The following is a 141,992-nucleotide window of genomic DNA, read 5'->3' as shown; positions in this document are numbered from 1 at the left end:
GATCAGCCCGTGCATTTTTGGATAATCTCTGGACTGCCTTTAGGTTCTGTATAAATAATAATAATTAAAAGTGGATGTAACTAATTGGAATCCATTCCAAAGCAGTAACATGATCCATCTTATTGCCAATCCCCTGAGTCACCCTGTCCTTCAGACGATTATTTTTCTGCTTTTCCCTAATACAAGCTGAACGCTGCCCTTCACAGTGCTGATGGACCAGCATGGGTTGGTGCTGTTGGGGCTTTTCAAGCCTTCTTCCAGCCCAGACACAACCAGGCCACTTAGTCCTGCACCAAGAGTTGCCCTGTATTTCATCAGAGAGCTACACATTCTTAAAATTAAAATTCACTCCACCATCCACAAGCCTGGTGTTAACCCAGTTGTGTTATTGCCTATTACTTGCCCAATTTATTTTGAATTAAAAGCAGCGATGGGCATCCCATTGCTTTTGAAGAACCTTGCTGTGTCTTGGTTTGCATTTTGATCTCTCTTTGGGATGAGGCTCCCCTTCGCTGACCTCCTGGGAAGAGCACGCTGTTCCCGGGTTTGGGGGCCCCGAGGGAAGGCAAAGCCCAGAGCAGGGCTCTGCAGCACTTGCACAGAGCACAGTGAGCTGTGGGGAGCATCTTCTCCCTGCACACGTGACACACCCGGTCTCATTCCCCCCGGGAACAGCAGTCCCGCCACCGCCACCCCGGCTCCGGAGGGAAGCTCTCCTGACTCATTCCCAGGCTCCCAAGGGTCATTATTCCTCTCCAGCTCCCTTCCAGCAACAGAGATGGAGAAAGTGTGGGGAGAAACACTCCACTTTGTCTGGGAGAGCAGCCTTCTAGCTGGACTCAAAACTCCCTGGAATCGGAATGAGGCTTCTGGTGAGCTTCAGAAGGGCTTGGATGGAATCCATGCCTCTTTAGAGCAAGAGCACCACATTTCCCCCAACCCTCCCCCTTTTTAGATGGGATTTTATAAGTTCTGTGCTGTTTCCTTTGGCATGGCACTGAAACCCTCCCTTGGTTCATCTGCCTTCAGGGCATCTCCAGAAGGCGACTGCTGGTCACCAGGATTTCTGCAGGCTCTGGAAATCAGGTGTTTGAGTGTTTTTCTCAATACATAACCAGAAATGTGGAGACTCATAAATAGTCTTGATTTGCAGAACTCATAAACCTTGAAGGCCCTGATCAGCCATGCCTGGGGGTGCCCTGGTCTCCTGGTCAGACTTTGGAACAAAAGTCTGAAGTCTCACCTCAATTCCCATTTCCTGAAAGGACAGTGGACACAGGTTGCATCCTTTCCAGTCCTGACTCTGGCCCCATCTCCTGTTCCCCCTGATGTCCTGGACAAACCTGGATCTGTTTCCATCACTTGCCACAGCTATCGATGGACACTGTGACCGTCACCCTGCTCTGCCCACCCTGCTCAGATGCTGCAAGATGGGCAGTGACGGCACTGCCATCCATCCTCCATAGAGGGATGGGTCTGTTCCCTGATAGGAACAGGAACATTCCATCACAGGGAATGTGGTACGTGTTCATAGAGTCATGGAATGGTTTAGGTTGGAATGGACATTTAAAGGCTGTCTAGTTCCAACCCCCATTCCACCGGCAGGGATGCCACCAGGCTGCTCAGAGACCCGGCCCAGCTGGCCTTGGGATGAGGGACGAGGCAGGGATGGGGCTCCACATCTTCTCCGGACAACCTGTGCCAGTGCTCACCACCCCTTTCGTGAAAAATTTCTTCCCTGTATGTCTGACATTGGACAACACGAAAAACAAAACAAACAAAAGTCTCCCCGGAGATTTCACGGTGCCGAGCACCCACACCCCGCCGTGATTCCTCCGCGCCCGCTACCCCGGCACGGCGGAGCCCCACTCGATCCAAGGCACGGGGGGATGCGGAGCGGCCGCTGTCCCCGGGCCGGGCGATGGGGACCGGGCCGGGCCATGGGGACCGGGGCGGGCGCCGTCCCCGCGCTGTCCCCGCGCTGTCCCCGCGCTGTCCCCGCGCTGTCCCCGCGCTGTCCCCGCGCTGTCCCCGCGCTGTCCCCGCGCTGTCCCCGCGCTGTCCCCGCGCCGCGGGAGGGCGCCCTGGCGCGCGGGCGGGTGACGCCACGGCCGGGCCCCGCCCCGCGCTGTCCCCGCGCGCCGCCCCCACGTGCGCGCCGCCCCCGCGGCAGAGCGCGCGCGGCGGCCCCGCAGCAGGGCAGGGCAGGGCAGGGCAGGTGGGAGCGCGGCTGGGCCCCCGCCCCGCCCGGCCCGGCCCGGCCCCGGCCTCGGCCCCGGCTCGGCCCCGGGCCCGGCCCGGCCCCCGCCATGGGCGCCCGGCCGCCGCCGGCCCCGCGCCCCGCCGCCTGAGGCAGCGCCTCGCCCGCAGCCCCGGCACCATGGGGGCCGCCGCGGCGGGCCGGAGCTCCGCCGGGTTCGCCGGCATCCTCGCGGTGAGTGTACGAAGCGCGGGGATCCGTCCGTGCGTGCGCCGCCCGCGCAGCATCCGCGTGTCCGCGGCGTGGGTGGGGATGTGCTGGGGATGTGCTGCAGTGCGGGGCCGCCCGCCCGCCCGCCCGCGCCTCCTGCCCCGCCCGGGGCAGCTCGGCAGAGGGGGAGGCTGTTCGGGTGTCCTGCTGACCCCGCTTCGCGCGTCGGGGGCCGTGCCGGGCCCCGCTGCGCCCTCCCCGGGGCTGCTGCCCGCCCCAGCCCCGCGTCCCGGCAGGGGACGCCGGCTGGGTGCGATATTCCCTGCGATATCCATCCTGCCCATCCCTACGTTAGCGCAGGCGGCGGCATCCCCCAGCCGGGGCTGTGCCGCTCATCCAGAGCTGAGCGGATCCTTGCTCCGCTCTCTGCACTGCTCCGGGAGCTCGGCACTGGAGAGGGATACATCCATCCATCCGTCCATCCGTCCATCCATCCATCCATCCATCCATCCATCCATCCATCCATCCATCCATCCATCCATCCATCCATCCGTCTATCCATCCATCCGTCCCTCCCCTCCGCAGCCGCTTTTCTTGCCACCCTTTGGACAGGCAGTAAAACTCCCCGCTGCGAATGGCAGGCGGCTGCCCTGGCTTATCGCCGAAATGTTTTCCGGCGGCTTTATCTCCCCTTTTACCTGCCCAGGTAGGGCACTTCCCAGTCAGCGCTTTAGGGCTGCGTCCCGTCTCTTTGGGGAGAGACAGTGATTCGGTGTGTCAGGCAGACGCCGCAGCTGCTGCGGCTGGGTTGTGTAACCGAGGAGAGCACTTGCTCTTGAACTCAAGGTGGATCTGAGCAAGCTGGCGCTGGCTCGACAGGAATCCGAGTAAACAACAAATAATGTGAACCTAGAAGGGCATTAGCCGGGAAGCAGCCTCTGGAGGCGAAGGGGAACTTGGCGCAGTGGCGGAGCAGACGGGGTCCGTGCTCGGTGCTGGCTGGGCGGTCCCCAGGGCTGCATTCCCGCTGGGAGAAGCGAGCCAGGAGAAGCCTGAGCTGCTGCACGTCTGGAAGATGAGATGCTGATGGGGAGTTTCAGATATGCGGCTCCAGCTGGGATCCTGGAGGTCAGTTGGGAATGGAGGGTGTAGAGGGAAGAGGTGGAAAAAAAAGAGTGATGTAAAGGTGTGGGGAAATACAACAGCAATTTTGGGGCATGAAGCAAGACTGAGCAAATTCACATGTATGTTACTTGTGTGTGTGAGTGTGTTCTCACTTCTGTGTGTGGGATTATACAGGCAAGGCAAAATTCCCATTTGCTTGTGAGCTTGGGTTTTCATCTGATACCTTCAACATTTGTTGGGCATCTCCCTTTGGTCACACAAGGAGTTTGTGTCTTTCCAGCCCGAATGAAGTATGTTCAAGGGAAGTATGTTCAAATAGATAGCTTGTGGGTCTTTTACCAGCACAGCAATCCCGAATTTGCCTGGCTGCTGAGTTTTGGAGCAGTAGCAGCTTGGCAGCAGTTGTGTGGGGCTGTGTTGGCTGTGATTTCATTTGCTTGGTGGATTTTTTTGGGACCCCGCTGACTGCAGCAAGGTAGTTTCCACCATCTCCCCTATTACCCTTGCCTGGAACCAGAACAACATCACCTTACTCCAGCTTGGGGCTTTTGGAAAGCTGGGGGATTTCATCTGTTTGGGGTAGAACTGTGGCTGGCAGGGGTGCTTCCGAGCTCTGGTCCGTGCTGGCTGTAGGGCTGGCTGCTGGGTTTTCCTTCATGGGGACCAGATGTTGTGGTGCTGCTGTTCTGGCTCCCTCCACTCCCTGTTTCACTCTTGAGATGGGTAAAAGAACTGCTGAGCAGTGAGTCCCAGACTCTCATTTCACAAACCCCAAACCAGCTGAAATAGCTGGTCATGTTGCAAGAAGCCGAAAATTGCCTTACTCTTCATTACTCTCCTTACAGGCAACTTTTTTGGGACTGAGTAATTTGATCCTTTTTGCAGTGATCAAGGCAGGACGTTTTCTGTCTGCCAAGTTACGGTAAAACTTCCAGACCAGTTTATTTGTCTTTCTGGTGTTTTTATGTGTTTATTTCTTTTACTTTAATGTTGCAAGCACTTTCCCAGTAGTGTTGGCGAAGGGTGCAGCTGACCTCTGGGAAGGGCGGCAGGCAGTGCAGCTCATCCCCAGCCTGTGCCAAGGCAATGCCACAGAGCCAGCTGCCATTCCTACCAAATTCTGCTGCTTTTGCTTGGAAACCATTCCCAGAGTATCAGTTTAGCACTCTTGGTCCCTACTCACTTGCACGTCTCTGCCCCTGCTCTTTTCTACCAGTATCATGTGCCCTGTGTTTAGCTGCAGTTTGTGTTTTGGGTTTTTTTAATTTTAATTTTTTTAATTTTTTACTTTTGTTTTAGGTTTATTTCTGTGTTCCCACAAGTCTGGCAGCAGGGCAGCACTGTGCACAACCTGAGATTATGACAGTCTCAGTGTTGCAGCATTTTAGGACACAAATTCCAGGACAGCAAGTTGATTCACCAACTTGCTGCTGGTGTTTTGACTCACTGTGCAGGTTTGGGTCCCTGAAGGAGATGCTGTATTCATCAAATCATAGAATGGCTTTGGGTTGGAACGGACCTTAAAGATCATCTAGTTCCAGCACCCCTGCCATGGGCAGGTTTGCCAACCACTGGACCAGGTTTCTGAGGTGTTTGCAGCTGCATCCTCTGTGCACACACCAAGGCAGCTTGTGGCCCCTGAGAGCAGTTTCCTGTGCAGATTGCCCATCAGGTCTCCCTGCAGCACAGTTATTGAAAAAGGGTGATGGGAGCACAGCGCAGAGGCACTGTCTGAGGTGGAGTCATCAGGCTGGATGGGGCTGAGGTGGGTCATGCCCACACCAACTGTGGGGTGCTGCTGCCTCCAGGGTTTGTTTGCAGCTGAACGTGGAGGTCTCTTTGTCTGAGTGTTTCCTGGTGTGGGGAGGTCAGAATGATGGTGTCCCTCAGACTGATCTGATTTCCTCACACCTTAAAGCCTTCATGTGCTGAAATTGGTGAAGGCGGCTGGGAGGTGCCTTTGCCTGTGTGGTGCAGGGCGTTGGTGCTGAGTTGGGGATGCTCTTCAGGCTTGTGGCCACCCAGTCCTGCTTGACCCTTTTGGAAAGGGACCCCACTCCATTAAAAACCTTTGTTTGTTCCTGCATTGGGCACAGAGAGCATTGCTGAAACTGCTGAAACCAAGTCTGCTCTTTAGTGTTGTCTTGCACCTGTTCTGGTTTTTTTCTGTGGTTTTTTGTCACCCTGTACACTTCCTTTGGTACCAGAGTAATGAAATGGAGTGCAGGGCTCAGCAGAGCTCACTTCCATTACTTAGTTGCTTTTTTCACTGGAACTGGGAGTGTCAGCCAGAAAGCTCCAGGTCTGTGTGCAGCTGGGCAGCCCTGAGGGGAGAGACCAAACCAGCAGACACTCCTTTTTGCTGAGGAAATCCTCCTGCCCCTGGCCTTCACTTTCAGAGACCTGGGTGCTGCAAAACCTGAGCAGATGGATTATTTTAGGTAGCAGAAATACCAGGCTGAATAAATAGCAGATGCTCAATGCTGCTTAGCCATCCCCCACTGGAACTTGCTGTTCTCCCTTGGAAGTGCAGCTCCCTTGGAAGCTGAAGATCTTGAGATGTTCAAAAATACCAGCACCACTTTTCTTGAGATAGGGTTTAAAAAAAACTCAAAAAAGCCAACTCAAACCTAGTGCTATTAAAGGCTTTGGTTACCCGGGTGAGGGATGGGAAGATGCTGGAATGGAAGGAGGGAACCCATGACACATGCTTGTAGCGGGGTTGTCCATGGGTTTCCCAAAATCTAGCTTGATACAGAGCAAGAAATCAGGATCTGAGACAGCAGCACACTCTCCTGGCAAGGCAGGAGAGCCACTGCCTTTCCTGCCTCTGCTGTCACCCTGTCACCCTGTCCTGTTCAACGCTGGCACCGGAGCAGGGTGAGTAACACAGGTGACCCCTGCTGCCACTTTAAGAGGCCAGTTTGCTAATTCAGGGATGCGTCATGGAGATTACAGGGGAGGGTGGCAGGTTTCCTTAGAGCCAGCTAAGCGCTTTGTTAAATCATGTCTTAGGGGAGGGGAAAAGTAAAATGCATCCTGTAAGCCTTTGCTGCCTGCCAGGGCAGCCCCGGTTTTTAATTTGACGTGCTGTAATTAGTCTAGCCGCTGCAGGATCCTCGTCAGCTCCTGCGGGCTTGCCTGCTTCTGCCTGCTCTGTAATTGCTGCTTCAGGGGTAGAAAACTAAATAAAAAAAAAATTAAAATACGAAGTGTTTTGTACAAATCCCAGGCTGTAAATTATTTAGCAGGTGAAACAGAAATGTGCTGTGTGTTTCCAGGAAGTGAGAGACTGCACCAAAAACGATGCGGCGCAGCTTGCGGCTCTGCCGCTATGTGCCTTCTGCAGAGTCATGTTGTTGGGAACCTTTTTTATTTTTTTTTTCCTTCTGAATATATTCTTGTTGGCTGATAGCCCAGAATAGGTAGCAGAGCAAGAGGCGATGGATTGTATAACACAGCCAAGTGATTTATGTGCTTGGCTCTGCAGCTGAGCAGCATTAGGATCTCTGGTCTCTTTACCTTCAGTGTAGAAAATGTTTGAAAATTCAAGGTAACAGTGACTTGTTCCCTCTGTCCCTCCAAACTTAGCCTGTGGCTGTTTGGAAATGTGTTTCCTATTACTTTGCATGCTGTGTGAGGTTGTTTCTGCCTTTCTTTTGGTATGCCTTTTGTTCTTGCTGACTTATCTCTGCTGCTGTAACTGACATTAAATCCATGGACCAGAGGGCTTTTGGAGGAAGCAGATACTTCTTGGTAGATGGAACTTCTCTTAGGGATGGAGAAGCAAGGAATTAAGAAAACAAAGCTTTAGGATTGGAGGTCTGTAGAGAGAGATGGATTTAGAGCAAAGCCCAGTTGCTTCCAGTTCGGTGTCTAAAAGCTGCTGTCCTTTTACCTGTGTCTGATGCAATGAGAAGCTGAATTACAGCAGAGTTTCTTGAAGAGTGTAAAAATAGCACCAGGTTTTTTCTCCTGTTGCTAATGCAGCTGGTTTAGAGTGGGTTCAGATGTGGTTGGAGGCTCAAAGCAGAACATCCCTTGCGGTCTTGCCAAACCCAGCACTTGCACTGGGTCATAAAAAATCGTGGAAAGGCAGAGGAGCTGAGAAACAGCCCAGAAACAGCCGCTAGCCTGGATTTCATCCTGGTTTGTGTTACTCAGAAAGGTAACTATTTGAACAAGTGCAGATTAACAAATAGGGAAGGAAACTTTTACAGGTCAGAGCTGCCATCTGCATGTGTTTCTTGTCTTGTCAGTGAGCGCCTGCCTCGTGCTGCAGCCTCTCAGCCTTGAAATGCAAAGCTGCTCTGAATTCTCCTGGGGTGGCCAGGTAGCACATACTGCTGAAACACAATTAGCAGTATTTACCACCCTGGCAGGGTTGCAGTGTAAATGATGCTTAGTTTCACCGAGAAGTGTGGTGTCAAGTTTAAGCAATTATAATCGTAGTTGGGGATGTGTAAGGAGAGCGTGCTGCCACCTACTCCGCTTCCATTCCACTCCAGCCTTGCTGAGGTCCCTCCTCTGGCTGTAGTAACTTGTCCATGGTCCCACAGCTCTGGGACAGCCCGTGTGATCCTACAGGGCGTTGCTGACAGAGAGGGCTCTGTTTGCACGCAGTTGTTGGCTGATACCTCCTGTTTGTTTTCCAGCTGCTCATGCTCCTTGGCACCGCTGATGGTCAGTCGAAGCTGACCTCTGAGCAGAATGCCATCAGCCTCTCCCCTGGCAAGTACCGCCACCTTGACCGTGCCACCAACGAAGAGCTGACCTGTGACAAATGTCCTGCAGGAACCTACGTGTCCAAGCACTGCACGAAGAGTACCTTAAGAGAGTGCAGCCCTTGTCCAGACGGGACCTTTACCAAGCATGAGAACGGCATAGAGCGGTGCCACTCCTGTAGGAAACCCTGTGAACTGCCAATGATTGAGAAAACTCATTGTACTGCCTTGACTGACCGCGAGTGCACTTGCCTGTCTGGTACATTTCAGACAAACGATACCTGCGTCCCTTACACGGTGTGCCCGGTCGGCTGGGGCGTCCGCAAGAAAGGAACCGAGACCGAAGACGTCAGGTGCAAGCCGTGCCCTCGTGGTACCTTTTCTGATGTGCCTTCTAGTGTGATGAAGTGCAAACCCTACACTGACTGCTTTGGGAAAAACATGGTGGTCATCAAGCCGGGGACGAAGGAGAGCGACAACGTCTGTGGTTCTCCGGCGTCCCTGCCGAACACGGCTTTGACTTCATCGAGCACCGAAGCGGGTGAGCAGCCCTACGAAGTTCCACCAACCGCTGATCTTCCCAAAGGTAATGTCCACTCCTGGAACACAGGTGTGGTTCTGACTGAGGGATTGTGTTCCTGCCTTGGTCAGGGTTGCTGTTAGGCTGTTAACAAACAACCTGGTTTAAAGCCTGGGTGGCGCTTCTGCTTCATGGCATCGGGTTGCCCTCATTTGTATTAAACCACGTTTAATAACATTTTCACTGAGACTGCAGTCCTGATTGGACTTCTGACTCTCCTGCTGTTTGGGTTGAAAGGACATGGCTTTCCCCAGCCTCTTTTCCTGTCTCTGTGATGTGCTGGCACAAGTCTGTGTAGTTGTGGTGAACCTAGGTTGGGATGCAGCAGGAAAATCCCTGCAGTCTCCCTGCAGCAGGGAGATTTCTCCTCTGATGGATTCACTGGTTTTGTGCCTGTGCTTTCCTTGCTTCATTTCACTCTGTACTGTGTCACAGTATTGGTTGAATGGGAACCATTGCTGAAACAGCCCTGCAGGAGCCTGGGCTGTCCTGTAACTTTTTCCTACAATCTCATAAGATTACTATGTGGAATTCCTCTCGCTTAATTGGGAGTGACTTATCCTCACAGCCCTTATGGTGATGCCTTAGATGTGGCTGATTTCAGAGGTGATGTAGGACTCCACTTAAGGTGGTATTCTGCACTCCTTGGAAAGCAGGTTCCCTGTAATGTCTCAAATGAGGCATTTTAATTAAAAAATGCAACTTTTGATGACCTCAACAGCTGAATTTGTAAATATAACAGCAGGGAAGTGTTGACAGTGGTGGCTTCCCGTGCTTCACCTTTGTTAGGTCTCAGAGCTTGCCCTGACATTGGTGTATCGTTGGGAGTGTACAGGAGGGTGTTTCCTGAACTTTGAAATCAACTGTCGACAATTACGTAAAAGTTGAAGTGTTTTCCCTGTTTGTGTCCTGATTAGGTTGTTTTGAGTAACCAAACTGGGGGCAGAACCAGGTACAGACGAATACACCCAGTGTCTGTCTCAGCTGGGATGAGACACAATCTGCAGAAGATGACTTTCCAAAGTAATCTGTAGGTTTTGCCACAGCAGCCTTTCTTCCTCTTCTCACCAGGCTTTGGCTCACATTTTGCATCTGGCTGGCACCTGAGAGGTGTTGGTTGATAAGGAGACTCCATAAAGATGGAAGGTAGCTCTTAGGGGGAAGTTTGGTTGCTTCAGAGACCTATTTTTTAGTTGATTCTTCGGCAGCTGCTTGCAGGGTTAATAAAAAAGAGATTTTGCTTCCTTAACAAACCCAGTGGAGAGACATTAGGCCTACAAATTGTCGTGTTTTTTAGTGCTTTTAGTCCAAATACGAAATTCCACAAATGAGCTAAAATTAGTGTTCATAAACCTAAAAAGAAAAACCAACTCACTCAAAGTTGTTGGTTTTCTGAGAAATGCTGAATGTGGGACAAACACAGGCTGACAACATGCCTTTAGAAACTCATTTTTTGTAATAAGCTGCCTCTAGCCTTACCCAGCAAGGGTCAGTTTTACCTTGAAGCTCCCTCTGTAACCGTACCCATCTGTTCCCAGAGGCAAACCTCAACTTCACCTCTACTCTTTCTCGCTGCCTGGCGTTGGGTTTCTGTCTGCTGGCCAAGCCGATGCTCAGGCAGGTCTTAGCCCGCGATGTGATGCCATATCGCGTCTCCAGGGCCGTGACACTCAACTCTCCTCTCCTCCCGCAGGTCTGAACTCTTCAGTTCCCGATTTTGTCCCCTCTCCGGCGCCACGCGCGTCCAGCAGCATGGTGGAGCGGGCACGGTACTACAACGAGACCTCAGCCAACGAGACGGACGGCATCGGCGGGACCCTCGTGGGCTCCAGCACCACCAGCCAGGCCCAGAGCTACCGGCACAAGCAGACCAGCCAAGCGCTGGAGAAGCAGCCATCCCTGGAGATGATGGGGGGCGAGAAGCCGAATGTCCCGTACAGGCCCCCCCGGCGAGGCTCGCAGAACGTCCACCAGCACTTCGACATCAACGAGCACTTGCCGTGGATGATCGTGCTGTTCCTGCTGCTGGTCCTGGTGGTGATCGTGGTCTGCAGCGTCAGAAAGAGCTCACGGACTCTGAAGAAGGGACCCCGGCAAGATCCCAGTGCCATTGTGGAAAAGGCTATTATGAAAAAGTCCACCACCCCCACACAGAACAGGGAGAAGTGGATCTATTACTGCAACGGGCACGGTGAGCAGTTGTGACCGAGTGGGGTCCTCCCCACTCCAACACAGGGCTGTGGAGGGGTCAACCCCACAGCCAGTGACCTGTGGCTTTCCTCATTTGGTGGGTCTTGTAGTGAGAACAAAACCCTCACAAAGCGTGGTTCCTCAGATGTTTCTTCATCCTTGGCTTCTCCTCCCTCTAGGTCCCATGGTGTGTCCCTGCTCCTGAAGGAAGGGTTAATGGAGGGAGTGTCACCTGCTTGCTCCAGCTTCTCTTCTTCTTCTTCTCACCCAGCTTATCCAGCTTGTAACCTTCTTCCATTGGTAGAATGATTTTGAATGAAGGCACTTTTTTTCCTCATTTTCTTCTCTTCATGCTTTTCTTCTGTTTCATATGGTCCTTATTTTCTCTGTGACTCAGGCATGGATCTGGTTGTCTTTCATGTCGTCCTTTATCCCCTCATCCCTGTCTGTTTCTGGAAGGCTGAGTCATCCCCCACCTCTTGGCACTGCCTCAGTTTCAGTTCTTGGCCCTAAATCCCAAGTGCTGGCTTGTGTCCCAAGCCCTCTGGCTACACTGGAGCCAGAAAGGTTATCCTTAAAGGCTGAGTCGTGGATGTGTACAGCTCCACAAGTGTCATCAGGTCTGCCTGGACTCTCTTCTTCATACTGTTTTCTGTTCATTTAGTGGATGATTTGCTGTCAGCTCTCTGATGAGACTTTAAAGATGACATGTAATCTTCAAGTTGAAATTTTTAAAAATCAATAATAAACTAATGGTGGCTTGACTATGAGCACCAAGCAGCCAGGATCTCCCTAGTGGGATGTGCAGTTCTTCCTCTGCAAAGCTCCCATGGCAGTTTTGACCTTCCCTTATCTTGTGCAGACTGACGAGTCCTTACTTACTTTGGGTTGACGTTGCTCAACCTTAAACATCCGTTCACAGTTAACCTTTAGAAAAGCACATTTAACAAGGGGGGGCAGCAAACAAAGAATTGATTGAACAATGATTGGAAGGTTTAAGAGAGATCAGTCCTTGATGAAAGTCATCCTTGAGTGCTCAAGTACAAAGCAAAGAAGGTTTTGAATAGGGCGTCTTCTGTCCTGTACTTTCTTCACCTTCCTGCTGATTAACAGACCTACACTTTGTTTGCCTTCATTAATTCATTTATACAACCAGTAAGATCTTGTTAGAATTGGTTTTCTGCCTTCTCTTGTGTTTATGTTGCTTATCAGTTTCCTTTTAACTCTTTTGTGTTCTTGGGCTGCAGTTTCTTAAACTTTTTTCTGTTTCTGATAACTTGTTCCCATAACCCCTGCACTCCATTGTCCCTAAAACCTGTGGCATCCAAAGCATGGTCCGTGAGACTGTGATGAGTGATCTGCAATGGAGTTACAGAACCTTATTAGACAGCCTTGTTTGTGGGCACTACCAGGAATACAGGAGTTTGGCCATGATTCATAGGTCAAAAACGAGTGGGTGTTGCTAACTTGCAGTAACCCCTTTCTCCAAGACTTTAATTACCAGTTGGTTGAATTTCTGATGCTTTCCTGTTTCTTGAAGCACCTCAGAGCAGGGCAGTTTGTTCTGGAAAAGGAATGCTCAAGTGCAGGGACCAGACCATGCTGCTTTGAGTAGGTGCAGCTCTGGATTCTATCCTGGTGTTTCAGACCATGCTGAAGTACCTGTGCTGCAGCTGATCCTTCTGGAAGCCACCTTAGAGCTGCCTTTGTGGGCACTGCTGTGTGTTGGGTCACTAATCATGATTCAAGTTGAAGAAATCATGCAGGTAAGAGAAGGTTCATGTGGAGAGGGATGGTCTGTTTTAACCCTTTTAGATAAAACCTCACCTCCCAGATCTTGTCATCCTTTGGGAGACAGCATGGCGTCATTCACGGGTCATTCTGTGTTTCCCAGGGTGAGTTGTTCCAGCCTTCTCTGTCACAAACAGCTGCATAAATTTCACAAGATCCTTGCTAATTTTCCCTTTGTCTTGGGAAGGAAGCTGGGTGTAACAGTAAAACCACACTTAGGTGATAAACCAGCATGGTGTGATTGAACCTCTCCAGTCTAGAGGTGAATGGCGCCGTTACTCCCAGTGATTCCTGCAACAGTCACGCAGGTTCCCTTTGGCACGGCCAGCTTTGTGACCTCCTCCTGCCACCACATGTCCTCAGATGAACTTTGTGCAATAAAGGCAGGCACACAGGCACAAACCAATTAATGCTTTGTCTTGCTTTTAGTGCAAACCAAATCGTGTTGCACTAGCTGGAAGGGCCTTGCTCATTAGCTCTTACATGGTGGTGCTTCTCTGTCATGTCAGATATGGAAATTCTTCTCCTCTGCGGTGGAGCATAAATCCCTCTCTGCCTTTCCTGTTGAAATGTCTGGCTCTTAAGACTGTTTACTTGAGAGGAGAGGTGTAGTGCTGTAAAGGAATTGACCTTTTATTTAATAACTGGCTGTACAGCTGAGATATTCTGCAGAGCTGCCATGTCATGGCTTAGCTTTCTGCTGCTCCAGCAGTGTTTGTTCCCAAATCATACTTCATCCTGAAGCAGCATTTCAGACAGGGATAAGTTTAGTCAGGAACAAACTTCAGAGAGCAGAGCAGAAATCTTTCCTCTCCTGTGCTGCTGTGTGGATCCCTCCATGGTAGGCTACCAGAGCAAAGCCTCCTGAGATGTGAGGACCACAGCTGCTCCCCAGGTTCAGGTGGCAGCCTGGTTTGTGGTTGCACTGGGTGTGTAGAGGGCAGTCAGAGTGAAAACTATCTTTGTGGCTGGGGGTGAAGCCCCTGGGCCGGGTGCTGGCAGTGCACCCACATCTGTATGACCTCCATCCAGAGGTTGGCTGGCACACCATCAAGGGTCTGGGGTGTGTTTATTGCCTGTTTATGTAGCTCTTGCAAGCAGTCTGCCCCCATTTGTTCCTAGTTTACCATCTCCTCCCTCCTAATCCTTTCAGTAGACAGCCTTAACCTTTGAAAGGAAAGTCCGGGTCTGACGCAAGCACTGGAGCCTCTCCTCAGAGGAGCTGTCCTTGGGCTTCTGCCCTCACTGCCAACTCCATGAGCCTCCCACGGCACCAGGTGGGCATCCAAGGCTTTCACTGTTTGGGGGATTTTATTATTGATTTCTCCAAGGCTGTGGGTGCTGGTGAAGTGTGGACAGGGTGGCACTAGTACTGCTCAGTGCTGGAGCAAAGACATGGCGCTGTGGTTGGGCTCCTTACCAAAAGAGGAGGGGTTTAGGGTGGAAGCAGGGACTAAAACTCTTCCCCAGTTCCTGAAGGGACTGAATTCCTGAATTGTTTAAATAATTGAGATAGATGTGTGATCCTGATCAGCAGCTGTTGTCAGGAGGAGGTTCACTTGTCCTCATGTCCCCATGAGCTGGTATCTGTGCCCTGTCCTCTCTCTGGTTATAATACATGCCTTAAATAACAGCTCAAACATAAAAATAGAAGTAGCTTGGGAGGCTGGTGTTAGAACTACACCCATGTCCTGAGCATGGATATGTTCCAGCCTAAGCAGCAAATGCCAGTGCTTCTCTCTGGATTAAATGATTCAGAGGTCTGGGAAGACCTTGCAATGACTAATGGCCTGAGTTAGCAGCCAGCCTACCTCCATGTGTGTCCTTGCGTCCATCCGCATAATAGGGGCTGTCCAGAGAGAGATTGAGAAGGTAGAACAGTGTAGCTGTGGCTGGGGAAGCTGGACCTCTTGCTGCCTCAGGTGGCTCTTACTTTGCAGCCCTACAGATAGGAATCCAACAGTTGACAGTTTGTCAAAGCTTTCCTGAGAAATTATCCATGTGGTGCCTGAGTGACGTGGGTACAGGGCTGATAGGGCTCTGTGGTTTAACCTTGTATGTATGACTTCTTTCTTTTAGAAGATCAAGAACAGCCTACACACTAGACTCATGCCTTTATTTTACTAAATACCCATTCCTTTCTTCTACCACATACCCATTTCTTTTCTTCAGACGTCTCCAGAGGTGAGAAAATGGGTTTGCAAGAGCCTTTCAATAAAAGCTGAGAATTGGAGCTTGTCTCTCAAATACCATTTTGCCATCATGCCAAACATGAGGGCTTGAATTCTTTTTGCAGAAATTGCTGATACTGTTGCCTTTGGCTTTCATCCATTTAGTAGCGGAGGGTCAAAGACAAAGACTGCAAAATGTTAGGGTAAAACCTGTGTATAGAAGCAGCTGTCTGAAACAATATGCCAGGAGGCAAGAAAAGAGTTTGGTGATTTTTTGTTTTTTGGAGTTGAAAGACTGAAGACTAGATCTTGGCAGTGCTGGCCTGGCATGAGATGCCACTTCCCTTTTATTTTTCTTCAAGTCTTGTAATTGCCCATTATTGCAGTGGGTGGTGAGAGCAAAGCCAGGAAGCCTCTGGTTAAATAATCAGAGAAATTAACTGTTCTGCAAAAGCTTTTTGCAGCTGGGGTGGAGCTGAGGCTTGACTGCATGTAGAAGAGCATGTGCTTAAAATGGCTTAAAATCAAAGTGGGAACTTGAGGTGTGATGCTGGAGAGATGGTGAGTGCTGGGATTTGGGAGTCTTGGTTTGTCAGTTGTCAGCACATTAAAGGCCAGGATCTTCTTGGTTGGTAATGTTTAGGAAGTAGTCCTTGGCTTGTGTACTGATTGCTGAGGGACCAGGGCTGGGCTTGAGCTTGGTCTGCTCCCAAGGAAGTCCCTGAGGGTGTTGAAGGGGGACCACATCTTGTACCTTGGAGAGTCTGATGCTGTACTGCAGCTCAAAAGCATTCCCACATGAATGTAACCAGTGGGTCGTGGGGACAGCAGGGTCATTGCAGGCAGGTTCTCAAATGGAATCAGGTGCTCGTTTATGGTTAGTTGCAAGATGCTTATCGAAGTAAAATTACATGATTCTTTGCAAGAGACAGCACATTAAGGTTATGTGTGGGCTTTTTAAGTCAATCTTTTCTAGAGATCCATCACCTAATGAAGGGAAGCAAGTGCATGGAAACAGTCCAGCTGAGGATGTTATTCCTCAGGCCTATTTAACTGCTACTCTGAGTAAGGAGACTGCTGCAGACTTGGCACTTGCAGGTCTATGGGGTGACACTGAATGCTACTTTAGGACCCCTCCTTAGTGCTTGTGTGGATAAATGAGATGAAAGCTGCTTAGTGTAGAGGTTTTGTTTGGTAGAGGTAGTTTTCCCTGGATCAGCTCCTGAACAGGTCCCAGCAGGTGGCAAGAGGATCACACTGGGCTGGGTAAGGATGGAGGAGCTGCTGTGGAAGCTGCTGGGCAAACAAACAATCTTTTCAAGCACTAAAGCTTCACCAGCCTCAAACTGTGGTGGCCTTGAGGTTTTGTGCCCAGGCCACAGGTAGGGCAGAGATGCCCAGAGCATCTCAGGAGGGCAGGTGTGCCCATTGTTGCTGACATAATTCGGTAACTGCGGCTACGCCTGGAGAGGAGCAGCCCTGGGCTTGTGTGCAAAGCCTAATACAGCTCTGGCAGGCAGAGCATGAGATGAGGGATTGATGTCTGTCCACCTGCCAAAACAGAGGCAGAAGGTGTTGTGTTGTTTTTGTTTTCCAAAGCAGTCTCTCCTGTGGCATCTGCAGCTTGATGATGTACAGATGATTGCTGCTCCTCTGATGACAGCCTGCCCACCTCCGCAGGGAGAGACCCAGGCAGAAGGGGAGCTGCTTAAATTGGAAGAGGCAGGAATGTGCTGGGCACCACAAGGAGTATGGATGCTCCCTCACTGCAGCTTGTTCTGCTGCATTTCATGCTGTGTTTGCTCCTGCACGGGCACAGTGCTCTGCTTTGGGTGGGATGGAGCATCTTTTCATCTGCAGCACAAATCTCTGCCATGGGAGTGTTGGAGTGGCATCTGACAAGTTCAGAACACCGTCTTCCTCAAACCACTCAGTGTAAAATGTTGCTCAGGTTTGCCCAAAAATCATTTTGTCCTTTTGGGAAGCTATGTGATTTGCAAAGGGCGTATGCAAGAGCTGACCAGGGCTTCATGATGAAAGAGAGCCTTGGAAAGTGCAAACGTGGGAGGCTGCTGTTCTGCTTAGAGAGGAAGAAACCTAATAATGTGCAGGTTTTATCATCTCCTGTTCTCAGCCTTATTGCATTAGCACCAAAGACTGGTGCTTGATCACTTTTAATGTGTGTTCTATATGAGCTCTCTATCTGCAGCATGTACAGGGCTGTGAGTAGCTCCTCTTGGAAGCTGGAACATTTGTTCCCAAATCTGCTTCAGAAAAGAAAACCCAAATTATCCAATGGTCAAAATTCCTGGGTGGCCCTTGTATTAGTTTAATGAGGGATTGGGATTTGTGCCTGCCCATTAAGGTGTAGAGCTGAGTGTGGGAGGCAGGGCAGCTCTGCAGGAGAGGATTGTCCTTGTAGAAAACCACTCTGAGCCTGGGGTGTTTTTGCCAAAAACCTGACACTGGTTTCAGTGCTGGGAGGGCTGTGATTTCTCACATCAGTGAGGCTCTCACACATCACTCCTCAAATAACAAGATTGGGGTTTTTTTGTTTTTTCCTTGCTCTTCAAGACTGGGAGATAAAAAAATGCAGGAGGTGAATTTAATCCTCAGGTTGGCATCTGTGGGTGTCTGGATATTTATATGGCTCTGGCTGTGGCAGTGTATGTGCTCAGGGTTACCAGCTGTCCCAGAGGGTTATAATGAAGATTAACTCTGCAAAAGCCATTTAAAATTTAATAATTACATGAAATACTTATGCTGGCCATTCTCATGCAAACTAAAGCAAGAGCAAGTTTATTCAGCGTGTCCCTGGTGTAGCATCCTGTGGTGGTGGGCAGGAGTTCAGATGGGTCCCAGGAGGGTTGGACCAAGGGGGTGTTAGAGATGTGACTTTCACATAATGTATTGGAAAAAGAGGTCTTATCTCATGATGATTCTCAAGTTCCCAGTTCATAAACATGTTCATAACTGCATGTGGCTGATCACAGACCTCTCTCCACTGTCTGGTTTGGTTATTTTCCAGAAAACTTGTGGGAAGTGATTGTTAGAAGTCCCTTTCTGCCTTGCAAGATTTTCAGTTTTGTCTTTAAAAAAAACCCCAACAAACTCCAAACGCACCATTTTGTGATTTGTTGCCCAAACAGCTCTTGCTAAGGATATGAATCACTGGGTCCTGGGAGGGTCTGATACCAACACTGTCCTTCGTAGTTGGGAAAACTGTTCTGTCACTAACAAATCTTCATGAGTGTGTCCTTTCCAACGGTCTGACAAAAAAACTAGAGATCATGTAGTTTCTAACCCCCTACTGTTGGTAGGGATGCCACCCCCTAGAGCACATTGCTCAGAGCCTGTCCAACCTTGAACGCTTCCAGGGGTGGGGCAGCCACAGCCTCTCTGAGCTGCCTGTTCTGGGGGCTCACCACCCTCACAGGGAAGAGTTTCTTCCTTATGTCCAGTCTAACCCTGCCTTCTTTCAGTTTTAGGCCATTCCTTCTTTTCCCCTTGTCCTGTCACTACATGCCCATGTTCAAGGTCCCTCTCCAGATCTCTTGTGGCCCCTGTATGTACTGGCAGGCTGCAGTAAGGTCACCCTGAAGCCTTTTCTTCTCTAGACTGAACAAACTGTCTTCTTACGAGAGTTGCTTCTGCCACTTGACTATTTTTGTGGCCTTCTCTAGACCTGATTTAACAGGTCCACATCCTTTTTATGTCAGGGTCCCCAGAGCTGGACACAGCACACCAGCGCCTCCAAGTCCTTGGCAGAGGTGCTCTCAGCCCCTTCATCCTCCCGCCTGTGCCAATACTGGTGATTGTCCTGACCCAGGTGGAGAACCTGGCACATCTTCAGACTTCCTCATCTAGGACCTGAAGTATATTTTGAGTGGCAGGGAGAAGAATTGAGTTTCCAATAACTTACCCTTTATGGCAGTGATTAGTGGAATTTTTGCATTTTGGAAAGGTATTTGTGTTGTGCACTTGGGATTTCCAAGTCCTGGTTTGGTTGCGCTGTGGTATCTTGTCAGCTGCAGTGTGGATGTGCTGCATCCTGGCTCTCTTGTACAGGCTCTCAATGTGTGCTCAGACATAAAAATAGGCTGCTGTAGCTGTGTTTCACATGAGTCAGGAGGATATTTGGAGGAGGGAGGTGGGCTGAGCTCAGGAGAAGAGCTGGCTTTGCAGTGATTCGGAGCCTTTATCTGGGTGTAGGGAAGGGTTGGGCTGCATCACTGTGGTTTTTCTGTCTGACTTGTGTGTGCCCTTGGGCTGTGCTCTCTCTCTGTGATGCTTCATCCAGCCTGCCTGTCACAGCCAGGATTTGTCACAGCATGTGGTGCACAGATTAATATTGCCCATCTCTGGAATACCTCTGTATGTAGGTGGTAGAAGCTCCAGGTGCTCCAGCTCAGATTGGCACTGAAAGGGTGGAGGTCAGTTCCTCCAAGTGTCGTGGGTGAACTGGTGGGACCTTGTCCCTGATGATGAAGGGCTGGAGAATGGAGTTTCCTGAAATCCAGCCTTTCATGAAGCTGTCTCTGGAACCTTGGACTGCTGAGCTGCTCACTCCATGGGACTGTGTATGCCAGAGGTCCTGGGAGATCTCCTAAATTTTCCTTCCCAGCTGTATAAGGCACTTACAAAACTTGAACTGATGTTGTGTTAGTCCTTTTCTATGCACTTTGTCCCTTCATTACTAGTGGGTTGAAGGACACTTGGCTTGGAGGGGCTCTGACCATGAGGTTTCCCCTTAAAGGTGGCATTTTCTTGAGGAGCACTCTTATGAAAAGTGTTGTTTGACTTGAGCTCTGAGAAAGAAAACAACGACATTGTGAGAGGGTGGGGAGAGGAAGGAGCCTCTGTGGCTGTGGTTTGACTTCTCTGCATCTGCTGTTGTGTGTGGGGCAGCTCTTCCTCTGCTCTTAAGTTTGCTTGAAGTTGTGAAAAAATAATAGCAGAGCAGAGAAATGGTGCCTTGCAGGTGCTGTGGGTGACCCTGCCAGCACTGCTGGTTACAGCCCTGCACCAGACTGGCTCCTTGCCCTGCTTGAGGCCAGATGATGCTGAGGAACTGGGTCCGTGTCCAACCTGCAAACAGCACGGCTTGGGAGGCCAGTGAGGCTTGTCCAGAACAAGGCATTAAGGCTCAGCCAAGTCCCAAGTGCGTGTTTGATGACCACCTTGGTGACGTGGAAGGACTGATTGCTCTGTCTACATCAAACTGTTCTGCAGCGAGGCGGGGCACTTCTAAAGGAGCAGGAAGTGGATGGGGAAAATCTTGAACCAGATTCAAAACAAGCAAGTGGAAGTCACTGAATAAACTGAAATGGTGTTTATGGGGAAGATGAGACAGAGGTGAGCAGTGTCCAGAGGAGGGAAGTGGAGCAGGTGTGAAGGGGATGGAGCACAAGTCTGAGGAGGAGCAGCTGAGGGAGATGGGACATTTAGCCTGGAGAAAAGGAGGCTCAGGGGGGACCTTATCCCTCTCTACAACTACCTGACAGGAGGTTATAGAGAGGTGAAGGCCCTGCTTCTCCAGGAAGGTGCTCCCTTCAGCTCAGCATCTTCGTAGATGAACTGAAGGGAAAACCTTTCTGGAGAGGCAGGACTTGTGTTTGCTTGTGCCAATCTGGAGGCATTTGTCCATTTCCAGACTTGTCTCCATTTGTTCCAGTTTGCCCTGGCTGTAGATGTGCCTCCTGGTTGTGCCTGTGTTCCCATGTGTGTACATACTCCCTTGGGCTTCCCACTGGCCTGTGCGCAGCATCTCGGCCTTGTCCTGGCTTGAAGGTGTGGTTAACACCACCTTAAAATATTAGGGGGATACATGGTGTAACCCAGCACAGCATTTAGAGACTATCAGTGTTAAGATATTGACAATTGAAATGCCACCTGCTCAGGTACCTAAGACATGTGTGAATGTCCTGGCTCCTTCAGATCTGTCCTTTTCTTTTCTGGGCTGGAAAATGGCAGCTCAAAAACACAGCTCAGCCGGATGCAGCTGTGGGTGTTCCTCTTTAATTCCATTGTCTGAGGCGTGAGCAAAGCTGGTGATCAGTGGTGATGGTTCCTGACATGGTGATGGAGAAGGGTGGAGCTGTCTCCCACTTTAGCAGCAGGATGGTGACAGCTCTCCTAGGCTGTTCCTGTAGCCTGTGGTGAAAAAGGAGGACAACTCAGGCTGCGGAAAGCTTGGATCAACTTTAGCATAGCACCAACATGGCTGTGAGCAGCCTCACATGGCAAGCATAAAACATGTGGGTTAAAGCACCATCTCTGCTGAGCTTGGCCATTTTACTTGGGGTTGCTGTGGTCTGCAGGTCTTTGAGCACCATTTCCAGCCCAACTGTGCAGATGGGCATGGTGGAAGAAGGTCCACATAGTTCAAGGAGAAGGAGAAGATCCAGCACCTGTGGTGGAGCTGGGATTTTTGTTCCAGTTTGTAGGACTTCTGGAAATATGGAAGTAGTAGGATGATAAACTTATTATGAGTATTTTATTTTAGTGTGAGCAATAATACTTGGCAGTGTGCATCCGCAGCTCGTCATGTAATGGTTTTAATCTTATTTTTTGAGAGCAGAGGGAGCAATGTTTTTCTTACTGACTGGAGCCAAATCTGCACTCTTGTCCACATCTCTTCATATCTCTCTGGGTTTTGTTTGCACAATATTGTAGTGGATGTAGCGAAGATATAGGCCTTAAATTCATTTAATAGTTGCAAGAAAATGAGTTTAAGGTTCTTATAGTGTTAAGGTAGGCATTTCCAAATTCATTTTTAATGGAACATTTGTTCTCCAAAGATTATTACGCACCATTAAGTCCTCAGCTGCCTGGTGTGTTCTTGTGCCCAGGGATGTTATAGCCCAGGGACATAAACATGTTTATGGGCCCAATTTATTGAACAGTGAGATTAAATATACTAAACTTGAAAATGTCAGTAGAAGCATGAGCGCTTTGTCATAAACCCTGAGTGAGAACATTTGGACATAAATGTCGTGCTGCCACGTAAAACCGGTGCAAATCAAGTTGTGAGCAGCTGAAAACTTCTCTCACCAGTACAGCAGTTGTAAGCACTGGGATTTGTCGGCATGAAATATGTCCAAGGGAGCAGGTAGTATATGGGTTTTTCCTTTTCTGGGCTGACTAGATGTTCCACATGGGGATCATAAACCAGCAAATTATGTTTTAATGCTTCTGTGTGTTTGACGTGCATGGGAGTGGGTGTGGGCAAAGTTCCCATGCCCAGCCATAGCTCATTATCTCACTGCAGGGCAACACTGGCAGGGAGACCTGATGCTGCTCACTTGATATGTGTGAGTGCATTAAAAAATGGGCAGCATTATCTCTCTCATTCTCTCTCTCTCTCTCCTTCTCTCTGTATGTGTGTGTGTGTGTATTTTTATATATATATATCAAAGCAAAAATAATTGCTGAATATGTGAGCAAAGAAGCTCTGCAAGATTTGTACAGTGAGATAATGACTTAAATGCTCTCTCTATATATACCTCTCTATATATATATCTATATCTCGGTGCATAAGTTATCTATATATATCTATATATGGATATATAATAGTACCACATGTGATTATCCCTTTTTATCTTGGTGCACAAGCCTTAGAGAGCTTTTTCTACCCTTGTGTTCATGGATTTTTACTTTTTTTATCCCCTGGATTGAGATAAAATCAAGCAGCGCTGCATGAATCAGGCATTTTGCTGCTTTTGTGCAAAAAGCAGTTGGGTTTTCTGCTTTGAAGGACCTGACTGCAAACCTGAGTTGTCATTTGGGCTTCTTACCAACCCAGGTGTGTGATATCAGAAGGCACAAGGGCTTGGCTGCCAGTGTGGTCTGGGCTGCCTGCACAGCCAGCCTGGATGCATAGTCATGGAGGAAGAGGAATTTGGGATTTGCCTGGAAGCACACAGCTCAGTCCCTTGAACTGAGGGCCACTGGATCTGCATCTGAGTGATGGGAAGCAGTAACGAAACCAGGCTTAATTCCTGCTGCTTTGCTGTGATGCAATGTGCACCAGTATCTAATGAGCTGAGTCACATCAGTCACTCCACAATAAATCCCAGTAGCAGGTTCACAGCCTTTTCTCCATAGTTAGAACCAAGCCCTGAGGTTGGCTTAGGTTTTTTGGGTGGGCTGCATGCCCCATGCTGGGCTGGTGGGCCAAGATTTTCTGGTAGGAGAAGCCCCAGCTCTCACAAACTCCATGTGAGATGGCACAAGCACGTGTCTGGTGACGGCTGGGAGGGAGCTGTGGTGGTTGTGGTGGGAGGAGGGCGGGGAAGTACCAAATGTAGTTTGCACTTTGGTGTTCCTGATTTAGAGTATGTTTAGCACTGTCTGTGGATGCTCCAAGAGCTGTGGGCTCTTGGCTGTGTTATCTAGTTTGGAAGTGAAAACTAAGGTCTATATATAGCAGGTTTGATAAGCTTTCCTTAAGTGAGAAGAGGTTTGGTCAAAAATATCTTTGTGAACTTTATAGTTTTTTACATACTTCTTTTTATATAAGCATAATGTACATATAAATGTAAAATACCTATGTTATATAGAGAGATATACAGAAGTATGTATAATATATACACAGATACAAATACATAAAATAATACATCAAGCTGAATAGATACTTTAGAGATGTGTGTGTACATTGTATTGGGTTTTTGTGGTCAGGTTTTGGTAGTGGGGTCTGCAGGGTAGCCTGTGAGGAGCTACCAGTAAAGTTAAACTAATTTCCCCAAGCTGAGTCTGGTTTGCCAGTGACAGTCACTGGTGAGGAATTTCTCCCTGCCTGTATCTTGACCCATGAGCCTTTTGTTATATCTTGTTATATTTTCTCAGGTGAAGAAGGCACGTGTAGAACAGCTTTGTTGGGCATCTGGTGTCCAGGCCATATGCATATATGTGCGCACATCTTTATAAAATATCTGTGAAATACATAGGTACAAAAATCTCTACCGTATATACATATGTGTATATACACATGCATGTGTATAAAAAAGGATGCCTATATCAGTCTGTATAGTTTCTTTTTTTAGGATATATATATTTGGCTATATCAGAACTGTGAACTGAAGGTGCAGTGGGAGGTTTTGGTGCAGGTTAAACTGTCTTAGAAAGTGTTAAATTTTAGGCCTGCTGGAAAAACTCCAGCTATGATATTCTTCTGTAAGCAGCTATTTTTGCTGTTGTGCCTGCAGAGCGAAGGAGAAGTGCTCCCTGTAGCCATGGGGGCACACTGGCTCGGGAGGAAACCCGAGGCGTGGTTATCTCTCTGGAAAAAGTGAGTTTCTTTTTGTAGCTCACAGATGATGACCCTTCACGTTGCTGTTTGAAGCAAGGTGTTGCTCAGCTTGATAAAACAGGGTTAATTAGTTGTTTTGGAGGAGATATGGCTTTATTTGAATCTTTGACTCCTGACCTGTAGTAGACTCAAGGATAAGTGTGCTGTTTGCATTGCTCTCTGACCTACACGGAGAAAACCCTCACGGTCTTGAGCCAGGATATCTCAAGTGCTTTTCTGGGGGAAATTCTGCCTTTGTGCTCTCTGGTTTCCTACCAGATCTTCATTCACCCAATGCTCACCTGGCACAGAGTCTCCCACCTCATGACTGAGTCATCCTGCCTGTCTGCACTGGAAATGGCTCTGAATGCAATCCTAGCTACTGTATGCACTTGTTATGGAAATACTCATCTTTATAGAGGCGCTTTGGTGACTCACCTCTTAATCCAGCTCTTTCTCAAGGCAGTGGCTGCAGTGCAGGTGTGTGGGTGAGTTTGTGCTCTTCTGCTCTGTTCCTGCAGCTGTGTGGTGGCTGGGTACCCAGGGTTTTCCTGTGCTGAAGAGTGCAGGAGATTTTACAAGTAAATTCTGATTTATTAGTAAATCAGAAGAGTAGAGTGTGTTGGATTCAGTTTGTTGGATCAGAGTGTAGAGTGTGTTGGATTAACTGATGGGTTTATCACCCTTTACATGCATAGTAGCTGTTGAACATGTTATTGGTGCTGCTTCTCTGCAGCCTGAACCCATAAAAGGTGTTAAAACAACAATAATAATGATAATAATTGCAACAAAATCTCAAAAGACCTACCTAAGCAAAGCGGATAGGGATGGGGATGAGAGAAGCTCTGCTAGACCTGATATCTGCAGACCCCCTGCTCACCTGTGGCTTCTCTGCCCCGCAGGCATCGACATCCTCAAGCTGGTGGCGGCCCAGGTGGGGAGCCAGTGGAAGGACATCTACCAGTTCCTGTGCAACGCCAGCGAGCGGGAGGTGGCGGCGTTCTCCAACGGCTACGCGGCCGACCATGAGCGCGCCTACGCCGCGCTGCAGCACTGGACCATCCGCGGGCCCGAGGCCAGCCTGGCCCAGCTCATCAGCGCGCTGCGCCAGCACCGCCGCAACGACGTTGTGGAGAAGATCCGCGGCCTCATGGAGGACACCACGCCGGTAACGCCGGTAAGGCTGGGCTGGGCCGGGCTGTGGTGCAAATCTCGCCTTGTGAGGTGTGGTGGCGTGGGGCACAGCTGTGCCCTTGAGCTTGGCTTGTGGCCAGGTAGTTCCCTCTCTTCATGATGGACTTGAGTTGAAGCAGCACATTGCTTTTGAGCGAGGCTTTGGCAATGTTTGCTCAGATCCCAGTCAAAGTTTTGATTGGTTCTGGATTTCCGTGTGCTTTGTGTATATCTTTGGAGGTCATCAGGAGGGTCTGGTACCTGAGCCCTTGTGCCAGGAACATGGAGGAAAAAGCATCCCTGTTAGCATGATATTTTCTGAAAAATCCCTTCGCCGGGATTTCTTCTCCTGGGAAGCTGAGAAGCCTCAGAAAAGAATGAAAACAGTAATTATCTGATTGCTTGGGAATGTGGTCTAGAGATGGTTTACCAACAGGTGCATCTTTGATTGGTTCCGTGTGAATTGTTGTAACTTAATGACCAATCACAGCCAGCTGTGTCGGACTCTCTGAGTCAGTCACAAACTTTCATTATCATTCTTGTTAAGCTTTCTGATATATTCTTTCTCTTTCTTTAATATAGTTTTAGTATAACATTCTTTAATATAATGTATAATATCATAAAATTATAAATCAGCCTTCTGAGAACATGAAATCAAATTCTCATCTCTCACCTTGTCCTAAAAACCTCACAAACGCCACACATTCCCCGATAAACTTGCTCAAATACTGTGGATTTGTGAGAAGGGCCAAGTACCCTTGAGCACAAAGTGTTGATTCCTCCAGGATGGTGACTGGTGGCATGAGGGAGGCCATGCATGCTGTCCTCCAGGGTTGTTGCTCTTCCTTGCCAGCACTGGCCTTAAACTGTCCCATATTTTGGGAGAATAAATAAATTGCTGCAGAAGGTCCTGCAGTAGGTTCTCAGCTGGGCATAAGTCATCAAGAGGTGCTTCTGTGACCTTTGCAGATTTGTTTTGGCCACTGCTGCCTTACTTGTTTCAGTTTTTTGGCTCTGATAACTCGGTGGTTTGCCAGAAGTGTTTGTAAAGGTGATGAGTGGGGCTTTTTCTGAGCATAGAAGCCAGTGGGACAACATGTTGAGATGGCAGTGGTTGAGGCATGGCTCTTCCCCCTAAACTGGCTGGTGAAACATTTCCCTTTGCCTTAGCACTGACCCAGACCCAAAGGGGAGCAGGTGGGTGCTTGCAGACCTCTCTAGGCTCTTGGTGGGGCTTTGGCAGGGTGGAACTTTGCTCACAATAGAGCTTATGAAACAGAGCATTTGTCAGGGCAAGGAATTCCCAAATTCTGGTTTGACTGACAAAACTTCCCCTTATCTGAGGGACTGTGATCCCTTCACTGTGTTGCCTATCTTAAATTATTTTGTTTGTTTGTTATCCCTTCACTGTGTCATATAAATTATTTTGTTTAGTGTATGAAACACCTTGTTCTCTTGTGACCATTGTATGAAATCAGAAGTTGGGATGTGTTGGCAGGAGCCCTGGGCTTGTGTTTCTGAGAGACCCTGAGTCAGGTGTTTGCTGAACATCCTGCCCAGATCTTGGATAGGTGGGCTTTGCCAGCTGCCTGATCTCTCCTGCTCAGTTGCTAGTTTTTTTCTTTCAACTCTTGGTAACTAATAGTATGTGGCCTTCTAATTGGTGGAAAAAAATAAAATTTAAAAACCCAAGATAAAGCTGTGTTTAGGAAGAGAAGTGAGGCAGAGAAAATTGCCATTTTGCTCATATGAATTAAAGTTTCCAGCATGTGCACTGTCCCAGAAGGACATGTTGTCCTCTTGCTCTCCTGGAGCAGGTAGTAACCTGTGTCCTTGTATTTACTGCTTTGACTTTGAATACTGGGAAAAAGCTCTGGGCAAGGACGTTGGGTAAAACATGGGACTTGTTCCTCAGCACGACACATAATTCACAGACTTGGGCTCTGCAGTGCTGAATGCCCCTGGCTCTTTTGGCCAAGACCATCAGGTTGTGCTTATCAAGCAGTACAGAATGCAGGTGGTGGCTCCAGGAGCAGAGTTTATGGAGTGACCTGTCAGGGTGGAGGACTCCCAATGATGGAGTAACCACAAGCTGTGCCCATAACTGTGAAAATACAGCAAGCAGATGTTCCAGAGAATGAGCAAACCCAAATCTCAAGGATAATTATATGCAAGTCTCCTGGACCTCCCAAGCAGCTTTCCTGTTTCTCTTTATTTTTTAAAAGAGTGTGTTGTCTTTTCCAGTGTCCAACACAGCTGGACCCTGGGGTGGTTCCCCATCAGTTTCACTTGTTTTTCTAGAAATGAGTAAAATTGCGTTGTTGATCTTTCAAGCAGGTGGCTTGAGTCCACGTGAGAAATTTGGCTAATTTCAGCATAGGAGTTGTTTTTTAACAAATTCACCCAAGCTGTCACATCCTCTTTCCCTATTCATCTGATTGAGCTTTTTCAGATGAGCATCCCTCATGATCAACCTTAGGAGGTGGCCATTGCCCTGCCCTGGAGATCCTGGAGCCGTGTGTGGGATGTCATGGCCTGGCAGCACCCCAGGGTACAAATCCAGCAGGGCTGCACATTGTGTTTCTTGAGGTGCTGCCTGCTGGAACCTGTCTGCCTCCTCTCCCTGAGCTGGCTCCTGTGCTGTCAGTGTGGGTGGTGATACAACAGCCCTGCAGGGAATGGGGGAAGCAGCTTGTGCATTGGAGACCAAATGCCTGGAGAATTGTGCTGGTGGCTCATCATCCTCACAGCAGTCCAGGAAGCCAAGAGCTCGGTGCCAGGAGCAGGCATGGAGGTTGATCTTTGGGTTTTTTTTAATCTACTGGATGGAAAGCCTTTAATTAGAGCTAATTGAGGTTTGACTCTGGGTGATTTGTCTATCCAAACACAGATAAATTGAGGCAGTTTCTCTGTGTACCAGAGTGGTTTGATCTGGAGGAACGGGTTACCCTGTTGGTGGTAAGAGTGGGTGCTGTGGTCTCTAGCCCTGCAGAAGGAGTCTTGCAAAAAAACCCCTAAAACAGCAAAAAAAGAATGAAAAGAGTTTTTGGTTCTGCAAGGGGAGTGAGGACTCTGATAAGCAATGCAAATGCATGCATCCTCATGTAGCTAAGCTGCCCAGAGAGGTTGTAGATGTCCCATCCCTGGAAGTGTTCAAGGCCAGGCTGGATGGGGCTTGGAGCAGCCTGGTCTAGAGGAAGGTGTCCCTGCCCCTGGCAGGGTGTTGGAACAAGATGATCTTTAAGATCCCTTCCAACCCAAACCATTTTGTGAGTCCAGGTAACAGCATGATGCCCCTAGGGTGACCTGAGCCAGCAGTGAGTCTCCAGCTGTGCTGGTGTATCCTACATGTGCCCAGGAGGGATAGATACATGCACGGCTGTGCTGTCTGGGATGCCTTTGGCTCTGCCCAGCATCCCTGGGTGCAAAAAGGAGTTTCCCCATCTCTCTGCACAACCGCCTTGTTGTAAGAAAGGACTGATAACTCCAAGTCACGGGTAAAAATTGTTATTGAATGCTGTAGCTGTCAGATGGCAAATCAGTACCCTAAACATATTTCATCCCACCCACATCCTTCTCTTTAATCCTTTATCTGGTGTCTGCCTTCAGCTTGTAAAACCTATGGAGGCAAGGCTGCTCTCTCTTGTAGTGCCCTGTTGTCTCAGCAGCCTTTTGTGCTCTGAAATCCCAATATTTACAACCCCTGATAGGAATAGGAAATTATGCGAGTCTCTGGAGTGTTACAGCAAAAGGCAGGAGCATTTTCCTCCAGGTGAGGAGCAGCTCCACTGCAGACTTGCCTGCTTTTTTAGCTGTGGGAGATTATGCTGCTTTTGCATGGCACTGGATGAATTTAGGTTAAACTGAGATTAGCCCTCTGAATCATTTTGCTCAGGGTTTTTTTTGCAGCTGAGCCAGAAAATACAGTGAATGCAGAAGCTGTGGAAAGGTTTTTAGGGGTGCATTTAACTCATAGGGCTCCTTTTAAAGCCTGGCCCTGGCACGAATGTTTGTTGGACTCAAGGTTTGCAAAATATGTCCCCTCGCAGGCAGGTTTGCCTGGCAGAGGCAAGCCTGGGCACTGCTTATCAGGCACAGGCACATCCCAAGTTAGTGGTGCTGACAACAAAAACAGGAGAAAGAGTGGGGAAGAAGGGAGAGATTTCTCCCTGCCATCCCAGCAAACTACAATTCTCCATTTTTGGGGTTAAAATCAGAAAAACTGATTTTTACCAGTATCCACTGGTAAATGAGATTTTTTTGTGTGTGGTGCATAACAGCATTTTGCAGCTACCACGGGGCTCTGCACTCACCTGGGCTGGCCTGGGGTGGAGCTGGCATAGCTGGGCTGCATTGGCTCCTCTGAGTGTCCTGCTGTGAGCAGTGCTTTAAGCTCTTATCGTTTTATTTATGGCTCTGCTGGCCTTGGCTGAAATATTTCAGGGGCTGGATGGAAGGCAAGCAAACAGCCTCACTCAGGGCATTCAGCAGTACAGCCTCAGCAAAGCTGAGAAACAAACCCAAACCATGAATAAGGGAGATGTTGAAAATGGAGAGGGGAAGACTACGGCCCCAAGCCCACCAAGGTTCAGTTTCATGGCTAGTTTCATGCTGCGTATAATCCCATGAGTCAGCAGATGTGACAAGGCTGGGGCTGGTGTGAGGTTAAGCTGTGGGGTTTTGGGGTATTTCAGAGGAGAAGAGGATGTGAAAGCAACCCCATGTCCAGGCACGTGGCTGTGGCAGGGCCTTGTGGCTCCATCTCTTGCTCTTTCACAGGTCAAAACCCTGAGGGGGAAGTCAGGAGCCTGGAGCAGTGTTCCTCAAACTCAGCCCCTGTCAGCTCCCACCCATCCCCTTCACTTCCTCTTGTGGCAGTGCAGGACTGGGCTGGGCCCAGAAATTAGCCATTAAGTTTGTGCTGTGTTCACATTCCAGCACTGGTAAAGAGAGAGGGTAAAGCTGTTGGATGGATTTCCCAGCCAGAGGGGCCTGTGGTCTGAGGGCTGGGAAGTGCCCAGGCAGCCAGGAGAAGAACAAAATTGCCTTCTGGAGTTGCACCAGGTTTTATTTGAGGCACAAAGCTGTAAGGTGAAGTGGCCAGAGCCCTGGGGAAGGTGTAGGGCTGGCTGGGTTTTACTGGAGTGGGCATCGCTCCAGGTTTGCTCTAAGCCATGACTTGATTTTCAGCAAACTGACATTGGGTTTGAACTATGCTGGAGAATGTGCAATAAACAAAATGTAATAATTCATAAAATAATGCAAAGAGAAACAGCATAAACACAAAAATATAAACTATAATGCAGTAATATTGAGGTTTCCCTGCTGTGCTGGCCACATCTCTTGGGGTCTCTGTGTTTGCAGTGTAATGGGTTTAGGAGCATAAGAGGAAACTAAAAGATGGTTTCTTCTGCTAGCCAAACTCAGTATCAACTAACTCATCCTGTAATTGGGTTTGGAACCTCTTCATCAGGGTTTCATCACCTCATCATTATGGTTTGAGTTGAAAAAGTGAGTGGGCAAATCCACAGAAAGGGGAAGCCACCAGAGGCCTCATGGAGAAATTATCTGCTTGAGAAGCACTCAGCCCACAGACAGCCAGGGCAGGGCTGATGGGGAAGAGCCGTTTCCTCCGTGGGTGGCTGCAGTTTTGGTTGTGGCATCTAAACCCTGCCCAGACCCAGCATTGCCCATCCTGTGAGGCTTGGCTTGAGCCCTCCTCCCCAGGGCTGCCTTGTGTTAAGGGAAGAGGCTCCACCACAGAGAAGGGTCGAGCATTCTCCTGAAACCACACGGGTGAGGTGAAGGGCACAGAGAGGAAATTGGGCTTTCCCACCCTCCTGGTCTTCCCATCCTGGCAGGGACATGCCTTCTGCTCTGCAGCACCACACACCATCACTGCCCTTCTGTGACACCTCGGTGAGACCTCGTGGCCCTGCCAAGGTGTTTAACCTGCCAGGGTCTGTGTGCCCCCAGGGAGGACCCCCAAACACCCTGTACACCATGAAACTGCTGATCCACAGGGATCCTCCCTCCCTACCCCTGTGGGGTTCACAGCAAGACCACACCAGCACCACTCTGCCTGCAGCATCCCCTGGGCTCTGCCCAGCCCACCCTGCTCCTTGTGCTGGGGTTTTTCCTGCCGCATTCCCTACGGAGGCATAACAGACCTGGGAATAAGGGCTGGTGTCAGTCGGGTGTCATCTTCTGGCAAGGAATCTGGGAAGTGACTGCCTCGGCGCTAAATTTATCCCCCCCACATCCCAGAGGGTGCACAGCCACCCTCAGCAGCAGCAGCCAGCCTGCCACCCGCCTTTGTTCCCGCCTGCTTGTGGCAGGAGGAATTGCTGGGAAGCATCACCTGAGGGAAGGGTGTTTTTTAGTGCCTGCTGCTGCTCCTTCCTAATATTAGCACAGCAGCTGCAGTTTCCGTTTGTCTGAGCTAAGCTTTTATTGCAGTACTGTAAAACGGAGGCAACAAATGGGACCAACCCGTTCAAACAGAGCTGGTGACAGCAGCTGTGAAAGAAAACAAAGCCAAGCCTGTGTCTTCTCCTGCCCCATCCCCTTTTGTCCTCTTCTCTCCTCCTGTCCCTATCCCCTTCTGTTCCCTTTTCTTCCTTTTAGGAAGGGCCTTCAGACACCCTGATCTGCTTAGAGCACCCTCCCAAATGCATTGGGATCCAAGAGGGTGCTGGTGCTTGAACTGCAGTCTAAAGGGCTGCAAGTACACAGGAACTTTTAGGATTTTTTAAATTAATATTTTTTGGCATTGAAAATCTCTTGGTGCAGTGCTCAAAAAAAGAAAAAGCCTAAAAAAAAAAACCTGGCAGAGCACCTCTGATGGGTTGTAGGAAGCTGCTGTTGTGACAAAGCCACTGCAGTGCCTTTGGTTTCCCTGCTGGACTGTGCATCTAACAGTGTCCCACGTGTCTCTCTCTGCAGGCGCAGATGCAGCCCCAGTGGCAAGCGCAGGAGCCCAGCAATGAGGATGTAAAGGTGAGAAATCCCATAGTTCTGTAAAGGCTAAAGGGTTGCAAGAGGGGTTTTTTGGGTTTTTTCCCCCAGCCAGAGCTTGGTTTCACCCAGTCACCACTCATAAAAATAGGAATGGCCAAGGTGGTTTCAATGCAGTGAGTCACAGGCTATGAATAGTGTGTTTTTACACCTATTCCACAGGCTTCACCTCACAGCAACCTTTTGCATTCCCTGGTCTTTCCAAGCCTCATTCCCAGTTGCTTTTTTCCTGTGGTTTAAACATTAACACACATCCAAGCATCCTGTTTGCTTTGCCTCAAGCTTGCAACTGTTCAGCTATTTGGAAAGCTTTGGGCTCCCGGGACAGCTACAGTCAAATAACCTGGGTGATTTTGTCTTTCCTAGCATGTTTTAGCAGCTGTTTAATTAAACTCCAAATGAGTTGGTTCTGGGAAGACAGAGCTGGGGCAGCTGTCTGCTCCCTGCCCTCCCTTGGCCAATTGTTGCTCGGTCATCAGGATCCTTTTTGGGAATTGGTAGGTGGGTTTGTGGTTGAATATTAGGTAGATGAGTTGCACAAGGCAAAACTAACCCCTAAAGCCTATAGTATTTTTAAAGGGGATATCAGAGCATATTACAATTTGGAAAGTGGCCAGCTGCTGTCCTGTCCTTCCCTTGATATTCCCCCTTAATGGCCATAGCTGATTCTCCATGATGAGCTGTACTGGAAAGGGAATTTCAGAATAGAAGGCAGATTCTTTTAATTAAAAATTAAAGCTGACTTTTATTTTTAACATGCCTATTGCGTAATGCACTGTGCTAGAACAAATCCTCCCCTGTTTATTTTCAATGAGGGGAGAAAAAAAACCCTTTTATTCTACCAGGAACAGGCTTCAATGTTAATTTAATGTGAACTAATGGGCATCCCGGCAGACATGTGATTTGTGGGTGGCGAATTCCTCGACACGGATGAGGAATGTTCAGGCACATCCATGCCGGCGCGGAGGTGGCTCAGCAGCTCCCTTTCCCACAGCCTTTAATCCCAATTTTGCATTTCATCTCTGGGTTGTAGGCAAAAGCCTGTTAGCAGGAATAGCCTGATCTTCCCTCTGTAGGAGAAAACAGGGTTGTGAAATGCTGTTGGGAGAGGGAATTGCATGGGGACAGGGCTTGCAATTCTTTTCCCTGGCAGGTCAAGCAGGGCCACAAGGTTGGGGAAAAATGTTAAATATTGGATGGCCCTTAAAATAACCTGTTTAGAAGGACTTGGTGACCTGCAGAAGTGCCCAATCTGCCGGCCAGGGATGTGAGCATGTTGGCCCAGGCATCTCATCCCTGCAGGGAGTGGGAACTAGGAATGCTCTGCTTGAGATTTGCACCCTGAGGGGATGTTGAGAGGCAGAGGAGGGTAGATAATGTTCGCTACTGTCTTGGAGGTGGGAAGAAGTTTCAAGAAGAAACATGCAGAGTACAGTCAGCATAGGAAGCAGGTTCACACCAGCACCCAAATTCATAGAATCATAGAATTGTTAAGGTTGGAAATAATATTTAAGATCATCAAGTTCAATCCTTAACCCAACACGGCCAAGTCCACCACTAAACCATGTCCCCAGCTGCCACATCCACATGTTTTTTTAATGCTTCCAGGGATGGTGATTTCACCACTTCCCTGGAGAGCCTATTACAATTCCTGACCACTCTTTTGGTGAATAAATTTTTCCTAATATTCAATCTAAATCTCCCCTGGCACAGGTTGAGGCCATTTCATCCTGTCCTGTCTCTTGTCACCTGTCACTTGTCAAATGGTGCTGCTTTCCAGTGCAGTACTTCTCAGCAGTGCTTGCTTCTCCTGATGTCTTCAGAACTGTGCAGCTGAACATTTGCTCTTAGCTCACATCCAGTACAGGAAAAAGCAAAGCCACTTAGGTGACACTGTGGTCAGTGCCAGCTCCTGCCTGTCCTTCCTTGCTCTGAACTTGGAGTCTGATGGGATGGACTTTTCCATCAAGCTTTAATGGGATGCTCTTGGGAACAAGGGTGACGTGGGGCAAACAAATCATTAATTTGATATGGAGCTGGTCAGTGGAGCTGGTCAGAGCCATGTGCTGTACTGGAGATCCCTGAAGGGTCTCACAGCCCTCGTCCTGCTGCCTTGGCACTGGCTGGAGCTGTGGAGCCAACTTTTAGCAAACAGCAGGTATGGAGCAGGTTTTGGGCATCATCACCTCTTGCCTCCAAGAGCTGTGCTTTAGGTTTTAATAAACTGAGTCTGAGAAGGAGAGCCCACCTAAAATGCTCTGCTGAGGTTGCACGTTCCATCCTGGTGCAGTGGTTGCTCCTACCGGGTGTCCCAAGGGTGTGGGTTGTGTTACTGCTCCTGCCTGATGTGCCAAATACCAGTGCTGATGTCCACCCCAGGTCATCTCCTGTGCCTGTTGTGGGCCAGCAGAGCAGGTCATCCCTTGCTGAGGGTGGGCTGGAGTGTTTTGAAAGCCGGGGTGCAGGTGGTTTTGGGTGTTACCCATTGCGTAGCATCCCCCCAGTTAATTTTCCCTCTGTTTCTGCCCCCAAAGCTGGAAGGTGACAAGCTGGTGCTGCCGGTGAGCCCCAGCCCGGTGAGCCCCGCACCCACGCCCAGCCCCAAGCCCCCCGAGGCGGCCGTGCTCACCGTGGAGCCCTCTCCTTCCGAGAAGAAATGCTTCTTTGTCGACGAGGCCGAGCCTCTCCTGCGCTGCGACTCCACCTCCAGCGGCTCCTCTGCGCTCAGCCGGACAGGCTCTTTTATTACCAAAGGTAGCAAACCAGCCCAGGGCAGAGTGGGAGGACAGAAGGGACACCATGGTGTGTCCCATGTGGTCAGCACATGTGGTAGAGCTGCCCAACACACAATATCATTAAAGTAAATAATTGGGAAAACTTGCTCTCCAGGATATGCTTATCACATCCTTGTTCCCGACCAGAATATCCTGTTAGCAAAGATGATAACAATTTGAGACAGAAAAACATCTTTAAAGGCTTTTAACTCTTTGAAGTCCTGCTAGGGAAGTTGTAGCATCCCTGGGTGTTGGGGGTGTTTCTCCTGACTTTTGGCTCTTGCGTTGGCCAGTGCATTTCTGCATGAGATTAAATCAGAGAATGTAATTTCCAGACTGATTCTTGTTTCAGGTTTTTAAAAATTTTTTTTATTCTTGGTCCTCTTTGCTGCAGACATAAAGTATCATTAGTCACCCCCCTTTGTTTTAGGGGCTTCAATTTACTGCATTTAACTTGCTGCATTTAATTTCTGATGAAGGTGAAACACTGAGCTCAATCAATATACCAAATTTATACTTGGGTATGAAAATAAAGCTGATCCAACAAAAACAACTTGAAAGAGCGGGATTCAGCTTTTTGGCTCCTCTCCTGCCCTCACTTTTCCGAATTGGCCATTCAGCATTTACAAATGCTGTGTTTGCTCTTGCAGGATCCTGGCTGAGGTGTCTCAGCAGCACTGCCTTCTCCATCTTCCTTCATCCCCATCACTTGTCACCCTCTACCTTTTCCCTCAGTTCTCCTTGTGGCATGTCCCTCTCCAGAGGTGCCATCAGGGGATGGTCTGAGAACAAGCCCTGGTTAGCAGAGGTTTCTTGGAGAGTTCCTTGACCAATCCCTTTCCTCCTACAGAAAAGAAGGACACCGTCCTGCGCCAGGTGCGCTTGGACCCGTGCGACCTGCAGCCCATCTTTGACGACATGCTGCACATCCTCAACCCCGAGGAGCTCCACGTGATCGAGGAGATCCCGCAGGCCGAAGACAAGCTGGACAGGCTATTTGAGATCGCTGGAGTCAAGAGCCAGGAAGCCAGCCAGACCCTCCTGGACTCTGTCTATAGCCACCTTCCCGATTTACTGTAGGCACTGGGTCACCGCACGCTCTCCGAATATCTGCTAGAGCTAGCTTGGCACTCGTTAAGATGACCAACAATACGCAGGCGGGATTTTTTGTAGAATATACGGCCAGTATTTTCATTGAGGTGTCCTTGGTTTTTGGAGGGGGTGCAGTTTGCCAGCGTTGCACCCCTCCACCGTAACTCTATCGCTCAGTCCGAGTCTTTGCATCCTCTGCCCCCTCCCCGAGCCTCTCTTCTCCTTGTTCTCATTCCAATCAGATCAGACAATGCACTTTAAAAAAAAAGAAAACAAACAAAAAAATCCAAAACTGCAGTTAATGAACTGAAAGACCACCAATCTGGTGTAATCTAACACATCAAATTGGGGATTTCTCTGTAATCCCCTTCCTCTGTCAAAGCTGTCGCTCAGAGTGACCATCTCCCACCACTTCCCTTCACCTCAGGGCAGTAAATGGCAAAATCACGCAAAAATCCCACCCCAATTGTTGCTGGTTACTGTCTCTTAACGCAGCTAAGCTTCCCACCCAAGCTCTTTTTTTTGATGTACTCTTGTTTGGCTCATATCCATTGCTGAGATTTTACTAGCACGGTTATTTATTGTATGGTTTTCAGCCGGACAACGCATCGCGCTCCTAATACGCTACAGCAGAAGCGCTTAAACCACAAGGAAAAGGGTCAAGCCCCACCAACCTTCAAGGCAGTGGAAAGATCCTTTGCCTCCAGTCGAATGTAAGGAGTTAAACTGCCTTGCCACATGTGGGAATGGTGGGGCCCCAAAGGGAGCCGGTGCTGGATGTGGGGAGGCAAAGGCCACCACTGGTCCTGCTCTCCTCATGCTGTAAGACTTAAACCAAGCTATGCTTTTACACTCGTGTCTCTTGTTTTTTATACAGATGTGGCCGATAAGTTCTCCAAAGACCTTATGTGGTCTCAATAGTCTCTTCAAATCACACTTCACTTTTTATTAAAAGAGGTCGGGGGTGGGGGGTATGGGGGACAAAAAGCTGCATCATAAGAAGTCTGTCTGATTATATTTGCAATTATTATGCTCCCGTAACGAACAGTCTGTACTACGCTCAATTTGAAGAAATAATGGTATGAGGGTGGCATGAGCTGCCCCATGGGAAGGGGTGGGAGTGGGGGAAGAGGGGAATGAATTGAAAAATTGCCTTCTGGTGTACTAATTTATTAATAAATACTAGGTGTTTGTTACTTGACACAATTCTGTGTTAATCTCCTTAACAGCTGCCTCTGCTCGGGGACACCTGGGTTGGGGCTGGGATTTGCTTGGGGTGCCCATGAGGGGGATTTTGGAGTTTGGGGGTCGTGAGGAGGAAGCTTTGAAGCCAAAACATGATTGCTTTCTCTTGGTAGCACTGTCCTGAGTCCCCATGGTCGCTGCTGGAGCTCCCAGCAAGTCCCCACCCTGTGCTGGGATGGGGGACCTGTGCTAATCCCCATAGCAGTGACAGATCAGGTGGCTGATGGGGCTTCCAGGGTTGGTTTTTGCAAACTCTCAAAGGCTTTGCGGGCATTTTGGGGAGCCTGAAGTATTAATTTTCCAGGAAGCAGCTGCTGTGTTGAGTCACTCCCGAGCGAAGGTCTTGCAGTCGCAGCATTTCTGTCACTGTTACATTGCCCATGTCCTTAAAGTCTACACTGGCAAATAACTCATCCCTTGTTATTCTGTCTACAAATTGAATCCTTAATGGGACAAATGCTTCTGGTTTATAAGACTGTAATTTTGTTTACTTGGCTCCAGAGTGATTTCTGTTATTGAGGGTGCTGTATTTTCCTTCTGACTGGCACTGGAAATGCTGGTGCAGGACTATACATAGGTACACGATTAAAACTTTTCAACACATGCACAGATGAAATATAGTGTCAAATAGCAAGAGCCTTTATTGGGAGCTCTGGGGTAGAGTTTTCCCTTGGTGACAATGAAACATTTAGCTCTCGGTGCCTGCAGTTCTGAGGTGCAACCCAGTATCAGCCTGTTGGCAAGAGATGCTGGGACCAGTGGTGGTTGATCCACCTGGGCAAGAATTGGTAAGGGGAGGGAAGGTATGCAATTCTGGGCTCAATCAATAGTTGGCTTTAAATTATCCTTGGCAGGTTCTTGGAGCAAATCCAGCTGAGAAGCTAAAAATTGTCCTTTTCTGGTGGTCTCCCAGGTAAATGCATGGGGTGTAAGCAGTACAGCCATCATGCCACCCTCCCAGGAACCATCAACCCCACCCTGCAGCTGCACTTCCTCTCCTGGCAGCCACTCATTTTCTGATGGGCTTTGAAGGTAAAGTGAAAAGAAAAACAGTCGTGGGAAGAGGATTTAGCCAGCTGAAGAGACACCACAAAACAGGCATGTTGTGGAGGTGCCTTGGCCTGGAGCTGCTGAGGAGGCGCAAGGAAGCTATTTGGTTCCCTGGGTTGTTGGGATGCATTTAACTCATCTGGAGGGCAGGTCGTGGAACTGGCCAGGACTTGGGCAATCCTTGGCTTTGTCTCTGCTGTGCACACTTCCAGCATGGTTCCTTTCTTTAATTGCATCTGGATATTGACCTTTTCCCTGGCTCTGTCATTTCAGATTTCCAACTTTTTGTTGCATGAATATGTATATGTGTGTACAGTATATTTATTATACATTTATCAGTACATTATATATTTAGATAAACTACAAAAATATTTTAATACATTGTGCTATTTCTATATTTACATATTTTCCTACCTTATTACTATGTATTTTTTCAGGTGTATAGTATATAAATATTTTCTGTCTCTGGGGGCGTGTAGAGAAAAAATATCTGAGAGCAGCTGAGCCCCACATACAGGCAGGGTGTTTCCTGGCAGTGTGGGTGGTGCGAGGAGCCACAAGCCCTGTGCCCCCACCCTTCCTCTGAGCCAGCTCTCTTAAGCCTTAAGAAAATAAACCTGGCAGGTGGGATCAATGGGTTCATGTCCTGGAGGCATAACTGCATGGCAGCAGAGATTGTCCTTGTTCTCATCTTTGTCTTATTCAAGGCATTGTGGGCAGTGCACAAGCTGTGATGTGCAGCTCACATGGGTGAAATCTTTGGCTAAAAAGGTGGAGGTGTGAATATAAACATCTTTATAAATATATGTGATATGCATAAAAGTGCATTTTTTACAAAATCTGCATTGAAAATGTACTTGAGAGTGCATTGTAGGTGAGAGGTGAAATTTGGGTGCTGGGGTGGCAGTCCTGGGTGGCAGTGCCTGTGAAATCAGAGGGCACAAGGAAGCATGATGAGGGCACAGCCTCCTCTGCCTGCTGGGGGCATCTTGCTTCAGAGCACAGACTGAAATTTCTGGTGTGGGTTGCACAAAACGTTTGCTGCCCCAGCCCTGCTTCTGGGGCTAGGCTATGAGTTGTGAACATTGCATTTACCCTTACAGTGTTTGCTGGGACAAAGCCCTCCAGAGATGCCTCCAGCACAGCCTGGCATCCTCAGGATGGGCTGGCTCTGCTGATCAGGACCTTTTAATTCCTCCAGAGCAAATGAGCATTGGGATTGTATTTCTAAATTCTCTCTTCTTTCTTTTTTTTTACCCCATGAATTGCAGGTGCTCTCTGCAGAAGAACAATTTGTGCACTTTCCTCTTACCTTAGCCAAATTGGAGTTTATCCTAATGGGGAATGAATTGCAACCCTCTGGGTGTGGCTGCTCACATCCCGGTTGGAAAAGCACCCTGGGTTTTCTGGGAGATCATTCATCCCTCTGGCTCCTTGTATATCAGCTAAATCTCTGGATTGCATCAGTGTTTGTGCAGGAGGGATGGTCCGGGCAGCCTTTGTGTGAACATCTTGTGGGGACATCAGAGGTGATGCTGAGGGTGTCCTGCAGGCTCAGTGTGGGATCTGGGGGTATTGTGAGATCTGAGGGATTTTTGGAGGTCTGTGCTCATCACTGGGGGTCACAGGGCTGAGCTGTGCAGTGCATGGCAGGGAGGCAGCTTGGTACAGGCACAGCTCACACCAAAATCCTCCTCTGACATCACTTAGCCACCAACTTTACACCATGAAGGGTTTGCAGCTGTTTTTTTCTCCTCTTGGACTTTGCTCCTGTGAGTGCCTCGAGGGGGAAGTTTCCAGGGCAACTGGTAGGAAATGGGAAGATGGAGGAAAAATAAGAACTATAATTTGTGTACTCATTAAGCACCTGCCTGATGGCACCCCCTGAGGTGTTTATCACACCATTTCGGATGCGACTGCTGCTTCTCTGTGTGAGCATCCATGAGCTTTATAGTTTCTTTGGGATACTCTAATTAAATTTTCCTTACTTTTTGGGGTGGAGGGAGCTGGGTGGATAATGGAGGACCTGCCTGTTGTGGAAGCTGTGGGTGTTTCTGGCAGCTCACAGTTGCTGCCCCGTGCCCCAAGCCCATTTGGCCAATGCACACTTGTGTCTCTGCTCCTGCTCCCCAGTTCCCTCAGGGGAACCCCCTGGCTGCTGCACCAGCTTCACCTGTCTGCTCTCTGCCCTATATGGATGAGATTAACTTCATCTGGATTTAATTTGAAGGGAAAAATCTATAAGCATGGTCTCAAAATACATTTCTGGGCACAGGAGCTTTTGCCAGGACCTGTCAGGCTCAGCAGGAAACTGGGACTGGGGCTGGACATTAATCTGCCTGGCTTTGTTTCTGGCAGCTCTGAGTTTTCCAGGCTAACACTTGGCAAGAATGATACTAACTAAACCATTGATCTTCCAGGGTCCTTCAAAAGCTGATGATTGCTTTTTGTGGCTTCTTCTCTTACTGATAATTTATTTTAAGAATAACAAGCTGTCTTGCCACTCTCCCTGGTGAGCAGAGCTCCAGGTGCCTTTCTACTGAGACTGGCAGTGTTATTTTCATTTTGCAAGTGGGGAAACTTGAAGGACAGAGATCAAACTCCACATAAGAAAACTGATCAGAAAAAAATTCACGGTGAAATTCAGAGAAAAGTCCTGCCCCAACAGCTCCCATCCCCCCAGGAAAAAGGGGAAGGATGGAGGCAATGTTCCCAAATGTTCCAGTGTTCCCAAACCATGCTTTCCATTAATTAATTTGCCCTTTAAGTGAGATTTTTGAGCTGGGAATAAATCTATGGCCATGCTGGCTCCCTGGTTAGATTTTTTTGTCTTCCTCTCTCCCCATCTCAGCAAGTGCAGCTGGGAGGAAGGTCCAGCTCCGGAGCTGTGACAGCAGCCTGTCCTCTATCTTCAGTCCCTGTCCCTCCCAGAGAAAACCACTCACTCCTGCCTTTCCCCCAGCCTGCCCTGTCTCCCCAAGCAGGGATGCTCCTTCTCGCTGCCCTGATGCCCATAACACTATGGAAGAAAGACACAAAACTGGGGCATGGAGCAATTTGACTTTGCAGAGCAAAACAACTCCACAGGGCCAGGGAACTCACACCTGAAAATCACAGCTGTCCACAAGTGGTGAAACCCCAATTTTTTCCTCCATTTGTGTTTTTTCTCGTTTTCCTCCTTTCCCAAGGACCTTTCCCTGCACCTGGACATAATTTCTGTGGCAGGGGGATGGTGGAGCAAGGACTGGCAGTGATGGGAAGAGGATTCACTGATGCTCTGCCAACTTCCAGGCCAGATGTCCACCAAATTGACCTGTGGGGAGGGTGCACCCACCTGCCCTCTGCTCCCTGGATGGGCCCTGCAAGCAGGCTGGCAGCCTGTGAGTTGTCCTGAGCTGAAATTAGGCATGGGAACCACCCCAAAAATTAAACAATCTGGACAGTAAAGATGAATTAAGCCTCCCATTAGTCATACCCCCTAAGGAGGTGCAAGAATGGAACATGAACCCTTTCCCCTACCCCTGCTGTTGCCATCTTAAAAAATTTCCTTTTAAAATATTACATTTAAACTTGAAAACTATTTTCCCTTTTTTTCCTCCTTTTTTTTTTTTTTTCCTATCACCTCTGCTTTCTTCTGCTCGAATACATGGGAAGTTTCTTCTAATTAAATGTGTCTATGGACAGATAATCCTCTTTTGCGCAAGTGTCAATATGGTCCTTTAGCTAAACTAAATATTTTCCCTGCTTGATATTTATCCTCCCCTGGCTGCCCCTTGGCTCCTTCCTGGAGGTATTTGAAGACTGTGATCCCATTCCCTAGCTTTTGTTTTTAATTCTTCTGTGCTCAGGTCAGGTTTTCTCAGGGTTTTGTGTCATGCCTGGGCATTTAAGAGGTTCCTGTTTTGCTGCTGCTGCTGTGGACCTCAGTCCTCCTTGGAACACCCAAAGCCTGGAGACAGCCACATGCCATCAGCACACTGATAAAAGCTGAAATAACATCCACCTCTGCACTAACCTTGGATCTTGTAGAATCAGAAAAACACAGAATGGTTTGGGTTGGAAGGGACCTTAAAGCTCTCATCCCACCCCCCTGCCATGGGCAGGGACAGCTTCCACTATCCCAGGTTACTCCAAGCCCCATCCAGCCTGGCCTTGTACAATTCCAGGCATGGGACAGCCACAGCTTCTCATGGGGCCGCCTGTGCCAGGGCCTCACCACCCTCACAGTGAAGAACTTCTTAATAATTAATCTAAATTTCTCCTCTTTCATTTTAAAACCATCCCTCTTTGTCCTATCATTATCTGCACCTGTAGAAAGTTGCTCTCGCTCTTTTTTATAAACTCCCTTTAAAAACAAAAGGTCACAGCGAGATTTCCCTGGAGCCTTCTCTTCTCCAGGCTCAGAAGGCCATGATTGTCCTCACACGGGTGGCATTTGCAGCCAGGCCCTGGTGATGCTGAGTCTGTGAGCTTTGCCCTTTTGAAATCAGGAGCCTTCCTCACTGTGGGTTTGCTTTCACTGCGCCTCCATCAAATGCCTTGTCTGGACTCATCCAGCCTTCCCCTCTTCTAACTTTCTGTGATTGTGATAAATAATTTATGGAAGAGGCTGAATCAGGATTTGTTGCCTGGTATAAAGTGCACAGACTTCTGCAAAATACCCCTTGGTCTTGCTGTTAGCCTAGAAATAGGAACATTATTATAATAAACACGTAATAGCCTTGGCTCTTCTCCCTCCTGCAGTGACACAAATTGGGGGTGACACTTGCTCAGCAAATGCAGCTACTCAGTCGTGCCATGAGCATGAGGGATGAAGAGCCAAAGAGTGGAATCAGTGAGATTTTCTGGATCTGGCAGGGAAATAAAAGCTGGTCTGGCAAGAACCAAATTCTGCAGGTCCCTGGCAGAACTTTGAGTCCTTTGAACTCACAAGTGTGGGCACACACTGTGGAAGAAGCTTAGTGTGTCCCTAGGACACCTGAGCAATTCCATGCTAAGGAGAAAAAAAGCTGTTTTGATGGCAAAATTGAAAGTAACCTGGGTTTTGTGCTCCTTGTACTGAAAGACCAAGTCATTATTTTTGTTTCCCAGTCCCTTTGTCCTGCTCCGCTTTCCCTACTCTGTGTCCTGCAGCTGCATCCCTGAGGACCTCAGAGGGGACGGATGAGGGGTGGGAAGGGCTGGAAGGGGCTGTTTTCCTGCATCCACCCCCAAGGTGATGCACTCCTGTACACGATCCCCATGGGTGAATGATGCCAGCCGTGACTTGTTGCCACGGATGGCCATGTGGGTCTTGGACTGAGCTTGACACTCCGACCCACAGGTGTTCTGTCTCATTCCAGACCCTTCTGAAGGAACCAAACTAGGATGGCATGCCAGATTTTAAATTAGTAGATGTGTATCAGTGGAAGAGGCAGTGATAGAGCACCTGGTGTGCATCCTAAAAGAGCTCTCCACTTCTTCTGGCACCCTTGCCCCAACATACAAAAACCACAGGGGACTCAACACTCCCGTTTGGGGTTTGGGTGTTTGAAGATGTAAAAACATCTTCCCTAAGGCAGGAAACTCTCCCTTTAGGGTCAGCACCTCTAACACTGCCCCAGAGCTGCCCAGGGAGGTTGTGGCACCGGGATGCATTCCCGTGTCTCCTGCTCCAAGTGACCCTGCCTTGGCAGGGAGTTGGACAGGTTGGTCCCCAGAGGTCCCGTCCAACCCTGACAATTCTGTGATTCTGTACCCAGTGCTGCCCTGGGGCTTTGTCCCCAGGCCAGGTCCCGTCTCCCTTCTCAGGTCATCCACCAGGGTCTCCATACAAAACCCACAGGACCATGTTTCAAATTCCAGGAGTGCTTCCCAATCAGACTAATTGGTTAGCTGCTATAAAAATCCACCACATGGCAAACCTGCACTCAGAGGGGATGGACAGACCCAGGGACACTCCATGACAGGTGAGTCACCTGAAATAACCCCTCGTTTGTCTGGAGTCCCAGCAGCTCCTGGAAAATGAGCTGCATGATCATCACTGCAGTGTCAGCACCTGCTGATGCAGCACTGTTAATTATAGAGCTGGAGCTCAAGCCAGCACAGCACAATTAACATTTCCTAGGTGAGGCTTGAGAGCTGCTGGGCTCTCCCAGACCTGCCCCAGGCTGGAGGTGACAGCAGGATGCCATCAAGAGCTGCCCTAGAGGTGGTGGTCCCATGGTCAGTACATGGATTTACACCCTGCTGCTCCAAGGCTGATGTTTGGGCTCACAGTCCAGCCTTTAATGCTGCAGCAATAAATTGCAGGTGGTTTTCAGAGGAAGGGCAGATGGTCTCCACTGGCAGCTCCAGCAGGAGGGAGGGAAGGGGTTACAGTGTGACATTAAGGTTTGCAGCACCCATTCTCTACATCATTATTCACTTTTTTCCCTGAGAACTGGGTATACAGTAGAAGGTGTTATTTTCAGCACTGAAATGCTGGCATCTTACACCTCCCATCTCTAAATGTGCAACCATTTCCTTCCAAAGGAGACATTTTTCTGAAAATAGAAAGAAATGCATATTTTAACCAGAGCAAGCAGTTATTTTCCTGCACTTCTTGATTTTTGGAGCATCTGGCAAGCTGATGTTACCACATTAAAGTTGCTCTGCAGACTCCCCATCCTCCAGCTCTAGAAAACCTGGATGGCCAGGGACACTAAAGCACCTGACATTCCTCATTCAAGGCCAGAGAGTCCCTGTGTCCCAACTCATGCCCAGCACTGCCATGTGCCCAACACACTCCCAACCCTACCAGCCTGGCCACCAGTTCCAGGCTGGAGTCTGTGAGGGTTAAGTGGTCCTTTTTAGAAGGTCCTGTTGTCACAGAACAAAGGGTAATGTTTTAAAAGTTAAAGAGGGAAGATTTAGACCACCCTCATTTTACAATGAAAGTGGTAAAACACTGAAATAGGTTGACCAGAGAGGTGGTGGATACCCCATCCCTGGAAAACATTCAAGGCCACGTTGGGTGGGACTTTGAGCAACCTGGTCTTGTTGAATATCTTGCTCAAGGGAATGAACTAGATGACCTTTAAAGGTCCCTTCCAATCCAAACCATTCTATGATTTTGTGGTCTCTGAAAGGGCTGAGTGGGGCTTGCAGGATCTCCTTGTGGGATGTAGGTGCTCAAGTTCTGTGCCAAGCACCTGCACTGATGGTGCAGGGGGAGTCCCATCAAGCCTCACATGGGTTTTGCTGGGCATTTCAAAGGAGCTCAATGCCCAGCACATCCCCCCATCACCCCATCCCTTCCCACTGCTTCCCAGAGGCTCTCAGCAGTGATGGAGCTGGTTAATGGGCTCTGATGGAGAGTTTGATATTTAACTCATTTCCACAGTCAGGCTGGAGAGGTGACTCAACAAGGTCTTGCCCTTGTTCAGCTGGGAAAATCACATCCTGTTCTTTTAGCTGGAAAAACACTTGGCCACAAATACATCACATCATGTTGTACATGGAGGCATCTGCTCCTCACCCAGGCTGATGTCACCTCTCCTGACCCCTATGAGGAAGGGCCAAAAACTGTCACCAACCCATGGGCTGTGTTATTGATGCACACAACTGCCTGGGCTGCTGCAGTTTCAAAGGGTGGCCCTCATGGTGCTCAGAACTTCAAAACAACTCTCCCTGTGCCTGGTACTGGGCTCACTCCATCTCACCCCAGCAACAGGTTTGGGTTTGTGCCTGTCCACGTGTGCAACTGCACATCCCCAGCACAACTGGTGCAATGAATCTGAGGAAACGAGCACAAAACCATTGAGCTGTACTGATTTTATGTCACTGCCAGGCTTTGCACTCAGCTTGGGAGCCAGAGAGATAAAATACAGCTCGTTTTGTTGATGCTAGTGAGGTTTAAGACTCAAGACAAATTAATTGCATCTGTGTTTTTTGATCGTTGAAGGCAATTTCGTGAAGCATTTGTTAAGGATGCCACTTAAGGAGGAATTTCCTAACTGCACAAGTTAATAACTTTAAAACTGCTACTCAGGCTCCCTGCAAAGGGGCTTTGTGCTGCAAATCTCTTTGAGGCTCATAATTCAATCCTATTTAAAAGCAAATTTTCTTAGGTTTAGAGCAATGAATATTTAAATGCTACCACTTGAACAATTTTCAATTTTGAGATCATTTCAAAGCCAGGGGAGTATACAGCATTCGGCTACTCTGCCACACTTCAGCGTCTGAATTGATTTGACCCAGTAGCTGACTCTTAAGCAGCTTAAACAGCTATAAGGGGTTAGAGTAGTTTAAAGGTTAGGGTAGTTTAAGCAGAATATCGTGTTTTCAGGGCTTTGGTTAAAGAAATGAGAGTTCACAGGCTGTCAAGCTGAGCAGCTCCAGAAAAAGGATGTGACAAGCTTTGCTAGAAAAGCTCTCTGAAGGACTCAGCATCTTCTCTGCCTTCAAACCTTGTCTGGTTTATTTTTTTTTTATTCTGAGAAAAAAAATAAAGAAGAAAAATGAAATGAAAGGAGCATGTTGAACATTGACACAAAATGCAGAACACAGGCAAAATGTTTGGGAAATGCTGTGAAGGTGGGTTTGCACTGACAACAGCCTTATTCTGCTCCCTGTATTTGACACTTCTTCAGTACAAACCACTTCAAAACACAGTAAAGCTCTGAAAAGTGGCAATGAAAGAAACAACACATGAGCTTTGCTGTGCTCATGTTTAGCCCCTCCAATGTCAGATACATGCAAATTAAAAATCAAAATATGAAGCCTTTAAAAACTCTGTTGTGAGCCCAAACCAGATGATCTGCACAAGATTTTGGCCAGAGTGATTATTTCAGATGGGAAAGCAGACAAGGGAAGAAGGAGAGGTTGTTGGTTTTGGGGTGGTTTTTTTTTGTTTGTTTTTTTGGTTGATTGTTGTTGGTTTTTTGTTTTTTTTTTTTTTCTTTGTAAGAGATATTTATGCCACTCCTAGCCATAGAAATGGCCCCTGTGTCCATTATAATTTATTCCTTTTGATTAAAAGCCATGCATATGCCAGTATAGTTGCTCCATCTGTGCTGTTAATGCTGGACTGTGCAAAAAACAGTTCAGGTTTTGTTGCATTCAAGGGACAGCTGAGGCAGAGGGAAGACCCCTTATCTTGTCATATCACAGAAGGATGAACACGGGGAATCTGTTTCCAGGTGTTTCTCTAACTGCACTGGCATCAGGACAGCATCTGTGCTGGCACAAGCCTCCCACACCTGTGCCACAAAAGCAAGGTAAGAGGCAGTGCAGCTGAGGTGAGCTGCAAAGGCTGTGCCAGGGCTGTCTCTGCTGCAGTTACTTTACATCAGCCTGAGGTCTGCAGGAATGGAACAGGGCTGATGTACCAGGCTGCACCATGTCCCACTCCCCCATGGTCCTGTCCCTGGCACCAGAAGCAGATTTCTGAGAAAAGCATAATGAAAGGTGATGTAATTTCCTCTGCAAACCCTCCTGTCTCAGACTGTCTGTGGCTTGGGGACAGCCGAGCTCCTGGGCTCTCTGGGTGCTGGGTGACCCTCTGTTTCTCTGCAGGGCTCCCTGGAGAAAGCAGGGACAAGCCTTTGCCATCCAAAGCTTCTGTGTCGGACCTTGTACCAAACGCTGGCTGACCTGCCTGTTTTGAGCCTGGCAACCCCAGCTGATGCCCTTATCCATCTATTTATTTATTTTTATTTGTCAGTGGCTGTCAGCCTGTCTTCTCCCAGTTCCATAAGCCCCACCACATTTCTACCCACCTCTTTTTGAGGGTAAGTCCTGACATACTCATGTTTGATCTTCCTTGCATCCCTTTCTGAACTTCTCCCCTTCTGCCCATGGTGAGCTGTGATGATGGATGAGGCAGGGCCACTTCCACATCAGGATTATATCCTGACAGTATTATTGCTGCAGGAGAAAATGCCAGCCCTGACCAAACATCCCCTCTGAGGATATTGCCAGGGTTTTCATCAGGGATGGGATATTTAACATTGCCATGGTAGGATCCAGGCAATCACTCAACTGGAAAAATAACTCAGGTGCTGCGTAATGAGATCTGACAGAAATGTAGCAGTAAATTATTTAATTACTCAGCCTGTTTCAGTGATGGTGCCAGGATGGATGCAGCAGTGCTGGGCTCCTGCTGCTGACAGCAGCATCTTCCCATAGCCCAGCAGCATGCCTGGAGCAAGCCTGTGGCTTGTGACCTCCCATCTCACCATAAATATACTCCAGAATTGAATTATACTATTTAGAGCAAGTTTATTAGTGGTATAGCTGATGTGTGTGTATGTATATACTGAATTATTCCTTACACTGAGGAGTCCCAGCAATCCCATTTCTTCAGTCTTCTTCCTCGGCACCATTTCCCTTTTCCTCACTCCCAAACTGCTCCTGTCTCATTCCTTATCTCCATATTCTCTTAGAACAATTTTTTTCAACAATAACATCACTGTCCAAGATTATGATATTCCCACCAGTTCTTAATTTTTCCAGTTTCTCTGTAGACATACACAAAAGATCTGGGTTGTTTTGGGGTTTTTTTCAGAGCAAGCACTCAGCACTTCCAGGAACTGGGTGTCTTCAACAAGCAGCAATGTGTGTGCTGTTTTAAAAACATCCCGCCCTTGCTTCAACTAACTTTTAATATGTCCCAGAACTGGGTGTTCTGGGACATATTTCTCCATGGCTTTGGGCTCTGGGTCAGGGTTAGAGCCCCAGGATGTGCTGATATGCAGGATTTTGTACCCACTCTGAAGCTGGCAAGTGGCAGATCCCCTTTTTCCCCACAGCACTTTGCAGGGATATTTGGAAGTAAATAACTTCTGTATCACCAGCATTGGGACTTTTCCTGCATCGGGGTTTCTGGCTTGTGAAGCACCTTTTGGGACAAGCCAGCCAAAAAATTCCCGCATGATGGAAGGCACCAGATGTCTTCATCATCCCTAAAGCTTTCCAGGAAACCCTGACTCAGAAATCCACGTTCCCCTTCCCTCATCCCATCCACAGCAGTGGTCAGCCTTGGGAGCTGGAGATGTCGTCACAGAAATGAGTCGGACAACCCACGATTTTAGGGAGGGGAATTCTCTATGACGGTTCTTTCTGCTGCAGTTTTGCAAGCAGATCACCTCCAGCTTGGCTGGAACAATTCCCAGCGTCTCTCCGAAGGGTTTTCGCCCTCTGGAGACTGACATTAGCAAATCAAATGCAAAATTTAAAGAGATAAAAGCAGCCTTCATGAGAATAGATATGCAAAGAGATGGTGAACTCCAAAGTGCTTTTACTGAAAAGCTGGGCACAGACTCATGGCAATAACAGAATGACAGAATGGTAATTTGGTTGGAAGGGACCTTAAAGTTCAGCATGTTCCAACCTCCCTGCCATGGGCAGGGACACCTTCCACTATCCCAGGTTACTCCAAACCTCATCCAACCTGGCCTTGGACGCTTCCAGGGATGGGGCAGCCACAGCTTCTCTGACCAGTCTGTGCCAGGGCCTCACCATCCTCACAGGAAATAATTTCTTCCTAATAATAAATCTAAATTTCTCCTCTTTTATTTTAAAACCATCTCTCCTTGCCCTGTCACTGTCTGCCCCAGTAAAAAGTCACTCTCCTTCTTTTCCATAAGCCCTCTCTAGGCACTGGAAGGGGCTAAAAAGTGACACTGAAAATATAGGCTCAGGCTTGTCTTGCACTAGGCTTGATTTAGCCATATTTGCTTATCTTATTTCCCTGTGCATTTCTGCCATGACTTCATCCCAGACTATCACCCCTGAAGACTGTGATAGCCTCCTCGTATTCCTATGGAGTTTTCTTGTCAGCCTCGTTCTATCCTCTGTCAAGCTGCACATAGCTCGGCCTCACAAGTCCCAGGAGAACAAGAGAGGACTGTGCATGGAGGCACCGTGCCAGGAACATGCCTGGTGAAGGCTGCTGGCCAGGCACGGGTGATGTGATTCAGTGAGCTGGAGGCAGAGACACAGAACAACCCCTTCCAACCCTGTTCCCATGCAGGACACCCTGTATTTTGTGTTTGCTCTCTTCCAGCCAGCCCAGGTCCCTGCACATCTGCCAAATAAACAGCTGGAAGGCAGATGTGTGAACAACAGCTAGCACCTAGCTCCTACCAGAGACAGGAATTCCCATGGGTGCTGGCACATGGTAGGAGCCTATATGGAAATGGTGCTGCTAAACACCTTTTTGGACAGGATCTTTTTGTCCAGAGCATTATTGGAAGACAGACTCCTTAGCTGTGTGTTAGAATAGTACACAGGGGGATGGTTTTTAAAAGAGGTTTGATTTAAATTAGACAGAAGTGCTTTACAATGATTATGGTGGAACACTGGCACAGATTGCCCAAAGTTGTCGATGTCCCATCCCAGGAAGTGTTCAAGGCCAGGTTGGACAGGGCTCTGAGGAAACTGATTTAGTGAAGATGTCCCTGCTTATTGCAGGGACCTTGGACAAAATGACCTTTAAATGTCCCTTCCAACCTTCCAACCTAAACCATTCTATAATTCTATAACACAAAGCACATAACAGATGTGAGGGGTACCAAGGATTCCACAGCCTCAGAAGTCTTTGCCCTTTGCTCCTGACACCTTCTGTCCATTCTCCTGTGAGAAGGAAATGCCCACCTATGATCTGGACACATCAAGAGCTCAGAGAGTTCCCATATTCCACCAAAATGTCACAGTTCTACACCACTACCCATGGCTGGGAGAGAAGGCGTGCAACACCATGAAGCAGCACCCTCTTACCCTGCTCACCTTCATTCCCAATCTCAACAAGGTGCCCACCTGGACCTCAGCAACATTCAACACTTCTGCAGGGGGTCAGCTCCATCCCACAAGGCTGCTGAAGGGAAGGGCACAAGTTTTTTCCAAAGGGAAAACCAAAGACTGTGGGAAAATAAGGTCCAGACAGGAGGGGATCATAAGGAAAACCTAGATGGGATTTTCCACATTCTTGGTCCTTGATCCAGAGAAGTCACAAAGGTTTATCCAGTGCCAGCTGTCCAGTCCTACAGACCAGGCTTGGTTTGGCAATTAACTTCTCCTTGGGACTAATTTGACTCCCCATTTCTGAGCTGGCTGAGGCTCTGCTCTGTTGCCAGTACAAGGTCCACAGGTGACTCAGTCACCCACAGGCAGCTCTGGGCCAAGAGCTCATCACTGTCCAGGGCCACATCAGCCACCCTGGCTCCCTGGGGCCAACACCAGCAAGCCTGTGCAGGGCTCAGCTCAACAGGCTTTGCTTTTTCCTGGACCCTCAGCACCTGAACCCACACAGCCAAGAGTTCAGCACTCTGGGTCTTCCCACAGGACTTGAGGAGATATTTTCAATGTCCAAGAGAGATTCTTCCCATGCTTGGATAGGCCTGAACTTGGGAAAAAGCATTCTACAAGGCAAACCAAGAGAAAAAAAAATCACTTGCGTCTCCCTCTGTCTCAATATAAAAGCAAGACCATATCCTACTATGCATTATTGGGGTTGTTCTGTCCTGATTCCAATCTTAGGGGGTTTGAGTGCAGTTTTGGCAGGTTGGCTCCCTGGGTGTGGCAGTGGTTGTGGGAATGAGCTGAGAGAAGATTCTTCCCTATTTTCAAGGCTATTATATTGTGTCCATGAGCCAAGTTAGATTTTAGCAAAAGAGAAAGACATGTCACCCCACAGCAGTGGGACAAAGCTGGGACAGGGGACACTTGTCACAAAACCCCCAGCAGTTCCGGGTACCACAGACAGCATCAAGACCAGGACAACATCAGTTTCTTGCATTACCTGTGCAGCCCAACACCTCCTCAGCCAGAAGCACCATTCCCTGAAGGCAGGAAATTGCTTAATAATTTAAAGCTGTGTTTTAGAACAGAGGTAAACACACTTTTGTGGAGGAGTGGAGGTGCATTCCAGTGCTGGGGTACATCTGGTGTGTGCTGAGGTTGTCACATTGCAGCAGAAGCCAGGAGGGCACTGTCACAGTTGGGTGAGAGGGGACAGTCACAGGGGTGTGATCACTGCTGCAGATTTGGGGTCAGCTTTGCCAGTGCTTTGCAGGGAGCCCAGGAAGGCGCCAGTGATGTTTTGTATTCTGTCTGCAGGGCTGGGATTTGTACAGCTGAGCAAGTTTTAATGTGATGTTTTCTGAGGCAAGAGACGTGGAAGCCTAAAGTGCTGCTATTATGAAATTCCAGTCCAAGCAGTGGCACATTTTAAATAAGCAATAAAGATGCAAGAGCAAGTCAGTACCAAATAGCAATTCCACTGTAAGATCACAGAGCCATGACCAGGCACAAGCTGATTTTTTATGCATGTTAAAGTAATTGGAAATTTGCCTTGTGCTTGTTCTTCATCTTTTTAAAGGACTTGCTGCTATGAGGACGAATGGGGGTCATTTCCAATGTTTTTAGTGCTCTGCACAGTTTCTTGGCCAGGGTTCACATTGTTCCAGTAAACAGTTACCTGGTTGTTTACTGGAAAAGCCAGGATTCCAGGCCTTCTTTGGAAGATGATTTAATCATCTTACACAGCATTTTGCACTTGGATAAGCAGGTCAGCAGCCAAGGCTCAAACCAACAACAGGGTCTGTCATGGCCTTACCTCCTGCCCCGAGCAGCACTGGTATGCAGGAGCAGGGAACCCAAGGAGTGCACACACATGGCTGGGTCTCTGCAGCTCTAGCATGTTTCCTCATGCCTGATGTGCACTTGCCGCATTAGCAAAATGTGAACATTTGACTCAGCCTGGCCTGAACTGAACATGAGTTGGAGGCCCAGCAAGTAAACAAACCCATAAGTCATCCTCCAGCCAGGCTGCCAAGAGGTTCTTCAATAACCCAGGCAGAATTCAATGGGTGCCACTCTGCCAGACTGTGTCTGCAGCCTGCCGCTAATGGGGAAAAATCATCGCCGTCAAGCCCTCCTTTGGCTCATCTCAGCACACACAGACAGCTGATCCTGCAGGCTAATTCCCAGCTGGCCCAGTCAGGAGAAGGAAAGGGAAGCTCACTTCAGACACAGCAGCTCAACCCTGCCTTGCTCAGCCCGTGGTGACTCACGAGGCAGAATTGCACCATCTCAGCGTGACATCTGCGGCTTACACCAGACACAGACCTGCCACGTGATGTCCAGCACATTTCAGGAAGCAGCTGGTGCCTCCACTTAGCCCCAGAAACTGACTTTTGGCACGGTGATGCACTGTGTAGTGCTGATCCAGTCATCACCCACTAGTAGTCATGTGCGTATCTGTGAACGATAACTGTTATCAAACAGGTGGAAAGTTCTCAGCTGTAAAGTTCCTTGCCTGTGGAAGAAGAAGAGGAATCAGGCCTATGTGAGAAATTAAACCCAAAACCAGGAGGACAAAAAAAATATTTTCCTCCATTTCTAAGCTGTCTCTGACCTATCACCATTTTACAGCTGTCCCTGCAAGTCCACTGTGAAAGCTGAGTGAAGACTGTTGCCTTCCTGGGATCATGGAATGGTTTGAGTTGGAAGGGACCTTAAAGATCATCTAGTTCCAACTTCCCTGCCAAGGGCAGGGAACAGCTACCTCAGATGCCACCACCCGTTGGCTGGGAGCTGCAAGAGTCAACAGGGTTGGGCAAATGCAAATTTTTGTGAATATTTTACCCTGCCATCCTGCAGAGTCTCTGTACATCACACCTGTGCTGTTTGCCTGTCCCATGAGTGGGGCACATATGGCACATCCCACTACTTGGGAAGGAACAGGGACAGGAGGAAAATGGCATACCAAGGGCAGAAAGGGTGATGGTAAAGAAAAGAGATATGAGAAAGAAGCTATGAAAGACAGGAGCAATAAAAGATAATCTCTGTAGAAAGCTACAGCAGAGCTCAACAAGATGATGTCACATGTCCCTCTGGGTTCATTAACCACTAATAGGATTTATGAAAAGGATTTGTCACACTCTCAGGAGTATTTAGGAAAATAAAAAATATAATCTGGAAAAAATCTTACACCCTATAAACATCTATCCTTTCTAATGAACACTTAATGCTTGTTAGGAGTGATGGGAATAAAAGGAGCCAAGTGGGAGGTGAGGAGGCTCCCGTTTGAGATGAACCCCCTGAGGTGTGTGAGGACCTAGAGCCCTTGGCTCACACAGGTATTTAGAGCTGGGCAGGTGCCCTGAGCATCTGTCCTGGCCCCCAGACACCACTTGGTGGCTACAAGTGGAACCTGGAGCTCATATCTCTGTCTCTGATGCCCATGAGCACCTCAGTAATCCCTGAGAGCTTCAGTAAAACAAAGCAACAGGGCTTCCACGGGTTTTTTGTATGGACGCTGCAAATCATGGGCCAGGCTCAAGGCAAGAAAGATCACATCCAGTTGCAGGGAATGCCACAACAAGAATGGACCCAAATTCTGCACTGTAGCAGGGAGACTCTTAAACATCTGCTGGGGATCCAGGAGTGCTCACCCTTGTTTGTGAGAAATTAATTTCAGGCAAGAACCTACCTGAAATAAGCTGTGCCACCAAAACCAACACTGGGGACATTGGGGTGGTTGCTGTTGCATCCTGGCTGCCCCATAGAGCAAAGTTTCTCAAGGTTTTCTTCATCTCTTCTGGGCTTTAGGAGTCCTAAATCAATTAAGTAATGCCTGAGGCACTTTCAATGCCCTGTGCTAAACCGCACTGAAAACCCCCAGCTTTGAACACGAGGTGGCAGGCTGGCCCCAAGATGGGGAGCAGCCAAGGCAGCTGAAATGGCCAGAAACTGTCCTTTGTCACCACAGAAAGGTGGTGACATGGAAGCTCAGCTCCTTCTTGTCACCTCCCAGAGAAGAGAGAAAGGGCACAAGGTTCCTGTGGGTCTTGGATGACTTAGGGGGAGGAGTATGAGGTGAGTGACCACATACTATGAAAAGATGTGACAAGATGTGAAAAGATCTTGCCTATAACCACCTGAAGCTTGGGAGGAGGATGATGAGGGAGGGGAGCCCACCATCTGGTCGTGGGGATGCTGCCCAGAAATTAGATACTGGCAGCACCCTCAGCTTGCCCACCTGAGTGGTTTGGCTCCTAGGGCTTGGGGTGAGACTGGAGATGGCACAGCCAAGAGTTGATCCCATTATTTGGACCTGCCTGACACGTTTCCTCTTGTGCCAATAGCACAAGAGGAAAGAGCCTCAAGTTATGCTAAGAGAGATTTAGATTGGATATCAGGAAAAAAAATCTGCAGGAAAAGGGTGATCAAGCACTGGAACAGGCTGCACAGGGAAGTGGTAGAATCAGCATCCCTGGAAATGTTCAAAAGGCATGAGGATGTGGTGCTTAGGGACGTGGTTTAGTGGTGGTCCTGGCAGTGCTGGGTGAATGGCTGGACTTAGTGACCTTAGTGGTCTTTTTCAACCTTAATGATTCCATGGATCTCTCTGGTGACCACTGGGCTGTTTCTAAGTCTGATTACTTTGATCCTGACCCTGACATGGCACTTGGTGCTGTAGTCTAGTTGAGGTGTTAGAGCATAGCTTGGACTTGATGATCTTAGAGGTCTCTTCAACCTCATTATTCTGTGACTGTGACCCCGCCCCTGCCCTCCAAATTGACTGTGCAGCTTGACCTTGTCCTGCCTCATCACCTCAACTTGCCTGAGGACTTGGACTCTTGACTGAACCTGGCCACCATCTTCAAACCTGCATCAGCCCTTTTGGCGGGGGAGCAGTGAGGGGCAGGGTGCTCCCCACCAGGGGCTGGGTCAGGAGTGCAGCACCCACATGGAACACAGAGCTCCCAAGGAGCAGGAGCTTCCCATGGCTCCTGGGGCTCCTTGCCCTGCAGTTCAAACACAGGGCAGTTCAGATCATGTTGCAAGGAGTGCAAGCACGGTGGGACTGCGGAAAGAGCAGTCTAATCCACCAAGTCTCACTGTAGCTGCTGGCAGTAGGAGACCAGAGCGCTGCCTTTGACTCTGGTGTTGGCACCTGATGCTCGGCACTAATGGCTCCTCCCTCTTGCCAGCTGAGAGCATCCCCAGCTCATTAAGCTGATTTGCATACAGCTCTGTGTGAGGTCCTTAGGAGGTGCCAGGCACGGGAGTGAAACATCATGAAAGCTTCACCGGAGGGAACAATCTAAGGAAATCCCAATGCTCAAGCTCCAGTTTGCCTCAACAGAGGGGAATTCAGTTAAGGGCTGATTTGATTTGTGTAGCTCAAAGTAAAGCCAGCTGACTGGGTGTTGGACATATTTTTGGCTCTGCATCAGCCATAAATACCAAGGTTGGAACAAACATACTGGACCAAGCCCATCCCTGGCTGCCAGCTGCAGAGTCAGGGTGGGCAGCAGAGGCAGAGCTGCCCCTCGCTGATGTGTGACTGATGTGTGACTGCTTGCAGGGGTTGCCTTCCCTACACACCCCTCTGTGGGAGGACACTGCAGATTTTGGCTGTGCTGGGTCTGCCCTTCCTCCGTTGCAGCTCCTGCCCTCCATCCCCTGCACACCTCATGGCACTGGAAAACCACCTTCCCACTTCCAGAGCTTTTGATCTTACTGTTGCCTCCCTGGGGACACTGAGATAAGGACAGCCACCAGTTAAGATCAAGCTTTGCAGAAGTGATTAGGTATCCTGTGCGTTTTCCTGTTAGCATTTTCCTTTTCTTCCTTTGAAAACCCACTGTTTGTTAAATCAACTGATTCATCCTTTGCCAGCTCACCAGTGCCCAGTTTGGTTTCCTTCTTCCAGTTTTCTGGCTGGGGTGACTCAAGATGGGTGGTTTCCCAGTGATCCACCCCATCTGAGCCCACTTCTGGTGGGTGCCTATTAAATCCTATTAACCACTGGCTGCCCTAAAGCCTGAGCAACTCTCCCTCCCTGTGAGTACACAGAGAATTTCAGCTCTTGCTGCTAAGAGCTGCTGTGTCATAAAATTAATGAAGACTTTGTTCCCTGAAAACAAGACCCCCTGCACAGGTGTGCTGCTGCATAAACACAAATCAGCTCACGTGACTCCCACAGGCACCTTCTCTGACCCCAGGGTCCCTCTGTGCCTGAACGTGCTCATGGACTTGTGTGAGCACCAGGAAAACTCCAATTCCTGCTCACACTGGGAATAGAAGAGCTGCATGCATCTTCCCAGGAGCAGGATGAGACCTGGAGGCACATCCAGAACTGCTGCCTGCCCACTGCAGATGGCACAGGGCACACGGAGCAGCCCTGGGGAAGCAGGGAGCAAGCATCACTCCGAGACTGGCACAAATGAGGTGCTCATTCCTTCCCTCAAAACCTCCCATATGCACAGGGAGTTAGAGGGTCCTTCTTGAAGGAAAACTCATCTGCAGTACAAAGCAGTCCCCTGGGCTGACAGCACGGAGTGCTTTCTCATTTGCTCAGGGAGCAAAATGGAATTGCACAGCTCCCAAAGGGAGGAATGAACTAATTTAAAAGGATTTGCCCTTCACATCTAAAGAAAGTTATTGGAGCTGTGCCTGAGGTCCCATGAGAAGTATCTGTGCAAACATCTTGCTTGTCTGAATAAAACAAGGACTTCTTGGTAGCACTGGGCAAAATTCCTCTCTGAATATAATATTCAAATGGGAGGATACAAATTTTCCTCAGAAACCAGTGAAACAGGAAAATTCATGTGGGTAAATTCACTAGACTTTATTTCCTCTCCTCTGTGTGACACATGGGGGTTGAATGGAACTGATCATTTCCCCACACTCTTAAGCATGTCCCTTTCTTGTCCCTGCCCAGTGGCATCTCAACCCAGTTCCTCCATCTGCCACTTTGCCTCATCCTGCCGCTGTGGCTACAAAAACCAGCTCAGAAAGCATCCATGAGGTTGCCTGCCAGTTCCATGGCTGAATCCACTGCTTCAGCAGGGCATCCTCTGGGTGCCAGGGAAGGGGAGGCCAAAGGGAGAGAGAGCAGCCAGGCTCACTTATAGCAGTGATAACCTGCTAGGGCAGCTTGACTGGAGCATGCCATACAGTCCTGATGAGGCTTATGCCAGCTAAAAGCTCAGCTTAAAACTGGGAGACAAGGGTCCAGGAAGGACTGAGCAGTGATTGTGCTGTTTGGAAGAGCTGCATCTCCCAAGGACTTTGAATATGGTTGGTAACTTACTGCTCCCAAGGTCTTAGTTCTCCCAATTAGAAAGAATGGCTGGAGTTGTCTGGCAAATTTTGAGGCTGGTACAAAAATCTCAGGATATCTGCAGCAGTTCTAACATAAAAGTAGTCAGGCTCTTGCTAGACAACTACAGCTAAACCTATCATTTTCAATGCTTGGCAAGGACTGCACTTTAGTATTAAGTAAATATTCCATTCTTGGAAACATTTCCCTTTAAAACAAGCAGGCTGGATGAAAGGCTTCCCTGCCTCTCCCTACCACAAAAAAAAAAAAAAAAAAAAAAAGGGGTAAGATTTATTTTCTTGCTCAGCCAGCAATGCTGCTGGACACCCATACCTCAGGTTTTCCTTCCTGCTGCTATCCTGTCTACTTATCAGAGAGTATCACCTGTTTATTTAAGACAAGACAAACAGACTTTGCTCATCAGAAGCCTCTCAGAGATATCCCAAGAGCATCCTTTGTAGCTGAAACTGGACAACCTGCAAACAACAGAAGCACTCAGCTCAGGCTGGTCAGGTTTGCCATGTTTTGAGCTGCATTGATGTGAATTTCCAAGCAGAACTGAAATGAAAGCTGGGCCGTGCTCCATCTGGAGCAGCTGACCAAATGCGAAACTTCAGAGCAGAAGGAGGAAGCAAAAGCTGCTCTTCCCGTCAAGGTCAGGGGGGACTGGTGCCTTCTTCCCATCAAGCTCAGGGGGGAATGGTGCCTGTTCCACCTGACCTTGATTTTTGGCCATGGGAGTGGGCATTGTGGCCTTGGGAGTGGGCATTGTGGCCTTGTGTGCACAGATTGCTGCTGCCCAGATGAAGAACCATTGGCTGGTAGTGCTGTGTGGTCCTTGGCAGGACTAAAGCCCAGCAGCAGCGAGGGGCTCTGCTCTGAGTGTGCTGAGCTAGATGCTGTGGAAAGGACCTGGGGAAAGGACAGAGAGCAGGGAATGTGCCACATCCACCCAACCTGTCCCCCTAATCCACATCCCCTTCACCTGCTGCCACCGGCACAGCCTCACCCCGTGAAACCCTTCTGAGGGGTGTCAGGGGACAGAATGTATCCTCTGTGTTGCTCACTGGGGTTAGGACAGGGACAGTGCTTTCAAGTGCAGACCAGTCCCAAGAAATTTATCTTGCCAGCTTCCCTTTCGTAACAGGAAGGATTGCGGGCAAACAATAAATGCAGGAAATGTGCAACTGACCCAGACAAAGGTAGAAGGTTTGCTCTGGATCAGCCTTGTGTGCAGATGGGAACAAGGAGAAAAGCCAGTGCTGGGAGCTTGTTAGTCTTCTTCATAGATGTTTTTTAGCTGAGAAATGTTAGTTTGTCACAAATTAAGTGTTGTGGAAATGTGCCTGAACTCCACAAATCTATGGATGGAGCACTGACAGCATTACACATGCTAGAAACCAGCTGGAAAAGATGAGATAAATCCTCCACACCTCTGGATAAGGTTCTGCTTCAATCTCACTATCATTTATCAGATAATTAGAAGGCTTTTTTACTTCAAAGTATTTTCCTTATATTTCCTTCTCTTGGAGACCCTATTAGAGATTCTCATTTAAGGTCCCAGAGCAGGATATATGTTATACAGCATGTGATGAATTTCAGCTGCAGGCAAAATCCAGCTTTCAGCCACCTCTAGTCTCAACTATCTTCAGTCTCCATTCCCCAGTCCTTCAGACAGATTGGACACTCCAAAAACTGGGCTGAGAGAGAGCCTGTGAGGTATCAGCCCTTCTGTAAGGATCAGCGTGTTCAGGGATGTGGGACTGAGGAGGAAGAATTCCAGAGGAGGAGCTCCACCTACCAGTCCATAGGTGTAATTGTCCTCTCCGTCTCCCCTTGTAAATGAAGGATTTACTTTTGTGCCAATGAAGTTATGTTGGTGCAAAAGTGGAGTGAGAGAAAATTCAATAAATATTTCTGTCCTTTCTGTTTAACTGGGACGAGTTATAAGGTCAAACCGACGCCCAATGTCAGCTGAATTTGCTGAATGCCCTCTGTAAGCCAAGAGTGGGTTTATTTTCATATACACAGTCCACTGTTGATGTTTTTAATCCATTTGTGTGCCAACCATTCAGAAAGAACCACCTTTGTGTTGCACTAAGAAAAGGGCCAGGTGTGTTGGTTAATAAACACAGACCTTTTAAATCCATAAATGGCATTTCTGGGATGTGTTAACCTGATTGTTTGGTATTGCCCATCCTGTGTTCTTCTTTCTCCCTTGGAGGGATTTTTGGGATGCGCAGTGAGAGTTTTCTGCCCAGATCTGTTCTGTACTGAGCCACAATCCCACAGGCTTTCCATCATTCCTAGAAGTGAGTTCTGAAAGGCTGTTGAGAGAAGACAAGTCTAGAAGATGCAGCCCAAAATATTTGGCTTGGCCAGGATCAGTCTGTAATTCACACAAATACCTCCTTGCATGGATAACATCTGGATCTGGTGGTGTTCCTCAGGAAGGGACTCTCAAAAGACTATAAAGCTGAACACGGATTTGTCCAAATCAGCACTGAGCAGGCAGAGATGTCTATAGGCTTAGACAATGGCTGATAAGGACTTTCAGAATAATCAAGAGTGATATCGTTGATAAGGGGCACAGAACTTGGTGCCTGAAGTGACAAATAAGTACTGACATCCCTACAGGCATTTAGTTTTGGCCAGGGAATTGTTTCTTTTGAAAAGCACAAGCACATTCCAGCCAAAGCTGTTGTTGGACACAGCACCTCATCCCCATACCTGTTTTACCTCAGAAATACCAACACAGTGCAGTCCCAGCAGATCCAAGAGACGTGAGTGAGTCTGTACCACCATCCTCGTCTGGCCCAAACCCTTTCAGGTTCAGTTTCAGCAACCCCTTCTTCAGCTCTGCATGGGTGGCAGATGCCAGGCTTAACCTAAGGGGTCAAACTGGTGTGATTCCATACCACAGAGGTGTTTTTGGTGCTGGCAATTGAGAGAAGGGCCGAGCAGAAGCCAAACTTTGGTCTCAGACTGGGGAACTTAGTGTCAAATCAGGGCATTCGACCCTTTTGGTGTTTATTCCTTTGTTCTCTCACATTGAGATGAGTGTTTTCCTTGCTAATAAACTAATTTTTTGGCTGTTTTGATCTGTCTTTCCCCATCAGCCACTTTCCTTTTTTTTCTCACTTTTCTATCACAGAAAGTTTGGCAAACAAAAGCCTTCACTGCAACCAAGGCCCCCACCAGGGGAAAAGCCTCTCAGTGGTGCTGCTGAGAGAAGGATCCTGTACCTAGCAAGGTGTAATTGAGTGGACACTCAAATACCTGTACAGCACTTTGCTCTTCCTTCAGCTGGATCTGAGCCCCAAGGCAACCAGCTCCTCTCTTGTGTAATGGGAGGACGGGACACAGAAATGAGGGCATAGTGTTGTTGTGGGAGCAGATGCTCAGAAATGAGGCGCTGCCTCTTGAGATATTTGGTTTAGGTAACTTTGAGTTTTGCCATACAACTGCATCTTGATGCACTGAAATACCCCCAGTAGTCAGTTCCTATAGATTCAGATATCTAAGAACTTTTGTGGCTCTGAGAACACTAATTTTGAACTCTTTGTTCCCCTAAGTCTTCCCTCTGCCCAAGACCAGCTCTGCAAGGGTACAGCTATGTAACCAGGGAGGACACTGCTGGGAAGACAGCCAAGGTGTGAAGAGCTGGGAGACACCTCACTGGGAACCCTGCCTTGGGTTGGAGCCACATTTATGTTTTTGCTTGGTCCTTGGCCAAGCCACATTGCATGCCTGCATGCGCCCAGCTTTATACCCTGCTAATCCCAACAGGGACTTGCTGAAGTGACCTCCTGGCTTTACCTTGGACCTGCAGCTTTGCTATGGGCTCATTTGGTGGGACTGAGGCCTAAGCTGGTCAGCAGAGCTGCTCTGCTTTCCTTGTCTGGGTGCCACAGGGCTGTGCCCATCAGTGAGGGTGCTGGTCATGCAGAGCAATCAGAGCAGCTGGCTTTTGCTCCCTGGCACTGGGCCTCTCCTTCCCCTGTGGGTTAAGCATCCACATAGGCTGCTGTAATCCAAGTTCTAGGTCTCTCAGAAGATACCTTTTCATTGGTTTGTCTGGGAATTTTTCAGGTGAAACTTCCTTGGGAACATCCTGTTGCAAGTCATCCAGGAGATGTGCTGGAGATTCCATTCCAATGGAAAGCACTTGAAGGTCCAGGGTAACATGTTGTCTAGAATTTGGGATGTCTCTTGGTGGTTCTGATCTGCAGTAGAATTCAGTTTCTTATGGTTCATCACTCTTGAGTAAAAATCAGCAAATGGACTCATGAACATCACAGATCAAGTACAAAGCAAAGCCTCCTGGTGGAAGTTTATTCAACACAAACATGCCAGTGCAAAAATTCTACCCAGTGGTCTCCTCTCGGGAGGAGTGGCAGTGGCTTTTGTCAGCATTCTCTTGATAAGCAGCTAAACTGTACCAGATTCCTTTACTCTACGAAGAAAATAAACTTTACCCTTCCTTATTGCTCTTACCGGCCCAAGTTTCCTCATTTTGTAGAGCTATAAGCAAACAAATAAATCTGTTAGAAGATGGGAATTCAGGTGAACTGCCTCTTCACCTCTAGTATGCAGATCAAAATCTGCTTAAATGCCCTTCCAGTGGAGCCAGGATGCCTTTATCTGCTGCTCTGGCTTCAGGCTCATTGCTGTGCCCCATATTCTGGTTACTGGCCTGGCCATCTCTCTCTGGACTCCTTAGGGTGCAGGAGCATTTGGAACTCTTCAGCAATCTCCCACATGCTTTACATAGAACTTGAGAAAGTTGTTTTGTGAAACACAGAAGTAAGGAATTTTTCCCCAGCTTTCTATCCAACACCTTCTACGGCAAGACCTTGGAGTCCCAGCAAATTCCCTATATTCCCCATAGCAAGAGTCAAGCCCCCTCACCTTCCGTAGACTCTGCTCTAGTCCTTTTGTGTCCTCTCTAAGTCTCTGTTCCCAATTCTCTCCTGCATTTCCAACAGACCTATCCCTTACCTCCCAATGGTACCTCCAACTCATTTCTGTACTTTCCATCCCCCTAACACCATCACTCAACTCCCATGACTCCTGCCTGGCTCTGTCTGGCTATATATGGCCCGACAGCTGCCTTCACCATGTAGTTGGCAACCACTTCACTGTGTTTGATTATCTCTACAGCTTTTACAGCTGCTAAGCAGCCAAATAAAACATATTTGTCTTTTAGGTGTTTGTTCTTTAGCCTGGCCCTGAGAAGAAACAGGTAGGTATTTATTAACTTTGAGATTACGAGACATGGCAAAGTGTCTGTGTGGTGGTGCATCCCCCACTCCCTCGTGGGGTTCACCATGGTCTCAGAAATGCTCATTAAAAATTGGCCTTGCCTAACAGCTGCTGGACTGTGTTCCTCTGAGCTTATCTGAAACACTGTCTGCTCCCAGGAATTTGTGCTTGCTAAGGAGCTCCCTGGGTTTTAACAGCCTTGGGAACTTACTTTTCTTCCCTGAATAACCGCCCAGGTGGAACAATTTTGGTTTTGAACTTTCAAAGAAAGGTACCGACCTGAACTGCAGCCAAGATGGAAAACTACTGTGACCAAACCAGCTCTGTTGTGACTGTCTGAACAGGGGTCCAAAATGAGACCCTCTGAACTCTCCAGGACTCCAGTGGGCTGAGACCAGGACCTCCCTCTGAGTGGGGCCTCTCTGAGCCACACAATTCCCATGTTGGAAATACCTGGGGGACCACAGCTGAGGGACAATGACTGATCCTGATCTGAGATCCCCACTCCTTGAGACTCAACCCCTTCACCTGTTGAAAAAGTGCAAAGGTGTCTGGCATCAGTACTTCCCTGAATTCAGGAAATTTTTGCAGGTATGTACCTTGCACACCTTCCTTCAGGTGTGTCCACTTGTGAGTGTGAATATGCAAACACACTTTGAATGTTGTGAGTGTGAATATGTGAGTGTGAATATGCAAACACGCTAGGAATGTTTCTCTCTTAGATGTCGAAGCACTTCAGATTTGTAAGTAGATTAGGCCTGTGAGTTACTGTTGTGTCTGTAGGAAATTCTATATGAATGTTTTGTTAAATTGTTTAAATTAAGCTAAAGACTAGGTGCTATTAAATGTAAGCGCTGTTAAACCTTTTAGGCCTAAACTGTTGGTCAAGTCTGGGGCTTAGTTTAGAAAGGGGATCTACTCTGAACCTTGTGACTCAGCGGGAAGATCATTCTTAGTCTTTTCTATCCTTACCCTTTTTCCCCACACAGATTCTCCATCAGCCTCCATGTAGATAATTTTTGGATGAATTTCAGGTTTAGATTGATTGATTTTTGGTTCTAGTTTGCTTTTTCTCTATGTGCTTTAGCCATCCAATTAAGTAGAACATGAATCTTGCCAACAAACTTTGTTGCACTATCACTTTTTTAGTAAATCTGCTTTTGCCAATACCTTTGGTGGTGACTCTTTAAGAGACCTTAAAACACTCATTCACCACACTTTGTCCTTCAGAGAAACTGTGAGATCAGCCTGAAAGAGTTATAGAAGAAATTAAGAAATGTCACAATACACAAAGCTAAAAATCAGTTTTCTTCTCCCAATACACATGGGGTTGTCTCTTACAAGTGCCAAGGATGTGTGGCCAAGGGATATTTGTGGCATTGTTGTCTTCTTTTTGACAGCAAGAAAGAGTGCTTCTTGTCCCAGAGCAAGGAAAGACAGTAAATAATAATTTGATTTAATAAAAAAGATAGGTATGGGTGCTGGACCTATGCATCAGAAGGAACATGTGATGTCTCATTCATGTCTGCAAAGGAGAAAAAAATCACACAAAAAAAAGTGCCTTTCATGTGGAATTGGACCAAATACAAGGTTTCTGTATAGCCGGAAGTTTGCTTTGCCTAGACATTTTTTTTGCAAAAGAGTAATTGCCTTGATGAATCCATGGACTATATATATGTATTTATTTATGTATTTAAGCATACTGACTCTGCAAGCTGGAATCAATAAATCCTTTCTGAATTTGCCTTTCTTTGTGCTCAATTACCTCTAGTCATCCATGTGACTCCAAATCTCCCATGGAGAGATCTCACCTCCATGGACATTTGGTGTGGTGGACATTTGGGGCAGAGGGGTGACTGGAAATCAGCTGTATGACCAGAATGCTCTTTACCAGCATGATCCACAAAGATGTTCTGACTGGGTCAAAAGGTCTCTTCTCACTGGAAAGGATATGCATATCTAAATATATACACAATGCCCTGACGTGTGTTTCAGTCAGTGTGATGGACATCAGGCATCATTTCATAGCCCATGTTCTTTCAGCTTGGATTCTCTCACAGATGGCCAATCCCTTCTTCTTCACCTTCTAAGCTTGGAAAATGCTTTGGAGATCTTCTCAAGGTGTTGTACTTTAATCTCATAGATGACACTTGCTGTCAGAGCAAGGATTTTAAAGACACATCTTCCTAGACAAGTTTATTTTCCCAACACTTATCTATGCAAGATTTCCTCTCCTGTAAATAAATCAATACTAAGTAAATTGAGTACTGAGTGAAAGGACATGAGGACATAAGGAAAGGCAGTATACACATAATCTATCTCCCCACTTTTGTGCCTGTCATGGGGACAAAAGGAGAAGAAGAGTTCCTGGAATTCTCTCCCTACACCCTCCCACCCCTTGCCCCAGGAGAGGAACACCATTTTTTTGAATCACAGTTGAGCACATCAACTTTCCCACCACATTGGACTATGTGCCACTAAAACTTCAGTGGACTGAGAGCAGAGAGTTCATGGGATGCTACATGCCACATCGATCAGACTTCGAAAGAAAGGTCTTGGCCCTGAAAGCAATCCCAGCCGAGTTCTTCGTGTGTGTGGTGTGCTCCCATGCCAAAGTCTGTGCACTACTGGAGATTAACACTTCAAGAGATTCCCTGCTTAAGTCCTGCAGGTTCTGCTGGACTCCAGCACCAGGAGATAGCCTCTTCCCTCCATCTCCATGGGTTCTGTCCCTCTCGCTTGTGGCATCTCCTGGTGACAACAACATTGTTCCATCTCCTTCTGCTGGTGTCTGGTCTTGCACACGTGTCTAGCCTGAGCACTGTCCCTTTGATATGTCAGGACCAGGATCATGCCTTGTGAACACATCCTGTCCCATCTGTGTATCTTCCACTAAAACTCATCCCATTCTCTTGGAGCTCTGGATCTGTACACCTTCAACACAAAGGTAGCCTCCTTACAGCTGGGTTTCTCTGTGTTGTTACTAGTAATTCCATTAATTACTTTTATGAGCAAATAATTACAATAATAAGTGGGAATTCCACAGAACACTGCATTGTATGGAGTCTTGAAGCCCCATGTTATGTAGGACACAGCTTTGCAGAGCTCTCCACACCCAAGCCTCGAGGGTGATGATCATTTTTGCTTGGTAGCGTACCATTAAAAAAGCATTTTCTTCATTGTCCATTGTCAGATGAAACGATGGGAAAACAGGCCATTGCCTGCACCCATCCATTCTAAACAGGGCCCAGCTAACCCAGAGGAAGCTGCTTGAAGTTTCAGAAAGGGATGGGTGGGTTGTGCTTTGTGGGAAGGGACTCAGAAATCCCTGGAGGAATTACCGCATGTATTCTGCTAGGGAAATCCAACAATCGCACGAGCACAAAGGCTACCAGTAACAGGCGTTTTCCACTTCCTTGATTGGCTTTCACAGAAGCTCAACGAGTTCTCCATCATTCTCCACAAATCCCTGCTTTGGCCTGGGTCTCTGCAATGGGATTTCCTATCAGCTATGAAGGCTCTTGGCTGCCTATTGTCAATAACTGCTTTTAGCAGATGAAGCTTTACATAACCTCAGACAAAACATGTTGTTAAAACCACAGTCCACTGAGGCAGACAGAGCCCTAATTTAATAATAAAAGAGCTCAGTGAGTCTAAAGGCTGAAAGAGTAGGTCCTTTATTGAAGACGTCAGGTAGCTGTATCTCTATCTAAGACAAATAATGAAGAAAAATGAAGGAAAGCAGCCAGTTGTTACAGAAATATGTCAGGTATTAGTGAATCACATTGAGGTTTACATGTAAGATTGATTGATGGGATTATGAAAAATATGGACGTTTGCTTTTCAATTAAGTTTCTCAGCTTCAGTTTCCCACATTTTCTTTGTCTGTGCTTCCCCCCCCACCCCGAAGATTAAATATCCATTTATCTTTTTGGCCATTCACAACTAGATGGTTACATTACACATTATTGTAGTGATCATCCTGCTATAATGAAATTCATACAAGTGTGATAATTAGCCTAAAAATCCTCATTATAAACCCAAATCACCTCAACCTAAAAGAAACCCATAAAGCTGAGTGATGGTAGCGTACAACCAAAGTACTCTGAGTACCCAAATTGGTTGTTCTGTCACTGCATTGAATTCTTGGTGCTTCAGGAAAAAAAGTCATCTTCAGAGACCTTGTTAATGAACATAAATAGTTTCAGTTGACCACTGGCTGCAGGGAGACAGTGCAGGGCATGTTGCTCCTTTTGGAGACCATGCAGCCTTCAGCACTAGAGTCAGTTCTAAATATATTCCTCAAGTCAGATGTATAATGAGACATTTCATTACTTCCTTCCTTCTCAGCACACTACAGCAAAATGAGCCAGGAATAAAGAATTAAACTTTGCTCTCCCCAATATGAGCAAAGTTTAATTCTTTGCCATCTGCCAGGATCACGAGGACAATTGAAATATCCCTTTATTGTCCACGTGCACATTAAAGTGTTGCTAGCCATGACATTCTTTGATGACAGGACAAGCTTGTGATGAAGGAAAATACTAGCTTTATCTTCTTTCTAGTGACCCATGGCAATAATGATTTCTATTGGATATAGGTAGTGCAATGCTCCAGATACTGAGGTTGTTGTTAAATAGAAGGAAATATGGGTCACACCATTAATCAAAAGCACATAAAGATGGGGCGTGTTGCCCAGGCTCCCCCCTATCTCTTTTTCTCCTTTTCTGTTGATAGAAAAAGTATATGTCAGTGAGCATGTGGGTGAGGTGTATTCAACAGTGAAATGTCCAAATGTTTGTTCTTGCTTTTGCAGTATGAACTGGATCAGGTAGAGTAACTTAAAAGTGATCCTGAGTGGAGATTTCAGGTTGCTAAATTAAATTCTTGCTGTGTGCAGAAAGAAGGGTGCTATTATATGCAGAATCTGGAGTCCCAGATGCAATTTTCCATCTTAAGACATCCTCAGAAATATGATCCATGTATATCCCAGTCAGGCCCTGAAACACAGAGGGGCAAGCTGTTCTCAGCTACTTGTACAGTCAAGAGGTAGAATCTGATACCTCTCATCAGAGATGAGAGATGCCATGGGCCATCTGATGGGTTGATGTTGGCCCATGGGACTGCAGTTACCTTGCAAGAACAGCAGAGATGGTGCAAAGCCAGGAGAGACAAGAGCAAGGAACACGGTGTCCAGGGAAGTGGTGGAGGAACTTAAAGGACCTGGATGTAGTGCTTAGGGACATGGTTTAACACTGGGCTTAGCAATGCAGCATTAATGGTTGGACTCCATGATCTTAGAGGTCTTGTCCAACCAAAACCCTTTTATGATTCTGTGATTCTGAGGAAGCCATTTATCAGAATAACCAGGGTCTGAGCTGTGGGGCACCTTCCCCACCTTCCAGGGGTGCAGTCATTTGGCTAATGCTTGAAAAACCCACTCTGAGAGCTGCAGCTGGAGGCAAAAGGACCTGCACAGTGCAGTTTATGGGCTATTCCAGGAAAAGTTGTTCTTCTTGATGCATGAGTCTGCCCAGAATTCTTCTGCACCTTGACAAGGAGCCCTTGCAGCACAGCTGCATTGCTGGGGTGTTGCTGAACACAAGCTCCATGTGGAATGGCTCTCCATTATTTCTTTGCAGAGTACCTCAGCACCTTGGGGAATGAAAGGCACCATAGCTGAAAGTCTGAGGAGCACCTGTAGGCTCCAGATTATTCAATATAGTGAAAACCGAGGCTCTCAGAACAGCTTACCCTGGGTTAAAAAAAAAAAAAAAGTAATTTCTTTTACTTTCACATCCCTGATGACCAAAAAAGTGTTCTGCTCACCTTGAAATCACACTCCCCAGAAGCTCTGTTAGCACCCCCGCCCAAGTGTCCCTTACATCCACTTTCCCCCCAACAGCAGGAAATCGCTTAGAAAATATTTCCAGGTTCCTTCCTGGCCAGAGGTCACCTCTGTGTTTCAAAGCAGCAGGAATCACCATGTTCTCTGACACAACAAACGGAGGAGGAAGACCTGTCCTGCCCTTCCAGCTTTCAAGCTTGTGCTTTTTAGCTGTAACTCCACCCTACACTGGTGGAGAAGGGATCAGTTCCCACTGATCGCAGGAAAGGGAGGTCACGAGGTTTGCTTGATTAAATCACCACAAGCCAAAAGGTTTTTTCTCTGCTCACTGAGGATTGCTTACGGGCTGTTTAATTTGTTCCGAAAAGAAAAGCAAGACAAAAAAAAAAAGAAACCCCAAGCCCAAGAAGCAACAGCACACAGGGAAAAGCAGGTGTGTCTCCAGATCCTGGGAAAACAAAGGGCAAAGGCTGAGGCAGGAGGTGACACTTGGATGGGAAGTTTCCATCCCAGCGCAAGAGGACAAGTTTGGAAAAGACTCGGAGGGGACCAGCACTTGTTGCCCTGCAGGTATGGATGCTGTGTGTGAAATGTGGCATTGCATTTATGCTTTGGGGAGGGCAAGGGTGGCTTGAAGGAATTTGATTCTGACAGATTCTGACAGTGTAGTGCAAGCTTTGCATCACCAGTAAACCTGCTGCAGGCTTTTGCCAGGGGGACTGCAATCATCACAAGTTTCATTTTGTGGTGATTACTTGGCAGTTTTCTGTAGGATGGTTCTGGCTGTTCAGGGAATGAATTAAGCCATTCAAGCTTCTCACAATGTGCTACAGCCTGTTCACTTGGCTAGTGAATGCCAATAGAGGTTATGATTGCTTTAGTTTAAGCTTGGGGCTGCAGAGGTAGAGAGGGACGTGCATGGAAGTGCTGTGCTAATCCTCATTGCGTTTATTACCTCCTAAGTTGTGCTGCAGAGTTTCGGAGAAAAAAGTCAACTGCAATAGCATTTAGAACATTTATTTTCTTTTTTTTTCACTTTGTTTTGTACTTGCAGTGGCTGGAATTTGCAGTGCAGATGCAAGCACTGTATTTTGTTAGCTGTATAGAACGGGTTTGTTTCTTCTAAGAGCAATCTCCCTTCAGTTTCATGATAGGTGAAACTTGCTGACAGGGGAGAGGAACTTGGAGCGCTCAGAGCCACAGGCTGAGGAACTGCTGTATACTGTCTTTGAGCATCACATTTAGCTTGTTTCCATTCTTTTCTATCTGTGTTTTCTGCTTCTTAAATGAAAGAAAATTTTATGGTGTTGTGCTGGAGTGCTGCTGCCAGTGTTGTGTCAGAGGGGTTACAGAGAGGCTTTCTGATGCTTTCACCTCTGTTGATGTCTATATCCCCAAAAATTCTGCTCCATTTCCAAACATCTCTGGTGCAGAAGTATCCACTTTGCTTAAATGGTCATGATTCAGAAAAAAAACAGTGCTGTGATGTGACCCTGTACAACCTCATTTCTCTCTCCCTGTCATGGGAAAGCAATGCTCACCTATGTGCATGAGGAGCTTTTGGATTTGGGGGAGAAAGGTGTTTTTGTTTGAATGCTGTAACTCACACTTTCAGTGGCAGTTTTATGAGGCAATGGGCTTGTGACAAGAAAGGAAATAGCAAAGCAAAGGATGTTGTGAATTTGAAAGCCTGAGGCTCCATCTCTTCTGCTTCTATCACTTGCTGTTGCATGATGAAAATGGTATTTTGCAATCCATAGATTTTTCTTCTCACCCAAAAAATTCCTCATCTATTTCATCATTGTCCAGTGATGTCTGGCAACATTGCAGAATGAAGTGATATTTAAATAAATTTAGAGGCCAATCTTTAGCACCTGGGTAGCATTGAAACTTAACTGAACTCAGTGATGGGTCAGCCAGCTCTGCAGGAACGTGCTGTGACTATTTGGCATCTGTCACTATTTAACTTCCCTAAATTCATCTGAGTTTGCCTCTGGTGATCCAGGTTTAAAAAGCAAACACAGAGAACATGTGTAGGCACTGGGAAGATATCTTTGTCCTGATCTTCTTGGTTATTTTTATTTTTTAACACCTCTTAGGCAGGCTTAATAAAGAAGTTCTCCAACATCTGAATTGGAGACGTGGGAAATTCCTCAAACTAGGCAGAGCTTCCTCTCATTGTTATAACACAAAAGACCAGTGCAGCCTTTACTAGAGTTCCTTTTTTTAACCCATTCATCTTGACCAAGAAATCTACCTGCTGCTGCTACTGCTCAGGGCTGTGATTCACAGTTTCCCAGCAGATAAGCATGGAAGTGAATTTCATCATCCACAAAGATGGCATTATTCTGGGGTTTTATTGCACTTGAAACTGAAATGGTTTGCTGCTGGAATTAATCTCAGCCTTGAGCAAGAATCATGGCTTTTCAAGATCAAATGGGATGAATCTACAGTAAAACCAAACTTCTTGCAGAAAACCATTTCCAATTTTCCATGAAAGAGTTTCTCAGGACTGTGATCTTCGAAAGGGGTTCAATTGACATTCATGAGCAGATCCACCCTGATTGCATGTTTATATAGAGTTTATTTCTCAAATGATCCTGCATGTGGCTCCGCCTGCCTGGGGGCAGTTACCACCCATGGGTTAATCTGATCCCGCACCTGCCCTGCTGGTAAGGAACAGCAGCTCTACCCCTTATCTATGCTGGGCAGCATCCTGAGAGCCCTGAGCCAGCACTGGGTGAGGGCAGGAACTGTGGGGCTGTGATAGTGGCCCTGAACTGGTTGTATTAAGAATGTGGGTGAGATGGAATACACAAGGTGGGTGTGAAGGAACAGGTAAAATGAGAAAGGGATAGCAAAATATTTGCAATGGCTTGTTTCTCTCTGATGAACGAATGTTTTGATTCCTTGTTTGTTCAGTTGGGGTTTTTTTAGAAAATATTAGCTCCTGCAGAGCAGATAGTTCACTGTAGCAGATTGTCTAGTAATTACACTGCTATATTTGCATGTTTTAATGCTGCACCAGTGGACTTTGTTAAGGAGTTTTTGTCTACATTTGCAGCCTATTCCAAGTGCTTATCTGCTGTTGATGGTGGCTGGAAGAAGTTTCCCTTTCACAGCCATCCCATGACATGACATGGATGTTGTAGCCTTAATCCACCATGTCTACACACAGTTTATATCTTTTCTACAAACTTCAGTTTATTCCTGTTGAAGCCTGCAATGAATTCTTCCCCAAAACCCTCCCCTCTCCATCATAATTCCCATCTGAGCAATCCAAACAAGATGGGTGTGATGTGTGATGGGACTTTCCTCATAAGGTGCTTTATTTGGATTGTGGCTGAAACAATGTTGACACCATACCAATGTTTTGGCTATGGCTGAGCAGTGCTTGCAGAGCATCAAGGCTTTCCCTTTCTTCCCACTGACTCTGTAGTGAGTGGGATGAGGGCTGGGAGGGATTACAACAGGGAAAGCTGACTTGAATTCACAAAAAGGATGTTTCAAACCATATAACATCATGTTCGGCAACAAAAAAGTAGTGGTGGAAGTCAGGGTTGTCTTCCAAACCTGCCATTGCTTGGACATTTTCTGGATATACATCTGCTTGTGGGACGTAGTGAAGGATTGCCTTCACATCAGTTTTCTTTTTCTTTCCTCTTTCTTTCCTATTAACCTATATTTATCTTAATCCACTAGTTTTTGTACTTTTTCTCATCTTATTCTCTCCTCCATCTCTCTGACAGATGGGCAGTAAACGAGTGCCTGTGTGGGTGTTTAGCTTCAGACCAGGATTTTGGCAGAGGAGGTTCCTGTTTAGACCACAACAACAGGATATCTAGCCCACCCTTCAGACACCTTCCAATGGGCCACTTTTGAATAAACAGAAGTTTTTCCCAGCCCAGGAAAAGAACCTTTGAACTCCCTTGTATCATCTCCATTGGCTGATTTACACAAAGTAATACTTGTTTCAGGAAGACCTCAAAGGTCATCTAATATCTTTCGCCTGGCATTGAATTCCTTCATTCTGGATGAAAAGGGAGCCACATCTCATTTGCCTTCTAGGTATTTCCACATGTTTTGCTTTATCAGATCATTAGTGCTGTCACTGATGGGTTTTTCCTGTCCCAGGGTCTCTCTAAGCACCTTGTGAAGCAGAGATAGCAAATATCATCTTTGTGTGGCAGCAGAGAACTGAGGCACACCGATAGCCCAAGCCTGCTTACAAGGTTGGCTGCTGCCAACCCCGGGTCTGCTTAAACTCACCTCACCAGCATGGAGAATGCTATGGCAGCCAGGTTGGAGAGTGCTTGTGAGCAGCAGAGCTGTATGCATGCCCTATTTAAATCTTAATATGAAATATTAATTTCCAAATGCCTTCCCTCAAAACAGAATAGAGCTGTGATCAAGTATGTAATTTACTGTCTTCGGAAATTCCTCAAAACGACAGAGTTTCCCTCAATTGTTCATGCTCAGAGGAAAAGCTCTACTAGAGTTCCTGCTTTGGCTCAATCCTGTGAGCACAGGCTTGGCCCTCCATGACCATTAAACTGAGTGTGTGAAAGCCATCTTCATTCCAAAGATGTCCCTACGTGCCTTATGACAGGCTACTCACAGAATGGCCCTTACTCCTGAAATTGTTTCACTGTGCCTTTTTAAGAGAGAAATTCTTTAAATTCCTGCACATTGTCCCTAAAATTTGGGTTGCCTGACCCTAGGCCTGAGGTCCCGGATGAGCCTGTGCATGCCTCAAGCATCTCTGACAATTAAACAGGACTGATGGCACTTCCTTCCTTCCTTCCTCCTGTTATCCATCCTGTTTCAAGTCTGTGGCTTAAAAGGTTCAACTGCTGTTCATAAACACTGTCCCTTATTGCAGTTAGGACACACTGCATGTAAAATCATAGAATCACAGAATGCTTTGGGTTGGAAAGGATGTTAAAGCTCATCTCATTCCAGTCCTTTCCACGGGCAGTGACACCTTCCACTAGACCAGGTTGCTCCAAGCCCCATCCAGCCTGGCCTTGGACACTTGCAGGGATTGGGCAGACACAGTTTCTCTAGGCAACCTGTGCCAGTGCCTCATCACACTCACAGGGAAGAGTTTCTTCCTAATAATTAATCTAAACCTGTTCTCTGTTAGTTTAAAGCCATCCCCACCTTGTTCTGTCACTGCAGCCCTTTTGTAGGCCCTTTTGGTACTGGAAGGAGCTCAAAGACCTCCCTGGAGCCTTCTCTTCTCAAGACTGAACAGCCCCAGATCTCTCAGCCTGTCCTTTTAGGGGAGGTGTTCTATGTTGCTATTGAAAATCTGCTTTAAAAGCTGCCTGCTCTTTTCCTGAATGCCTTGTTTCTGAACAGCCTTGCAATGGTTCTTCCAGCACTGCTCCAGCATCAGAGTACCAAACTTTCAATCTGACAGCAGTTAATGGAAGCTTTCTTTGTCCCTAATGTAAGTCCAGGTGCTTTTGAGGATGTTGAAGCAGAGGAGGTTCCTACTGAAGCAAGGCCTAGATTGCCTGTAGAATCAGCACAGAGAAGCACAAAGGCCTCAAAAAATTTCTTGCGGGAGATGCAACCAAAGTTCAGCACCAACTTCATCCCATTGAGCTGGGGGATGGGGGAGCTAGAAGAGAACTGGAGAACCTTCCTGTTCTTGAAATGTGCATTTTATTTTAGGCCATGCTAGAATTAGGAGAAACAGTGTCACAGCAGCAGGGCAGGGCGTGTTAGCCCTGAGGCCATCATCAGGGCATGGCTCCCCTCCACGGGCCTGAACTCTCCTTTTCTCCCTAAACAAGGAGCCCAGGCTGTGCTGCTGACTGGGAACAGCCCCTGGCCCATGCTGCTCTTTGAAGGATTCCTGTGAATCTTGACATTAGCACTGGCTGAGACAGGGAACATGGTAACTACGCACAAGGCCTCCTAAAGAAAGGCAGAAAGAGACCTCAGCAGCTCATCTACTCAGGCCCTAAATCTCCTGGCAGGTGCTTATTTAAGCTCTCCAAAGGCACCCTGTGGCTTGAGAAATGCCATTCCTTGGTGCTGTATCTCATGGTCAAACCGGCCATCAGGTTTAACTTGTCTTTGCAATGCTGTGTTTTTATGCCATGTGAACCCAACAAGCACCACAGGGGTTCACAAGTCTGGATCATCCCTACTCTCAGTCTGAAGAGAAGCATCTTTATCCTTGGCATCAGGCATGAGATCAAGCCACGGTATCATCAACACAGATGGGACTTATTTGTTTTAGTAGTGTTCAGAAGACTTTAATGAATAATAGACTTTAGACATGTTTATCTTCAGACTGAGAAAAATTTGAAAATATTATAGACAGGTGCAGCCTTCCAAGAAGTTAAATAGTAGCACTTTTTAGCCTTTCTGAGTTCTCCTGCGCTCTGAAAGACAGATCAGTACAAAAATAGTAAGGCTGAAAATTAAATCAGTGGAACAAAATAGAAACAATTATTTTTTTTCTCTCAGGCTTCATCATAAGAGAAGGCTATTAAGATATATGGACAACAGAGACCTGCCTTCACTGGTTTGAGGGATTTCCCTCCATTTATATGATACAATGTGCAAAAGGTGGGTAGTACTCTGTACTTCCATCTTTTTGTTGCTAGGTGTGACAAGCCAGGCCCTCAGACAGGAAACACCTTCTGTCCAGAGCGCGATTGTACAAACTCCAAAAGGCTGACACCTACACAACTTACAGGAGCTTCCTACACAGCCAGCTGCAGTAATAACAGGAAAAAAAATCAAGAGGTTAATAAAATGAAATGAGCAGGAAGCATGCAGTCATCAAACTTTGTAGTACTTTAGTCTATAGAAGTAACCCATGTCTGGCCTGACTCAGGGACCCAATCCAAAACTCATTGCAGCCCATGGAAATTCCAGTGCAACGGATATTGTGAGACCTCACTCGTTACTACATTGATATGAGAGTACGTGGCAAGTTCCTCCTTCCCCAGTACTCCCACAGTGCTGAGCTTCAAATGTCTTGTGGTGTTACTTCTCACTGTGAATTAGGCCTGCACCCCACTGCAGATGCTCCAAAAAGCACAAGGGAAGATAAAGTTCATGGGTACATCCCTTCTTCCATCCCAGTCATCAGAGGTGAGCTGGTGTGTGCTTTTCCACAGTCTTTCCAAGCATGTGGTACCCAGCTGCAACAAAGGGCTGAAATAGGAGTGTGGAATTAGTTGGCTATAATTTTTTTTCTTTTTTTCTTTGTTCCTTCTCTACAAAAGTCCAGCATAAAGGTCATGGAGGAGGACTTAGCAGGAGTAGAGAAAAGCCCAAGCAGAAGTGAGAAAGAACTGCCAGGAAGAAGGCAAGAATTAGGCAGGGCTTTCTTTTTCCAGTAAAGTGCTGATTTAAATGCCATTTCACTTTGGTTGCAGCTATCACTGTTTTCAGTCTGGCATATTAACATGCCATGTGGCATGGAGGACATTCATACCTCTACTTATGAGTGCCATGACATCTATTTGCACAAAACCAACAAAAGTAAGAATTACCCCTCTATTCCCACAGAAAACAAAGCCTCTGCTCATGTCTGAGAGATCCTTGAGCATCCCATCAAACTCAGCCCCCTGCACCATACTAGGCACAGAGCTGGAATAACACAGCTCCACAAATATCACAAAGAAAGCATGCACAGCTTGTTTATTGCCTGTTTGAATCCTTATCACCAAGCAGTTCAGTTTTGTGTCCTTGATTAATTTCTGTTTATTTTATTTTTGTTCTCATTCAGATGTGTTATCTAAGGTCAGTGCAACTTCCCTTGTCCCCCCTTTCCCTTTCAGCCAACTCTCCCATGAAATATTGTTGTGCCTGGGTGTGTGTTTCTTAAAGGCATTGTGTGTTTTCTGTCTGAAACAAACATTGTCTGATCATCCAACCTATTACGCACTAACCAAAGGTCATGCTTTATGCAGAGAAAGGAAAGCTCTTCTGTTGTGGCTGAGGAATAACAAACTGGACAGGCACTGAAAACAAGGCTTTAGCCCCAGAGCTCAAGACTCTGGGAAAACGTTCCATAGTTGTTTGCAAATGGTAACCAAGGTTCAGCTGCTACAGGCTACTGGGCAGCCATAGAGCCAAACTGTGCCAAACTGTGCCTGTGCCAGCAGCAGATCTCCCCCTTAACACCTTCTAACCTGTAGCAGCTCCTGGTTCCTCTCTCCAGGCATCCTTCACCTCCACAGATCTCACAGCACCATAGGCCTCATCGAAAATACCTAAGGGAGGCAGAGTTGTTCAAGCCACAGGAAAATTCTGGCATCGGGGCAACTGAGCTTAACTATGTTACACAAAAAAATCCAGCCAAAGTGGAAAGATATAGAGCAGGCACCAAAGAGGCAGGAGGACTGCTGTGCTAAAATGGCATAGGACTCTTCATCCTCAACAACTGATGGGGAATGTGAAAGTGACATATGGGGTAAGAGGCCATGGAAAAATTTGTGCTATCTAGTTTGACAATTAAGGATCAAACTTGACCCTAATGAGTGTTAGATTCAAAGCAAGCAAAGGAATTCAGACCTCCTTGCTCCTGCAAATTATGTATTCTGCACACTCTCATAGATTTTCCTGTAATTTACTTCATTTATTTTAATAGGCCATTAGAACTGTTAAACACCAATGACCTGCCTTTGCCTCCAAAAATCCCTGTAGCTCTGATAGCCAGAAGTGAAAATAACATTCTGAAGATGAGCTGCTGCAAACTTACTTCATTTTTGTAAAACTGTTCCCAGGGGCCTCTGCTATAGTCCTTATTGGATAGAACCAACTGGGCTAGACAATCCTTGGATCCAACCAAGGGCAAATCTGTTCAGGACATGAAGCTAACAGAGCCCATTAGAAAGGGGGGAGAATGGTCTCTCAGTGTGGACAAAGGAGTAAAGAGCACAGAGTTGAGTGCTTTTACAATGAGGCTTTAAAGCAGAATATGTCTGCCTGACCACACAGGGAGCTCTTGGCCTCAGTGACCCAGGACATGTCTCACAGCCAGAGCAGAGGGCCAAGAACTGAGGCTGTGGACTAATACCCACCTCACAAAGAACTGCTGATTGAAGATATGTTGTGTCTGCAAGGTTATTTGTTTTCTTCTTCCTCATGATGCCAAAGGTGTATTCATCTCCATTTCGATACAAGAGGGACAGCTTTCCCAGACACAGCATGTAGAAAGGTTACAGCCAACAGGAAAAAAATACTTTTATGTGGGATGGCTGCATGGGGAAGCATAACTCTAAAACAGAACTGCTTGTTTCCACTTCTGCATTTATAACCCCTTACCAGAGAAGCCACTCCAGGGTGGGTATATCTTTAGGTCCCGTGATTTTTAGACATTGACAAGATCCCCCTGTGCCTTTCCTTTTCCAGGCAAAGCAGCTCTCTCAGCCTCTCCTGGTATGACAGATGCTCCAACTTCTTAATCATCTTCATGGCCCTTTGCTGGGCTCACTTCAGTGTGTCTCTCTTGTACCGAGGAGCTTAGGAGCTGGATATTGTGCTTGAGATGAATCCAGAACCAGGAAATCTTCTTTTTCTTAAATCTAACATCAAATGAGAAATGTTGTCAGAGAGATTCTAGAAAAAAGACATGACAGGCAGGATAAGAAAATCTTACAAATATGTCTGCCTGTAAGAGACAGAGTTGGTGAGTCAGACAGAAGGATAAGGTGGAATAGGCCAGGTCCCTCTGAGTGAACAGAGGTTACCTGAGCAAAGGAACCCAAGTAAGGAGCCCCAGGTCTAAGACAATGTCTATAGAGGCAGCCCTGCTGCAAGGGATTATACAGAATGCCAACAGCACGTTATTTCTGCCTCTGGTAGAACCCAGGTGTCTGTATCATGCTACACTGCCAAGGCCACAGAAGCCATGAGCTATCACAAAATCGCAGTAGAAGCTGAGTTGGAAGGGACCCACAAGAATCATTGAGTCCAGCTCCTGGCTGTGCACAGGACCATCCCCAAGAATTCTGTGGACATCACCACCCTGCCAAAGATGCCCTTTCTGTCCTAACACAGTGATGTGGCTGTAAGTGTGGATGTATTGTCACGCAGCCCCATGGGAGAGGCTGGCCACAGGTCCAGCCTTGGTGTGGTATCTTCCCAGAGGGGTCAGATGTACACTGGTCAGCAACCAGGGCAGTGTTCATGCCTCTCCAAATGTGCCAAGCTGTTTCTCACCTTCCCCCTTCCCTGAGATAATGCTCAGCCAGTGACTGTGGCAGTTGATGCTTATTCGTGCAAGAATGCCCTCACTGATCTGGCAGATTGCTGTTCTCCAGTGACAAGCAGTAAGTCCAGCTGTGAACTGTGCCAGAAGGGCTATGAAAACATTGCAGGGCTGGCTGGCACTGTCCAGAATGTGTTAAAAATGCTCACAGAAACTTCTTTTGGCTGCTCGAAGAGTATTAGAAAATGCCCGGAGAATGTGATAATTTGGACATTCAGCTGGGCAGTGTTCTCTGTGCTCCCAGTCATACAGTAAATGGTTGCTATTTCAGCTTCTGTGCCCTGCAAACATGAGTCCTAGAGAGTTGTTCTCTCCTTGCAGGAAGTCCTGCATGGTCGTGGTATGATTTGAGCCTGATCCTCAGATAGCTGGGTCTAAATTATTTTCACTTTCCATGTAGATTATTTGGCTATGTAAAAAGGTCATCAACAATTCACGGGAAGGCTGACAGAGGAATAGAGGAATCTAAAGTCATAATCATAGGTCAAAAGGAAAGATAAATACGGCACAAACAAGGATGGAAAATGTGAGCTGGTGTGAGCTGATGTAGAAAAAGGTGTGAACCATAGCCCTCCTCTGGAAATATTGTTTTGGGGAAACCCTTGATAAGGCTGTAGGTACAGTTTGCCTCCTCTCTGCTTAAACCTGTGAGAATATTGTGCTGCAAAGGTCAAGAAAGGAATGCCTAAACCTGGATAAGGTAGAATAACAGATTGGAAAAGAACTCTCAGGTGATGAGTCCAACCATTAAGCCAACACTACTAATCCACCACTAGAACATGTCCCTCAAGTCCACATGCGCACATCTTTTAAATACGTCCAGGGATGCTGACTTCAACACTGCCCTGGGCAGCCTGCTCCACTTCTTGACCACCCCTTCCTTGAATAACTTTTTTCTAAATGTCCGATCTAACCCCCCCTGGAGCAATTTGAGGCCATTTCCTCTTGTCCTGTTGTGTGTTACTCAGGAGCAGAGCTCGACCTCCACCAGGTTTCACCTTCCTGTCAAGGAGTTGTAGAGGGTGAGAAGGTCCCCCCGAGCCTCCTTTTCTCCAGGCTGAGCTCCCTCAGCTCCCTCAGCTGCTCCTCATCATACTCGTGCTCCAGACCCTTCTCCATCTCTGTTGTCCTTCTCTGGACACGCTCCAGAACCTCAGTGGCCTTCCTGTCATGAGGGACCCCAAACAGAACACAAGATTTTTAATGTTTCACCAGTGCCATGCACAGGGGAACAATCATTGCCCTGGTCAGTCCAAGCACAGCACTGAGAACACAGATCTGAGCTCTTGCACATCTCTGAATCTCTTTGAATTAATTCAAAGCACAAATTGAAGTGTATAGATACACAGGTAATGAGAAGAGATCAGCAAACAATCTACCCATCACCCTACTGCCACAAACCCACATGGAAGCAGAATCAAAGCCTCTCCTCCATGTCAGCAATTGTATAGCCTGTTCTTAAAAACCTCTGCTGAAGGAAACTTTGCAGCCACCCTGGGTAGCCTAATTTTGTGCTTCTAAATGTTATAATTACATATTTTCCATAATCGCCAGCATATTTACTTTTGCTTCAGACTGTGTAACTTCAGCCAGCTGTCGCTGTGAACATCCATATCAGTCCTTTTTCAAGGGACAAACTGTTATTGTGTCCATACCTGAGTCTTGTCCTATCTAATCTGAACAACCTTCAGCCTATTCACAAGATTATGTCTCTTGTCATTGAGGTTATACAACGCTCTTGTCCTAGCTCTCTTTTGGATGCTCTCCAATACAGCCATATCCGGACACAGGGCTCCAGCCAAAACATCAACAGCATCACACAGTGCACTTTTGTTACCTCCCAGGTCTCCAATTAAAAATATTTGCTTAAAAAATTAAAAAAAAAAAAAAAAAAAAAAAAAGAAAGAAGATATTTCAACATTGTTACAGTGAGTGAATTTAGATAGCAGCTTCTTAGGACTCCCTTCAGAATAATTTCTGCAAGACTGAGATGAGCAAAACTATCTAAAAACAGATAGAGGTAATAAATGAACCCCCGGCATTGTCAGATTCACCCCAAAAACTGTTATCTCAAATCAAACTACCTATTAGCTCCACTATGCTTGGGATTCACTCTGTCCTCACATGTTGAAAACACAGCTTTGGGTGTCTGAACACACACAATTCAGACTCAAGAATATGAGATGGTGTAAGAATCTGCAGTGTTGCATCCAGTTTCTGAGATTCTGAGAGGTTCTGGCATCTTTTTTCTGCATTCAGATACAGTTGACAGTGAGGTTTGATTACACAAATTGCTGGGATTAATTTCTAGACATGAGACTGAAGTGTGAATGTCCAGGACTGGAATGAGGAAGGGTGAGCCAAGAGAGCTGCAACAGCTTCATTTCTAAGTTGTTTCCACATTTGCTTTCTTTTTGAACAGTATCTGCCAGGGTGCAGCTGTGTGGGAACCTTACCCTGGCCTGTCTTTCGTGACAGATGAAATGTGTTCACATGCTTTTGCAACGGCACATTTCCAGTGAATTACAGGACCCCTGTAGCTCTGCCCTGGTTTGGATGAGCACTTCTGATTCAGAGCAAGTGCCCTCTAGCACACCTCTTGCTTTCTTGAGCCTGTGAAGGCTAATGGCAGACTCAAATGTTTAAATAAAAATGTTGTGGGGTTGAGAGTTTAGAATCCAGGAAGTTCACAGTTTCTGGTGACATGACAGTACGTGATGAATGAGTACAGGAAAAAACATCAGGACGATCAGGACATCCCCTGTGCTCACATACCAAGTTGATTACATACCTAATCCTCTGACATTGTATAATTTTCACATTCTCCTGCAAAGTAAACCAAGATTTCTCATACCTTTAGGCTGCAGCTTGATGATAAGCCTTGAGCAGAAACCCTCTTTTAAGAAAGCCTTGCTAACATTCTTTCCCATTCTTACACCCCCAAGATGCCCTTTCTTAAAATTTTTGGGAAAAAACCAAAAACAACAGCAATTAAAAAAAAATCACAAATGAAACCACAAAAAAATAAGCAACTCCTTAAAAAAACCCAACAAAAAACAAAAAAAAACCCCAACAAACAAACAAACAAAAAAAAACAACAAAAAAACCCACAAAAGCTTGGGGAAAGCGGGTTTCACACAGACCAGTTTTCCAGTCAAGGCCTGGCAATGTGGAAGGTGTGACTCCACCACAGGCACAGGTGGCTCAGCCTAAGCCAATTCTTCAGCCTCTTCATCTCAGCCTCTGCACTGGCACTGCTGATCATTCAAACCTACCAGCAGTCAGCCAAGGGAGCAACTTTGGGAGAAAATGATCAGCTTTTTCTCCAGGGATAGAGCATGAACTCATGTTGAGCAGCTTGCCAGGGCAGAAAGGAAGAGGTCCTCCTTGTCCTTACCCTCCTGCCCTGTCTGCCAACCCTTGTTCCATCTCCCTTCCCTACTTGGGGCCACTTAGGTGCTCCTCTTCTTGCCCTGGCTCTGGCACTAACTGAGACCTTCTCTAAGCTGAGCAGAGTCAGATGAAAGTGATCTGGACACCTTATTGCTGCTTTAGTTTTCTGCAGGGACAGGGAGTTAAACTGAGTAAAAATCTGGAAAGCCAAGGCCATCAATAAAACCAACCTACAGAGAGAGAGGTGGTGGCATTAAGTGCTGTAGATGTAGCCTTGGACTTCTACTTGTTCAGATTCCTGAACCAGCTTGAGTGGGCAATAAATCAGAGCGATGGCACCACAACAGTGAAGACAAAGACATGCTGTAAGGGTAACCAGGGCATCAGTCATGCCAATTTAATCACATTAAAACTGCTGCAAACAGCTGAGGTCTGACTCACCACCTTGCAGGGAACAGCAGGTGAGCAGGTTTGCAGAAAAGGAAACAGACCTGACTCCTATATTAATCAGTGTTTAAAAAATAAACACAACATGAACTTAATTCCAGGGATTTCCACAGAGCTCAGTCAGTCACTGCCTCACACACTGCTGTGGAAACAAATTCCATTGATAACCAACTGTTATCAAACACTGTAGGGAGAAGGGTTCCACTGTTACTTGGACAGATGTCCCCTGTTTGTGTGTTCTTGGCTCCAGATATTGTTCAGTGTAGGAACATACATAACACATCAGAATTTCCCCTGATTTCTGGGAATTCCCATAGCCATCAGAGCCACAGGTCTGCATCTCTGAGCAGCTCCTCCAAGGGCATAAATATGTCTCCACAGAGCCTTCCAGGCCCAGCAAGCAGGCTGCCAGCTCAGGTAGGAAAATTTTAGGGATTTCCTCCTTTGTAGTTTAAGTCATAGCCCACAGACACTTTGCCATAGCTACAAAACATGATTTTGCTGCTTTCAGTCCTCAACACCCTCTTTTGTTAGAACAAAGAAGGTGAGTAACAGCAGGGGAACAAGTTAGTCCACTAATCTACAGATAAGACACTGAGGGATTCAGATCAGTGCAGGGGGAAATAATGAGTAGAATCTGATGAATGCTATCAGGAAATATCTCCTCTTAAAATGCCTTGTGGGTTTTCTGCAGTGGCATATCTGCTCAGTCTCACATTTGAAATTTGAGTGCAGGCTCTAGAGGCAACTTCTTTTCTGGGCCGCAATAACTTGTTCAACTAATTATAAAAGTTCCTGTGGTTTAATATCCCTTAGAGAGAGCAGGCTGAGCTATGGTAGAAAGCAGATGATGTTTAAGATGAATCTAATCAGAAGATCTTCTCTTTGAACCACCTGAGAAGGTAAATCATACTAAATCTCTGGGTGTTGTCTTTATTTTCTAAAATGTGTGATGGTGACTATTGTGCTGGGTGGATTTGCAAGAGAAGGTGTAATTATTTTACAGCATTCATGAAAAAGAGAAGTTTAGAGAAAAATTAATAAGAAGGTCATGTATCTCCCTTATGTCCTGGGTTAAAATGAGACCTTGCTATTTACCTCTAGGAATCCTCTGCATTTTAGTATTAACTTGAAACAATATTTTCCAGCCTGAGTGCTGTGGAGAATGAGCATTTCGTGGCAAATCAGGACATCTTTAGCTCTCTGGGTCTTTATAAGTTGAAGATACTTATTGTTTCCCAGGAGACAGTTTGTATGAGAAATGAGGAATGTGTGCTTTGCCCACTGAAGGTAGACAGATACTTGAGAATTTGCTCACTAAAAGTTTAACACCAATGCTTTATTCACTGAGAAATTAAATAAACAAAGGGAACAGCCACATTGCTTGAGAAGAACATTTAATACTTTTCCCCATTTTCAACTTGTTTGTTGGTTTTCTGGCTTTCTAGATACTGGCTTGGAATGTTTTGGAGCTATAAATAGCTACCAAAGCCTGAGTAGCAGCTCAGGTCTCATTTACATGAGTTGTCCTCTATATGGGGTCTCACACGTACAATTAACAGGGTGTTTGCTGTCAGCTGCATAAAGTCACACAGAAGATGTGTTTGGAAATAGAGGCTGACCCACAACATTTGAATATGAAGGCAAGCTGGGGAGCAGGGCAAAAGATAGATGCAAAACTCTGCCAGATGGTGTTTACTCTCATCATAAATTTTGTTTAATGACCCTTTTGCCCTTCTATTATCTGTTTCATTAACCTGTTACCAGTGTAAAACAAACTCTTTGTGCAGATTACGTTCTTTTACCATATGTTGTGAGAATATGCTGAGTATACAAAGCTACCAGAGACCTTTGTTTAGTTAGTGCTTCAATTATTAAGTCATGTCACTATCTCAGGAACTTATGTCACAGCTTATAATGTTTCCCTCATGATCCACTTTAATCAATTGTCATCTTGGGATCAGCCAGATCCATGGAAGTCTTGAGGTTTTTACAAGTGGATGATGTCTTCAAATTAGGAAAATAGTCTCAAAATAGTCTCTTTTGTAGAATTCTGGATATAGTGACAGACATGCCCAGGAAACTGAAAAAAAATTCTCCACATTTTTTCCCCCAATTCTGTTAGCCATTCATTGATTGGATTAAAAAAAAAAAAAAGCCTGTAACACTCTTTTATTTTAATTGATTTTGTAGTGGGCTAGGAAAATACTCTGTATCACTGTGATGCCCTTTCTGGTTATTGCTGTATAGGAGTATAAGAGCAGCTATACTGTGTTAGCTCAGATGTCTAGATAAAAGAGGAGTTTTTTTCTTTGTTTATTTATTTTATTTTGTTTTTATTTACTCTTGTTTTGTTTTTGTTTTGTTTATGTTGATTTGGAGGGTTTGGGTTTTTTGTTTTGGTTTTGGTTTTTTCCCTCCATTAATATCCTAAAATATCTTAAAATTAATTTTCCTTTTTTAATTGCATCTCAGAATTCAGTTGACATTTCCTTTCAAATCCCATTTCTGAGTAGTAATTGTCAGTTTAGAGTCCATCACAGAATACAGACTGCCATGATCATTTCTTTCTACCTTACTCTTATGAATTCTGAATTTCATTATCAAGTCACTCAGTCTTCTGTGGCCCCAATGCAGATCTTCACAGGCAGACTTTGCTTTTGCTAGTCTCAACCAAGTAAAATTTTCCATGGTGTTGCATCACTGACCACTGCCTTTTCCACATCACTTGAGAACAGAGAGCAAGGTACAGGCTTACACCTCACTCCTGCAGAGCTCTGGTGATAACATCTCTGTATTGGAAAAGAAAATAATTTATCCCTACTTTTGCCTCCTATCTTTTAACCAGGTCAGTATCCAGGTGGAGTCCCACTCCAGATGGATCTCTCTAAGAATCACAGTTGGTGAGAAAAGTCACAAATCCCTGCTGGGCACCCACCTTGGCGATATCAAGTACATGCTTGGCTATAAACTCCTTGCCATCCTCTTACAATTCACAAGGTGAGACCACAGATCATGTTCATATGTTCATATTGTTGTTTTCCGTCATGGACTCATCTGAGCAGGAAAGTGCCAGCAAAGCCCCAGCCTGCCTGGGAGCCTCAGTTCTGATAAATAATGGTTGCAATAGGCAGCCACTGATCTCAGGAGGTGCTGATTTTTCTGTTTTCCCCTAGTGATTCACTGCCTTGCAAAACTTGAGTTTGGATGAGCAGCCTTTTCAATGTGAAAAGATTGTAATTTTACAGGAGTTCATGATTCTAATCAGGCTGATGTTGTCCACTCAGGCTCTATTCAGTACTGTGCTTAGAGCCTTTCCTCAGTGCTTAAAATGGTTTTCACAATCCTCTTGGGTTCAGCCTTTTTCTCTTTTTCTTTAGATCTCCACTAGTTGCTAATTCTGGAACTAAGAAGGTGCTTTGTTTGGAATAACCAGAAAGTGCATATTCACAGCAAAATATTTATCTTTTATGGATTCTTCACCTCCCTTTCTCTATTCCCCTTGGTTGCATAAATGTGTCAGCTCTTGTTATAAGGGTCCATGAATGTTTTACCTCTCCCTTTATGTTTCATCATCCAGTCTGCTGTGTGACTAAATTAGCTCAGGAGTTAATGAGGTAGAAAATGTTATTGGGGTGTGGATATGTGTGTGTGTGATTTCAGGCACCACATTATATTCTTGTATGACATGGTCCTTAGATTCTAGTTTACTTATTTGTTAACTTCAGTGCAATTAATGGAGAAGTTTGCTAAAACCTCAAGATAACACAGATTATTTCCAGAAGATGCCACTCTTCATTGTGTCCATTGCTAGCCAAGGGGTAACAGACACACAGACATCTGTACCTGAGCCCATGGTGATGCTATAACCCTTTCCAGTGGGATACAGCCAGCAGCAGAGCTCTCCCTGCTGCAAGAGGGCAGGCCCTCGCTTGCAGCAACATTCCTAATTGCTCCCTCGTCTCCTGGCAGTGCATTTCCCAAGTACCAGCAGGAGGGATATTTGAAGATCCAAAGTCAACTTTTCTCAAGGCAGATTTCCAGCACTCCTTTGTTCCTGACAGGAATCTGCTCAGGACTCTGCTTTCTTCAAACAATTTCTTTCTCCTATTTTGAGTAGATACAGCTGACTTCAGTCTGCAGAGCAAAGTCACCAAGCAAAATGCCATCCCCAACCACTACAGGTCTCCACTGCCTCTTCCTGCTGGCCTCAGCCTGCTGCCAGATACCACAGAGCTCAAACTTCTATCCATTGTCCTATGTAGTGAGTATCCTTTTAAAGTCTCTCCAGAAGGCACTGAACAAAACACAACATGTTTCTCACTGTGTTGGTCTGCAAGGGGTTTTGGTTTCAATTACTGTCCCTGGAGCTGAGTGTACATAACATATATGTGGGCACTGCTCCTGGATGGAATTCACCCATCCTAGGAGAGAGGAACCAAATATATCTAGAAGTGACATGTTTGCAGGTAGGTGACAGGACTGTCTCAACAGCAGGACAAGTGCACATGACCAAAAATCTACTCCTGGGTGATTTGTGTTTAGATATTGCCCATGAACTGAGATTTTACTTTCATTTCCCACTTTTTCAATAATGCTCACAGATCCTTTATGTTTCACTGACAGTGTGAATTATGGAAAGCCATTTTGTGCTTCATCCTGTGTTTGTTACCAGACAGTTTCTGCACATTTTTCCCTAACAAAAAAGACAAATTTTCCCTAACAAAAAAAGACAAAAGAAGAACAGAGAAACCAAGGTTCTAACCAAATGGAAGTAAATATAATCTGGTAAATCCACCAATTCTTGGTCATCACAATTAGTATTAGACCAGGCAATACTTCTATCTTCTCCATTGTGAGCAAATGGAGAACCTCCTTCTTTGAGAAAGTTGAAAGAAAAGGAAAGGAAACGTGAAGAGAAAGGTGGGAACTCCTTAACCACTACCTCCTCCTTTGGCAAAACAAGATATGTCTGGTTGCAGCAGCCCCATCTGTGCTTCAGCAGATGTCTAACAGTGGCCAATTATCTAATTTGTTCTGATTTTTCAAGCTGAGTCTTCATCTCAGCACTTAGGAGCTTTCATGAAAAAAAGCAACACCTTTTTTTAGCACCACTGATCATGGGACAGCCTGCAGATGAGTCATTACTTAATGGTGTGAAATATGTGAAGTATTTTGCAACCTAGCAATACTCTTTGATTGTTTGGGAGAATAACTGAAAGAGGAAACCACTGAGTCCAAACCTGGAGGAGGACGTGGGTCACAGGGCACTTTCTGTAACTCCTGCAGCCAACCAAGGTGTATCCCAGCAATGCAAAAAGTGCCAGCACTCCTTGGGATCCTCACCCCAGCACAGCTGTGATACAAAACCCAGCTCTAATCACACACCAGATGGTTCCTTTATGTAAAGAGATGACTCAAGAGTTGCCAAGCTATTCACCCTTTCTGTAAATAAAGGTTTCAGTAGGAACCAAGAAGCTGGCAAAGCTGCAAATTTCCTGCCTGTGTCTTTGCTTGTTCTTTAGCCTTTCTTGCTAACAGTGGTGCCAATGTATTTTTAGGGCACAATTAAAAAAAAGATAAGATGGTCTGAATCTGACTTGGCTGCAGCCTGTGTAAACCCAGCCAGAGTGAAGTGGTGCTAACCCCTGCCATGGTCAGCTGTGTGTTACTGATGGCCCCAAAATAGCTGACCTGGAAACTGAGCTGGAGCCAAGGCTTTTCAGCCTCCTTTCTTCTCCCGCTCAGGCTGGCTCTGCTGCTTCAGAGGAAAGCAAAAGGTGATCAAAGTCCAGTTTCTGGATTCAAATGCTAAGTGGCCAGGTTTCCCAAGCAGTTCACAAGGCAGGCCCAGGACTAAGTGCTCAGTGACAGCCCCGTGGAGGTCTTGAGGCTCAGACACAAAAATCCTCCTGAACTGGGACAGTTGGCTTGCAGAGATATGAAAAGAGGCATCTGCAAATTCAGTACATCCCTTAGCTGGTGCTTAACCCTTCCCTGCTTGGATGATAGAAATTTTCCGTTTAAAGAGGAAGATGGGGTGGGAAGTTGGAGACGTGAGACCAAGATTAGTGGGAAAAAATAATCTATGTCAGTATTTTCTTCCCTAATTTCTTTCACCAACAACAGCAGCTGAAGTTTCACTTTGTTATTGTCATGGAACTTCACCATTTTATTTTTTTTTCCCACAGATTGACAGCACGCTAGGGCAAGAAAGCTTCTTCCCAGAGATGCAAAGGCAGAAGCGAAACAGTACGTACTCAAATGTTTGGTAACAGAGCAGGTTTCCAGTGGGCCCAGGGTGAAATCACTGTCAGGGACAGCATCTCCTGCTGTACTGAACTGGGAGCATCAAGGACAAGGTGTGGTAGTGGTTTTACCCCAGCCAAACACCAGAGCACCCCTCGCTCACTCTCCCTCAGTGCGATGGGGAACAGAATCAGAAGGATAAAGTGAGAAAACTCACGGGATAAGATAAAGACAAGATAATCTTATATGGCTCAGTCTGTGGTTGGCAACCCATCAACTTACTGATTCTAAGGAGAGAAGGGATGAGACAGCTCTTCTATGAATATATTATGTCATTTGTATCAGCTTCCTATGCTCTGACACCAGAGAAATCTGGCTTTTGTCAGACAAAGAGCAGATAGAACAGAAGCAGAATATCTGCTGAGTGGGAAGCAAGAAGATTTCCTAAGCAGAATGCCACACTAAGCAACCATTAAATAGCAACAAAGACCCCAAATGCCAAACTAGAGGCCATCAATTTGTGATTACCCTCAAACACATCTTTGCAGTCTCATTCTATTTCTCTTTCAGTGCTTATTCTTGACCTCCCCTTTCCGGAGCATACTTTTGACATTGAAGTAAGCCTGCAGGATTCATCTTATCTGGAGCCAATCAAAGCCTATTTTAAAAACATTGATCTTCCAATTAATATTTCAAATGTACAAACAACAGTTTCAAACATCAGCATTACAACAGGTGGGTTGGTTATTGATTTGTTTATTCTAGATAATGTGGGGTTTTGTCAGTATTTGAGGTCTCCCACTTTTACCACTCATCATACAGAATCAGCAAAACTGAACCATCTGTGCTCCTGCTGAAAGACCCAGCAAGGCTGAAGCTGTAGCACACAACATCATATTTGTTATCTGTCTCTCACCACTCCTTTTTATATAATGTTGGCATTAGGAATAGCTCTGAATGCTTTTCCTAAGGAAGGGACAAAGCCAGAGGAAGCCTGAGCCAAAGGATTTTGCTCCAGCTTGGCTGACAAGCAGTCTGAGTTACTTTCAAGTTTCAGGAAGCTGTGACAGCAGTTATCAGACTGTTTACTTCCCTCCTCCTGTATCTGGAACATAGATGGCTGTAAGAGGCTGTACTCTGACCCTGACAGGGAAAGGCTGCATGAGATAGATCTCACTTCACCTATTCCTACAGGGTAAAACAGGTTTGATTACACAAGTTGTGGTTGTGCAACACCACATCCAAGTAATACAGCAGAGCATATACAAGCACACCGAGCATTTACAACGGCAGGAGATTTGATACCTTCTTATCACTGAGCCCTAAAGCAGCAAAAGGAAGTATTCAACAGTTTCCAAAGCAACATGCAAATGCATCTTATAAAGGCCTTCAGGCTCACATGTAATGTGTGAAAATCAATTTGTTAATATCTTACTTTGCCAATGACACATTAAGAGTAGAAAAAGTTACAGTGATGTGCTCTCTTTTGCCTTTTTTTGGGGGGGGGTGGTTGGTTTTGTTGGTTTGGTTTGGTTTGATTTTTTCTTTTTTTTTTCTGTTTTGGTGGTTTTGGTTTTGGGTTGGTTTTTTGTTTTGTTTTGGTTTTTTTGATTGGTTTCTCTTTTTTTTAGTGCTTTAAAGCACTTAGTGATTATGCTACCTTCTATCACATAGGAGGGGACAGAACAACCAGAACAACACAACACCTCATTAGCCACTGGAACTCTGAAGGATCTCGCTCTTACAATCTCTTAAAAGCTTGTACACTTGCTTTCAGCTCAGGTGACATAAAAACATTCAGTCTGAAAAGTATTGTGGGACCCTGGCCAGTATGCCAGGTAAACTTTTAGGATCAGACTTCACATCTCCATTCAGTTACTTGAAAGCAATTGATCAGACTTTTCCCTGTGCCAGTCTGGCTCCCATTTCTTGTTGGTAATTTACAATTAGTAGAGTAAAATTTGAAAGCTGTCAGATCAACATTTTAGCATCATTCAAGTGAACTCACAATAAGGGCAAGCTTTTGAGATCCCTCTCATGAAGACAAAGAAAGGTAGATATTTATTTTGCAATAGCTATGCCCCATTTACTATTCTCATGCTATTTTTCTGTCTGTCTGACTCCAGTCTGCCTGCCCAGTGGTGAGAATAGCAGCTGCTGTTTCTGTGAAGATGGACATGCCTGGCCAAGCACAGTGTGCAGTGATGTGATGCCCTGCCCTTCTCTGAGCCTGGAACCAGCCCTGCCCTGTGGCTACATGCAGAATATGCCTTTCTATGGACCCTACTGTGAGCCCCAGACTGAAGGTGAGGAGGCACAGGGCAGAACTTCATTGTTGTGCAGCTCCCACACTGCTTAGAGGTCAGAATAGTGATGAAAGGTGTGATGAAAAGGCACATGAGGACTGAGCTGGCTACCACTCAGCCTGTGAATGTGGAGGAAAGTCTGCAGAAATGGTCTAAAGCTCTTCTCCTTGTGATATGGGCCCACCTTGACCCAAACACTGGCAGATATTTGGAGCCCCAACTCCTGGAATCACTCCCATGCCTCTTTGGAACTTTCAGCTTTCGCTGAGCCAAGAAAGTTTAATCTCATCAGATTTTAGACAGATTTTCACCTCATAAGCAATTGTTTTTTATCATTTTGCATTTATTTTTCTGTCTTTCCTTACAGAGTCATGTGGTACGGGAGAGCCCATTTTAATGAATATGTCAGTCAGACTTGACTCAGACTTCCAGGATGATCTCAAGAATTCTTCCTCTCTGTTGTACCAAAAATACAAAATGGACCTTGAAAAAGCGGTAATGACTTTATTTTTTTTAATCTCTGAAGGTTGAGAGTCCCCTAAGTAATGTGGTGTTTACCCCAAGTGCCTGGGTGGTCAGTGTCTCTGTGGGGAGCTGGGAAGCGTGCAGCAATGGGAGCTGCAAAGTGGGGCAAAGCTGACTCCATTGATGGCAATGAAAATATTCCCATTTATTTTAATACACAGGGAAGTATTAAGGGATCTTTTGTATATAAAACATGAAAAAAAAATCCTATTATTGGTCCAATCTTAAATCCATGTGGGTACACATGGAATGAAACCATGAAGAGAAATGTGTTCCATGACAGCAGGAGAGCACCAGGCCTATTGTATCAGATATGTTACATGTCCTTACTCGCATCAGGAATTGAGAGTTTCCTATTTTAAGCACACTTCAGTAATACACAGAGGACTTACACCATCTCACCTGTCTTTGTTTACAGTTTAATGCCAGCTACAGATGTCTACCAGGCTTTGTATCAGCAACAGTAACAGGTTTTAGGTATGTAAATAATTTCATTTTTTCCTGGGAGACACAAATCTCCCTGTCCAGTCTCAAGGAGACACAAGTCAGCAAAGGTTACATTCACTCTGCCTAGAACCTACTCCCAGCATGCACACACTGAATAACAGAATAATCACTGCAAAGCAAAGCCCAAGTATGAACATGGAAATCGTATTGTGGGTAGAATTCATCCCTGTGCAAAAGTCCAAGAAAGGCCCTGTCCAAAAGTCCAAGAATTCCCCATCTGGAGCAAAGCTTTTTATGGAAAAGACTGAGCTCCACCCAAAGGGGAAAAGAATGCAAATAAACTTAACATCACTTTCTAGGCCATGAGGAAGGTGAATAGTACATTGACTCTGGATACAGCCTTGGATAAAGGAGACATTGGTGCTGTCCACACATATTTAAATGCAGTTGCATTTTAGGTTTCTAAGGAAAGTTTACTAGAAATAAACATCAGACAAGGAAGGTGTCACATAAAGGTGTTACTTTGCAGGGAAGAGCTGTAGCACAACTTTCTAGTATAACAGAGCAAGTTTTGAGTCCCAAGAGGAGTCTCCACAGGGGAGTCCTGTGAGGTCTTCCCATCTATGCAAGATGGGTCATCACAACGCAGAAAAGCACTAATATACAAGGATATTTCATTCTGGTGCTCATGTCATTCTTGTATCTGTTTAGCCCTGGAAGTGTTTTTGTGAACTTTGAAGTAAGAACAGGAGCAGCAAGCTTCACTCAGCTTGGACATTCCAACAGAGCTGTACCACAGTTTCTGGATTCATCATACCAGCTGAACCCATTCACCTTCACAAGAGTAATCACTAGTAAGTTTAAAGCTCTCAGTGCTTTCCTTCAACTTTTACTTTAGTATTTTTAGCCTGAATCATGTAGCTGCCCTATACCGTTGATGATTTGGCACTGGACTTTCAAGAAACATTTATTTCTTAGCTCTTTCATTTTATCTTGTGTCACCAAAGCTTAGGACCCTCATGAGAGGACCATGCATCCAGTACCTCCCATGAAAAACCAAACACTTCCAGCTACTCCACTGACCAGTTATTGGTTGGACTTGATTATTTCAGGGGTCTTTTCCAGCCTAAACTATTCTAAACGACCCCTGATGTGGTCTGTCCAGGGGAGAAAGACTGAACACCCTTAATTCAGAACCGAGACAGCTCTAAGAATGTCAGGCTGTCAGCACTTCCTACTCTTTAAAGCAAAACATAAAACTCTAGCAGTTTACATGACATTCCCCTTGGCTTCCTTGGCACATTTTCCATGCTGCTGCTGGACAGTGTGTTACAATTCAGCTGCTGATCAAGTGCCCTGGAGGTGTTCTGCTCTCAGTGCACCAAGTGCTGGACTGTCTGTCCCAGAGGATTACTTCAGCCTGGTGGTTCTCCTCCCAGCTAATCTAATTAGAAAGTGGTGGTGGTGATAATAATTCTTCTAACTCTGCATAAAACCTTCTGGAATTTTTAGCTGAGAAAGATACTAAAAGAATATATTGAGGGGAAAGTCCCATGGCCTGTATTAGAGGTGGTACCCTGCAGCTGATGTGAAACACCTGCAGCTGATGTGAAGCACCTGGGAACCCTGTAAGATGAAAGACACCATAAAGATGTGAGCTGAAGTGACAGTAATGCAGAATGTTGCTCTCTGTCTTCCCAGATCAGACAAATTTCACCGTGAAACCCTCGAACATTTTTGAAGGGGACACAGTAAGACTGACCTGTGAGATAAATTCAACGTTTTCCAATGTGACCTGGTATCACTTTGACCAGACCATCTCAGCTGGCTCCCGGTACTCCATAGAGACAGTTTCAGCACCCACAAGATCAATTCTTAAAATTACCAACGTTACACCGAAGGATTCTGGTATGATTTTCCATTGTTAAAACAGCAGATGTAAATCTTTATTGTGGCTAGTTCTATAAAAAGCAAATATGAATGCAGCGGCTGCATTTTCTAGAGGAAATATGAAAATTACACTGCCCTTCATAATTTTCCTGTTGTTTTCATTAGTGATCTACATATTGACTGGCATTGCCAGTAAGATGTGAACTGACTGAAGTGATTGTACATGACTGGGTGTTCCAAGGGCCAGGCTTCATTTTCCTACCAGGGAGATGATGGTGACTGCATGGCTGTGAGGCCTTCCCACCCTTTTGGTGTGGTGGCTGGAGGCTGTAGTTGAATTTGTTCTTAATGCCCTTGCCCCCTACACACACATGACCTAAGTAAATCAGAGCACAGAGTTACAGTTTTGCATGTTTAGGGATTTTTGAAAATCAGAAACAGGTAAACTGGCAGCATTTTTCTGGAAGGATCTATCAGGGGAATTATTATGTATTATCAGAGCTTGGACTCAAGCTTCCACTCAGTTCATGTCTTTGAACCATGAATTCTACATTCAACTTCAAAAAGGGTAGCCTGTGATCAGGTGTTTGGGCACATGTGTGTAAAGTAGGATCCAGAATTCTTTGGACTGAGGATGCCCTGAATCTGGGTGTTTCCACTTGTATGTAAGTGGTCTGCTCATTTGGCTATCTCAGTGGGGAAGGGAAATCCACATACTTAAAATATGTGGGAAATTTGGAGCTCCTATTGCCAATCTCAAAAGCAAGCCTGACTGCATCCAGGGGACTTGTGCCTGAGAGAGTGGCTGATAAAGAGAAAGGGACCTGTGGGTCCTGGTTAGTGGCAACTTGAATGTGAGTCACCAGTGCCCTGCAGCCAGGAGGGACAGCCATGTCCTGAGGGGGCATCAGGCACAGCATTGCCAGATGGGCAAGAGAGGGGATTGTCCGCTCTGCTTTGGGTTGGGGAGACCTCACTTCAAGTCCTGGGGGCAGTTTTGGACACCAAAATACAAAAAAGGCATAAAGCTATTGGACAGAGTCCAAAGGAGGCCACAAGGATGGTGAAGGGCCTGAAGGGGAAGCTGTGTGAGAAGGAGCTGAGGTCACTTGGTCTGTTCAGCATTGAGGAGACTCAGACCTCATTGTGATCTTCAACTTCCTCATGAGGGTAAGCAGGGGGCAGGTACAGATCTGTTCTCCCTGGTGACCAGGGACAGGACTCAAGGAGCTGGCATGAAGCTGAGTCTGGGGAGGTTTTGGATAACTGAGAACAGTTTTTCACCCAGAGGGTGGTTGGGCAGGCTCCCAAGGGCAGTGGTAACAGCACCAAGCCTGAGAGCTCAATAAGTGTTTGAACAAAGCTCCCAGGCACATGGTGTCACTGTTGGAGTGTCCTGTGCAGGGCCAAGAGTCAGGCTCAATGATCCTGACAGGTCTCTTCCAACTCAGCATACTCTGTGGTTCTGTGACAAATACTCTCCTCTGTTTGGCAGTGCCTTCTGAGCAGCTTAAGAGCCTCCACTCTGAGGCCAATTCTGGTGGAGTCCACCCTGAGCACCTCTCTTGTCACCTATTCTCTGTAGGAATCTTTTTACCATGGCATACTGCTGCCAGAAGGACTGTGGGCAATATACAGATCCCAAAACCACCTACTCAGCCAGATTTAAGTATTTTGGTCTGAGAACACAGATCTCAGGTACCCATCAGCAGTGAATCCTAATCTAGATCCATTTGGCACCAGGGGTTTGCAGAAAGCATTCTGCAGGTGACCTGAAGATTCATATTGATCAGCAAGTAGCAGAGCCACTGCAGAGCAGGGACATGTGAAAACCAGCTGTGGAAGTAGTTCCTAATTCCAAAATAAAGGCAAACTCAGCAAAAACTGTTGTTTCTGCTTCACAGGTTCCTATAGCTGCGTGTCCATAAGGAGTGGTCCATATCACACAGAGATACACAATGGCACAGAAACAATATCTGTCTTTCCACTGCATGTCACTCCAAACTTTGAGGACATCGATGTCACATGTAACAGTCCTGAAGTGCAAGCAAAGGGTCTTCAGCTGTCCTGTTGCATTGACAGACACTTGACATCGCTTAGGGTTTCCTGGAAAGTAAATGGAACACTCAACATTACAGGTAAGATTAACAAAAGGTTGGCTTTCACCTGCTAGGTTTGCTCACTGATCAAAAGTCTCCTTCCTAAGTGGCTGCCCCAAAGTCCTAGGATGAATACAGGGTATGGTCCAAAAGTGGCAGGGGGAAGGACAGACTCTGTATGTGTTGTGCAGGTGCCAGTGGGGTTTCAGGCATCTCCATACACTGATGCCTTAACTGTGCCATCCTGTATGGAAACAGCTGCCTGGACCAGCAACACACCAGCTTCTTCCAGAAAGTTTATTTCTGCATGGTCTAATTTTGAGACCAGGGATGAGTGCATCAGTCTGTACTGCTATCTCTGGAATCACCCTTGGGGTACAAAGACCTTTCATGTACCACATACTGAGATTTGTCAGTCATGAGGTACAAGTGCTGCACTGTGAAACAGCTGCAATGCAGATAAATATGAGCACTGTTTGTCTCTCCACTAGTAGCTGTGATACTTTACATACCAGTTGAGTCAGAGGCATCCCGTAAGGCTTTCCAGTATACAGAGTTAATAAGACACCAAGTAAATGTGCTACAAAGAGCTACAAAGTAACATGAACAGAACTGCTCATAAATGTCTATGAGCCATCACCTAAACAGTCTATTGCCCCTCTTAATATTTTATGAGTATGAAGTAACTGTTTATTGTTAACTATTGGCCGTAAATTAAACTTTCCAGAAAGCAGGACAGCAAACTGAGATAAAATCTGCAAAGGTCATGCATGCCCCCACTTCCTCAAAGGACAGTTACTAGAGTGCAGCAATGCTTGCAGGGAGAGGGATCCTGGCCCACTGAAATGGGCTGTTTTACCCCTCATTCCCTGTGGCCAGGCTTTCCCCCAGGAACTCTGCTCTGCTCTCATGTCCACTTTGCTGCCAGCTGCAGCGTGGGACAGCTTTTGTGCTCGCAGCTAAACCAGCACTCTTCAGATTTTAAGTTGAATGACTGTCAAGTACCTCCACATTTTTATTTCAAAATTAGACAGCATTAAAATCTGCAGTGTTTATTCCTGTTTTACTTACCTTTACTCACCATAAGTATCACAGATGTTGATGTTAAGTTTAACCAGAATACTCTTCATTTTGATTGACCCTGAGATTTCCAAGCAGTGTGGCTGCATTCTGACTGGTTTTGGCAGGAGGAATCTCAGCACAGAGCTGTGTGCTGCCACTCTGTGAGTGTTGCCACAGCAAAAGATGTGAATGAACTCCAGTGATGATGAGTTACAAGTGCCATGATGTCAATTACATACAAACCCACAAGGGTTTCCATGGCTGGAGTAATTGCTTGTGCTTTCCAGAGGTATTTTTGGACATCCATAGCCCTTTAAACAATGCTTATTGCTCCCTAGGAGTAACCATCTTGAGTGGAAACTGCACTGGATACCAGCTCAACATCAGCGAGTCCCTGTGCCCCCCTGAGAAGTCAGGGGCAGTGACCATGTACACGTGTGAGATGGAGACCGGGCACGGAGCCAGGCGCGCTCGAAGCATCGCAGTCACATACCTGCGGAAAGGTGAGGGGCAGGGACCTGTCACAGAGCAACAGCTCTTTATGCACAGACGGCCATTGCGGCACACAGAATTTGTGAGAAAACAATTAAAAGTAACTATCACTAATGTGACTTTTGTCCTGTGTTGTCTCAGCCCATGTAACAATATCTTCAAGCACAAACTCAACAGTTTCCGAGGGATACGGGTTCAGTGTAACATGTGAAAGTGATGTGAGCAATTATGACAGCATCAGTTGGAAAATCCAGTCTGGAAATGACACAAAAACAGTAGACTGTGATATGTGCATCGGAAATAGCAAATTCCCAGCCATGTCTGTGCTCACAGTGAAGTCTGCCTCGCAGGACTGGAGAGGTGAGTAAATCTGGTCTCATTGGCTACAAAGGCAATGAAACCTCTGTACCAGATAATTTACAGCATCTCGAGCCCTGCAAATCACTGTGCAACCTGGCCACAATAAATAAAAAGCCCCCAGGGTTAAAATTTTAAGTGTTGGAGGGCACCAAGGCTTGATGTTGCCGACAGAATTGTATTTGTTCATCATTCATGACCATGCAAAAGCTGAGGAGCAGTTCTGTTGACTGAGACATGGTTTTGTATCACTTCTTTTAGGCACCTACATCTGCACATTCTCCCAGAAAAACCTGGACAGTTCTGCCAACATTACCATCGAGGTGGTTTCCTTGCCCCTGAAGCAGAACATCCTGGTAGACCCCATTAAAACATCGATACAGTGCCAAGTGCCACATGCCCTGGAGTGCTGCATAAGTGCAAAGACTGTGAGAGACTACAGGGTTACATTTGTGGTTCAACAAAATGAATTTCAAGTTGGTAAGACACAATAAATTTGCAGAATCATTAGTTTCACTCTGTGTCACAACCCAGTCTCTGGGTTTTTTGTTTTCAGTTAGGTCTGTGTAAACAAGTCATGTTTACTGCTTTCATGACAACCCAAGAGCACTTCTGAGGCTGCAAAAAAAAGAGAAATGTACTTTTTTTAGGATGTTGAGCATGCCTGGGGAACATGTCTGGGATTAATACTGAAGTCACTGCTATAGTGAAAAATACATAATAGGTAAACTCAACATTTGGTTTGACTTGCCAGGGAGAAGTGAGCATCCTGACCCTTCTTCAGATTGGAAATTGCTGAACTCTTTTTATTTGCTTTTATCTTCCATTCTGTCCCTTTTAAAAATGAATACTGAGAAAACGTTACTTAAGAAAATCTACTAATTATTGAAAAATGTCGAGTAACCCATTTAGAATGCAATTCAAAAAAACTACTCCATTTTCTTTGAGGGAGAAATACAGGGAGCACATCTTTAACAATTCAAAAGCCTACGCTTCTATGTCTTCAAATTTAGGGCAATTCTGCAACTTCCCTGACGTGTTTTTATATACTATAATTGTTCAAGCAAGTTGCTTTTCATACACCAGAATTTTTCAAGTGAATTATAAAAATGTTACTTGGAAAAAAAAAAAAAAAAGCAAATATTATCTACCAAAAACAACTCAGGAAACATGCAGGAGTGCAATAACAACAGGCTGAGTAGTAAAGCAGGTGGAGACTGAGGAGGCCTTCAGTAGCTAAGAAAAAGGCAAGATGATGTTGGAAGAGACTGCAGCTGGAGACCCACCCTCAGGCACAGGCATTCTGAAGAGCAGTGGAGTGTGGCACAGATCCTGAGTTCAAAAGAACCATGGAAGAACAGCCAAATGCTATCCCAGCTTAACTGAAACATCTGTGGTAAAGGCAGGAAGTGTATTCTCAAAAATTATTTTCAAAGCAAATTTTGGTTACTGCACAGTTAAGAGGGTTTGGGGAGGATTTGCTCACACAGCAGTAAATGAAAAGGTATTGATCATGCAGCACCTGCCAGATTTATTACAGAGGGACAGAGAGGCATACAGAGAGGGAGCTTTTTCACAAAGGAAAGTTGTTTTTTTTTTCTAGTACCCACAGAAAATAAAGTTTTGTCAGTGCTTTCTGCTGGTTTTAATTGGCTGACCCAAAATCTGTGTTAACCTGTCTTCATCCACCCCTACAGTGAAAAGGAAAAAAGACAATTTGCTTTGCTACATGTACAATCACACGGAAAAAGAATGCAACAAAGAGAAAGAGGTTATGGCATATTGCAAATTTGTCAACCGCATCGGACAGGGAGTTGACAGTGAACATATAACACTGCACTTGATACCTGGTAAGGAGAAAAGTTACTCTTTATAGCTGTTATATAGGACATTACAATATCTTTATTAAATCAGGTGCCACAAATTCATCTCCAGTGACATCTAACAGAAACAGATTTTTGTTATCCAAGCACTTTTGTCTCCTTTTCCCATGGGAAATTTTTACACACAGAGGAAAATATCAGGTTTTATGTAATTAAAAAAAAAAAAAAACAGATGAAATGTGTTGTCTTTGCTGTATTTGAGAGTGGACTCAGTATGTTCCAAAGCAGTGACAGTTTAATCACTATTGCAGGCTGCACCACCAAGCTTCATCCTCTGTGTTGAAATGTGGTCATGCAGTTTCCAGCTTCCTTGCTAACAATTTAGCAAGGATCAAAGACTGTGGTGCCTCATCAGGCTCAGGAGGACAGCCTGTGGGAGAGCATTTCCACTTTGAACACAAGAAGGGCAACCTCTGTGAGGTGCTGCAGAGACCAGGGCAGCTTCCAGTCAGCTCTGCAGGGAATGTTTTGTAATTAGAATTCAGCATTGCTAAATCCAGCTTTGATGTTTAGTTCTGACAAGAGCTTGGATATTTCAGCTCTTTTTATTCTAAATTGGAAAGGAAGAAATCTTGCACATCCCCCTAATGCAGAAATGTTCTTTTTCCCACAGCAGTGGTACCTACAGTTGAATCACTATATCTGCCAGATTTCACTCTCTTAGGCAATAAATATGCAGGCACTTTAATTACTTTAATCACTTTAATCAGCAGATACTTACTGATATGACTAAGCCAATCAAAGACAATTAGCAACACCCACGGTTCATCAAAAAGGTGTTGAGGCCTCACTATGAAGGTCTTAATGAATTTCCTGTTAGTGCTACAGCAGTACTGAGTACCTTAACAGAATAAATTTTGTATTAATTATTGTTCACTTGATGTTCAATATAATCCCACTCCAGCTCTGTCTAACCCTGTAGTCTAACAGATAAATCTAAGTCTTTGGGTGTTGGTTTGTTGATTGGATTCAGTACTCAAAAATTGGAGCTTTATTAGATTGCCTTTTTCATTTCCCGATTCATAAAAATAAGGAATGTGAGACATATACACCCTGAAAGATCGTAATTAATGAAAACAGTAAACTGAAATCCTAATTTAAAGACCTTTGAACAGATCACAAATTTTGTGGCGAAATTCATTCATCTTCCTGCTTCTTATTTTCTATCTCTGTCTCCTCTCTGTACAGGTAAGAAAGTTTCCTGCTCAGACAGCTTGGGCATTGGAACAGAAAGGGACATATTAATAAAGCCATGCTGTGATGTAAAAAATCCAAAAGGCTTTACTCGAGGCAATATAACTTACCAGTGCATCCACAACTCATGGACGGTTGCAAGGAATGACTGCCTGTCCGGACCAATAAATGACCTGCTGAGTGGTGCTGAGGTAACACTCATGGGTCTGTGGAGGCTGGGCTGGGGAGCTGGGTGGAGAGAAAAAGTATTGGTTGCATGATTTTTGCTTATCATAGTCTAAAATACACGAAGCATTTGAAAGTTTCTTTTTAAAGATATGAAGAATGTTTGGCTTTGTTTACACTGGCCAGCCTAAGAGCCGAGGCCCCTCCCGGGACACAGAGGGCCTGAGGCACTGCATGGATAATGTCCATACACATGAATGCTCTGTTCCCAGGCAAGGTGACCTTGTCCATGGTATCCATAAGGAGCAGTTCCTGGCCTGGAGCGTCCCCTGAGCTGTGCTCAGGCACACCAAGAGTGAGGCTGTAGGATTAACTCTGGACCACTACCCAGCCTCATCCCCAGGCCCTTCCTACAGTGCCCACACCCTTGGCCACTGCACTTGACAGATGGGTGCCAGGCCTTGGTTTTCAGCCTTGGTATCATCCCACAGTGCTCTTCCCATCCACAAACCATCCAGTCACCTTTATCTCAGCCAGGTTAGGGGATTTCCTGTGTGACATGCTGTTATCTTCTGTTCCAGTCCTTGGTCAGCAGCCCTGAGGCAAAAGCTCAACTACCCTCCTACCTTGAACAGCTTAATGAACAGACAAAAAAGGAGCTAACCACAATAAACAATTCTCCAGCAAACCTAGGTGCAATTGTTACCATCCTGGATATGGTCTCCTCTATCCCAGTTGAGGCAACTGAGATCCCTATGCAGGTAAGGTTTTATTTTAAGTCTTATCTACACCTACCAAGCCCTTTGACCCCTTTTGTCAGAGAGAATGATGTTTTCTCTGAAGTTTCACACTTGCTTAGGATCAAGATCAGGACAGTGTTAAGGGAATGAGATGAAGTGACAGCAAAGATACAGACAAGTTTATGAAAACTCAAAATGATGAGGACAAGGAGTCTATGCATGAAAGAGAAGCTGCTGTAAGCTTAGCAACTAGAAATATTTTAGGCACACATGGATATCTGCCACATTCTAAGACAGGAAAGGACAAGAGATGATGGATAAAAAATTGAACACGAGCCAGCAATGCTCTCTTGCAGCCCAGACACCCAAACAGACACCCTGCTTAACAGGGAGTGCGACCAGCAGGTGGAGGAAGGTGATTCTGTCCCTCTACTCTGCTCTGGTGAGATCCCACCTGGAGCACTCCATCCACCTCTGTGGTCCACAGGGTAACAAGGATGGGGGCATGCTGTAATGGGTCCAAAGGAGGGTCACAGAAATGGTCAGAGGGTGGAGCAGGTCTCCTGTGAGGGCAGACTGAGAGAGTTGGGGTTGTCCAGCCTTGAGAAGACTCAGGGAAGAATTATTGCATCTTTTCAATACTTAAAGGGGACTTATAAAAAGGCTTTTTATCAAGGCCTGTAGTGACAGGACAAGGAAAAATTGTTTAAACTGAAAGAGGGCAGGTTTGGATTATTAAGAATAAATTGTTTGCTGTGAGGGCAGTAAGGCACTGGAAAAAATTTACCAGAGAAGTTGTGGATCCCCTAAACCCTGGAAGTGTCCAAGATGAAGCTGGATGTCCCTGTCACCTGGAAGGGGGGTTGGACTGGATGACCTTTAAATGTCAAAACCATTCTGTGATTCTATGATTCCATGAGTAGGAGTAGGAATAGAAAAAAAGGGTGAAATAGGAATAGGGAGAGTAAATTCCAGGAACCATGATCAAGCAAGAAAAATAAGTTGAATGTAACAACAAATTAATAACAAAAGAAACCCTAGAAATAATTGGGAACCTTGATTATGAGGTCCAAAGGAACCTGCACTTTTCTGCTCTTCTGAACAGAAAAGTGCAAAAAGGTTTGATAGTCATAGATAGAAAGCCCGACATGAGACACCAAGAAATCAAAGACAGCAAGAACACTGAGAAAGAAAGGAAAGAAGGCTGGAGATGCCAAAAATGCCAAACAATGCCAAAGTACCAAATAATATATAAAAAAATAGTCACACAGCTCTGCTTTTGGAAACAACTTGCAAACAGAGTATGCAGAGGGTTAACAACGGAAGACTTGATATGGACTGAGCAAAATAAGAAAATGCTGGGCTTTTTCAAAAGGCACTTCTAGGACCACACATAAATTACCATCAGAAACAACAATTAATTGTGTGAGATTTCAGTTACTGCATTATTCTGTTGTTGTTCCAGAATTTCTTATCCACAGTGGACTTAATTGTTGACGATTCCACAACTGAAGCTTGGGAAAATCTGAATGAAGAGAAGACACGACAAAGTTCTTTGTTACTACAGTCAGTAGAAAATTTTTCCTTGCGCCTCCAACCAGTTAATAACACCATTCCTTCTGTCTCTGCAAACACTGTTCAGCTCCAAGGAGTAGTTGTCAAGGAAAATAACAACACAGCTTATAACAAGGACTTCCGCAGTGCAGGAAACCTCACAGTCAATGTGCTCATTAGTGAAACTGAAATCCAGAATCTAACCCAAAATTCAACCATTGTCAGTGTGATGTACTCAAAACTTGGACATGTTTTGCCCCAGAAAACATTTGAATTTGTGAATGGTTTATTGATAACAACAACTTTGAGCAGCAACAAGAGCCAGAAGTTTGATGTTAATATGACATTTGCAAAGAAAGACTTGTCTCTAAAGATGCCCAAGTGTGTCTTTTGGAACTTCACACTCAACAATCACAAGGGGGACTGGGATAATTATGGCTGCACACCCACAGAGTCAGAACGTTATGTCATTTGCTCCTGCAATCACTTGACATCATTCTCCATTCTGATGTCACCTGATAGATCCTCCGAGCTAATCTTTGAAAATTATATTTCCTACGTTGGCCTGGCCATTTCAATCGTGAGCTTGGTGGTCTGCATCATAATTGAATCCTTGGTCTGGAAGTACGTGACAAACAACACAACCTCCTACATGCGCCATGTCTGTATTCTCAACATTGCCACATCCCTGCTGATTGCTGACGTTTGGTTCATTGTCATTGCCTCCATCACTGATCAAAACCAGCAGATGAGCAGAGACATCTGTATCATGGCCACCTTCTTCATCCATTTTTTCTACCTATGTGTCTTTTTCTGGATGCTGAGCCTGGGCCTCATCCTCTTCTACAGACTGGTGTTCATCCTACACAACACGAGTAAGACTGCTCAGAAGGCGGTGGCATTCTGCCTGGGATACGTGTGCCCCTTTGTCATTGCAGTCACCACCATCGCTGTCACACTGCCAAAGAACAGTTACACAAGAAAGGATGTCTGCTGGCTCAACTGGCAGGACAGCAAAGCTCTCCTGGCCTTTGTCATACCTGCCTTGATCATTGTGGCCACGAACTTGTTCATTGCCGCAGTTGTTATAATAAAAATACTGAGGCCAACTATTGGGGATAGGTCAAGCGGGCAGGAGAGGAAATCTCTGTTTCAGATTGGCAAAAGCGTGGCCATCCTGACACCACTGTTAGGCCTCACCTGGGGTTTTGGCCTTGCCACCATCATCAAAAACAGTCACCCAGCTTTCCACATCCTCTTTAGTCTGCTCAATGCTTTGCAGGTGAGTTGTGCACATTTTTGTTTCCTCTATTGTGATTTAACATGGAGACATTATTGCAGTGCTATGCTTGGCAGGGCACAAGAACACCAAGGAAAAGCTTAAATTTGCCTAACACATCCTTATTTCAAAAGAGCTCTTTGGGAAAGCCATTCCAGGAATTCAGCAGTATTTCATATTCTCAACTGCCTTAGCAGATGTGCCATATAGACAAATCTGGCCTAAAGATAACTCCCTACTTTGCCAGTAGTTTTGGGATCAACTTCACTGCTGAAGACCAGGAAAACAGCCCTGTTATGTTCAGGTGGGCAAACTTCAGCATCCCTGTTTCCATTTACAGTGCAGCTGGAGGCATCACGTTATGCTTTTTTGGGTTTCAGTATAAACCACAAGAAAGTCACCAAGATCAACTGAGAAGTACTAATGATAAAGAGAAAAACTGACAAAAGTATACCATTGAGAGTTTTCGGTCAGTATGACTTTTGCCACATATTTAGGTGGTCAGTAGGATCCCAATACAAGGAAAATTCTTAAGGACAATAAAGTTATGTGTACTCTCTCTTTAAAGAGAATTCTTAACATTTCCCATTGTTAAGAGTGGCAACAAAACTGTTTTCTTCAAACCAAACTCACTGGCCTTTTTCTTGGAACCTACTAGTTTGTCTGGAAAGCACAGGTAGGGCATGTCTTCCATACATACACATTTCTTTTTCCAAATACATTTAGTGCTACCAAACTATCTGTGTCAGTTTGTAGACCAGATCAACACAGAATTTAAATAGACGACGCCTGGGGAGCTGCCAAATGAGCAGTCCCTAACTGTGATAAACAGTTAGAAAAATGCTCTCTATCAAAGAGTTCAAAGTTTAAATAGTACCATTTAATAGTTTAAATGGACAAAGTCTGAGATATTTATGAGATACTGAAATTAAAGATTGCTGTCATCAAAATGAATGTAATTATCTGTCTCCTAGGGATTATTCATTTTGGTGTTTGGGACTCTCTGGGATAAGAAGGTAAGGATTCCAACTATTTCTTACAATAGAACAAAATACTGTTGGAATTTGAACAGAATTTCTGTATTTACTGATTGACTAATTTTTTTAACAAATAGATTCAAGAAGCCCTGTTGAAGAGGAATTCATCATCCAAATGGAGTTCACAGCAATCAAAGGTTAGAATCTTGCCCTAAAAATGCGTTTCAGTTACTGCTGAGTAGCCTAATTTTGTCCAGTGCACTTTAAATTCTGGATTATTTATTAGAACAAGTCACAGAGGACACTAACAACATAAATATGATTATATCCCCTTTTTAAAAGTTCATTATTTTCACTTTAATTGGTAAAAAATGAGAAGGCAGTTAGTGGACATTTGATTTAAATTCCACAAGAAAGAAACTAGAAAATGTAACTGAAAACTTTTAGTTAGAAAATTTTTGGCACTATTATTTTTTCACAATCTGAGAGAAATGCAAGGGGAACTTCTTGGGGAATTATTGTTTCAATTTACACTTCTGCATATATAACACCCTAACAAAAAGGTGTGTAAGGATGTGTAAGAAACTTAGAAAGCTTTGGGTTGAAATGGATCTTCAGGATCATCTAGTTCCAACACCCACCCCTCCCTCTTCCTGAGCTGCCAATGGTGCTGGCATCACCCTTATATGACAATAAAGTTTGATTTTATATTGGTATCTGAACAGGGTTTATTCAGAAGAGCCTGTACAGGTATTGCTAAAGACCTAGGAAGCCGACTTAAAAGCAAGGATAATTAAGAAGATGAGAACACAGGCTCAAAGGAATTAAGGAGTCCATTAAGGCTGAGCTGTCAGTTCAGAAGAGCAGCATTGGATCAAATCACTCCAGTTTCCGCAGGAATTGCTGAAATTGGAAACTACCCTCAGAGATCATCTTGCACCACATTCCCATCAGAGCGTGGTCAGCTAGAGCTCAGAGCTGTGTCCAGTTAGGTTTGAGTAGCTCCAAGGATGGAGACCACAAGCTCTATGCGCAGCCTTCTCCTGTGTTTGACCACCCTCACAGTGAAAGAGTTTCATCTTAAGTGGGATTTCCTGTATTTCTATTTGTTCTCAAAGCCTCTTGTCCTTCCATTGGGCACCAAGGAGAAAAGTCTGGCTCCATCTTTACTCTGTCCTAATCAGACAGCCCTGAGTATGTCCTGGCATTGGGTTTGCTCCTCCCCGAGGGCAGGAGGACTTTGAACTTCCCTTTGCTGAACTTCGTAAGATTCCTGTCATTTCTCCAGCCTGTTGAGGTCTGAGAATGAGCAAATAAAGCAATATCAAAGTCTTTCATTAAGCGTTTTATATTCATTTACCTTCTTTCTCTACCACCTTATGATGTAGGTGACAATACACAACACTGCCTTATTTCCCCCACCAAAGTGCAACTAAGTAACACAGGGGGACCGAAGAGAAAAAGATGTGGTTTTCATGCCTTTTTTTAATACGGAGGAATCACGTTAAATTCTCCAACCACTCCAGAACCAAAATCGAAACTCAATTTTAGCAGCAAAATGTTCCTTCCTTCCTTCCTTCCTGGACTGCAAAGAGTTGTGTTCCAACGCCCTCTAGCGTGGCAAGTAAAATTTGCCTCGGATTATCTCAGCCTGCTGGCTGTCAAGAGCAATCCCCATTCACATAAATCTTGGCTATTGTGGCTACCTTAATGGCCATACTGACACAGCTAAGAGAACAGGATCCCATACTGCCTGTTAGGACAGAATATGGAGCCTAAGCCATCCACCTGGTCAAGAGTTAGAGACAAACAGATTGTGCCTTGTAGTTTCTTTTAAAGTTGATCTCCTCCATCACCATCATAAACATGCAAATGTGTGAACTTGATACCTCACAAACATCTAGCTTTGCCTTCTGTGGATTGTTTGCTCATACTACTGAAACAAAGTTTATTGGAACCTTTTTTTTTTCTAAAATGGGGCTACAAAGAAAGTTCTTTTGACAAAAGCATTTTTCTCACTTTCAGTCATCCTCTCTGATCCTGGTGACACCAATGCTTGCTATGAGCTACCCATTTTCAAGAACTTTTAACAACTTATGTGGGAAAACAGGTATGTGACAACAGATCTCCCTTACTGAAGCACAAACAGGATTTGGCCTTCATTCTTGCTCTCAGGATCTGTCTGTCCTGATATCCATTAATCTGTCTCTCCATGCATCCATAGATTGTTTTTACTCTTCTAATGCAAAGGAACTGCAATAAATCAATTGGAGCATACTGCTAGCAGTGAAATTGTCTATCCCTAAAACAATTATTGGATGTTTCACCAATTCTAAATCCCACTAAGTAAGCTCAGTTTTGAGCTTAATGAGACCATGGCACAGTTCATCTGTCATTCATGTACTCTTCACCACCTTGTAACTGTATTTCTTCAAATGTTCTCTGGCTGCCATTTTGTGGACATCACCATTTTAGTGTTATGACTTCATCTTGCAAAAAACATTTCTGGAAATAACATTTAATTTCTAAGCGTCCAATCTTTGTATCCACACATTGTTCAGAGAAGATAGTGACACTTGGGTCTTAGTTTAGAGCCTTGTGGCCATAAGAGGGAGGGAGCTGAGATTCATCTCAGGAGCCTGTGAATGTGCTCTGGATGTCCCTGTGCTCCAGGAGAAGCACTAAGTGCCTTCATTTATGTGAGAAAATCATTGTCCTGTGGGATGGTTGGGAATTCGAGCTGACACATCCTGGCTGTGTCATCAAACACGCTGAGTTCTGTGGTTGTTGGTACTGCTGTAATCCAGGTAGTGCCAGGGCTGCAGGGCAAAGCAGAGCCACCTCAGCCACCAGCACAGCTGTCACTGTCCTTACTTTGCAGTGACAACTTGTCTAACCCCTGTGCTTTGTTTTGCAGGCAAATACAGAGTGTCTTCTTCCGAGCCATCCACCTCTTCCACTGAAAATACTTCCAAGGCATATTCCTTGCTTAACTGAAGCACTGCCAGTGCTAAATCATGTAACTCTGAAAGGACCTCTTCAAGACACACACAAAAAGCTCCTGGGAATCACCAGGAAGCGGACTGCTTCATTTTGACTGAATTGTGCCTTGGTGAATTCTTCTGGAATAATCATTTCTGGTTAATGTGTAAGGCAGGGAAGCTGAGAGAGGAAGAATTTTACAAGGTCTGCCAATCCCAGAAGAGATGACAAGGATTTGAAGGCCTTCATGTGCAAGAAAGGACATTGGGAGTGAAGAACTCTCAGCCCTTAAGTGGGTGCTTAGCACTATGCAGTACTGAGACATGAATTGCAGTGCTTCACACAGTTGTTGTCCAGTGGATTTGGTATTTCCCCTATCAACTCTCTGAATGATCCCAAAGGCCTGTGTAGATACACAAATACCTCACAGCTTCTCTCCTGCCCTCCTAATAGAGTCTGAAAACGCCATTGTGGTTTCCACTTTCTATTTAAGACTTTCTGGAACTAAAAATTTCCAACTGAGAAGGCCCATTTCAGATCTTCACTTTTGACTCACATAAAATGAAGACCGTGATGATTCCTGCATGGTCTTCTTTCAGATGGAAAGACTGAAAGCTCCATGTGGCACTTTTTTGAAGAAAAGGAAGATTTATGCCCTTAACAATATTTTTCTTTCCCTTGATATGTAATGTGGTAAGACACAGATGGTTGCTGCCCTCTGCCACAGAGGGGACTGCATTTATTTAATGCATACAATTGTTTAGAATGAAAGGAGTGCCTTGTATAAAGTCTGTATGTTTGGGTCTTCTCTCAGAGGAGAAACACACTTGAAGGACTCAGAGAATAAGTTCTATAGTGAATATAAATCATCATGTGCCAGGCAGGATGAATGGTTTTATATAAATTATTGCTCTAATACTGCATTTGTGGAACCATTTTTTTCAAGCCTGTACACCTTTAAAGGCAGGACCCCTGTCTTCAGAAGAACCTGAAAAGTATTTATAATGCACACAAATGTTGCAAAATTTAATATACAATGTGGTAGAATCATGAAGATTTTGATTTGAGTTCAATATCAAATACTCAGCCACGTGGTACAGTTCTGTTTGAATTTTAGGGAATCAGGCCTGTGTTTGTCAATGGTGAAGCTGTTCCTGGAACTTTGGAGTGAATCAGGATGGGAAACTGTTCTCTACAGTCAGAAGCACTTATGATGGCTTTGTATGGGCAAGAGTTTATGAATTCTGTGTAATAGCTAATTAGTGGAAGTACACCAGCACAGCTCCAGGGAAAGTGAGTGATGATGTACTGACTTACATAAGTATCTGTACCTTCTAGGATTCTTGAGCAATTTTTGCAGGAACATTTCCAGAATCTTAATACAGGTGTTTTGGTGTGATTTTTAACAGTGTTTTGAGAGGTTCAACCAGTTATTTAATCTAAGTTTGAACCATGGCTGAGAGTAAATGCATAGGCTCTTAACACTGCTGCTTGCTATGGGATGAAGAAACAAAACTTTCAAAATACACACAAGAAAGGGAATGTATGAATTTATATTAGACAGCAGCTCTACATGACACACTTTAATTGCCACATCCCTCAGAAAAAAGCCAGATTGCTGACAAGCCATTGGCACAACTTTTCATCCATATGATGACTGGTTTTCTCCAAGTTGCATTCATAATTTTTCTTTGAAAATGGGTGTCTTATGAACCAGGTTGAAATTTGTGCCCCCTGCAGTTCTTTATCTTCTAGCCATCATGGAAATGAGGACGACAGTTAAGACAATGGTTCCAGCAATTCCACCAATAGTCATTCCCAGGATGTTCCCATGGACTTGCCTTGACTGACACCTCTCCCCAGTGAAGAAGAAGGCTTGTCCTGATGGGCACCTGGGAAAACAAAGCACAAATTCAGTGGATCAGGAGCCTTGTCATGCCCTCACCCCAAGGTCCTCACACTCGCTATCCCAGATGAGCAGTTGCCATTGGAGGGGTTCAAGTCACAATATTCCTACCTTGTTAGGAGGCTATTTACACACCCTGGAAGCACCACAGAATGGGGCTTCTTTGCTTTATGCTGAGAAACCTGCCCTCCTGACTGCTGGAAGGAACTAGCAACTGTGGTAAAGTATTTTGTTTCTACTACTCCTTGACAACCTGATGGCTTAGACGTCTGAGGTCTGTAGCTCTGAGTAATTTTTAGCTGCATTACTTGAAGAAGAAAGCCAGGACAAGGAGGGAGGAGGTCTGTGGTACCTGCAGCTTGCTTTTCCTTTCACATTCACACAGACTCCATCATTCTGACAAGGGTTTGGGTCACACGGGTCTGGCAGATAAGGCAGCTGATCTTGGATGGGCTCCACGTCCTGGACTGCTCTCTTCTGCCTTTCAAGCACGAGGCCTTCCATAAGGGCAGATTGCACAGGTTCAACAGGAACTTCTGTGTTATTGAGGTGAATTATATCTTTAAAAAAAGGAGAAAGACATCAGAATCAGTGAATGATGCTATATGTAGCATGCCTTAAATCAGGGGCTCACAGGATGCTTTCTACACCAGAAGATGCTCCTTGTCCATTTTCCCTTAACAGAGCTCTTGCTGTACCACCACAAGTTCTGTGTATTTAAAGCACAAGATAGAAAATCATATTGAAATTATAGAAACTAGTTAGGTAAATCTGTGATGTTCTATGAGGCTGTTCTATTTGGAAACAAACAGTGGGGATGGCCTTTAGTATGTTCGGTGCTTAGAAGGGACATAGATACTGGTCAGGGTAGTTCACATTTCAAAACTCACTGCCATTTAGATCCCTCTTAACTCACAATCACTTTAGTCAACCTCACCCACCTGACACTAGGACACAGAAATGCTTTTTAAAGTTGATTCCCATTAGAAGAGATCTTGGAGACAGGTGTCGAGAGTTATTTGAATGTATGAAAATAGAAAGAATCACCTCTTTTGTAAGAAGAATCAGAAAAGGGGTCCTTACCATTAAATTCTGCAAAGATAATAAGGTCATCATTTTTCAGGAAGCTTCTTCGTCTCAGCTGGCTGTGAGATATGAAGTTATTCCACCCCCAGGTTACACTTCTGTAGCAATTGCATGACTCATCAAACCTTCCAGCAACCGATGGTTTATCCCATATTATAGTTCCACTACCTGCAAAGGGAAAATGAGAACCACAAAGCTGTGCAGCTCAAAGTACAACATGACTTTTCCCTGCATTACTGTGTTAAAGGTTTATTTATGCTATAAAATCAAGGTCAGGCCTGAATTTCCCAAACAAATCCCAGAGGACTGACAAACTAAAGGTGCCAGGTGATCTTCAGGTTAGGTCTACATGAGGATTCTTAGTCTGTGTGAGGCCATTGAAATTCCACAACTTCTCTTTCCCTGAGAACTAAACAAATTACCTCCTCATTGTTACCAGCTAAGAGTTCCCTCCTGAGTAAGGATGCTCCAGTCCAGTTTGTAGGTACCTATGGTTTAGAATTTAGCTGATTTTTGTCATTACTATGATTTTGTTAAACATATTCATATTTAGGGTTTAAAAACTCCTACTGAAAAAGTATGTACTTAAATTCCACTAGAAAAAAGTAGAAAGGGATGAAAATTCATGTGTAGTATTTTATTCTGTACAAACTCAGTTTTGTCCTATTATTTTAATTTCTATCATAGAATCACAGAAAAGTTTGGATTGGAAGACACCTAAAAGATCATATCATTCCAACCCCCTGCCATGGGCAGGGATACCTTCCACTAAAATAGGTTGCTCCAAGTCCCATCCAGCCTGGCTTTGAGTCCTTCCAGGGATGGGGCATCCACAGTTTTTCTGGGCAGCCTGTTCTAATGCCCCACCATCCTCACTGTAAAGAATTTTTTCCTAATATCCAATCTAAACCTGCTCTCTTTCAGTTTGGAGACAATTCCCTTTTGTCCTGGCACTCTGTGCTTTTGTAAATTGTCTCTCTCCATTTTTCTTGCAGGCTCCCTTCAGGTACTGGAAGGCCACAACTAGGTCCCCCTGATTGTTCAGGCTTCTATTCTCCAGGTTGAACAATTCTGAATTGACACATCCATGAGAAAGGATGAATCTTGTGCATTCAGACCTGCAGGTTTGGCTGAGGTTCCCTGAGTGTGTGTTGAAGTTGACTGAGCCTCCAAAATACAGTTTTAACTTAAATTATTGTTTAGTGACAGAATACTGCACCCTGCTGTCATTCCATCAACCTGTGGCAATATGTCACCTATCACAATGGACAAACCACAGGTAGAAAGGGAATTGCCAGCTCTTGGGGAAAATCTATATTTAGAGTCAAGCTCAGATATCCCAGGTATCGTTCATAACAACATCAACCTTATATATGTCACTTTTCATCTTATACAATCTTTCACAGGCAGGAATTCTGAGTCCCACACAGGGAAGATGTGCACAGCAAAGTGTCCCAAATTGGGAAATACGGCCAAAGTTTCTCAGCTCTGAGTCCTATACTCAGTCCTCTTGCTCAGATTCCTTGGCTGTCATTGCCAACATTCCTCCAGGCATTTATGACACCCCTTACCTGAGACAACATGGTCCTTGCTTGTGGTGAAGCTTCTGCTTGAGGACATCCTTTTCAGGACATCGGGGTCCTGGTCCAGCACTGTGAGTATGACCTGGCGGTTCAGAGCCGGCCACTCCAGAACTGCATCGTTCTCTCCACTGCACAGGTGGAAGGCAACACGAGCATAGCTACTCTTCTGGTAGTTGGGCAACACGCTGATGCCAAACCCATAACCCTCAGGGCTGTAAAACCTGGGGCTTTCGACAAGGCTGATGGATGAGTTCTCAAGGATTTTGCTGAAGTTGCGAATGACCCACACAGCTGTGGGACAGGGGGTCTCTGTCAGAGTCACATCATCAACAGCAATCCCACCCAGTGAAGAGCTGGGGTTGCCCTTCAGTCCTTGGAAGAGGTAACGGAATTTCTTCTGAGCGTTGAGGGTTACATGGGCAATCTTCCAGTTGGAGTCACCGTCCGCTTTGGTAAAAGGAAAAAAAACATTTCCATCAGTGGGATTAGAGATATTATAAAGCAACTTGCCCCTAACTGTCCATCCCAGCTGGACTTTTAGACAACTGGACTCCTCACAGAGTCCTGAAGGCCAGAGATCTTAAGTTGATATTGTGACAAATATATCCACATTGTTTTGTCATCTAAATGCTTTGGACATGTTGTACAAGGAATTCCTCACATGTTAGGGAATGACAGCCTCCAATACAAAGGACAACAGCCTAAGGGTTAAGATTAAACAAGAGGATGGGAATCAATGACCCAATGTGTTCCCAACAATTTTTCATGTATTTATCCTTCACTGTAAACTGCGGCAGCCTCACGTAGGCAGATAATGACACACCTTGTGTTTTGACCACATAAATCACATGGAGCTTCAGTGGGTGAGTTTGTCCTATTTAGCAAATCACCCACAGTGGGAATCCAGTTCACATTTCCAAAACTGCATATGCTTTTCCCAAATGTCTAAAAATCAGTCTGGGATTCTTATTGACTGCAAAGGAGCACAGGTATTTTACACCTGAAAGCCCACTCTTAGATCATATAGCAGCCAGTGGAGACACAGTCAGCTGGTCTCCAGTGTGGCCTGGGGTCCCTCTCAGTCACTGAGTGCAACGTAATATTAGGAATGTTGTGACTTATACTGTGAAGCACTAAAATTACATTATTACAACACAGAGTTTCTCTGCTAAATGTGCTCATGTAATACCAAAATTCTTAGCTGTGTGGCAAGGTATTCTGGTAACTTCAGGAAAATCTTTTGGTTTCTGAGTCAGTCACGGGCAGAGTATGACAACTCCTCCTCTTTACTCAAATATTCCTCTTATTTCCAGAATTACCTTGAAAGGTTTGAATTTTCCTCATCTTACGAATGTTCCCAGTGCCATCGTCCTCTTTCAGCCAGATGATCAGCTTGTCAGAAGGGCTTCCTGTGGTCCTATAGAAGAACTGGAGGCACTGCTGAGTTCTCTTTGGATAAAGAATTCGGGACTCTAGGACTGCCACCTCATCTGCCTGGCCAGAGTTGGTGTTGAAGTACATGAAGTAGCCAGCATCTGGGAATAAAGGATAGTCTGTTACTGTCTGTTTACACATTTCCTGCAAAGCTGCATGGTGTAAATTGATCATTTCATCTGCACTCTTTTAGTAAACAGCAGAGCAGTACTTAACATGAACAATAAAGGAAATGACACGTGACAACCATCCAAGACAGACTGGGACAAGAAAAGGAGTAGCAGTTCAGCATATATATGGAACTCACTGCTGTCAGCTCATGTCAGTTGTTGGTCTAATTGGAATTTGGACTCCTCAGGAATGTCAGAGATATATGAAGCAGAGAATTCAGTGTTGACTACAAGCAATAAGGAGATACATTTTTTAAAATTTGGTTTATACTGAAGATAATCTAAAAATGAGATCTTAGAGGTCATGTGCTATATTACCTTGTAAAGAGTAAGATAATTGCTTATCAGCAATAAAGATAATAAACAGGGGTTGGACACAAAACACTGTCCTGATCTTGAACATGCAGAAGGTTTTATTTTACAGCTTGCCCAAACACTTCAAAACTCAATGACTCAGCGTAAGAAAATTACTTAAGAATTCCTGCTCCTTTATTTCCCATTAACATTTTTGAAGTGTTCTTTCCTTTAATTTTGCAGTGTCTACTTTTATCCTCATACTTACAATGATTCACCATTTGCACACCTATAATATCTTGGTATCACACAAAATTGTCAGGTTTTATCTGTATTGTGTTGCTTTTTAGTTATTCAATTTAGTCAATGATTAATAAGTTAATTTTTTTTGCTGTTGTGTGAAAGTTCCATGGACTCTTGTCCAAGATAACATATCTTAGAATCACAGGATGGTTTGGGTTGGAAAGAACCTTAAGATCATCTTGTTCCAACAGTTATACCTGCAGCTGCATAAAGGCAGTGCAGCTTCCTGCAGGGTTAGTGAAGGGTCTTGAGCTGTTTATCAGGTTCTCTCTAATTAGTCAGGGGAATTATCTTCATTCACTTCCATATGGTAGCAATATTTTGAACTCATGTCCACAGAAACCTTGTTAGAGATTGTTCTATGCAATGTATGACACTTAACCAACAGTTAAACTTATTTTAACTCTTGCTCCAAGTGAGAAGCAGGGCTGTGAGCCTGTTGTTGCAATTGTTATAGTACAAACACCCAAATGATCTAGACTCTACCTCCTTTTGGATAAGAAAGTCAAATAAAGGCAATATTAAGTATCTATGGCAATTAGAATATGGCAGACTTCAGCAGACTCCCTAAATGTTTAGCTGTACTTTTCTTCCTTCAGTTTAGCCACCAATAAGTCAAATACTCAGAATATCAAAACTATCTGGGGAAAATAGGATTCATCTATGTTAGAAAATTAGAATTTGCCCCCACTTGTAATGATTGTAGAACCAGTTCTCAAAAATGTCAGAAACTCCTGATGGTGTCAATGACCTGATGGTGTCAATGACCCTTTGGAGATGCCAAAAGGAGAGACACTCTCTTCCCATGCAATTCATTTCTACCCTCTGGAGATCCTCAGAGGTACCCACCCCTCTCCATTAACTCTTAAAAAAAACATTGATGCTTATTTTGTACTGAGTCACTGGATGTTAGAACCTAAGGGCACATTAATTGTCCAGTTCAGGCAGATGTGATAATCTCAAAAACTCATTGAAATTATCTTTTTCAGTTACATTTGTACTGTACAGGGTAAGAAAGATGAGAGAAGGAATTAAGAATTCGTAATGAGCTGAGGGTTGGAAGCATGTATTTCTAGAAAATATCAGGTGGTTTTCTTGAGTTATATTCTTGGGCCTGATCCATTGCTACCAACATTATAAAAGGTTGTTAACAACAACAATTATAAAGGTTGCTAATAACATCTGTTATTTCCAGTTGGTGAGTCATTTGAGGGGAATAAACTACTCCTGAGTGCAGCAAGACAAAGAGTAACAAAGCAAAGGAATGTGCTTTAAGTCAGGAGTCCTTCTCCCTCTACTGACCCAAAATTTACCACAGAAGTCACTTTTATCTTGGAATTGTGTAGTAGTTTACCCTGTCTAAACAATGACAAATTCAGCTATTGCTTTTCAGAACAGCCTGTTGGGATTTAATCCTTATTCTCAGCTGTAAACTAGCACACTGTGACTGAGACTCACTGCTCTATTTTTGAGAATGTCTTCCTTTCAAAAATGGTGAAATTACCACATCAAACTAAAAATTATCCCTGAACTCCTATCATAAAATCTTTGCAACTTTCTTCTACTTCCAGAAGTAGAATTCCACAAGCTTAACTTCCCATTTGCATTGCAAACACAACATTTATGAGTGGCAACAAGTGCTGTATGATTCTTATCATGAGGTAATATAACTCTTACACAGACTTTGGAAGTTGCAGTAAATTGTTTTCCAGGTTATATTTAAAAGACCTCTGGTTCAGATTGTTCTTTGTCCCCTTTGATCTTCCTGGTGTGGACAACATTCCACTACATTGAAAAAGTTTGGTGAGAGTGGGAATGCAAACACTTTCTAGAGTCTTTACCAACTTCTCTGAACCCATTATTGTAGCCAACCCTGGGGAAACCCAGCTCAGAAAGTGTTTTGTTCCCTTCTTTTACCTCTACATTGCCCAGAAAGTGTGTGGTCCTCCTGCCCCATCACACTGCCCTTTTGGTGGACCCAGTCTTGGTCATGCTTGGTGCCCTGGATCATACCACAGATGTTTTCAAGCTCAAAAGAACACTGGTCCAAAAAGGTGTGAGTTGAAGCTGGAAAAAAAATACACACATGGTCACCTCAGAGTGAGCTTCTAGCTCATTAAAATTTCTTCTTTAATTTTGGGGGGGGTTGTGTACAGTAGTATAACCATCCTGTAGATAAGACAGCCCTCGCGTTAGCAGATGTGAACCCAATGACTCAAAAGAGGAAACATTTGATTCCTGGAGGGATTCCCTGGATAAAGACAACAATCTTTGACCTCTTTGCTGAAGGTTAATAAGCCCCCTGTGGAAGTGACAGATGGTGACTGTCTTTGTCTCTCTTTGCCAGCCTTGCGGTATTTAACCATTCCTCAGCTGAGGTTATTGTTCTTCATAGCAGTTTCTCTCATTAACCTGAGCTCTGTCCTTCTACTCCAAGCAAAGTCTACCCAGTTACCTTGGGCTGGTTCGGATGAGTTTGCCTTCAAGGTGATGTTTCTGCTGGCAACACCAAGGGGACAGTAACTTCTCATGAACAACCATGATCAGTGATAATATCAACCATCTCAGCAAACACCTAGGCAGTGTGGGACTCTAGACCTAGGCAATCTCAGGTGCAAAATAATCTGATTAAGTCCAAATGTCAGTAAAAGAGGACAAAGTGCAGTTGCATTCACCTCAAAAAGCACAAGGCTGCCCACACATCACAAGCAGAACACAACCACAGGTCTGAACTCCTGGAAGCAGCATGGAAGAAAAAGTGTGGATGGTTTGACTTTCCTTGACTAATCTTTCCTAAAATTATGACAGTGAGAAGAGCCAAAAAGGGATGAGAAGGGAACAAATTGATTGTGTTTATCTGCACACTACAGGTCCTGTCCCATGCTTCTTCAAGCACATCTCAGAAGAGCTTTTGTGAGTTTAGAGACATAAAGGAGATGAACCAGCCTGGCTCAAGTACAACCTAAGAAATTGTTTGCCATGGTTAAATTCTGACTTACTGCAGTTGTACATGCGATTCAGTCTTTCCAGGTCAATGGCACTGAAGTCTAGACGTTGTCCAATAATGTCATCAAACGCTGGTATCTTTGCTGTGATTGTGGGGACACTTTCATTTTTGTTAAATGAAAATGGTTCATAGTGCATCACTGATTCGTAGTCATAGGGGGTGTTCAGATCAGTGATGTAGGTGTCATCATACTTCACAAAATTGTGCTCTTTGCCTGGTAAAAAAACCAGAAAAGTGCTTCCATTTTAGAGAAAATGGAAAGGAAATAGCATTACCATCTCCCCTTGGATACAATTTTCTAAGGCACAAATTATATACCCCAAAGCAATTACTTCACAACAAAATATTAAAACTTAGCAAGATTTGTGTTTCCCATTTGGACAACAAAGCAGAGCCTTTGGATTGCATTTCCATTACTTCAGTAAATTCAAAAATTAATATCAATGAGCTGTAGAAAATGGAATACATAGGAGGTGAGATTAGAATTAATAGGAATGGTTTAACAGTAATGATCCTGAAGGATCAAGTTTAAGGATTAATGTACTCCATTCCAGAATCTGTGAATATTGATGCAAACATTTTCCAGGTATTAGATCATATATGGAGAAGGAGAGGCCCTGAAACTCATAAAGGAAACAAATATGGAAAGCCCAGAAGTGTCTTCAGGTTCTGCTCTTCTTTGAAATAAATAATGCCCTAGCAATCTCTGGGGAAAAAGATATTTTTACCCTAGATTACAACATTGGTATGATATTTCTAGTGAAGTGGCTTTTGGAAACAGGTTACTCATGGTTTCTTGGTGAAGTAATTTGTACTTAGAGAAAGTTTTTCATTATGAAGGTGTCTGCTAGGGCAAAGAGAGGGAGTCGCTTCATATGCTTTGGTATAGAAGTAAAAAGAGCTTGCCAGCATTTACAATTGCAAATAATGTTTTCAGAATATTTGGCATTCTTTTTCAAAGCCAAAACAGCACACGACTGTGTTGGTGGGTAATTACACTTTCTCTGCTTAACAGCTGCCCTCCCCTTCTGCAAATCACAAAGGTCTTCAGTTCAAGGCTCGAGATTATATGGAGCTTAGAATTGTTTTCTTACAGAGACTTGAATTGCACCTTTTATCACAATTTTTTAAAAAACTCTCTTCTAGTCACTCTTTTTCAAATATATCATTGTTATGTAATACAGAATCAGATCTCACAGGGGACAACAGGAAAAACTGTCTAGGGATCAGGGGGACTGTGAAGAGTTTGTTGAAACTCATAAAGCTCCTGAATATGGTGATACTGAACCTGAAGGCAAGAGTCTGCAGACACACCTGGGTAGGAGAGAGCAAGACAGAGCCATACTTCATATTTCCCATCTGCTCTAATAATTTTAAGGGTTTTTTCATGTGCAAAGTGAATATTTTCAGTTTCAGGAAAGCCTGAATCTCTGAATATAAACCTTTCAGATTTTGGAAGGCTCTTGCCTACAGAAGAGCTACCTCAAAACTCATAATCTAAATAAGTTTACAATTTGCATTACATGGTAAAAGGAAATAGATTCATAGAGGGGAAGTAATTTGTTTAAAATAAGAGACCAGAGCAGTCCAAGAGCCAAGGGGAAATAAAAGTCCTGATTTCCAAGCAGGGCCTCTCTCTTCTGGCCTTAAATAATGTCCGGGCTTGACCAGAGAAGTTGCACCAAAATTTATTAATTACAGTGGTCTCAGATGTGGTTCACTGTTTTCTAAAACTCTATCCTTAGGAAGGTCTTTAAATCTAGAAGTGAAAATGGGATATTGATAAATCTACACTTTGCAAAATGTAACTTGAACGTTAAAACCCACCTTCAATAATTTCATCCCACCAGATATTGACGTAGTCATCCCGGTCCATCCTCGACTGCTCATGGTAAAATCCCAAAGCGTGCAGGATCTCATGTTCCACAATTGCTCTGTAGTCACACCCTGACCCAATTGAGAGGTTCTGTCCAGTCTGCTGGTTCCCCACCATGGACCAACACCTGAGAAAAAGGGAGAGCTTACTCTCTGTTCAGTAGTTTTCTTCTCTGTATTTAATTTTTCAATTTGCTCACTGGATTTAGAGTAGGATTGTAAAAGGTTTTAATATGAAAGGAGTCACATTAATCATTATTTGGATGCTGACCACATGCCTAAAAATACTCCAGCCTGAAAGCAGACTAAGCCCCAGAAACTATCACTTCATTACTTGTCCTCTGTGTCAGGGAAGATCACCCTGCATTTTTGAAAGCCACAGAAGTTTTGTCCTGCATCAGCTGCCATTTGGCCAAGAAACATAAAACACGCAACCTACATGGAAACAGTAAATTCATTGAAACAGGCTGAGCATTTTTGCAATAACTTGAGCTAGAGAAAAGACCCAGGAGTATTTAGAACAGCAACATTTGGTCCTTTTTAACAGCAACCATCCTTTGCATTGGCCAGAGGTGTGAAAATACATTTCTACTATTAAGATCTTCAACACTGGCTTGTCAAAAATCATGATGCTTGGAAACTCATAAGAGAAGTGTTGTAGGACACTCAAAGAAGAGATGAAGGCAGAAACATGAACTTCTGGGAAAACAAGAAATATTCACAGCTGATACAGTGAGATTTTTGTGCTTTTCTACATTTTCTTCCAGAACATACTTAGCTGTAGGAAATAAATCCTTTCAATTCTTGAAAAACTTGACTCTCTGTGCATAAAACCCTTTCAGATTTTGAGAGACCGTTCATTAACAAGGAGCCATATCAAAACAATAGAAATATTATAATAGATTATCTTTCCTTTCCTTTCCTTTCCTTTCCTTTCCTTTCCTTTCCTTTCCTTTCCTTTCCTTTCCTTTCCTTTCCTTTCCTTTCCTTTCCTTTCCTTTCCTTTCCTTTCCTTTCCTTTCCTTTCCTTTCCTTTCCTTTCCTTTCCTTTCCTTTCCTTTCCTTTTTTTTTTCTTTTTTTTTGTCTGCCTTCCAAAAATTTCCAGACTTAACTTCTAGTTATTCACATTCTTGGTAAGTTAAAAGGATGTACATGGAGGTCTTCATCAAAATGGAAAACAACCCTAGATGGAAAAGTGGAAGTAGTTGATGAAAACCCAGAGAGGCTGGGCTTCACCTTCAGAGCTCTTCCTCCAAACCGCAGTCAGCAGAGGGAGCAGCTGCTTGCGAGCTTTTTGTCTAACAATCTATGGTGAGCTGTTTTGCTGGCGGCCTCTTTTTGTCTGCTGGCAGCAAACCTTTAGACTGCTGAAGTCAAATGGAATGAGTTCCCAGCTGATTCTGCCTGGCAAAACTAAACAGAAATTGCTATTATCCTTACCCATCTTGCTTGCTAAAGAAAATGTAGGATCTTTCTCCCTCATATGGCTTGAAATCAATGCAGGACTTCAGGCGGAACATTTCAAATGCCTGGAGAATGACCCCTTTGGCATTCAGGTCTGGAAAACAAGGACTGAACCTTTACTACATTGCAGTTTGTTCACCTTGGAGAGGTAAGATATGTACAGATACACATGTGGAACCAAAGGAAAAATTATTGAAAAGAGAAATTATTGAATTTTATTAAATTGTGGTTTGCTATGTTAGCTGTAGAAGAAAGAAAAACAATTTTGATATAAACAAGACTACAGTAAGTAGTTATTAGTGAAGTTTAACATTTTTAATTTGAAACAGTTCTGAAAAAGGCAAAATTTTAATCATAGTGTCTGCAGTGCAAATAAGGATTTGAGATAAAATCTGAATAAAGTGTCTGTGTTACCTAGGTCATCACCCAGAATATAGGGAATGGGGAACTTCCATCTGTAGGTCTCATTTCTTAAGGCATTTCGCTGATTTTTCTGAAAAGGGAATTAACAGCTGGTGAGGTACCTACTGTAGGGAGATGGGCTGATTTGTAGCAAAAATACAATTAGGACAAGCAACAGAAAGCTTTTAGTTACTTACAGGGAGCAAGATATCACCCTGAAAGAGGTCCAGTCCAGCAGCTGAAATGGTATTTAATCAAAAATAGTGTCAATGAATTTCAAATATATTTCATTTCATAAACCACATTGAACCTGCTTATACAAAGTTAATGTCCTTGGGCATCTACAGAAAATAAATAAGGACCAGCCTCTATACACTGAGTTACAGGTAACAATAAAAGTAACAACAGTTTCTAGTTTCTACTCGATATTTACTTCATGACAATGTCTTCCTGGCAGTGCCTTTGTGGTGGCACAATTATCTGTGGTCACCTTTGATGAGCTCTGCTTGCTCTCAGGCAGTGACAAGAGTGGTCACAATGGAACAGTGACCAATAAACATCTAAGTTGTGTAGCAAAACGTGTTTGTAAAACTTTATAAAAATCATATAGAGATGGACAGAAAATGCAGCTGGGGCTGCAGAGTCCTTCCGAATCATACAGTGTTTTTCTGCCTTAGCACCATGGGTCTGTCCAAAATTCAGAAACAAAAGGCATCTGCATCCTTTGTTCACATAGACTTACAATCCAGGAAATATTCAGGTGTCACAGAGAGTTCTGAGCTCACTTGATTTTCATTCTCTTGTTACCATGAGCTACCTGACCATCAGTCTCCTTGACAATACTGAAAATTCAGCATTATGCTCACAACTCTTCAGGCCTCATGAGAATTTAGATGTGAACTCACCCAAGTTGATTTGGGGAATGTCTTTGAATACCTCACCAGCTCCAGCATCTGCAAGACAGTCAAACCATAAAGAGTTCAGATGTGGTGGCTCACAGCAAGCAGAAGGAAATGCTTCAGAACTCAAACCAGCTCACACAGCACTTACCAGCTTCACTGGAGAGCTGTCCCACCTGGAGGAGAATGGAATACAACCAGTATAAGGTATGAGATGCCTCTGGACTGAGAGGAGCCTATAGAAATCAGGTTTTACTCACAGAGACTGGAGAACCATAGACAGAACACAGCAGAAGTGTCCCACAGAGTGGAAAGATGCTGGAGCCCATTTTTGCAGTGGGAACAGAAACTGCTCCCTCTCATCTCTGGCAATATATAGGGCACGTTGCTGAGCTTTCCATGGAGCTTCAGCCAATAAACATCAGACTTTTTCACCTTTGAAACATTATTATAACAGTTCGATTTCTTCCTGAATGGCACTTGCTGGCATTGCTCTTATCAGCTACCTAAGTCCATTTGGAGGAAAATTACAGAGAGGAACGTGGTAACTTCATGTCTTCAGTGCAGCTGGTGAAAGACACACCCAGGCTTCACATAACAGCTTCTCCTCTGGCCCAAAGTTGCTGACTCCTTCCCCTGTGTTTGTTTTCTGTCACCATTATCACCTTGACTGCACAGGAGAAAAACCACGCTCTTAGGCAGAATTCTTCCAGTTTTATAGCACTCCAGTGCCATTAGAGTTTGGCCCAGTGCTGCTTTCAATAAATAATTAACACCGCATTGTAAAGATTAGAAGTAAGAGAGATATGATTGTGATTCCCCTGACAGTGTCTTTGCTCAGCTGATCCCACCCCAGAGCTGATGCTCCATGCACAACCTGCCACTCTCAGCCTCCAGAACAGTCACTTAGAGCTGTAATCCTTGGCCTTCCAGGTGGGTTTCAGAGATCACAAACTCTTGTCCTGTATCTTGCTATCTTCTTTCTCAGGAACATGGGTCAGAAAGGGCTCCATAAATCTCTAGTTTGCTGTGCATCAGTATTCCCACAGCCCCATGTGCCCTGGAGTGCCTGAGTGCCTTTAGCTTAGGCATGGAATCCTGCTCCTCCATTTCACATCTGAAATTACAAGTCATGGATGTGAGGATGTTCACCTCTATGTTCAGCAATTAGCAGAGAAGGGCTTGTGCCATGACACCCCTACCCACAGCCCAAGGCAGAGAACTTGAGTAAGTAGGTTTTGAATAGGAAATGGACCTGTCCTAGAAAGAAGTCAGCCCTTCAAGCTAAGCAACCTTTTTTTCCCTAAACAAATCAAAGTAGGAATCTATTCATAAGAGATAACATTGCAGAGGAAAAAGTACAGAGATCTTTTCTTGTTTAGAGAAGAAGGGCCCCAGAGCACTAATCCTTCACCTAACATAAATGAATGTTCTTCAACACTTTCTTTTAGGAAGAATTGTGGCTGACACCTAAGCTGAACAGGACATACTTCTAGCAAAATAAGCATGTCTCAAGATACAGCATGTCAAGGCTGTTTTCACAGGCAAGCAAAGAGAGTCAAAACACAGCACCAAGGCCATATTTCCACATGTTTGGCAGTGGATGTGAGAAAGGAAGCAAAAAAAAATGAAGCAAAAGCAGAACTGTCTGAAAACCACTTGGTTTTAGTACCCTTAACTTTTAAACTCAAGAACCTAAAGCAGATGTCTAAAGATAAGTCATTCTAAGAGCATATATTTACTTTCACAGATATATACAGGGAGTCTCTTGGATGCCTTTTAGGCACTGTGCTAGTCTCTAAGGTCTCCCTGGAGCTCTCTCTTCTCCAGGCTGAGCAGCCCCAGCTCTCAGCCTGTCTCCGCAGCAGAGGGACTCCAGCACCAGTTTCATTTTGTCCTCCCTGGAGGGCAATGCATGCACATTATTCCATTGGCTGCAGTTGTGGGAAGAACTTGGTGATGGGAAAAGCTGCTGCTCTTCCACTCTGGGAAGTACAGCAGGTGCCTTTTGGTCTTTTACTCCACATTGTATGAAGTGGCCAAAATTGCTGTGCCTCAGTATTCCCACACCCAATCCAGATCCACCCTGGATTCCTAGACACAGGCACTACCTGGTGTCACTAAATGCAGATAATACCTTTTGTTAATCTGCTTGCACTGATTTTAACTCCACTGTAACACAGAAAAGCTCAGACAGAGAAATGTGCTGAAATTTATGTCCTACGAAAACAAATGTCTCCTGAGTTGGAAAAACTGGTATATCAAAGTGGCACGAACAACATTTTAATAAAAAAATTACCCATGAACCTTCCCAGTTTTTAGATAAGTCTATTTTTGATTTGCAGGGCTTGAAATCAACACAAGACTTAACTTGTCAAATGCCTACAGCTCCAGCATTCAGATGTCAAATACACAGCAGAGGATAACAACAGCAGTTGCTCTGCTTTTAAAGTATTATAAATATCTACGATTCTAGATAGAAAAAATGAATAGGTGTACATTAAAAATAGGAGCACATAAATAAATATCTGCCTGGATGAAAGAGCAGAAGGCAGTTAGCAAAATTCCCTGACAGGAGTAATTTTGGCAAAGGTCATAGAAAGATAATATTTTATTAGATAAACTGATAGTGCTGAGAAAAACAAGCAGGCTTTTGGACATTCAGGGCATTGTTCAGGTACCACTGGAAAATTTTATAGGATGTTATAATGTAATCTGAAATGTTGTCAACTTGGAGCTCAGGGCCAGTAAAACAAGATACAGGACATTTAAAAAGGAATTTACTATTAATTTTTAATCTTGTATAAATCAAAACTTAAAATAGTGTCTAAAATCAGATGGCAACAATGATAATGCCCTGAACGACTTTATGTAAAAAATATCTACATATTCCCTTGGCCTGTACTGAGCTCAGACTGGTAGGAAAAGACACAAAGGATAGAGCAGATCAATATGAATGTTTTTCAGAATACGATTCCCTGACTTGATCACTCATCACACAGCCATGGATGTGCTTTGCGCAGTGCTAACCCCACTCTGAGCGATCATCATAGGCAAAAAAAAGGGACAGAAGAACCCAGATCCTGAAGCCTGACACTGATCAAACAGGGATCAGCATCAAAACCAAAACACTCTCCACCGCAGAAAAACATCTCCGCTGTTTGTGTCACCCAGCACAGCCCCCCCAAACCAACATTCAAATAGTCAAGAGAGACACTGGCCCCAGGTAAGGGGATACCCAGCACATTTACATCCCTGCACCTGCCCTGTGCCCACAGCAGCGGCACCAAAATCCCCCCCAGCAGCAGCAGCAGGTCTATAAAGCTCCTCTTGCCATCCCTGACACTCCACCAACAGCAGCCACTGACCTGCCTCAGGCTCTGCTGCCACAGCCCCCTTGGCCAGCACAGCTCTGCTCCCCAGCTCGCACCATGGAAGCTTGTCACCCTCCACAGCAATCCAATGGCACTTCCTATGGGGCCATGGCTTTGGCCATCATCACCCTGGAGGTGTTTGCTGGCATGTGGATAAATGCTTTCATCGTTTGTGTGCTTTGCATTGCCTGGGTCAAAAAGAAAACCCTGAACTCTAATGAGAAGATCTTGCTGCTGCTGGGATGCTCCAGGATTTCCTTTTTATGCGATGCATGGCTTTACCACTTCCTGTCAAAAATCTTTCCCAATTTGCTTCATTTTCAAACCATACTTCAAGTCATTGCATCGTTTGCAACGTCTTTTAATTATTCCAACTTGTGGATCTCAGCCTGTCTTTGTGGTTTCTACTGCATAAAAATAGCCAATTTCAGGAACAGCTTCTTCATCTACCTGAAAGTAAAAATTGACAGGATGGTGCCCTGGCTCTTGTTGGGGACAGGGATTTTAGCCTTGGCTATGGTCATTGTTACCTATGTCCTCGGTGAAACTCTTCAGAAGAACAACATCACTTTCACTGGCCAAGAAAATTTTTGGGAAGTAACTATCAGGAAGGATAAACATCTTTTCCCTTTTCATTTTCTTGCTGGCCTTGTATTTGCTGCCTCATTCCTGGTAGTCACCTTTTCTGCTGTTTTCCTTCTCTTTTCTCTCTGGAGACACAAGCGCACGATGCAGACAAACTCCATGAAGGACCTCAGCATGGATGCCCATATCAGAGCCATGAAATCTGTCCTCTCCTTCTTAGTGATGTACAGCATCAACTTTGTATGTTTGATCTTGACAATAATTTATGACACAAAGAAAGACAATATCATGACACTCCTTATATACATATATTTGCATGCTTTTCCAAGTGTTCATTCCCTTATTCTGATTTTCAGCAATCCCAAGCTGGAAAAAGCACTGCTGAAGTTTCTCTCCTGTGTGAAGTGGGAATTTTTCATGAAGTAGGAACTGAGAGAGAAGCTGGAGCCAATGAAAAATGTTGATCTTTTACTGTAGAAAACAAGTAATTTCATTTCTGATGCAGCTCTCCAGGCAGTGTAGATGATACTGATGTTCACTCTTCAACATCCAAGTTACAACAACTTCATTTGTGTCTTTTGAGCTAAATTATTGTGAGCTAAATTTTATTATCATATTGCATTATTATCATATTTAGATTCAGCTAAACTTTGAGATATATTTTTGTTATAAACAAAGTCATTTAGCCCTGATGGTAGGAACAAAGCCTAAGCCCCTGTGTGGTGAAGGGATTAATTTGGGCATGAGAGTCTGCTGGTGGGGTGATGGATCATCGGGCAGAGCCCCTTTACCTCTACCTGGGCTCAGTGGAAGAGGGAGTGATGCTAATTAAGTGTTCAGCCCCTGCCCAAGACTCACAGCCTTTGCAATCAGAACCCTGGGTATCCCTCACCTCCACAGCAGCTGCCTGCCCACCACCATTCACCATGGCAGCAAGGAGGTGTTTTGACTGCAGCCTCACCTGCGTTTCTCCCAAAAGTATCAATCTGGCATTGCAAATCCTCCCTGGCAGAGGATGAGACTATCACCCCACTGTGCAGACAGGACAACAGGATTGCTTTGCTCTCCTCCCCAAGGCAGGGAACACCTCTTTGTAACAATTTGCGCTTTTGATTTTGTCAGATTGTACCCTGGTGAAATTCTGTTCATAGGCCTACCTAGTGGTGAAGTTGAGCTTAATGAATTATACCCATTGCTCTTCCTTATTTTCTTCTTCTTTCATAAATATTTTTAGAGCTAGTCCAGTGAGTGTATTTATTAGTAGCAATTCCAAATTTGTATTTCTACAATAAAGTGCATTAGTTGTGATTCTGTGACTCTGAAAGTTCTTATTGAACATGACAAGACTTACATGGTGAATTTGCCAGAATCAGAAATTCAACTGAGCTGCACCCAGGCCCTTTCATCTCTGAGGACCAGCAAGGGCTTTATTTTCTCCCACATTTCTAAACTCTTAATGGAGCAGGAAAATGTGCAAGACTGGAACACAAACTGGCTGCAAAAAATGGAATAACAATACTGCAAACCTGCCACAAATGTTTTGGTATTCACAGAATGAAATGGCTGCAATGCATAGGTTTCCCTCTATTTTGGTTTCCCTTTCCTTCTGCTGTGGCATATATTATGGGCTGCATCATGGCCTGGCAGGGGCTGATAGCTCAGTGTGAACTCGCTGAGCCCTGTCACTCACCAGAGGTGGTCACTGAGCCACAAAGAGCGAGGCAGGAACGGCCCCGGGGAGCTCAGGGGGTGCAGAGCCCCCTTCCCACTCCAGCCCTGCGTGTCCTCTGCGCCCCACTGCCTGCAAGGACAGGACTGCCTGCAAGGACAGGACTGCCTGCTCTGTGGGACTGCTCTCCTGGCCTGCCCTGACCTGGAGATGAGATTGGCTTTTCCCAGTGCACTCTGGCTCAGTTACAGCCCCAGGAAGGTGGGTTTTCTGCAAGGTGCGTGTGGAAGGAAGACCCAGCTTCATCTCACAGTGATCCACAGGCAGATGTACAGGGTGTCTGCGCCAGGAACTGCAGCTGGGGCCTGTGGGGTCTCAACTAGGTGAGGTCAGGGCTAGGGAAAAGCCAGTTCCAGGCATTCCAATGGACCCAACAGCAGACATTGCCCATCTCATCAACAACCATTGTGGATCCTCTGGGAAAACAGAAGTCCCGAAGGACTGCAGGCCATGGGAGAGAGAGAGGACTGCAGGCCATGCTGGACCAGGAGAACAGTGAAAGAGACAACTTTCTATGAACTGACAACAACATTCCCTGTCCTCCTGAGGATAGGAGGTGGTAGAGAATCTCTGAATGAGTTAAATTGAGCCTGAGATTATTGGGGGGTGAAGATCAAATATTCTAGTTTCATGCACGTTCTACATCATCCTATTCTGTTTTCAATAGGCAATAAATTAAACTGATTTTCCCTGTGTCAGCTCTGCTTTGTCTGTGAAAATAATTGGGGAGTCATTCCCCAGTCTTCATCCTGAGTCATGAGCAGTTCCATCTTATTTGCCACCCCTGTCCTATTCCAGAGTGAGAGTCAAGGAGTTACTGAGTGGGAGTCTGAGAGCTGCCCAAGCACAACTCACCATGACAGAGAAATGTGAAATAGCTCCAGTGTGGAGGAACACATTCAGGGCAGACAGCTCAGGCAGCAGCTGCAATGGGAGGGAGCTGCAGGTTGTGGGGAAGTGCTGGGAGTCCCAAGCATGGTGCCAAGCCTTGCACAGCACAGGGCACAGGGACCTGTGGCACCAGACAGCTGACTAGACACTTAAGACACTCCAGTCATCATGTGCATAGACAGGAAGGACACAAAATCCCAGGGACCCAATTGTTTGGCTTACCTCCTCAGAGGCACCCAGCTTGAGCTGCTTCTGCGCTACTGTGTCATGATTACAGTGCTTTAAAGATCCAGAGGCCTGAGACTCCACTATGGGAAACCCAGTGCCAAGCAGGTGAGGAAACCTGGTCTGGCTGTGAGCGTGGTGTGTGCAGGGAGGGGAGTGGGGCAGCTGCCCACGGTGGAGGGGCTTTGGTGCCCGCAGTGACAGTCTCTGGTGCTGGGCCATGACTGTCAGAGGCCTCCTGGGGGGTGAGACAGGAAAGTTTCCTTCACACCAGCATGAACAGAGCAGAACATGATGGGGTCATTTATTTTACCAGCTCACACTCAGGGCATCGTTTACCTCACACCCAGTGCCAGGTGTGCATTTCTCATCTCACCTGCCAAAAGCTTCCTCCCTGTTTCTGAACTGAGAGACACAACCATTTAGGCCAGAGCAACCTCTCAACCACTGGTTCTAGCAGGCTCCCTCACCAAACTACCCAACTCTCCTTAAAGAGCAACTGCCCAGAAACAAGCAAACAAATAATTAATGCCACTTTACAACATGCCAATCCACCTTCTGGGGCTAGGAAGCGTTTGAATTTGAATTTATATTTCCATAACAAGTTCATGACACCTGCCCTGAGGGGATTTCATTTTGTTTTCCAGGATTGTATCCTGAAACAATTGTGGCCTTCTGTGCATTGAAGTCCAGTTATGGATGGAACATGTCCCAGCAGTGTGGACTAAGGAATATTGTGAGAAACAGTCCTGAAGAATAGGGCCTAGGAAGGGAGGGGATAGGTTGCTCCATGTGCTGGAGAAAGAATTCCCCTGCAGCCTGTGAAAAGGCCCATGGTGAGGTAAGTGTGCCCTGCAGACCATGGAGGTCTGTGGTGCAAAGGAGAGGCACCTGCAGCCCCAGGAGAGCCCCACAGCACAATCATGGGGGTGGTGTAACCTGAGGGATGGCAGCCCATGCAGAGACCACTCTGGAATCAGCTCATGCTGAAGGACTGCAGCCCAATGGAGGGACCATTGCTAGAGCAGGGGAAGAGTGCAAGGACAGAGTGGAGTAGACAACTTGTTAGGAACTGACTGCAACCCCCATTCCCCATCCCTCTGCACTAATGTAGGGAACCTGAGAAAGAGGCCTTGAAAGGACAGGAACAGCCACACATCCCTTCTTCCCCTTCTGCTGCTCATGCACTTCATCCTTTTACCTGAAGCCACAACAGATTACACAAAAAAGCCCTGGAAGACCCATCTCATTCCCTACATGCAGTGCAACATCCATCCCTCACAACCTCACATGCCACAAGACTCAGCAGGCAAAACCCAGCACCTTGCAGATGGCACCACACAAAACACCACAGCCCCAGCGAACCACGCTGCACATCCATTCTTCCATCCCCACAAAACCCCTGAGAATGCGACAGCCAGCACAGAATCCTGCTCCTGTGCACCAGCCCCACTCAGCTGGCACTGCAGGGGACAGGGTGTCCATCAGCACAGCCACCCTGCACAGCCCATGGGGACAGATGCAGGATGGGCCCAGCCTGCAGAAGCTGACACATCAGAGGTGTCAGAAGGCAATGGGAATGGCAGCCCAGTGCTGGCACAGTATGGAAAACTGCTCTGGGTCACATTCCAAGTCTTTATGATGGCAAATCAATGCAATTGGGAGCATGTGATATGAATGTTCATGTAACACCCTCCTGGCTCTTACATCCCACAGAAAACATGGCTGTCATCATTTGGAAGAGAGAAAATGCTGGTGGCTCATTTCCTGTAGCCATAGAATTCCTGCTTGGGCTTTCATTTTTCCTGCTTCCACCACAGCACCAGATGAGATCTCCTTGGTTTCTGTGCTCCTGATGTGCAAGGCCAAATGGGACAGATCCTGTACTACCCCAAAGGGCACAGGCAGTCCATGCCATACCAAGCTTAACACAACTTGCCTGGGAAAAACCTCACAGCTTTCAGGGTCTAAATAATTTGGAAGATTTAGGGCACTGCCATGTGGGGGAAACTCAGCATGGTGCCATCTTTGAAAGCCTTCACTTTCCCAAGCAGATGAGATTGGAACAGGGAATAGTCCCAGTTTTTACCCCTTCCCCCCATATGCTTCAAAATAAACTTGGCAAAAAGTACCAGCTTTATTTTCTTGGCTCCCATGACCTGCCCCACTAGGGGGCTCTTCACTTACTCTTAAGGCAATGCCCTTGGAAAACAAACATGGATTTCAATGCCCGTGAAGCATCAAAATAAATGCCAATTTTCCAGCATGTGGGCTGAACGTTGCAGCACCCAGACTCTCAGACTAAAAAGGACACTGAGTCCCCTGACCTGCTGAGCACAGTCAGGGCTCTGCATGATCATCATAGGCAAAAAAAAGGGACAGAAGAACCCAGATCCTGAAGCCTGACACTGATCAAACAGGGATCAGCATCAAAACCAAAACACTCTCCACCGCAGAAAAACATCTCCGCTGTTTGTGTCACCCAGCACAGCCCCCCCAAACCAACATTCAAATAGTCAAGAGAGACACTGGCCCCAGGTAAGGGGATACCCAGCACATTTACATCCCTGCACCTGCCCTGTGCCCACAGCAGCGGCACCAAAATCCCCCCCAGCAGCAGCAGCAGGTCTATAAAGCTCCTCTTGCCATCCCTGACACTCCACCAACAGCAGCCACTGACCTGCCTCAGGCTCTGCTGCCACAGCCCCCTTGGCCAGCACAGCTCTGCTCCCCAGCTCGCACCATGGAAGCTTGTCACCCTCCACAGCAATCCAATGGCACTTCCTATGGGGCCATGGCTTTGGCCATCATCACCCTGGAGGTGTTTGCTGGCATGTGGATAAATGCTTTCATCGTTTGTGTGCTTTGCATTGCCTGGGTCAAAAAGAAAACCCTGAACTCTAATGAGAAGATCTTGCTGCTGCTGGGATGCTCCAGGATTTCCTTTTTATGCGATGCATGGCTTTACCACTTCCTGTCAAAAATCTTTCCCAATTTGCTTCATTTTCAAACCATACTTCAAGTCCTTGCATCGATTGGAACGTCTTTTAATTATTCCAATTTGTGGATCTCAGCCTGTCTTTGTGGTTTCTACTGCATAAAAATAGCCAATTTCAGGAACAGCTTCTTCATCTACCTGAAAGTAAAAATTGACAGGATGGTGCCCTGGCTCTTGTTGGGGACAGAGATTTTAGCCCTGGCTATAAGCATCATTACCTATGTCCTCGGTGAAACTCTTCAGAGGAGCAACATCAATTTCACCGGCCAAGAAAATTTTTGGGAAGTAACTATCAGGAAGGATAAACATCTTTTCTCTTCTCATTTTCTTGCTGGGCTTGTATTAACGGCTTCATTCCTGGTAGTCACCTTTTCTGCTGTTTTCCTTCTCTTTTCTCTCTGGAGACACAAGCGCACGATGCAGACAAACTCCATGAAGGACCTCAGCATGGATGCCCATATCAGAGCCATGAAATCTGTCCTCTCCTTCTTAGTGATGTACAGCATCAACTTTGTATGTTTGATCTTGACAATAATTTATACCACGAAGAAAGAAAATATCATGACACTACTTATATACATATATTTGTACGCTTTTCCAGGTGTTCATTCCCTTATTCTGATTTTCAGCAATCCCAAGCTGGAAAAAGCACTGCTGAAGTTTCTCTCCTGTGTGAAGTGGGAATTTTTCATGAAGTAGGAACTGAGAGAGAAGCTGGAGCCAATGAAAAATGTTGATCTTTTACTGTAGAAAACAAGTAATTTCATTTCTGATGCAGCTATCCAGGCAGTGTAGATGATACTGATGTTCACTCTTCAACATCCAAGTTACAACAACTTCATTTGTGTCTTTTGAGCTAAATTATTGTGAGCTAAATTTTATTATCATATTGCATTATTATCATATTTAGATTCAGCTAAACTTTGAGATATATTTTTGTTATAAACAAAGTCATTTAGCCCTGATGGTAGGAACAAAGCCTAAGCCCCTGTGTGGTGAAGGGATTAATTTGGGCATGAGAGTCTGCTGGTGGGGTGATGGATCATCGGGCAGAGCCCCTTTACCTCTACCTGGGCTCAGTGGAAGAGGGAGTGATGCTAATTAAGTGTTCAGCCCCTGCCCAAGACTCACAGCCTTTGCAATCAGAACCCTGGGTATCCCTCACCTCCACAGCAGCTGCCTGCCCACCACCATTCACCATGGCAGCAAGGAGGTGTTTTGACTGCAGCCTCACCTGCGTTTCTCCCAAAAGTATCAATCTGGCATTGCAAATCCTCCCTGGCAGAGGATGAGACTATCACCCCACTGTGCAGACAGGACAACAGGATTGCTTTGCTCTCCTCCCCAAGGCAGGGAACACCTCTTTGTAACAATTTGCGCTTTTGATTTTGTCAGATTGTACCCTGGTGAAATTCTGTTCATAGGCCTACCTAGTGGTGAAGTTGAGCTTAATGAATTATACCCATTGCTCTTCCTTATTTTCTTCTTCTTTCATAAATATTTTTAGAGCTAGTCCAGTGAGTGTATTTATTAGTAGCAATTCCAAATTTGTATTTCTACAATAAAGTGCATTAGTTGTGATTCTGTGACTCTGAAAGTTCTTATTGAACATGACAAGACTTACATGGTGAATTTGCCAGAATCAGAAATTCAACTGAGCTGCACCCAGGCCCTTTCATCTCTGAGGACCAGCAAGGGCTTTATTTTCTCCCACATTTCTAAACTCTTAATGGAGCAGGAAAATGTGCAAGACTGGAACACAAACTGGCTGCAAAAAATGGAATAACAATACTGCAAACCTGCCACAAATGTTTTGGTATTCACAGAATGAAATGGCTGCAATGCATAGGTTTCCCTCTATTTTGGTTTCCCTTTCCTTCTGCTGTGGCATATATTATGGGCTGCATCATGGCCTGGCAGGGGCTGATAGCTCAGTGTGAACTCGCTGAGCCCTGTCACTCACCAGAGGTGGTCACTGAGCCACAAAGAGCGAGGCAGGAACGGCCCCGGGGAGCTCAGGGGGTGCAGAGCCCCCTTCCCACTCCAGCCCTGCGTGTCCTCTGCGCCCCACTGCCTGCAAGGACAGGACTGCCTGCAAGGACAGGACTGCCTGCTCTGTGGGACTGCTCTCCTGGCCTGCCCTGACCTGGAGATGAGATTGGCTTTTCCCAGTGCACTCTGGCTCAGTGAAACACCCAGCGAACAGGCTTTGCCCTCGATTGGGGAAGCAACTTGAGGCATCAGGAGTGGAGGAGACAACTTGTTAAGAGGTGACTGCAGCCCCTATTCAACTTGGCCCTGTGCTGCTGTGGGAGAGTAGTTGGAGGATCTGGGGATGAATTAGGGAAGTTGGCCTCAGAGGAATGGGTTGTAGAGGGAGTGGGATCAAGGTTTCCTTTTCTTCCTCATTATCCTGCTCTATTTGCTATATTTAAATGAATTAAAATAATTTTCCTGATGTCAAAATACATTTTGTCCACGACAGTAACTGGTGAGTGATCTCCCAGCCATTATCTCAAAACATGAGTTTTTCCAGCCTCTTTTTCACCCCTGCCCTTCCTGTGGGTTCGAGGGAAAAACCAGCTCGGTGGAGTTCTGGCTTCTGCCTGAGGGCAACCCATCACAGCAGCTGAAACATGAAATAGTGTCAGCAAATACAAAACAGAACCTGAATTGGTCACTTCTGCCAGCAGCTCAGGTCCAGAGACAGATTGTAAGCAGCTCTGCTTGACACATCTCCCCTGTGAAAGGCCCTGAAAGGCAGGAACAACCACACATCCCTTCATCCCCTGCTGCTGCACTTGATCCTTTAACCTGAAAGCCACAATTGATTACACAAAAAAAGCCCTGGAAGACCCATCTCATTCCCTACATGCAGTGCAACATCCATCCCTCACAACCTCACATGCCACAAGACTCAGCAGGCAAAACCCAGCACCTTGCAGATGGCACCACACAAAACACCACAGCCCCAGCGAACCACGCTGCACATCCATTCTTCCATCCCCACAAAACCCCTGAGAATGCGACAGCCAGCACAGAATCCCGCTCCTGTGCACCAGCCCCACTCAGCTGGCACTACAGGGGACAGGGTGTCCATCAGCACAGCCACCCTGCACAGCCCATGGGGACAGATGCAGGATGGGCCCAGCCTGCAGAAGCTGACACATCAGAGGTGTCAGAAGGCAATGGGAATGGCAGCCCAGTGCTGGCACAGTATGGAAAACTGCTCTGGGTCACATTCCAAGTCTTTATGATGGCAAATCAATGCAATTGGGAGCATGTGATATGAATGTTCATGTAACACCCTCCTGGCTCTTACATCCCACAGAAAACATGGCTGTCATCATTTGGAAGAGAGAAAATGCTGGTGGCTCATTTCCTGTAGCCATAGAGTTCCTGCTTGGGCTTTCATTTTTCCTGCTTCCATCGCAGCACCAGATGAGATCTCCTTGGTTTCCGTGGTCCTGAAATGTTATTTCCTTTCAGGAAGGGAAACAAAATCTTGCAATTTTAGTGGGAATCAATTGGGCAAGCTTTGGTCTGTGTCCCTGCACTAAATAGCACATCATGCCTTTTGAAGGCTTTCCCTTTGACCAAGTTTGAATTTTTTTTAAAGTATCTATTGTCTTATATATTACAACAGTTCATTTATCATTATATGTTGTGCTATATATTAAGAGTTCTTTTACCATTATGGTCTAAGGATTCCATAGTGCCTGAATTTCATACCTCATCAATGTTTCTTATAGGCATCTCCTCTAAGCACTGCCTGTTCTTGGTCCTTGCAGCAGCCATCAGACTCTTCTGACTTCACTTCCCACCAATCCACTCTTTTAGGCCACTAGTTCTTATTGGCTACAGGTGTTGCCTGTTATCATCCGGCCTACTCCTAATCCTTAGTAATAGGGTCCAGCTGCAACGTTGGGGGCTAAGATTACATTCTACATTACCCATACTGTGTCCTCCTACAAGTATCCAGGCCATGTCCCTCATATCTGCCCCTGAAAGTTGTCTTGTGGGGGGATAGAATGTAACAAAATATAAAAGATAGTGCAGAAGGTAATCTCGCCCCTGAGGAGTTGCAGCTGTACTAAGAACCAAAGATTAGGAACAGGCCTGCCCTTAATAGGCTGCAGCTGTGACTAGTAAGGATGAGTGCTATAAAAGAGTGGGTTAGCTGGTCAAGAAGAAATCTGTTGTTTGTTGGCTGTGCTGTGAGGAAGAAGGAGTTAGTGCTGTGAGGAGCTGCCCATGAGAATTTGCTAAGAAAGTATGGAACTCTTGCAATTATATAAAAACTGTTGGTGACTCCTAAGTTGTCTTGTGGTAACTTGGGTAGAGGACTGCAGAGAGAACCGTAAAGATGTGATCCCATGGTGGTTGTGAAAAAAGGACTTAATTATTAAATGACATCATCTTGAGATGCTTCAGGAAGATGACTGCAGACCTAAGAGCAATAAGATGGTGGAGTTAGGCAGACTAGGAGCCTAGGAGCTAAGCAGACAGACCAAGAGCCTAAAAATCTAGATGAGTCATAGCCAAGCAGACCTGGGAGCCTAGAAGTCTGGGCAACATATGACATACCACCCCTAAAAATAAGAGTGCTGGATATGAGGAGTGGATGCTACACACTTTACTTGTTTGGTGTATTGGAGCCAGCCCTGCACGTCTCTGCCAAGGTATGGCTGCAGTCCAGAGGGGACCCAGGATGGTGCTGGGTTCCCCCTGAATGGCAGAGTGTGCAGCAGGACAGGAGCTGTAACACAGAGCTCTGAGAAGCAGAGTCAGAGCTGCGCAGCCAACATGTAAGAGAAGCCCTCTAAAACTGTATAGTGGCCATCTCCACAGTAACCCGATGTGATCCATGATTGGGCAGTAGGGCGAGGTGCAGCTGAAGATGGAGCCCAGCGTAGCATTGAGGGCAGCAGGGGAGGCTGCCTGGTGCAGACCTGACAGATTTTGACACCTGGGGTACAGGTGAGCCACTGGGGACACAAATGGGAAATAACATAGCAAGTGAAGAACAGATTGTTTTATCTACATGGAAAACAGAGCAGGGCAAGAGAGGGTTGCAGTGACCAACTTATACAACAAAGAACTATAAACGGAAGAGAATTATTAAAACAGCAGCTGGAGAAAAGAAAGAGTAGCTCTATCATTCAGTATAGTGTATTTGTTTGCTGATGAAACGAGCATTTTTTTTTTTGTGAATTGCAACTGTTAATCTTGGATTGGGCATAAGTGAAAGTTTAAATTCCATAAGCATAAGTGCACTCGACAGATACTGGATCAATGTTGTTCAAGTCATACAGCTATTGATAAAATTATGTAACTGTTGATTTGTTACTACCCCAATATATAGCCTTTAACTTATTCTTGTGAGTTGTCTTATAAAGTTGTACAGCTATTGGTATTGTAAATATTCTAGAAGTATAAGAGTTTCTGATAACATGTAATGTAAGTTTGAGTAATGAATCCAGGTCAGTGCACAGACACATTCTGAAGTTAAACAGAAATTACACAAAATATGTTTGTAGTGGGTTTACTATCTTTTGCAAAGGGCCCTGCAAAAGATAGTAAACACAACATTAGTTTATGAAAAGACTTCGGTTGATGTTCTAGACTGTGAAAAGTAAAACTAAATCAGAAACGTATGTTCTTGCAGTGATGTGTTGTCTGAACATTTGTATACTGTTAGTCCTAAGTGAGATATGTGAAAGTTATAATATCAATTTACTCAAACATATCTTTCTAGAGATGCTACAACTTAGTAATTAAAAGAAAATGGGGAATTGTGGGGGGATAGAATGTAAGAAAACAGTGTGAAAGTAGTCTCAAACCTGAGGAGTTGCAGCTGTACTAATCACCAAAGATTAGGAACAGGCCTGCCCTTAATAGGCCACAGCTGTTTCCAATAAGAAGATGAGTGCTACAGAAGAGTGGGTCAGCTGGGTGAGGAGAGAGTTGGAGTTTGTTGGCTGTGCTGTGAAGAAGAAAGAGTCAGTGCTGTCAGGAGCTGCCCATGAGAAATCACTGAGAAAGTATGAGAGCTTTGCAATAAGACAACATCCGAGTGTTTGTAAGTACTTCTTTCCTCTTTCTGGGATTTGAATGGATCAATTTTAGCAAGCTTTGGTCCATGTCCCTGCATTTGATGGCATGCTATGACTTTCGATAAAAGTCACTTTGGCCAAGATTGAGTTTTGAATTTTTTTTGTAAGTATTCATGCCATGTCTCTCATATCTTCCCATCCAAATTGTGTCTTCCTCCTTGACTTTTTCCCCTGCTTTTGCAACATCTCTGAGCTTAGTTTTGGCCTGTCTTGGTCCTTTGCATTGCACCTGATATAATCTTGGTCCATTTTGTTGCAGTCACCAAATTTCCCGATTTTTTTTTTTTTCTCCTCCAACTGCAATTCCTTTGATGGTATCTCCATTCCAGAGTGTTTGTAAGTCCTTCCTTTCTGTCTTTCTGTTTTGGCCTTCAGCAGGGATCAGTTTTGGAAAGTTTTGCTACATGTGCCTGCACTTGATGGCATATGGCCTGCCTTTTGATGGCTTTGACTGTGGGAAAGATTTTTTAAATTTAAGTACCCATGCCATGTCCCTCATATCTTCCCCTCCAAGTTGAGTCTTCTTCCTTGACTTTTCCCCCTGCTTTTGCAACATCTGTGAGCTTAGTTTTGTCATGTTTTGGTCCTTTGCACTGCACCTGATATATTCCTGGTCCATTTTCTTGTAATCTCTAAATTTCCCAATTTTCTTTTATTTTCCTTCAGTTTCATTTCCTTTGATGGTACCTCCATTCCAGAGTGCCTTCAGCAGGGATCAATTTTGGTAAACTTTTGTGCATGTACCTGCACTTGTTGGCATACAGGCCTTTTCATGGCTTTAGATTTTGGTCAAGATTTTTTTTTTTTAAAGTATCCATGCCATGTCATTGATATCTTCCCCTCCAAGTTGTGTCTTCCTCCTTTACTTTTTCCCCTTCTTTTGCAACATCTGTGAGCTTAGTTTTGGCCTGTTTTGGTCCTTTGTGCTGCACCTCATTTTCTCTCACATCACTTTCTTGCGGTCACTAATCTCCTCATTTTCTTTTTATTTTCCTTCAGTTGCATTTCTTTTCAGCATATCTCCCTTTCAGAGTATTTGTAAGTCCTTCTTTTCTCTTTCTGGGATTTGAATGGATCAATTTTGGCAGGTTTTGGTTTGTGTCCCTGTTCTTGATGGCATGCTGTGCCTTTTGATGGCTTTCGCTTTGGCCAAAGTTGATTTTTTTTTTTTTAAAGTATCCATGCCATATCACAAAGCCATGATGGCTCTTTGAAATCCCTTGGTTGTGCTGTCCATGCCATACAATTCACTCAGTTTTGTCTTCAGCAGGACCCTCCCCAGCACTGTCAGGCCGACCAGTCTGTAGTTTCCCAGATCCTCCTCCCAACTCTTCTTGTAAAAGGGCATCACACTGGCTGACCTCCAGTGACCTGGAGTCTCCGTGGTGAGGCAGGACTGTGGGAAAATGATAGAAAGCAGCTCTGTGGGCTCTTCCACCAGCTCTCTGAATACAATTGGGTGGATGCCATTCAGCACCATAGACTTGTGTCTAAATGGTACAGCAGGTGACTGACCCTTTACCCTTGGATTATGGGGGCTAC

General features: G+C 45.5%; 5 protein-coding genes across 7 annotated transcripts; 4 read left to right on the top strand and 1 right to left on the bottom strand.

The window, feature by feature from the left end:
• The first annotated feature begins 2,303 nt into the window (after window positions 1-2,303).
• Window positions 2,304-37,542, top strand: TNFRSF21 (TNF receptor superfamily member 21). 2 transcript variants are annotated; one of them, XM_059468058.1, is made up of 7 exons: window positions 2,304-2,434; window positions 8,191-8,845; window positions 10,533-11,030; window positions 25,183-25,457; window positions 32,399-32,452; window positions 35,005-35,224; window positions 36,095-37,542. In XM_059468058.1, exons 1-7 carry the CDS (start codon window positions 2,381-2,383, stop codon window positions 36,322-36,324), a joined length of 1,986 nt encoding a protein of 661 aa, XP_059324041.1. In that variant the 5' UTR covers window positions 2,304-2,380; the 3' UTR covers window positions 36,325-37,542. The 2 variants fall into 2 exon arrangements, with proteins under 2 accessions (XP_059324041.1, XP_059324042.1); XM_059468059.1 differs by lacking the exon at window positions 2,304-2,434 and adding an exon at window positions 3,226-3,538.
• A 32,516-nt stretch (window positions 37,543-70,058) lies between these two features.
• Window positions 70,059-111,031, top strand: ADGRF5 (adhesion G protein-coupled receptor F5). Of its 2 annotated transcripts, XM_059467377.1 has the most exons (22): window positions 70,064-70,391; window positions 86,756-86,907; window positions 88,028-88,171; window positions 90,099-90,159; window positions 90,727-90,891; window positions 92,283-92,462; window positions 92,830-92,957; window positions 93,406-93,464; window positions 94,146-94,288; window positions 95,136-95,342; window positions 97,229-97,462; window positions 98,824-98,988; window positions 99,119-99,337; window positions 99,596-99,814; window positions 101,032-101,184; window positions 102,406-102,602; window positions 103,158-103,337; window positions 104,782-106,152; window positions 107,124-107,165; window positions 107,264-107,323; window positions 109,152-109,236; window positions 110,044-111,031. In XM_059467377.1, exons 3-22 carry the CDS (start codon window positions 88,070-88,072, stop codon window positions 110,121-110,123), a joined length of 4,050 nt encoding a protein of 1,349 aa, XP_059323360.1. In that variant the 5' UTR covers window positions 70,064-70,391; window positions 86,756-86,907; window positions 88,028-88,069; the 3' UTR covers window positions 110,124-111,031. The 2 variants fall into 2 exon arrangements, with proteins under 2 accessions (XP_059323361.1, XP_059323360.1); XM_059467378.1 differs by lacking the exons at window positions 109,152-109,236; window positions 110,044-111,031 and adding an exon at window positions 107,852-108,639 and having other exon boundaries at window positions 70,059-70,391.
• An 821-nt stretch (window positions 111,032-111,852) lies between these two features.
• MEP1A (meprin A subunit alpha) lies at window positions 111,853-124,861 on the bottom strand. The gene is made up of 13 exons (XM_059467379.1): window positions 124,793-124,861; window positions 124,539-124,626; window positions 123,831-123,871; window positions 123,646-123,724; window positions 123,208-123,325; window positions 121,719-121,894; window positions 119,884-120,105; window positions 118,802-118,951; window positions 116,003-116,218; window positions 114,665-115,130; window positions 113,098-113,264; window positions 112,367-112,574; window positions 111,853-112,000 (listed from the first exon to the last, which is right to left on the bottom strand). Exons 1-13 carry the CDS (start codon window positions 124,859-124,861, stop codon window positions 111,853-111,855), a joined length of 2,148 nt encoding a protein of 715 aa, XP_059323362.1.
• Window positions 124,862-127,963: 3,102 nt separating this feature from the next.
• Window positions 127,964-129,069, top strand: LOC132071627 (taste receptor type 2 member 9-like). Its single transcript, XM_059469298.1, has one exon. It carries the CDS (start codon window positions 127,964-127,966, stop codon window positions 128,915-128,917), a length of 954 nt encoding a protein of 317 aa, XP_059325281.1. The 3' UTR covers window positions 128,918-129,069.
• Window positions 129,070-134,079: 5,010 nt separating this feature from the next.
• LOC132071616 (taste receptor type 2 member 9-like) lies at window positions 134,080-135,033 on the top strand. The gene has a single exon (XM_059469286.1). The coding sequence runs from the start codon at window positions 134,080-134,082 to the stop codon at window positions 135,031-135,033; it is 954 nt and encodes a 317-aa protein (XP_059325269.1).
• The last annotated feature ends 6,959 nt before the right edge of the window (window positions 135,034-141,992 follow it).

The sequence above is a fragment of the Ammospiza nelsoni genome, chromosome 3 (genome assembly GCF_027579445.1).
Source record: "Ammospiza nelsoni isolate bAmmNel1 chromosome 3, bAmmNel1.pri, whole genome shotgun sequence".
Classification (NCBI taxonomy): Eukaryota; Metazoa; Chordata; class Aves; order Passeriformes; family Passerellidae; genus Ammospiza; species Ammospiza nelsoni.
The sequence above is the reverse complement of the archived record's forward strand: the minus strand, read 5'-3'. Positions and strand labels throughout refer to the sequence as shown.

Coding starts and splice junctions, on each gene's coding strand:
- TNFRSF21 (XM_059468058.1), top strand. CDS start 2,381: ATGGGGGCCGCCGCGGCGGGCCGGAGCTCCGCCGGGTTCGCCGGCATC. Junction 2,435..8,190: donor GGTTCGCCGGCATCCTCGCG/GTGAGTGTACGA, acceptor TTTGTTTTCCAG/CTGCTCATGCTCCTTGGCAC. Junction 25,458..32,398: donor ACACCACGCCGGTAACGCCG/GTAAGGCTGGGC, acceptor CTCTCTCTGCAG/GCGCAGATGCAGCCCCAGTG.
- LOC132071627 (XM_059469298.1), top strand. CDS start 127,964: ATGGAAGCTTGTCACCCTCCACAGCAATCCAATGGCACTTCCTATGGG.
- ADGRF5 (XM_059467377.1), top strand. CDS start 88,070: ATGCCATCCCCAACCACTACAGGTCTCCACTGCCTCTTCCTGCTGGCC. Junction 92,958..93,405: donor AAATGGACCTTGAAAAAGCG/GTAATGACTTTA, acceptor CTTTGTTTACAG/TTTAATGCCAGCTACAGATG. Junction 106,153..107,123: donor GTCTGCTCAATGCTTTGCAG/GTGAGTTGTGCA, acceptor TCTGTCTCCTAG/GGATTATTCATTTTGGTGTT.
- LOC132071616 (XM_059469286.1), top strand. CDS start 134,080: ATGGAAGCTTGTCACCCTCCACAGCAATCCAATGGCACTTCCTATGGG.
- MEP1A (XM_059467379.1), bottom strand. CDS start 124,861: ATGGGCTCCAGCATCTTTCCACTCTGTGGGACACTTCTGCTGTGTTCT. Junction 121,895..123,207: donor TTCTTTAGCAAGCAAGATGG/GTAAGGATAATA, acceptor CCTTTTTCTCAG/GTGTTGGTCCATGGTGGGGA. Junction 115,131..116,002: donor GAAAATTCAAACCTTTCAAG/GTAATTCTGGAA, acceptor CTTTTACCAAAG/CGGACGGTGACTCCAACTGG.